The 121,648-nt window shown below is 42.0% G+C and overlaps 5 protein-coding genes and 12 non-coding genes across 32 annotated transcripts in view; 9 read left to right on the top strand and 8 right to left on the bottom strand.

Moving 5' to 3' along the window:
* Window positions 1-3,269: 3,269 nt before the first annotated feature.
* Window positions 3,270-28,497, bottom strand: depdc5 (DEP domain containing 5, GATOR1 subcomplex subunit). 11 transcript variants are annotated; one of them, XM_044024710.1, is made up of 43 exons: window positions 28,240-28,497; window positions 27,403-27,470; window positions 27,226-27,313; window positions 27,090-27,136; window positions 26,887-26,972; window positions 26,718-26,801; window positions 26,588-26,637; window positions 26,291-26,360; window positions 25,941-26,019; window positions 25,775-25,836; window positions 25,624-25,693; window positions 25,476-25,548; window positions 25,297-25,400; window positions 25,141-25,215; window positions 23,507-23,641; window positions 23,358-23,419; window positions 22,256-22,329; window positions 22,108-22,177; window positions 21,988-22,024; window positions 21,785-21,905; window positions 21,484-21,707; window positions 20,433-20,633; window positions 20,206-20,341; window positions 20,018-20,109; window positions 19,891-19,950; window positions 18,721-18,904; window positions 17,572-17,732; window positions 17,351-17,471; window positions 16,788-16,955; window positions 16,476-16,698; window positions 16,031-16,167; window positions 15,818-15,941; window positions 15,470-15,532; window positions 14,003-14,115; window positions 13,156-13,233; window positions 12,637-12,769; window positions 11,721-11,820; window positions 11,401-11,640; window positions 8,718-8,887; window positions 7,975-8,146; window positions 7,795-7,855; window positions 4,112-4,194; window positions 3,270-4,027 (listed from the first exon to the last, which is right to left on the bottom strand). In XM_044024710.1, the coding sequence occupies exons 2-43, from the start codon at window positions 27,458-27,460 to the stop codon at window positions 3,732-3,734; spliced, it is 4,785 nt and encodes a 1,594-aa protein (XP_043880645.1). In that variant the 5' UTR covers window positions 27,461-27,470; window positions 28,240-28,497; the 3' UTR covers window positions 3,270-3,731. The 11 variants fall into 11 exon arrangements, 10 of the variants coding, with proteins under 10 accessions (XP_043880645.1, XP_043880668.1, XP_043880661.1 ...); XM_044024733.1 differs by having other exon boundaries at window positions 11,461-11,640; XM_044024726.1 differs by having other exon boundaries at window positions 18,721-18,877.
* Window positions 28,498-29,160: 663 nt separating this feature from the next.
* rab36 (RAB36, member RAS oncogene family) lies at window positions 29,161-37,228 on the bottom strand. The gene is made up of 11 exons (XM_044032047.1): window positions 37,136-37,228; window positions 33,637-33,720; window positions 33,118-33,209; window positions 32,598-32,672; window positions 32,056-32,157; window positions 31,258-31,322; window positions 31,116-31,167; window positions 30,949-31,030; window positions 30,782-30,872; window positions 30,590-30,703; window positions 29,161-30,505 (listed from the first exon to the last, which is right to left on the bottom strand). Exons 2-11 carry the CDS (start codon window positions 33,700-33,702, stop codon window positions 30,447-30,449), a joined length of 798 nt encoding a protein of 265 aa, XP_043887982.1. The 5' UTR covers window positions 33,703-33,720; window positions 37,136-37,228; the 3' UTR covers window positions 29,161-30,446.
* A 4,357-nt stretch (window positions 37,229-41,585) lies between these two features.
* trnag-ucc lies at window positions 41,586-41,657 on the top strand. Its single transcript has one exon. It is a non-coding gene; the product is annotated as a tRNA-Gly (tRNA).
* Window positions 41,658-42,983: 1,326 nt separating this feature from the next.
* trnak-cuu lies at window positions 42,984-43,056 on the bottom strand. Its single transcript has one exon. It is a non-coding gene; the product is annotated as a tRNA-Lys (tRNA).
* Window positions 43,057-43,438: 382 nt separating this feature from the next.
* Window positions 43,439-43,512, top strand: trnan-guu. The gene has a single exon. It is a non-coding gene; the product is annotated as a tRNA-Asn (tRNA).
* A 4,543-nt stretch (window positions 43,513-48,055) lies between these two features.
* Window positions 48,056-48,126, top strand: trnag-gcc. Its single transcript has one exon. It is a non-coding gene; the product is annotated as a tRNA-Gly (tRNA).
* An 8,091-nt stretch (window positions 48,127-56,217) lies between these two features.
* trnag-gcc lies at window positions 56,218-56,288 on the top strand. Its single transcript has one exon. It is a non-coding gene; the product is annotated as a tRNA-Gly (tRNA).
* Window positions 56,289-60,340: 4,052 nt separating this feature from the next.
* Window positions 60,341-60,414, top strand: trnan-guu. Its single transcript has one exon. It is a non-coding gene; the product is annotated as a tRNA-Asn (tRNA).
* A 3,424-nt stretch (window positions 60,415-63,838) lies between these two features.
* On the top strand, window positions 63,839-63,910 carry trnad-guc. Its single transcript has one exon. It is a non-coding gene; the product is annotated as a tRNA-Asp (tRNA).
* A 403-nt stretch (window positions 63,911-64,313) lies between these two features.
* Window positions 64,314-64,385, top strand: trnad-guc. The gene has a single exon. It is a non-coding gene; the product is annotated as a tRNA-Asp (tRNA).
* Window positions 64,386-67,247: 2,862 nt separating this feature from the next.
* trnas-gcu lies at window positions 67,248-67,329 on the top strand. Its single transcript has one exon. It is a non-coding gene; the product is annotated as a tRNA-Ser (tRNA).
* Window positions 67,330-70,229: 2,900 nt separating this feature from the next.
* Window positions 70,230-70,318, bottom strand: trnay-gua. Its single transcript is given in 2 exon segments — window positions 70,230-70,265; window positions 70,282-70,318. It is a non-coding gene; the product is annotated as a tRNA-Tyr (tRNA).
* A 706-nt stretch (window positions 70,319-71,024) lies between these two features.
* Window positions 71,025-71,114, bottom strand: trnay-gua. The gene is given in 2 exon segments: window positions 71,025-71,060; window positions 71,078-71,114. It is a non-coding gene; the product is annotated as a tRNA-Tyr (tRNA).
* A 1,602-nt stretch (window positions 71,115-72,716) lies between these two features.
* On the bottom strand, window positions 72,717-93,185 carry LOC122773339 (choline transporter-like protein 5-A). 3 transcript variants are annotated; one of them, XM_044031953.1, is made up of 22 exons: window positions 93,017-93,185; window positions 91,073-91,121; window positions 90,676-90,749; window positions 87,012-87,096; window positions 86,593-86,677; window positions 85,797-85,925; window positions 84,615-84,675; window positions 81,701-81,824; window positions 78,847-78,930; window positions 78,511-78,623; window positions 78,190-78,321; window positions 77,998-78,097; window positions 77,792-77,884; window positions 77,243-77,330; window positions 76,785-77,053; window positions 76,615-76,709; window positions 76,372-76,475; window positions 76,227-76,300; window positions 75,811-75,881; window positions 75,611-75,699; window positions 75,189-75,273; window positions 72,717-74,846 (listed from the first exon to the last, which is right to left on the bottom strand). In XM_044031953.1, exons 1-22 carry the CDS (start codon window positions 93,096-93,098, stop codon window positions 74,749-74,751), a joined length of 2,184 nt encoding a protein of 727 aa, XP_043887888.1. In that variant the 5' UTR covers window positions 93,099-93,185; the 3' UTR covers window positions 72,717-74,748. The 3 variants fall into 3 exon arrangements, with proteins under 3 accessions (XP_043887888.1, XP_043887897.1, XP_043887906.1); XM_044031962.1 differs by having other exon boundaries at window positions 72,717-74,720; XM_044031971.1 differs by lacking the exons at window positions 91,073-91,121; window positions 93,017-93,185 and adding an exon at window positions 91,001-91,066.
* trnad-guc lies at window positions 73,986-74,057 on the top strand. The gene has a single exon. It is a non-coding gene; the product is annotated as a tRNA-Asp (tRNA).
* Window positions 93,186-94,798: 1,613 nt separating the features above from the next.
* LOC122770626 (epidermal retinol dehydrogenase 2-like) lies at window positions 94,799-112,948 on the bottom strand. 4 transcript variants are annotated; one of them, XM_044027606.1, is made up of 7 exons: window positions 112,922-112,948; window positions 110,745-111,072; window positions 108,842-108,973; window positions 108,481-108,580; window positions 105,806-105,950; window positions 101,513-101,638; window positions 94,799-96,959 (listed from the first exon to the last, which is right to left on the bottom strand). In XM_044027606.1, the coding sequence occupies exons 2-7, from the start codon at window positions 111,063-111,065 to the stop codon at window positions 96,863-96,865; spliced, it is 921 nt and encodes a 306-aa protein (XP_043883541.1). In that variant the 5' UTR covers window positions 111,066-111,072; window positions 112,922-112,948; the 3' UTR covers window positions 94,799-96,862. The 4 variants fall into 4 exon arrangements, with proteins under 4 accessions (XP_043883541.1, XP_043883534.1, XP_043883525.1 ...); XM_044027599.1 differs by lacking the exon at window positions 112,922-112,948 and adding an exon at window positions 112,827-112,907; XM_044027590.1 differs by lacking the exon at window positions 112,922-112,948 and adding an exon at window positions 112,823-112,906.
* A 4,132-nt stretch (window positions 112,949-117,080) lies between these two features.
* Window positions 117,081-121,648, bottom strand: part of LOC122770652 (low choriolytic enzyme-like) — a 6,300-nt gene continuing 1,732 nt past the window's right edge. Inside the window, exons 4-10 of the mRNA XM_044027626.1 lie at window positions 120,862-121,014; window positions 119,896-120,016; window positions 119,572-119,750; window positions 119,039-119,120; window positions 118,701-118,825; window positions 118,379-118,436; window positions 117,081-117,303 (exon numbers count right to left, since the gene is read on the bottom strand). Of these exons, the coding sequence (XP_043883561.1) occupies window positions 118,387-118,436; window positions 118,701-118,825; window positions 119,039-119,120; window positions 119,572-119,750; window positions 119,896-120,016; window positions 120,862-121,014 (710 nt within the window). The 3' untranslated portion in view covers window positions 117,081-117,303; window positions 118,379-118,386. The remainder of the gene's footprint in view (window positions 117,304-118,378; window positions 118,437-118,700; window positions 118,826-119,038; window positions 119,121-119,571; window positions 119,751-119,895; window positions 120,017-120,861; window positions 121,015-121,648) is intronic.

The raw sequence follows: 121,648 nt of genomic DNA, 5'->3' as shown, positions 1-121,648 counted from the left end.
TTTACGTGGAACAGACACACAGTCAGTACTGACTGCACAGATTAAATGCTCACTTGATTAAATCTAAACTAGTGAATATGTATTTTAAGGATGTGTTCATGGATTTCTTGCAATTTGTTTGCAAGAAATCCATGTGTGATATGAATTTGGGATATGTGATATGTAAACCACTCACTATCAGCACCAAAGTCCAGAGGGAAAATCAGTCATTTTAAATGACAGCACACAGGGGTTTTGAGGCAACAGTAGACAAGCGGCTCCTGGGTCCCTGTGAGCGAAAATCACAGATTTTCTGACTAGGGAGCAAGAGCGGTTTACAAATGATAGGTCCGCAGTCTAAAAAAAGGGGCTGTCCAATGGTGAGATAAAGCAGCAATCAAATCCTTAAAATACTTTATTAGGTGACCCTTCAGCAACTAAAACATTTTTCTTGTTGCCCTGCTGGTAGTCATGTTGTCATTGAGAGCGAGTCAACTTGCGAGTCTGGCTGGTTTTCAGTGTCAGGGGTACAAACCGCACAGTCAGCGCAGACTGTGTGCATGTACGACACTTCATAAAACCTCAACTATCCCTTTAACACTGCAGGTCTGTTCACATTTTAATGTTACTTCAGTTACTCCATTTGTGGTCTCTGTATCATCAACACATTAACACCATAATTGTAGCAATACGGTCTTCACATTGTCACACCACCATATCCTCCATATCACTTCAGTCATACACATAACACTGTCAATTTTTTAGCCATAGACATGTTGCTACTGAGGGGCGGGAATCACAAGTTACCTCACAATATGATACGCAAAACATGGTGCACAACACCAATAATATCACGATACAGCAATTCTGTGATAATCAATATATCGCAAGACAATCATAACAATACATCACAATATTCGTCTCACTGAAGAAAACAAAACGTTATTGTGTATTCAACATGGTGTATCAATTATCGCATTGCAGACGGAAAGCTCATCAAATATCGACTGGTATTACTAACAATGGCAAGCCAGAGATATGTTTGTGTCCACAAAACTTGCAGGATTTAATGTGACTTCAGAATATAAACATACATAGAGGCAGACTGCAGGCACCGTCAGTTAATAGCTGTTGTCTGTGCGATGATTTGTGCTAGTATATGCAATGGATGAATGAATGCAAAGATGATCACTGTCCTTGGTTATTGTGGTGTCCTGCTCACGCCCCCAAATCACTATTCAGTCATAATCATGTTTAATAAAAATGTTTTTACCCCTCACACTACAGTATAATTTGGCCTAAAATGGGAAGGCACCCACGATTGTCAGGACCAGGTAGGGACAGAAATCTGGCAAATTATCCTCTAGTGTGGAGGACGGGCTTTAAGTATATAGATTTTAATATAGTCATCTCTCAGACCATGTTATTAAGTGTATAACTGGCACTTTACAGCCCAACTGACTACTCGCGAATGCCTGAAGTACTGGTGGCACATTAGGGAACTAAATCCTCCACAGTCAATAAGCCACTTTGTTCATAACAAGACCTTTTCGTGAGGCAGAGCAAAGTTTCTGAAACACAGCACAAGCTAACGGTGTCCACACGGCCTTGTCTCACCACCCACACTCAAAATTATCCAACTGCCTGTATCTCACTTTCTCGGTTCAGATATCTGAGGTTAATGGACGCATAAGGACCACCTAACCAGACTGTGAAAACCGCAGCTTTGTGCACAAGCTGTCACCAGTTCACACGGTGGTCGCGAAAGCTTCATGAAGTGATGAGCTGAACGGCTACACGGAAGCTAACCGTGAGCTAACTCTACAACTACTGTAGCACATTTCACAGTCAGGCAGAGGCGATTATTCAATCGGATTACTTACACGCCTGTAAACGTGGGTGGCGTTTGCTGCTACTTTGTTGCTGTTTTTTTAAAGAAAAAATCTTACATAATACAGTCCTACTTAGGAACGTCAAACTATCAATCAGGCTAACGCAGGAAGTTGGGCTTAGGCCACAGTAGTTTGAGCGTGTTTGGCCCCAATTAAAACATTATCTTAATTGAAACTATTTGAACCAGGTGGAGACACCGTAGCAACAAGTGACGCAAAATAATGCGTCAAAAGTAGTTAAAAATGTTGACAGGACAACTTAAAACAAGGTCGTTAGCGTGCAATGAAAAAAACGACTAGCGGTAATTAGCCTACATGGTCGCAGCTAGACGCAGGCTGGTAGGCGCTAGCGTTAGCCTAACTTAGCAAATGCTGGCTAACGCTGAATTTATGCCCCCACACACACAACAGTCATTCATAAACATAGCCGTTTATTATAACTAACAGACGCAAAACACAACTCCCCCCAATTGAGATTTCATACCTCAACAGACTCCACTCCGATCGCTATTCTATGTTTGAGAGAGAAAGAGTTCGCGTTTTTCTTTTCGTGTCGTTTTCCTGCTCATCTCTTCTTCTGTGGATGTTTGGCTAACCAGCTGAGAAGCCTCGCTATTGACGGCAACTCAGTCGGCGTAGACGGGTCGAGGGCAAAGCACTGCGAACTGAGGATCGTGGGCGTAAAGTGGCTTCGAGAATAGCAACGGGAACGCTTAGTGCACGTGAGAATGAGCACGCACACGGCTGACAAGGGGAAATAAATTGTTTTTAATTTCACGCGATACCTTAACTCAGAGGTCACAAACTTGTGGCGCGCGGCCCACAAATGGCCCCCCACTCGTTAATATACGGACCCTCAAGTGGCTATTTTGAAAAATATAATACATACGTGTATCACAATTTTAAATGTAGTACATTTCACATAGAATTATATACAATGAGCTTGTTCGGTGTTTTACTTACATTCTCGTCTATATATTATTTAGTTAATAACTGTAACAGGAACTGTTTTGAATGAAAAAATACATGTTTGACGTACAATATATCACCTTTAATGTAAATTATGTGTAAATGTTTTGTTTTTTATGTAAAGCATGTGGAGCTTTTTTTTTTTTTTTCATTTGCTGTGTGTCATTGTTTCTCTATGTTGACTGCATGTATGTGACTAAAGCAGGGTTTCCCAAAGACTGGGTCAGGACCCACAGATGGGAGATTTTTTTTGGGGTCCCAAATGTATATGTTTATGTTTCTTTAAAACACATGTAAATTATTTATTTTACTAATTCATTATGACGTGTGTTACAGACAAACTACATTATGCTCTTGTCACGTAAACACACTGATTGCATCCGTGTGGCTGAAGCAAAAATAGTGCTATAGAAAAGGTTAAAGGAGAGTAAAAGCCAAGTATAAAGTTTTATGTACAGTTTTTTTAATTATTATTGTAAACTTTACTCTTTTTAAATAACATTTCCATCAGCTCAGTGCGGCAAATTCTTCCTGATCGCTGTAACAAGTCATTTTAATGCTGTGTTCACACCGGACGCAACGCAAATTTGTCATGTCTGACGCTCGAGTTGAAATGTTTCCATGGCCAGTCAGTGCTGAGATTCTCCGAATGACGTCACATACTTGCCAGTGGGCCAGACTGGAAATGTGTGCAGAGAAGAAACCGGGGTCCCGTGCACAACACCACACAGCACCGCGAAACCACATAAAAAGAAATGCCCGTTAATTTTGTTTAAAATACGGGCAACTTGCAACGACACGACAAACCGCGTTCAGTGTTATGCGAATACAGCATATAAAGAAGTTTGTTAACACTGTTAGAGAGTTTGTCGTAGTATCCCGTGGCTGCCGTCAGGGGGCGCTGGTCATCTTCTCCTGGCAGCTGTCCCACAAGCTCAGCAGCCTGTTGTCTTTGTTGGAGCAGAAGTCGGTGAAGTCTCGGAGCAGACGGTCGGCCAGCCTCTCGTCACCCAGCACGCCCGTCCTCCACGCTTTGGTGAGCATGGTGTTGTACGCCCAGTAGTAGCCGATGCGCTCCTCGCTGCCGAATGGCCCGTGGCTGTTGGAGGTGGTGGAGTTCCGGCGCCGGCGCTGCTGCCCGCTCGAGTACTTCCTCCTGGAGTATGGCAGCTGCAGGAACACGGTGCCTGACAGAGAAACAACGCACTGTGTGTGAGTGTGTGAGTGAAGCCTTAGAGTGTGTTTTCATGTTGTAGTTTGATGTAACAAACCTGTGACGTGGATGTACTGAGGCTTGTTCTCAGAGGGGAAGTTGAAAGCTGAGGCCGAAAACTTGTCATGCACGAAGCCAAATCTGAAAGAAACAACATTTTTTATAATTAACTGAGAGTTTTCAAACACAAACACATTTAGATTAGATTATTTATAGTCATTGTACACAAATACAAGTAAGTACTAAAATGTAATAAAATAAGAATAAAAAATATAAACTAGTACCGCTTGTAGGACTCTGTCCTTTCATAGTTCTGTTTATGTTAAAGCTTTCCATTTTTTTTTTAATATACCAATCTTTTTATTAGTTTTTTCTTCTCCAGACAAAACAAGGTAATATACACAAGGCAGTATTAACATGACATATGCACGGTAAACTGGAGCTTATCAAGAAAGAAAGGAAAAGAAAACCCCAACAATAACCCCCATACCCTCCCAATGCCCACCCTCCAACTTCCTGACAAGGTTATGGTGAAGTTACCACTGAATGGTGGTTAGTGCAGGTACAACATGACATACACATACATGGGAGATCTCACTCTATTGTTCAACTCCGCATCGTCGGGGGTGATGGTAAGCTTGTCGCTAATCAGGGCTAACAGAGGGTCCCAGGTCCTCCGAAAGGATGTCACAGATCCCATTTGTGAGGATCTCAACTTCTCTAGCTGTAGACAGCGTTAAACTTCCTGTAACCATCTATTATGAGTTGGGGGGGAAGCCAGAGCGGTGGAGGCAATGACACGCTTTGCAGTACCAGACAAGTTTTCAGTTGGTGGTAGACCAAGGGCAGTGAGGGGGTTCATGTCAAATCATGTCAAGGGTATGTTCAAGAGTCTTAAATATAGCTGACCAGAAGTTAAACAGTCTTGAACACAACCAGAGCATGTATGAATGGTCAGCTGGAGACTGTTTGCAATGGTTACAAGCATCGCTGTGATCAGAATATATTCTAGCCAATTTAGCATTGGTATAGTGGGCTCTATGGAGCACTTTACATTGTAAAAAGCCATGTCTGGCACATACAGTATGGATGAGGAGTGGATGAGTTTTAAAACGCTTCTCCACTGGTCATCATCTATGCCCACCCCTAATTCTTGCTCCCACAGACCCTTAGGTGATGCTGTGGGGACCGGACACAAGAGGCCGATTCTGTTATAGATGGTGGAAATCAGTCCTTTCTGATCAGCATCAAGGAAGAGAAATTGGTCAATTTCCGCTTCAGGAGGGTGATTCGGAAAGTGTGGAAACTGCTTTTGGATGAAGTGTCTTACTTGGAGTAACCTAAAAAAGTGGCTATTGGGCAAATTGTACTTAGCTGACAAGCTCTCTTACAAGTCGTTAAGTGTTTTGAGGCCTTTGTTCGACCATGTATGGGGCAGCATACATAAATTTAATCTAGGATATAAAATTAGGATCAAAGCCAAATTTCTCTATGGCAAAAAAACAAATAGCCCCACTCCACCCTATCGAAGGCTTTTTCTGCGTCGAGTGCCACTACAATTTCTGGAGTGTCTGACGCATGTGTAAAGATGATGTTAAACAGCCCTCTGGTGTTAAAAAATGGATGTCTCCCTGACATAAATCCTGTCTGGCCAAATGAAATTATGGATGACATCACCTTCTGGAGGTGGAGGGAAAGAATCTTCGTCAGAATCTTATAATCAACATTCAAAAGTGAGACTGGTCTGTAGCTGCCAGAAAAAGTGGGATCTCTGTCCTCCTTTAGAAGTAGTGAAATTGATGCCTCTGACAGAGTTACTGGCAGTCGGCCTTCCTTAAAGGGGACATATTATGCAAAATCAACTTTTTTTTAACATTTTAATATGGACTCTGGAGGCCCTACCAGTCGCCAAAGTGTAAAAAACGAAGACTCAGTCATGTTTTTGTGGTCCCCCTTAGTGTAAGTATAGGAGATAAAACACGCAATGCAGCATGCGCATTTCACCGCAAATGTTACCACCCCACCAGGAAGTTTACTTCGAGAGCTCCACCTTAGCTCCACCTTGTCCCTATAAAATGCCAGAGTGCAGGCGAGGGAGGAAGAGCAGTATTATGTCAACGCGGAGGGACAAGTGTGCTGTTTGTGGCTGCACAGTGGAGCACAGTGTTTTACACAAACTTCCAGCTTCAGAGGATTTGTGTGTCCAGTGGATACATTTTATATATGGAGCTAGTGTGCTGGATAAAGTCAGCAAACATGTGTTTGTGTGTTCGCACCACTTCGCATCAGACTGCGGTCAGCGGTCGCCGTATTTAGTCAGCGACCGTATTTCTCCGGCATACAAACACACACATTTTTAAGAAAAGGTCAAATAGAGCTCATAACTGACCATTCTGACACATCCTGTTGCAGTCTACATACTACAACTTCTTTCGTAGCTTCCTCTTGTTCAGTGTCGGACTCTGGTTCCAACATATATGATTGAACCGCAATGTTTCCTCCACCAGCCATGTTCCTCCCACAGTTCACGTTCAACTGTTGTCATGGTAGCGTGAGCGTGCCGGTGTCGACACACCCCCTAGAAGAAGTGGGTGTGTGTTTGCCTGTGTCTCATTTGCATGTAAAGGGACCAGGCACAAAAGCGAGTGTTCTGAAAAGTGCTGTTTTGGTAGGGTTATTGAACTGCTATGGTGCTTCATCCTTATGGTATTTTGACCAAAGCATGTCACAGACATGTTCATTAGGACATCAGGGAACTAGTTTAACTTGGAGAAATAGGGTATAATATGTCCCCTTTAAAGGAATAAAGCTTTACATTTTAACGTCAAATTTGTCGGAGCGTTGAGGCCACGCCTTTTGATGTAGAGAAAATCCTTTGATAATTTTTAATCATTAACCTGTCTAGAACACGTGGATCGAGTTTGGCACGGCTAGCTCAAACGTGCTAGGAGTTGTTTTTTCAGATGCATAGACTAGCCATTTTTGTTTTTCCAAAATGGCCGCCCTCTGGGTGGGCGGAGCTAATGGAAGCATATTAGACATTTGTTTGGAATCATGAGAGAAAATGTACCAAGTTTGGGTTAAAATCCGAACAACTATGTGCGACGATAGAAAAAATCTATAAAACCACTTTATCCACTTTGACCACTTTATCTCAAAAATTCCCCAAAAATTTCTCGAGAAAATTAGGAGTAATCTCGACAGCCTCACCAAATTTCGCACATTTGTGCTCAGGCCCTAATAATAAACAGGGTATTTACATGAGGACAATACAACAAACGTGGCATATACATGAGGAAAAAGCAGCAGAATCTCATCTTCAGTGGGAACCAAAGCAGCTAAACGTGGCTGTTAATTGTGTTGCTGTATAACACAAACAATTTTGTAAGAAATATTCTTCTCCCATAACGAAGAAAAAAACAACAGGCCACAACATGACTCAGCTAAAATTCTGTTGCTGACTTTTATTTACATTTATTGCAGCCTGTGCATAGTGAAGCATGCGATATATAGGATTTCTGGGTTATATATTGGATTTTACAATTTTTATCCAATCCAATGATTTTGATATTGGGCCAAAACTGAGTATTGCATTGGCTCATCCCCAGTTGTTGCTTCATAAGTTAAAAGGTCTAAAGTTACTGAATTAAATGTATCGGACTGATATCTGATACTGAAACAGGTCTGGGTTCAGATAAGATACCACCTTGGTCTAGGGCTACAGACAATAAAGTTCCTGACCTGTAGAGTATGGCCTCCTGAAAGAGCTGCATCCTGTCCCAGTACGTCTCCGGTTCAAAACCTGTGTGACGCGTGAAAGCACACACACACACGCGCACACACACACACAGACACGTTAAATGAACTGCACACATCGCACGCGTGACATGAGCAGAGTCTTCAGTCCGGAGGTCGGTTCACCTTCAAACAGGTTGTCGCAGCCGTTCTTCAGCAGACACTGGACGTTCAGGGGGATGAAGAGATGAGCTCTCAGTGGGTCGCCGTACAGGTACGATGTCAGCGCGAACGGAACCTCCAGCACCGGCACCAACAGGAAGCCGCACGACGCTGCCTTCCTGTGCCAACCTTGAACCTGACGCACAACACAGCTCAGTGAACACCAGCAGTTTATCTGACAAATCTTTCCACGCTCAAACAAGCTACATAACAAGGTCAGATACTGTATGCCGATATATCGGTATGTATCGATTTTTCCCTGTGCCAAACTGCAGAGGTAACTAAATATCTTTAATTATTATAACCTTTATTTAAACTCCTTAAGCTCCTTAAATATATTGAGGAGCAACCTCATTTACAATACAGCTGAGACAAAATACAAAAGTAAAATGACAAAAATAATGAAAACAGAGAGGTCTAGCTAAAAACAGGAGCAGTTGAAAGTAAAATAAGATGCAATTATGGATTTAAATTGTCCTAATGATAAGTTTCAGATGGTTTTGCAGAGTGTTCCAGGTTGCAGGTGCACAGTAAAAAAACAGTGTGAGCCAGTTCTTTGAACGTGTATGATGTTTGAATTATTAGCTTTGTAAAACTCTAGTGGCTGTATGGTGCGTGTAAAGGGAAAGGGAAGATCTCATCATGAGGTGAACAGGTGAACACTGTGACATTTTTCTTCAGAAAAAGTTGCGAGTGAACAGCGTTACCATCTCAAACAGCACCGCCGCCGTCACAGCCATCCAGTGCAGCTTGATCTCAAAGGCAGAGTTCAGGGAGAAGTTTCCGTGGTAATAACAGCTGCACCACTCCGTGCGGTCACTGCGGTTGTTGACGTCCACATCCAGAGTGACTGTCTTCTGCTCCGGGACTGTAGCAGCTGCATGAGGGACGGAGGGAGACAACAGAGGAACACCAAAGGACACACAAAGGAAGCAAGAGAAGGAGACATGGATGGTGTGAAGAGCAGAGGTGGAAGAGACTCACTGTCAACACTGAGGTGGAATTATTAAAGAAAAAATGTTCAAAACCTTTTGATGTTTAGGGACCACACACACGAGAACGTGCTCGGGAGAATCCGCTGAAATTTCTCATTATTGTTTGGTTCCAGAGCGGTGAAATCTCAAAACTAATACGTTACTTTTGGAGGGGTAAAGGATGACTCTCTTTATTTTATACTCTCTTTATTCTCTTTAAAGAATCCCATTTCTCTCTTGCATTTGCCGTCACCATCGTCTTCTTGTGTTTGGAGATTGTTTGGTCTGTTCGCTTTATTTTAAATTGAATTTTCTTTTCTTAGAAAGAACGCCCTGGCTTGAGTAAAGGTTGTTTTTTTTTTGCTGGTGTATTTCTGTAACAGCTACAGTTACAGAGCAGCATTTAAAGTAATTTTTGGCGGAGGGGGTTCTGAGTGGAAACAATTTCTTGAAACAATGCTGTGTTTGTGAAACAATTTTTAAAAACAACAAAGAACAGGTAAAGTTTTGTTTCTGTGTGGAAAAGGCCTTAGTCAGACAGGACCTGCCACAGTACTGACAAAGGAACGAAAGGTTAATAATAGGTCAATTACAACATAATTTATGGGAATTCTATTCTCTTTCTCTTCTATAATAAGCCACTATTTTATTTTCTAACATAAATAATGTGTGAAGAGGAGAAACTCTTCACGTGCACGTCAATACCAGTCTGAATGAGGTCAAGACATAATAACAATAATAATAATAATGATGACTAGATAATGAGCTGTAAAAAGATGAATCAACTCAGTGTTACTGAGGAAACCACAGTATCTCCAGTGTCAGGTAGAGAAGAATGAAAGCGGAACAAATGTGCAGCGTTGTTAGAGAAGCTGATGCTGCTGCTGCTGCTGCTGCGACCAGTGAAGCTTGTTGAATGTTGAAGCAGTCATACGAGGAGCGAAGCAGAGACACAGTTCACAGCCCTGTGACACAGTGCTCTGTGTTGAAAGAGTTTGCAGGTGAGGACACGGCACGCCATCACTGCACGACCACAGCCACTAACACCACAGCATAAACACCAGCCACTGCTGCTGGATCTGATCCACAGTCGTTCCCTGTTTTTCACCGGAAGTCGGAATTTAGGCATGATGTCAGCCCTGTGGTGACCGTGTTTCAGGTGTAATATGTGTACGAGTGATAGTGTATGAATGAAAGTGAAACAAATAAAGTGCAAGTGCAATTAATAGTATAAACAGCAGTGTTTTTTTACTATTTATAGGTTTAAGAGGTTGCTTTGACTTTCCAAGTAGGAAATCCAACCTGAGGGGGCACTACAGTTGGGAATTCCCACCTAGGACCTCAGAAATTCCGACTTCCGACTACAACTGGAACGGACCGTAATCACACTGCATGCACTTGATTGGTCGGTGGGCGTGTAGAAATTTGATGACATCACAGCTACGTCTACAGACACTCTCTGCATACTCTACACAGGTCATGTGCCATCACGACCAGCTGAGCATCTACAGCAGATCTACAATCCAGTGCCATCACAGCTGAGTCCAGTATCAACGATAGCTATGACGCGTTACATGGCGATGGCGATGATCTAAGATGACGTCGTTGGAGAGTGTTTGGCACATTGTTTTGAATTTGTTGTGAAACTGTAACCACTTTATTTCTTACTCACTGAACTGCATTCAGCTTTCATGGCCCCTTAATGGATTTGGTCAGTGTTGTAAAGACAAAGAGGGCAAAGCATCTCATGTCTAAAGAACATCAACTAACGATAATTGTCTCGATTAACCGAGTACTCGCCTGGTCTGTAAAATGTCAGAAATGTTGAAGAATGTTAATGGGTTTACGGAACCTTGTTTTGTCCACAAACTGAAATTATATATAGTTGTTATAACTAGTTATAAATAGTTGAATAGTTCCCATAATCACTGTAGCCCTAGCTGATTGTGCTCTGGCTCCGTCTTTCTCGAAGAAAAACAACCTTTTACTCACTCATTAAAATATGTTTTGTTGAAGCCATTTCATCTCATTCAGACTAACAACCACTGTTGCAGTTCAGGACCTAAAATGGACATGACTCTCAGCACTGCAGTAATTATTCTACTCCTGAAAACATCCAGGCAGTTTTCTGGGACAAACTGAAAACAAGGTGCCTGAGGTAAATGGAGATGAAGCCTGAGAGTTCACCGGATGTGATGGTGGATGTTGGCTGCCATTTTGTGCCCAGCAGTGGAACGACCAAATACAATTTCTGCGTGTATTCATGGACAGCCAAGATCCTGAAAGCAAATGCTCTGTGCGACACATGTGGAGTAAATACTGGACCCAGACTGTGATGAGGACCGGTGTGTGATCTGCATCAGACTGGACTGGAGTGGTGTGGGGGGCTGAGGTGGGAGGATTGGGCTGGGTGTACCTAGCAGTGCGGCGGCCTGGCTGCGTCCTCCAAAGCTGCGGCTGAAGGAACTGTGCCTACTTGCGTAGGAGGCGGGCCGGCTGGGCAGCCGCGGCAGGAGGAAGGCCGGGAGGTCGCAGGGCTGCGGCTCCTCCGACACAAAAGCCACTTCGAACCACTTCCGCTGGAAAAGTGCAAAGTCCTCCAGCGCTGCGGGGGACCAACTTCCTGGTGCTGTGGAGGGGAGCTGAGACGTCGGACCTGCAGAGGACACAATACACAAGCTACCACTTTGCACATGTGTAAGATAAGAACCACTGTGTATTTTTTAACCAATTCACCATCTTTTTCTCCTCCTATGCTGTAGAAGTAGAAACCGTAGACAAACGTGCGCATTGCGTCTCCAGAGGCGTGTGACACCAAACCTTCATCCAGCAATTTCTGCACAAAGGAAACACAGAAAACAAGATTTGTTCTTAAGCCTATAAACATTCTTTATGTGAAGATGCAGAATCTGTATGGGGGCAGGAGTTTGGTGCTGCAAGTCTCCTGGTGTGTGTGTACAACCATATGCAGAGAGATGTTAACCCTTTACGAGACGTTTTTCCTTGAAGGGAAATACCATGAATGGTTCCTGGTCATATACAGTACGTATAAGAATATAAAAGAAAAACACAAATAAAGTGAACGTTATTTTAGAACCTTCTAGAACAGTGTTTTCCAATCCTGGTCCTCGGGGACCGCTGTCCTGCATGTTTTACTTGTTTTCCTGCTCTAACTCACCAGACTGATTTCACTAACTTATTTCGTTTTTGAGATATTACTGTCGATGCAGAAGAAGACCGAGACGTAGGACCATACTTTTCATACTTCTGGAAGTGCACAAATTTTGAGCTTCGCAGGCCTCCAATGATTGGTCAAATTTCATGGTAATGTAGTTTTGGTCTCCAGAAGTTACTAAATATGGTTCTTTGCCTGGTAAAGGGTTAATAGAGATTAGCCAAAAAACGTGTAAATTGTGGTAAAATAAATCCACTTGTAGATGTTGTCTCTTCATTTCTGTGTCTCTTGTTGGACTGAAAATGTCTTGGAGACTTGGAGTCTCAGGCGTCTGCTCTTTACAAAGGAAACGCCAAAAGATTGACCTTTACCCGCACAGGATAAAATAGCACACAACCATGAACCATGGTGAAAACAACGCTGTCAAACCCAAAGCCAGGCATTTACTACTTCTTTGCTCTCACAGACAGCTCCTACCTGCATAACATCCACAGCCATCCCCTGTGTAGCCACACCCTCCATATTGTTGACCAGCCAATGAACGGCCTCAGCACTGATGAAGCAGTTGAGCGGCAGACCTTTCTGCTCTGGGAGCAGCTGTACACCTGTCCTGTAATGCCCGAGAGCAAAGACACATTAAAAACCACCTGCACATGTCCAGTTTGAACGATTTCACAATGACCCGTCATTTGTTCGAGTAGATTCAAACACCCACTGCCTTCTCTGCTCCCCTAATACACCACAAACATTACAGTTTCCCCCCGGTTTTGGAGTGTGAGATATAGCAGAAAAGGTAAGTCCAGATCTGGCCAAGACCAAGGGGTTGTGAGAAGTTCCTGCAAAGAGAAGCAGCCCCAGCACTGAGCTTTGTGGCATCCCAGTGGAGTAAGTAAAGAATATGGATTTGAGTCCTGTGACACACTGGATAGCAGATAGTATTACACAGCTGCCTGTTAATGTAAAGACACAAAAATACACGCAAGAGATAAATCTCACGTGGGATGTTTGATGGCTTCCAGGATCTCCATGGGTGTTGAGGAGGACAGAGAGAGGGTTCCTGCTGCAGACTGGCCACTGTGAAGAAGAAGAAGCTGATAATTATGAATCTATTAAGAAACAATCAGCTATTGATGTACATTTGATGATGTATAATATATATAAACACATATATACATATATACACACACATATATATATATATATATATACACATATATACATACATGGCCTATGTATTTAGAGGCGAAGACAATGCTTTAATAAAGATGTTTTCCTTTCCTTTCCTATTTATAACCTCTTTTCATTTGGCTCCTACACTTTGGGACGTTTTCTAAAAATGCAATAAAAACTCAAATGTGTTAGTTGTGTTATTTCACTTGACATTTTCATCTTTGGCACTTAGATTCTGACCTGAGCTTTTCCCAAAAAAAAGCTTGTCCCACCACGGAGCAAGTTTTGAGCGAGTTTTTGGAACAGACATGAATGAACTGAAGACATGTACAGCCTCCACTTTACATATTGCAATTACAGTGACACAAATGTTGCTTGACAGTTTCTGGGCTCGATGTTCAAACATTCACAGGCAGTTTCTGCACAGATTCTCCTAATTATTATGTACTGTAGATTGTCAAATACCTAAATTCTTTGACAATCATTTCACAAAGTTTGGCACAAAGTGGTGAAGACTAAACCTTTGGTGAATGGTCCTGGGGCTTTAGAGGTTAGTAGAGGTTAGAGAAAATATTCATAAAATATTAAAATATGTCATATTCATATCCTAATTAAACTTTATCTTTACCTTCTAAAGTCAGTTTTGTATGCTAGTTTTTCAGTGAACGCTTACCTGGCATCTGTGCCGCTGCTGGCTGGAGTCTCTCCTGTAGGCTGCGCTGCTGCTCCACCTGTTGCTGCAGGCTGGACTCCCTTATCTGCAGCCTCGCTGGCTTCAGCAGGCAACTGCACAAACAGTATGTTTAAGTACTTAACTAAAGGTAAAAATGTAAATAAAAGTCAGCAAAATTTTATCTGAGTCATGTTTGGGCTGTTTAGTACAACAATATTTGATAAACAGTTGGAGAACTATGTCTTAGAAATGACTCAGCATAAATGTGTTAACAGCTTCACACGTTCATAAATGCTATAAAATGACAACACATGTCCACAGTCCACTGAATCTTCTTGTCCGGATCCGTGTCTTACACCTCTCACACACGTCAGACAAGTGACTGAAAACAGTCGTAAAAATATTCAAATTAAACTTTACTTTCTAAAGTCAGTGTAGGTTTACAGGATCTTTCCTTTGTTCTGTGACTGTGATGCCACCAGAGGTGAAGTGAGAAAATCACAAAAAAACACACAGTCATGACATCATGCATGCAAACATGATGAGTGAGCCTTTAAAAGTGACTCATCTAATCTAAGGGACAACTACTAAGAGTCTACTTGTGCATGTTAGTAACACCAGGATCACACTTCATGCGTGAGGATTTATCACTCGCCACAGGCGCACAAACAAGATTTTTCACTAGATGTTAAATGTGAGACTTTTTAAAAGCCTTTGTCATAAGGCCATTTTAGTCTATAAGGATTGAAACATCTGGATAAGACTAAATTGCTAATTAGCTAAATTGGACAGTCAAAAATGACCGTAAGTGTGAATGTCAGAGTGAATGGTAGTCTGTGTCTATGTGTGTCCCTGTGATGGACTGGCCAACTGTCCAGGGTGTGACCCTGCCTATCGTCCTATGTCAGCTGAGATTGGCACAGCTCCCCCCGCGACCCACCGGTGGGTGATAAAGCAGTAGATAATGGATGGGTGGTCATGTCGCCAAAAAAAGGTGATGTCTACAAAAGAGAAAACGAGTAAGAAGTTAAGAAGTGCAGGCCAGAGAAAAAGGGGAAGGCAAAAAATGTGCCTGTGTGCTTTAGGTATGGCCCTAAAGCACAGGGTTAGGGTTAGGGTTAGGTATGGCCCTAAAGCACACATTCCATCACCGACACAGACTATGTTGGAATAAAGGTGACAGTTATTGGATCTTTAAGAAATGAAAAATGACCAAATATCGATAAAACTATGGAGTTTCACACACTTGACACATGTGATTCTGGTGTTACAGCGACAGTGTTAGAGTCTACCTGCAGACACTACAGGACGAGCACGACAGAATCAGAGGGAGCACTTGCATGCTCATACTCTCATGCAGAGTTGAGTCAGAGGAGCTACAGCACAAGATGACACACACACACACACACACACACACACACACACATGCACCAAGCTTCAGCAATGCCCAGCAACCTCTGAACTGACCTGAGAGTGATAGATGTAGGTGGAGCGTGGACTACGTATAAAATCCAAAATAAAGGCAGTGTCCTGTCAGTATACACAAAGAACATACCCCAGGATCAAACACCCGAAGCCCAGGAACAGAGCAGAGGCATGAGGAACAGCGCAGATGATAGAGGAAGGGGAAAATAAAAAAAACAGTAAAAGCGTCACAGTGAAGAACCGGCAAACAAAAATCACTTAATCAAAGAAGCTGCTGCTGCTGCTGCTGCTGGATTCAGTAAACTCAAGATGTGCCTGCTAAAGCTGAATGAAAATGAACTGAAGAAGAAGAACCTCATTGCGATCCACACGTATTGAGGTGACGCTCACCTTTCGGGGACTGTCAATATTTGTTGGAGCTGTGGCAACAGTAGCAGGGTCACTGACGGCTGCTGAGGTCCTCATCTGCTGTTGCTGCTGCTGCTGTTGCTGTTGCTGGTGCTCCTCCAGTGTCCTGAGAGGAAGCAGAAAGAAACACAGTGAAGACTGAGGTTCAGGGCTCTGCTGCTAACAGGTTTTTCCTGTAGTCTCTGAGAAGCTCACTTCTGATTCTGCTCCATCTCCAGCAGAGCCGACAGAGCCGACGTGCCCTTCTTGCCTTGTGGCGGAGGTACAGGCTCAGAGAGATACGAAGGGAGAGGATTTGTTACCTGCAGTCCTTTCATTGGCGTGCCCTTTGGCTGAGGGAAAGTATGGAGAAGACATGTGTCAGATGGACTTTACTTGGATCTCTGAAAGTCTGGAGGTTCTCACAGAATAACAAGTAATAAAACACTAAAGTCTGAGTAAGGAGATGAAAATATCTCCTCAGACTTCGTCAACACACAGAAAAGTGTTGACATGGTGTGTTAGTAACCACCATGTCAAATCTGAATGAGTAAAGAACTTGAAAAATTTTGTTTCAAATCATGTAAAATTCAGCAACAATCTCCAAACGTCTCTGTTTGTATAGAACCGTAACGTCAACACTGATGTGAGGTGAGCTCACTCTGATGATCCTGTCGGAGCGATGGCGTCGCCGGATGCGGTTGAGACCTTCCAGAAAGCGGACGAAACCATCCAGTAGCACCCACTCACCGCTGCCGCCCACACCGGCACCTGCTCCCTCTCCGTAAACGTCCCAGTGACCCTCGCCGTCCGCCACACGCCGAGCTCCTCCGGCTGGCAGCAGCAGGAAACGAGTCCTCCAGAACTTGAGAGAGTCAATCAAACTGTGGGGAACAAATCAAGGCAATCAAGGCAAGTCACAATTATATGTCCTTTAAAGCACCATCAAGCACCACCAGCACCATTCCTTTACCTGAAGTCCTCAGAGCCAGCAGAGCAGATGTACTGGTCCAGGTAGTTCCACTTGTATTCCTCAAGTCTCTCGTGGCCAAACTCCACCCAGCAGGAAACAAACTGAGCATCACAGTGTGGAGGACACAGGCTGTAGCTGTACTGGATCTGAGCTGACTCATAAGGGTACCTGAAACACACCCCCCCACACACACACACACTCTATAAATATAGACTGAATGTAAAAATGGTCCAGAAAGTGAAGCACGTGGAATCAAGAGCTGGTCGAGAGGGTCAATTCCAAATATGGTTACATCTGGTGTCCAAACTCTTGCCAAAACACTAAATTGGAGGCTTCAAAACAGCAGCTCACAAACCAATGGGTGACATCACAGTGCGTTGATGCTCATCTATATTATACTACGTAAGAAACTGCCTCCAGACACCAACCTTTAAACCTTATTATTTGCTTTGTATGAGAATGATTCATTGTTGTTCATTTCTTTACAGAGTTGTGACAATGAAACGAAGGTGAGCAGAAAGTGAATTAAGATGACACTGTTAATAAGACTCGGGTGTACTCACTTTGGCAGATAGCGAGTCACAGTGATTATTTTGTCTTTGAGACAGACTTTATGGAAGGTGCGACCCATACTGAGCCAGTAGACTGTCTCCTCCTCTTCTGCCCGGCGTAGAGCGACCAGACCTGAAAACACACCAGCAGATGAATCGGTGAACCTGTACACATGAGTGATTTCAGTAAATATGCAACACGGTATGTAGAGAGACACTGTCGTTTGACTTACCTCTGGAGTAAAGAGGGCTGCTGCCAAGGGGCGTGGATACGGCAGGCTTTGGTTTCCTGTTACTGGGCTGGACAATAATCTGGTAACCCTGCATCAACCTCTGACAGATAAACTCCTCAAACACCTGAGAAGCACTCATCACTGGGCCTTCATCCTCTCGCCTGATGGAGATACACAAAATATGAAAATAATATATATATATATATATATATATATATATATATATATATATATATATATATATATATATATATATATATATATATATACATATACATATATATATACATATATATATATATATATATATATATATATATACACATATATATATATATATATACACATATATATATAATAATATATAATGTGTTAAAGTGATACACACAGGACTTAAGGCATAAGTGCTTTTTTAGCGCAACATTTTTTTATTGCGAGATTAACGTTCTTTTTGGCCTAGCAAACTTTGTAGTTTTTTTTCACATGCTGTTGCAACAACTAGTAACGTTAGAAAAACTACAACACCACACCGGATCTAGCTAGAGCGGAAACACAACAACAGGCACACTGCACACACTCGTTTGGGCTTGCGAGCCGGTCAAAGAGTAGTAGGCTAACATTATGTTTTGAGTGGATGGTGAGCACTGTGTGCTTCAGCGTCTCCAAGCGGGCTCTCCGTATCCAGTGGAGCCTGGATCATTTCTCGACGCACTCCCCACATCCAAGTAATGATGTATGCAGTGTTACCAACCAAGCTGGCAGACCACCAAACCGAAGTAAGGAGACCTCCGAAGACCGCTGGCTCCTTTAGCTCGGATTAGCTCATTGCGGCAACAACACATAGCACTGCAGGTTCATACACAGTCTCTTTTTTTATTGTGCGGCTCTCACAATAAGAGGAATAACTAAAAATATGCAGGGTGACATATTGTCTCAATAAAAAATCATTTGCACAAAGCAAGCCGATCCACTTTTCTATGATGATAAGAGCATTAAAATGAGAAAAAATACTGGGACAAAAAGAAATCAACAGACATTTAGAATAGATAAAAATGTGCAATTAATTGCGAGTTAACTATGACATTAATGCGATTAAATATTTGAATCGTTTGACGGCACTATTAAAAATATAGATTTTTAAAGGTCTACCTCTCCAGGTCACTGTGTGGCAGCAGGTCATAGCAGCCCTCAGTGTAGTCGTTCTGCAGCGCCTGCCGGTCAGGGAAGTAGTCAGTGGTGAGGGGCAGACAGGCCGGCGTGGTCAGAGACTTCCAGTCCACCCCAACCGTGCAGCAGAAGCTGGGCACTGTCGGGGGTGCAGACAGCAGCAGGGCTTCAGGAGCACCCACACCACACACACACAAACAAATCCCCACAGCAAAGACAAGTGCATGTACCAAGTGTGGAGTGGTACATGAGTGTGGGGGGCAGGGAAGCACAGTGGAGGGGGTAAAAGAAAGGAAAAGAGTAGAGTAGAGAGAGGATGGAAGGGAGGGAAGATGCAAACATGACAAAAAAAAGAAAGTAGAAGAGAGAGGGGGGAAAAAAACACAAGTGTTATTGTACTGGCCTCATCTTCCCCTGCTGGTGATTCCTGGGGAGGGGGGCGGGGGGGCTGTGGTTGTGCAGCGGTGATCAAACATGCAGATTGTGGCTCTGTGACAGTCAAGTCTGTGATCAGCATCACGGAAAAGCAAGTGGGAAGTGTTTCCTGAGCTCGACGACAGTGAGTGTGACTGAGATAATTCCATACATGCAAACACATTCACATGGTGAACAAAAAAAAAAAAAACCCAACTCAACATGCTGTGCAGAAGAAGAGAAGGCACATGTTTACAGGCAAATCAAGAGAGTGATATGTACTGCACACGCTGCCATGCAGGAGGAGACACACGTACCAGAAACAAGGTCAAAGTGGTCGTTAAATTATTACATAAAATGAATTAGGTGGATCTAAAAAGCCTGGTAAATATCTCATAATCTGAATAATTAAGTTACAGATCGACAGGAGGAGGCCCAGAGAAAGAAAGAGAGAGAAAAGATACAAGGACACAGAGGGAGAGGAAGAGGAGGTTGACTCCAGACCACATGATCTGTAAGAGTCTTTTATACCTGCCACCCTGAGAGACAGACATCTGCTGGAGTAACCTGCCTGCTGAAGCTGAATAAGCCCTCACAGGTGAGATTAAAGACACACCTCTAAAGGCTTATTATTAGTATTATTATTATTTACATCATGCATTAAGTGACGAAGGAAATCAGCCTAATCCTGATGTATGACACTGTCTGTGACTAATTGAATGGGCAAGGTGGACTCACTTGGATCTGATCCGATGAGGGAAACGTCTTCAAATGAGGAGCCATGGTTGGTCAGGGTTCCTGTGTACCAGACCAAAATTAAACAAAGAGCGGAAATCAAATAAAAGTGCTATTGTGTGTGTATCACCACTGTTGATGCTCCCTGGGCTTCCGGTGAACTCGTCCACTGCTCCGCCGATGTAAAGGCTGCTCTCTCCAGCTTGTCGAGAATTTGTTCGCCTTCAATAAAGACACGTGTGATAATAAGTATTCACATTACACTCAGTGTTTCAAGAATTAAGAGTATTTACGAGGGATGTGTTTGCTGCGCGGGACCTTCCAGTGGCCTCCTGATAAGCCAGCTCCAGTAGCTCAGCAGAGGTGTGGGCAGAGTCTCTCTGCTGGTTGCCCTGCAGCTCCGCCATGTTCTGTCTGGTCTGGTGATGGATCTGGATCGCCTCTCCAGACGGACCTGAAGATCAGCAGTGGAGCTTCAAAGAGTCAGTCACCTTTGAGCTACAGTATTGTACTGTTAGTAAACACAATGTATGTGTTCGTCTCACCAACAGGGAAGGTGTGCATCCAGCGCCGGCGGTTGGAGGTGAGCTTCATCGGCATCCTAGACGGAGTAAAAGGGTTTATCAGAGCCCTCTGCGGAGTGTAACCTCCGGGCCGGACGTGCAGCGTAGACTCGGCACTTCCCACGGTGAACCTGCCAGGGGCGCTGGAGTCACGCTGAGAGTCCATCATCTTCTCCAACAACTCTGAGACGACACAGCGTGAACTCAGTCTCAGCTACAGCAAATCAAATCAATCCATCACTCACAAACTAACCATGGCAGCCCGTGGCCAAGTGGAAAGGGAACTTGGCTTGTAGCCGGAGGGTCACCGGTAGGGCTGGGGTACCTCTGAGCAAGGTACCCAACCCCCATTGCTGCCCGGGCACTACCCAGAATAAGAGCCCACTGCTCCTAATTATAGGATGGGTCAAATGCAGAGAAATAATTTCCCTAAGGGGATTAATAAAGTTTAAAAAAAAAAAAATGAAACAACGCTGCTGCTGTGTGTCTATCACTTCATTTTGAGATTTCTCTTTGACAGAAAATGTCACGTGATTTAACAGCGAGAGAGAGAATTTGCACAGCTGCTTAAATCGTTTTTCATGTATTCAAATTTAGCCCAAGACACTAAAATGACTATAGTCGACACAGGTTTATGCAACAGCGCTGCCCACGTTACGTCTGAAAAATAGGCAACGAACATCTGTCTGAGATCACATGTGCAGTGTGAACACTCATGTAAAAAAAACGCAGCTGCAATGTGTACCAAGTGTTCTCTCTTCCAGGGTTAAGAATAGAAAACACACAAAAAAAGGGGAACGGAGAAAATGTGATCTCATCAGCCTCAGCCAAAATACACAGCGGGCGAGAGCAAGGGTTTATTTTTAGCCTTTTTATAATCCTGTCGTCAACCCTTTTACACAAAATAAAACTTTTACTTTGTAGTCCTTGTTTCTGAAGATAAACAGTTGCGCGATGGACATTTTAAGGGTCCATCTAGGTCGTTTTTATTTGAAAACTCTTTTTCACATATGGGTGTAGACCGAGTGCTCACCTCTGGTGCTGGTGTATCCCAGAGAACTGCTGACTTCATAATGAGGGGGAGCCATGCGAGGTATGAGCAGCATGTTGGACACAGGCCCCAGACTATCATCCGAGGCCAGGCTGCGCTGCTCTTCAGGACCACCAGAGAACACGGGAGGCGACGCTCCGATGCCTGCGCCGACTTCCACCGATCCCCAGCTCTTCCTTCCATTTATCTCTTTGTCCCGAACCATTCTGAAAGACACACAGTCAGTGACGCTCGACAGAGAATGAAGCTCCACAAACACACGGACAACTCTCTCCATCTGTACCTGAAGTTGGTGGTCCTCTGAATTCGTGAAGGACCAGGAAGTCTGAACACCTGAGCGTCATAGGCGTCGTAGTCCACCTGTATGGGCAAGCTGTTGTCAGAGTCCTTTGGAGCGCAGAGAGCTGAAAGAGGAAAAATGAAGACATGAATTAATGTGTCAAGACATTAAAAAAAAAAAAAAGACGTCAGAGAGACACAACTCACTGTGGTCTCTGCTGTTCTTGAATTTTTCTGCATGAATCTAGAAGTGATTCAAATTTAAATTAGATTATTAAAACAAACAAGAAAATCATTTTTTTGAAGTGCTGTAAAATGTGAATGTACCTTATGGCCAGCCAGTTTGATTCTGGGAGTGAAGGAGCTACAAGAGTTGAGACTTTTGGAAGTGTAGAAGCTGTGAGCATTGAAGAGAAATGTCAATAAATACCTTCATATACAGTTTGCAGTGGAGTGTGTCTGTGTGTTGTCTTGCCTGTGGTTGATCCAGTGAGGCAGATTATAGTCATCTCCCACACGAGAGTCTCCAGATATTGATCTGTTGTGCAGCTACGGAGAAAAAGACAAACAGAATTACTAACAAAACTAAATGTGATCGCAATAGGCTTCTGATATTAAAGCCCACATAGACCGGAAGCTCCAATTAACGCTGAATGCTTGTATCGCACATATGTTAGTTATGGAGGTCTACTTACATATATTAACTTGTTTTCATGGTTAAAAACCTCCTAATCGCTGCAAACGAGCCGATCAAAATATCTCCTCACTGATGCTCTCGTCAGCCGCGCTGTTTCAGACCAAAATCACACCCCCAGACAGTGGACTGCGTTGTGATTGGCCAGCCAACGAGAGCTTTCCCACTGTCCTGTGATTGGCCAGGTACCTGGAAGTGACGTTATTGGCAGGCCAGCTCAGATACACAGCTCCCCCTCTGGCACGGTGGATGCTCTGCATCTCAGCAGCTACAACAAGAGTAGTTCTTCTTCTTCTGCGGTTGAATGTACGCAACCAGATGTGCCCAGACTAGTGCCCACAGCAGGAGGCGCTACGGTGGTGAGGTTTTCTGATGACAACATCAACATACAGAAGTGCCGATCCGCTTTGCAGAGCCCAGGAAAACAATAAAACCCTATTTTCGCAGCAGTGGCTGAACTGTTTTGAAACACACAAACGCAGCGTTAATTGGAGCTTCCTATGTCGCCTTTAAAAATCCTGAAAACATGATGTTAATCTCCAACAATTAACATCACAACCCCTTCTGCCATATCTCATTCCAATGACTGTCAGACAGAGTCTGTTTCCTGGTTGTAGAGGAAGTACTCAACAATTCCGTGAACAAATCTTTTTAATCAACTGATTCTAATGATTCAGTTACAACGAAAACGACGGCTTTATAAGTCACACTTTTGTGTGTGTGTGTTACGTATAAAGCAACGACACAGCAGTTTCATGCAGCTGTGCTATGATGACTCCACCCACATTAAGAAGTTAATGGAAAACGAACCAAAACCCTGTAGAGTCGTGCCGTGCCAGTACTGAATAGTGGAAAAGTGCCATGAGTCTACACAAACGTTTACCTTGAACAGTGGTACTGCATGCAATGGCTGCTCCCCCATACACACCAAGTCTACTCCAATACCTGAGGAGGGAAAAGTACAAGTCACCGACATAGCTCATATTGAAACGCTCGTCCTTTAACACGGTGTGTTTGCATGGTCACACTCACCGTTGTCAATCATTCGCTGTTTGGTGAGGATCATCAGCAGGCGGTCCACTTCAAACACTCCCACCCCAGGCGTGATAACAACTGACATCTGTCCGGTGCGGTCAAAGTTTCGGTTGATGTAGTGCTTGTCAAATACTGTGGGAGACAGTATTGTTTTTTTTTTGTTTGGTTATCAGGTAAGATATTAAAGGAGAGGTCCACAATCTCTCATATCTGTCTAAAAGTGATTGTGGGATGAGAAAAAAACACATACTCTTCACAGGAAGAGAACACACAAACTCTACAACAAAAGGAACCTAACAATTGGTAACTAGCGTTTGTCACGTAAGGCTTGGACCGTACTTTCTGCCTCTGTGTGTCTGCAGAGGTCAGCTAGAGTCTCTACAAAGGTCATGCATGGAGACGAACACCGTTACATTTTGACACTTCACGTCAATCAAATTGGTGATGCAATTTTGTCTGGTTAATAGAGACAAAGAAGACGATGGTAACCACGGACGGTTGCTACCCACACAACTCTGCTCAGACAATATGAGGCAAACAAGTGGGGGTAAAACGCTAGACTGACACGGACCCTCATTTTTGGCATGAATGAGATGGAGGCCATGCAAAAATGTCTCCACAGACATGGAACCCTGGCCTAACTTAAAAAACCTGATAACAGTGGTTTAGAGCAGTGTTTACTGAATTTTCTACATGAGCACCCACCTTTTTTAAAGATGGCAGAACTATCACAACCTAAATCACAATATAACGCAAATGTATTGATTTAGAGCCATTTTTATAACACAAAATATCTTTCTGAATCAGTAAACCAATAACTTCCAAGACTAAAACTTCATTTTATATAGAACTAAACTGCTGGGGGATTTTCCTGTGGTACACGCACATTCACTCTCACACAGGATTTGATTATGACTTTTTATATGTCATTAACCTTGTCTCTTTCTCGCCCTAGTTTGTGTCTTTCCTTCCTTCCCTCTCTCTCTCTCTGTATTCTCATCATGCAGGTTGCAGGATCAAGATCCAGTTTCCGAGGCTACGCTCATCGTCACCATTATTATTATTTTGTAATTAAAAAGTCGATATCAGTAACTGTATAAACTTGTAACCTGATACAGTTGTTGTGTATCTGCTGCTGGTCTCCCTCTCTCTCTTCTGTCTCTCCCTCATCTCCCTCTTGTCCTTTCTCTCCCCCCATTTTCTGTCCCCCACCTCTCCACTGTCCCCCATTTTTCCTTTCACCCCAACCAGTCGAGGCAGATGACTGCACATCTCTGAGCCTGGTTCTGTCAGAGATTTCTTCCTGTTAAGAGGGAGTTTTTTCTCTCCACTGATGCCTAGTGCTTGCTCATTGTGTGAACTGTTGGGGTTCTCTGCTCTCTTTGATGTTGTCTATGTACAGTGCCTTGAGATAATGTATGTTATGATTTGGCGCTATACAAATAAAATTGAATTGAATTGAATTTTATGTATGTATGTTATTTATTACACATGGGGTTAGGGTTAGGGGTTAGGGTTACACATAAATCTTAACTAAAGGTTGGGAGAATAATGCTTATTAGTTTGGGGGCTTGTTTTTGGGAATCACTGGTTTATAAACCAGTCCTTTAGGATTCGGGTCGGATACGTACCGTTAAATGAAAGGTTAATGGCCTCCAGGTAGTTTCCTTGAGCAGCAGTTGAGTTATAACCCACAGGAAAACCATCTGACATGAGAAAAAAAACTCAGTATTTGAGCTGCAAAAAAAGACGTCTGATCCAAACAATGGACTTGACTCGCTCTCTACCTGCTTCTTTCAGTCGCACCAGGACAGGATACTGGATAAAAAGCTTCTTGATGGTGACAAGCAAAGACGTCCACTCATCTCGTCTCTCATTCTGAGCCACAACCCTGAACAGAAAACACGTTTTCTGCCTGTACTTCTGTTGAGCTCTAAGAAAAAAGAAACCATGTCAGAAAACCCACCTGTAGAAGTCTTCATAAAAACGCCCCTCGTGATCCTGCCTGATGGAGCTTCGTAGAACCTCAGGAAATTCATCTGTGGAAAACGGAAACTTACCTGAGTTTAACCTTGTTGCTGACACAGATGTAAGCATATAGACAGAAGACTCACCAATATTTTTAGCATTGTAGAACGTCCGTGAGAAGAGGACAACTGTCACCTCGTGGCTGCAGTTCTTCTCCTGTAGGAACATTAAACAATACTTTTGTTATCAACGCTAAATCATGAGGTCTATAAAAAGACAAAAAAAACCCTCACAAACCTTCCACTTAGCAAAGAGGTCAGAGAGGAACCCGTTTACCGCCTTCTCAAAGTAGAGATCACCTGAGACAGACACGTTTCAAGCAGAGCCGCAGGTCAACTACAGCAGAACCTTTATCTCAATCGTCAGAATTTCACCTGCTCACAGGAGTCGAGGAACAACTTACCATAGATGTCAAAGTCCCACATCTCACAGCTCATCTGGATGAAGATGTAGACCATTGCAGACGTGGATCTGAACACCACCTGTGTCATGGATCAGGGAGGGAGGGAGGGAGGGGAGGGAGGTAGGAGGTATGAGGTATGTAGGTACGTACATAAGTAGGTAGGTAAGTAAGTAGTAAGTAAGTAGGTTGCAGTAGGTATGCACATAGGTAGGTAGGTAGATAGATAGGAGGTAACCGGTAGGAAGGTAGAAGGTAGGTAAGTAAGTAAAAAAAAAATGAAATGAAATGAAAAATTAAACAATATAATAAGTCTCATCTGCTTCCAAACCATATCTTCATTCAAGACTCACTCTGGTGTCTTCACTGATGTAACCACAAGTCACTTTCTCTCCCTTCACCCAAAGTTCACTGGCCTGGGCTCTGGAGAAGTAAAAGTGTTGTTAGTTTCCCCCGTGTCTGACTGTCAATCATTTATTACCACTTTATCCTTCACATGACAGTCACAGAGGGCTGGAGCTAATATATAATAAATATAAGACCAGGTACATGCAGGAAAAGATACAGACACAAACAATTACTCACTCTCACAATTTAGAGTTTCCAATCGACCTAATTTTACAAAAAGGAATGAAGAGAATGTTCAGTACCTGATTCCTGCAAACTCCACTTTCTGTGTCACATACGCACACGTGGTAACCTGGAACACAGATGTCACACAGTTACAATCCTCCATGTGTCTTTGTGACACAGTCATACATGAACCTTGACACAACCTACCAGACTCTTCTTCAGCCTCCACATGTCTCCCCTGCCAATATACTGGTCTTTAAAGGTCAGCTCCACCAGGTCCAGTGTGACATCCTGCGCGGACACGACTGTGTGTTTAGTTGCTGTACAGGCGGTGACGAGAACTGCGCAGGTACAGTGGTATGACAGTGAAACGTACCTTTGGGTCCACAATGTTAATAATGACATCCTGATATGCACGAAGCTTGAAGGCCTGCGCTACAGTCTGGTCCACACTGATCGTCTCTGAATGGAAACACAATGTCCAATCTTTCACAAGGTATTTTTGACTATTTGACAAACTACAGCCTCGAAAGAGACCATCGTAATGAATGTACACAACCCAGACTTTTGGGGTTTTACCTTTCTGTAGATCCTCTTTCAGGCTCTTCACTTGCAGCAGGAGAGGACTGGGAATACCAAAGCAGACAATCACACATTATTGTCTCAGCACTGACTGAAACCCACCTGTTACAGTGTATACATGCGCAATGCTCACCTGTATTCATCTGTGGGGTGTGCTATCTCAATGATGTCCCGCAAACTGACTTGAGGGAAAACTTTTGGGTTCACCACTAGCTCGTCATCTGCTCAAAGGGAAAGAAGTTCTCAATTAAAATCTTTTGAAAAGAGAAAAATGTATGATAATTTCTTAAAATAACAAATTCTCACTGACCACTTCCACCAAAGCCCTTCTTGTGGAGAACAAGCTTGTACGATTTGTTGGTCTTCATGATGAAGCTCCTGAGAGACAAAGTCGGGTCTTTAATACACGCTGTGTACATATTTAGAAAGCTACATCGCAATGAATGCTTTATTTAATAGGGACAGCACATGCTTATGGACATCAGTAGTAAATACAAGTTGTAAAGAAAAATACATGAGGGATTATAGCAAGAATAGTAAGAAAAAGAAACAGTAAAAGTACACAAAATACTGTCTTTTTTTTAAAACATGAAACATATTCCACATTTTGTAAAATTTGTTTTCAAAAACGTAAATTTGTCACAAACTTTGTAAAAGTGTTTCACATTTTTAATAACGGTTTGCACTTCCAGGCTACCGTAATTCATTGACACTCTTGCAAACTTTTTTTGTGTGATTTTTCTACATTTTCTGACATTCTATGGACCAAACAAAAATTCAATAGTGAAAATAATCGTTAATTGCAGCTCTAAATTTAACAATTCACAGCAACTGCCTTACTGTGGGAGCTTATAGCATTATTTAATCTCATCTCATCCCTGTACAAGGCCCAACTTATTAACATTTGTCTAAATGTAATGTTATGTCGTTGTGTTAAGGTTTTTTTTTTTAAGTAGAAACAAGACTACTTTAACAATGTCAAGCTCCTGCTTTCTCAGGATGTGTCACCTCGTCTACTTGCTTTGTTAACATGTGTGCTGTACTGCATTAGTACAGGAAATGTTACAGATATAATCAAGTGAGCTTGTTTGTGAACAAGTGAACGGGTAAAACATGGACAGAGAGAGAAACAGAGACGAGTGAGTACCTGAGCAGCCTCTGCTCCACAACAACCCTATCTCCACCAGGGTGTTGACATTAGCGAGACTAACGTGTGTCAAACATGACAAAAGCTCTCCGCAAGTTCACTAACTTCACTACCACGAGCGACAACTAACCACACCACTTCATGCTCGTTTAAAAAAATGACACCTACGTAGTTGTACTCCGATTTTTTTAGCGTGGAAATATGAGGGCAGCTAGCGCGCTAACGCTAGCTCACACTGGACTGGGGCTACTTCCTCCAGCGCAGACGACGAAACGTGAGACGTGATTGGTTCGGGTCCGCTCTACGTGTCTATGGAGAAGCAAGAGGGCTCACTCCGCTCATTTTCCCACCAGCGATCCTAAAACTGAAGGATTAATTTAGAGCAGGGCAGTGGCGATGTTCCAAAAAATAAAAATAAATGCTACCATAGCGAAAATCGATAGCGGAATAGTTGAATATCACCTTAACAATATTTTTCAGGGCTGAAATATTTAATTGGTTAATCAGTTTGAGTGTTTCTAAGAAACTGAAAACAAGTTTTCTGATTTTTTTTTTTTTAGCTCACGGATATTTCTGGTTTCTTTGACCAAATAAAGAAATCATTAAAACTGGATCATTTTTGACAAAACGAGACATTTGAGGACATCGAAACACTGATCAACATTTTCTGACCTTTTATGGACTAAAGGATTACTCGATTAATTATGAAAATAATCGTTAGTTAACCTGCAGCCCTAATATTTGTGCAATATTTCACAGAATTTCACAATAACAGTAACAAGAAACAATGTATAGTTCACAATTAAAAAAAATGTATCCATTGATATTAATGGTGGGGTGTGTGAAACAAACTGAAGGGCAGTAAAACATTTGAAGATGTTGTCATTTAGAAATTTTAGAAAGAAAAATAAATGGCCAACATTTTCCATTTTGCAGAGAGACACTTTATTGTTTGACTTTCTGAAAACATTAGTGCACTAACAGACTTCTTCACACATGTGATCATAGAATTTAGGGGTTTTCACAAACTGCCTACATCAAATTTATACTACTTTATATTTAACTCATGTCCGCACCATGTCGTACATATGCATATCCATACATAATAATCTCAAATATTATCCAAATAAAACAGTTCTGTCAGCTGAAAAAAAACTACTTCATTAAATAACAAAATACTGTTGTCTTCAATGCACAGCTGCTTTCAACAGATCGCCTGTTGTCCTGTTTTCTCTATTTAAAGATTTTACATGTTAATGTTAGAATGATAGTTAGTAGCAGGCTTGCTTACACTTTTATGACGGTTTAAATATGAAAAGTGGAACAAATATTTGGTTCAGCTGCTGCGTACGTGACTGCAGCCACTGAACTTGGTGGATCATGGAGAAGTCAATATTCCACTACAATACTGTATCAAACAAACAAACACTATTACAGCAGTGAAGAAAAATTGTGCAATTGGGACATTGTTGGTAAAATGTGTTATTTTTGTACCATGAGCTAAAATTAAACTTTTTGACCAAATATCAGTAATTACATTAGATTAATTTTTCACAATGTCTGGCCAGCGACTTCCAAAAACATCAGCATACATGCCTGCTTAGTTTAAAGGGGATATATGCAAAATATGTATATTAAGTGGTTGAGCCAACAGTGGATATACGGTACATTCTATTAGAGAAAGGTTAAGGTCGGGGCCATGAAAGGAACTTTGGTTAGGGTTAAGATAAATATCCAGGGCTTAGTGGATATCCACATTCTGACTTTTATTTTATTAATATCATTAATATTTCTGAGACAAGCGACAATGACGGACGATAAAAACATTACATTTGTTGATTCCAACCTCCTGACCCCCCATCACCAGAACCAAGCACCAAACCTTGGGGGACCGAGCTATGACCTGTGTTGGGTGGGTGGCAGTGGGTGGAGCAACAGACCAAAATGGCCCACAAAATGAAAATAAAATTGTGAACAAACTGACTACATCTTTATCAGTGAAGCCAGTATTTCAATAAACATGTTTCCTTAATCTCTAATGACATATCATGGTAATTTTTCGACATAATACAATACATTTCTGACATATAGCCCCTTCATATAAGAAACACAATGTATCCGAAGGCACGTTACTGAGGACTTAAATGTTGTGCAGCTGGAACTCGGAACAGTTTCTGTTCTGGAACACTTCTCAGTTCCTCTGTTCATCAGCAGCAGCTTTTCTTCTCTTGGGATGTGGCCTCATCCAACCTGGCAAGATCTGACTCTGTCACAACCAAACAATTTTTCTATTGGTACAATACTCATATTATTACATCACATCATCTCTACTGGCTGAGTCATCACTTACTGATAGCATCTCCTCTTCCGATGCTAGCAGGGATCGCGTTCTCCATGTCCTTCAGAATGCACTTCTCGAAAGCCAAAGCTGCCACTCTGAAGAAAAACCCCTGCACATTCTCCCCTGCAAATAAGACAATTTTTACAATGGCTTTACAATTTTTCTTTATGTACCATGAAGGAACAATTGACAAGTGAGAACCTGTTTTAGCTGACACCGCCCAAAACTCTGCGTGTAGTTCTGTCGCCAACCGAATGGCATCCTTTTCTGTCCGCTGCCTTTCCTCTGAGGGCTTAAAGAACAAGACCATTGGGTATTAGAGGAAAAACAAGCGATTTCAATTAAAAAATAAGCTGTAATATACTCACCAGCAGGTCACTCTTATTACCGACCAAGAAGATGAAGCATGAGTCTGGCTCGTTTTCTCTCAAGGCCTCCTCTAACCACTTGCTGAGAAAACAAATCAGACCTAGTAATCTAAAATCACTGGATAAATAATCACTATTTCTTTTTTTCCTGTTGGAATCACACCTACCACGTACTATCCAGAGACTTGATGTCTGCCATGTCAAAGACCGTGATAATGACTGAAAAGGATGATCAATAAGGTTCAGAGTCACCCATTCATTTTGAGCTGAAATGCAAAAATACTAACATCACACATGTAACGTTCTTACCCTGAGCACCTCTGTAGTACGCAGACGCAATACACTTGAACTTTTCCTGCCCCGCAGTATCCCATCTAAAAGTCAAAAAGCAAAGACAGGGATGTGAACAAGCTAAACGCAAGCTACATGCTCCACACACAGGATTACTCATGGTACTTTATATTTACAGTCGGAACTCGGAAAAAAATAATTTCGTCATCGTCATCGTTGATGAAAACAACACTGCTTCCCTTGGGGTACCAGAGTAAAATGGTACGGTATGGTCTAGCTCCACCCACGACAGTCAGCTGGTTGGGCGAACGACACTCTTTTGCAATCGGAGTAAATATCCTATGGAAGTCGAGGCAAACGGCCGCAGTCTAGTCGGATGTTGTTGTTTGTTGTCGGGCTAAATGGTCGTCGGGCGCAGCCCACACCCTACCTACCAAGTGAAGGTACTGTTCTTAGTTGAAATCCAAGCCTGACCAGGAGCCAGGACTTTACAATTCCAAACTATACTGTACTGTACTGTACTGTACTGTACCAAACCATACCATGATGGAAACAGCATTATTGTGTTTCCATATAGTCCTTTTTTGCCTCATTTGTTTCGCAGTAAATCAGTTGTACACAAAGTGCTATTTAACTTTCATCTGTGGCCACACTGCTACGCTGCTTGTATGTTATCGACTGGTATCGCTAACAATGGCTAGCCATTGTGTCCATCTTTTTTTCTGACTTATCTCTGGAACACAGTGGACTCAGGCCTGACATTGCTCCCAGCTCCAACTTCCACGCTCCAAATTAACGCATGCATTTACTACTCACATCTGCAGGGAGAAAGGCACTCCGGATATTTCAAACCTCTCAATCTCAAAGTCCACTCCTATGGTGGCTTTGTAGTCTCTTTCAAATACGTCTTTACAAAACCTGAAAATAGCAAAAACAAGTAACTTATTCCATTTGTTGTATATGCAATATTATACATTATCATTTTATGATTCCTTATGCCTCAGGATGGTAGACTGTGGTAGTTTAATCTTGCCAAATGATTAACTTCTGGTCTTCTGCAGTGGTATTTCCAACAGTCTTTATCTACCATAATATAAATTTGGATTGTAAGTGAGTGTAATTTTTAAATGAGTCAACGATCTGTCATCCCTTTTCTGTATTACTGTTTTATTTTTAAAAAATTTAAGTTGGAAAAGACTGTAAATACCTGTTTTTTCTGATTTATTTTATTATAATAACAATAATGATAATAATAATAATAGTTGTGTAATTCACTTTTCCAAAGTCTGCTGCTGGGTTATTATGACTTTAGTTACACAGGTAATGTGTTATTTGGTTAAAAAATACTGATTTAGTACCTGTTGATGATGCAGGTCTTTCCCACACTGAGGTCTCCAACAAGCACCACCTTTGACATTTTCTGCCGGTCCCACCTGTAAGAAGCCAACAGTATTTGTTTTTTTGAGTGTCAAACTCAATGACACAGGAGTATGAAATTAAAAACTGTGTCCAAGTTGAGGGCCAGACAAATCATATCATAAAATTCAGAACAAAACAAGATGGTATATTAAAGCAAAGTAAGAAATCAGAGATCAAATTTCAGTGAACGCAATCGGTAACTTGTTAAGTGTGTCAATAGAGGAACAGGAGAGACACAACTTATTATCCATTCCCTCAAGTTTGACACATGTGGTGGTCAAAATTCCTCAGCTTCAATCTGATCACATACCCTGGTATATACAGTAGAACAGTATTTTTGATTTTCCTCAAAGTACCACCAGAGGAAGCTCGCGTAGCACTGGTGGTCACGTACTGGAGTTTGAGAACCATGGGGTCTAAAGGATCTAAAGATTCAGTCACAGCACCCGAGAGACTCACGGTAGATGTCTGGTCGCTCTGTCTTTACATGCTGCTTTAGTCTGAGCGTCCCAGTCTGTCTTCAGCTGCAAAGAAGCCTCAGGAGTGTAGGACTGAGAAAATATAAATGATAAAGTATCTCATTAACATGTTTTAAAAAACAGACACTCTGAATTCAATGTAGGTTTGTACCCCACTTATCGCCCTTGGCACAACGCAACCCTCATATGGAGGATATAGAGGTGGAAGATGGGACAGATGGTTAAAATTACAGAGAAGTTTCTCAGGCCTTCCCTTATTTGGAAAGAGGAAGGTGGATAGAGGCTTTGACTGTGAACACAGTAATGACCCAGAATGCTGTGATCTGATTTAACAATCTGGGAAAATTACTGTTGTGTAGGTAGAAGTCACATTTTTCCAATACATTTAACCACCTCCAGACTGGAGCTCTCTAGTACGAGTAGCACTAGTCTGACGACAGTGATGTCACAGTGAGAGACGGCTGTTTTTTCTGGCATCAAACTGGAGTACAGATGATACCTTAGGGAAGTCCCCAATGGCCCTATCTCTGCTGATGGGCGGCGGGAACAGCATGGTCCCATTCATGTTATCCTGCACGACAACCTGAGGGGAAACGTGTGACAACAGTTAGCTACAGCACTGACTGTGTGCATGTCCTCTGTGTGCATGTCAACTGTGGTGTAAATACTGTGGTGTAAAAAGGCCAAGCAAAGTCAGCGAGTCAGCAGATTTATTCCCAATAAGGTAATTTGCCCTCTCATCATCCTCCTCACATCTTCCTCACATATACTTCACACACTGACAGAGCCGACCCAAGGCGTAACTGAACTACACTATACAGCACGACTTGGCTCGGCCTGGCTCTACTCTCTCGATGTGGTATCGCTTTCCATTACAATAGTACCTCCTCAATACCTCAGCAAAATGTTTAATGACATTATGAAATAGATTACACATAGGTCCCTGGTGGTCTAGTGGTTAGGATTCGGGGCTCTAACTGCCACAGCCCGGGTTTGAGTCCCAGTCAGGGAACTTAACTTTAACTCAATCACCCACTGCTCCGTGTGTTCACTACTACTGGTGTATAATAGGGACAAGTTAAATGCAAAGATCAAATTCACTTTCACTTTTTCCACGATACAGTTGCAGCATGACATGACGGAAGTGGAAAACGGTGCCATACCCAAGCAGTCAAGCTTGGGTATGGCACCGTTTTCCACTACTATAGTACCCCCTCAATACCTCAGCAAAATGTTTACTAACATTACAGTTAGTCCCTGATAGTCTAGTGGTTAGGATTTGGCACTCGTACTGCGGCAACCCGGGGTTCGATTCCTGGTCAGGGAACTTAACTTTATCCCATTGCTCCATAGGCGCAGATAAGATAAAAGCCAGCATACCGGAAGCATGTATTCAAAATAAAACCGAACATACCGGAAGCACGTATTTTTCGTTCCCCATGAGAAGTGTGGAGACGACGAGGTGAGTAAAAGTCAAGTGACAACAACTTTGCGTCATACGAAGAAACAGACACAGTCTTTATTCACTAGAACATTATGTTGCACACTATATATTGCCCTGTAAAGTTATATTAATTTGAAAGAATTGGGTTTTGGACTTTTGGGTAGTTTTTAGCGTTGTTATTGTATCGATAGTGCTCACTTAAATGGGCCATTTTCCTACTCAAAGACCAAGAAAACTGAGTTATATCATATCATTTTTATATAATTTTGTTTTACTTATTACGACATTATTTGTCTCTCACAGATGCATATTTCAATCTTAAGTACCGGAACTACGCCCAAAGTTGAACGCTGCACGTCATGCTCCAAGCAATTTCACTGCCCCCTGTCCTCTAAGTGGCCACTTAGAGGCACATACGAAAGGTGGCATTTTATTTAAAGGTAAGCATAATGTATTTGTCTGTGTGTTTGTACTCATAAGTATGAGCCAATGGTGAAGAACACCTCACCTCACAGTTTTAGACAGTCATTTTCAAAAATGAAAAGTTTAGAATCAGATTCTCTGCTCTGCAAGTCAAAATTTATGTGAGTTATATGAGCCAAAACAAAAAAATAAAAAATAAAATAAAAAGACATTTGAAAGTTTGTTTTGTCTCTACTGTTTTCTCTTGTAACAGAGGTTGTTGGTTATCTGGGTCATGTAACTAGGTATTCAGTTCACTTTGAATACACAAAGCTAAGTAAGTTAATTTAAAATCATCAACCCTCACACCCTCCATTGGCAAATCCATGTGGTCGGACAGCACAAGGTAAGAACATAGCACAAACAATATTAAGCAATTATTAAATGAATTATGAGGTGTTACAATTGCAAACACAATATGCCTATATAACAAAATGTAAATCAATATGTAAATGTGTCCAACAGTGCAGGGGGCTACATTTTCAATGATAAATAATGGTATAGAAGCAAAGAACAGTCAGCAATAGGTTGGAGTGTAGATGCATTATGCCATCACACATTAAGGTGTATTTACAGAGACTTATTATTTCAAAATGAATTTGTAGTACACACTAAACTAACAGATGTCCTTTTTACGAATTAAATTAAAATACTGGAGTAAAATAATGCATGTTTTGAGTAGGCTAATGATGTTTTAAGGGGATCATAACAATAGCTGCACATCTAGTTTGCACTGATTATCTGTAGAATAACCCTAGAAGTGGTCATAACGTTTTGTATTTTATTTTTTTTTATAAAATATTTTGTTTGTTTTTATCTTTATTATTTTCCACCTTATCCAGTTGAACTGGAAAGATATACAGTTTTTTAAATCTCTTTAATTAAACACGTGGATACACATAAACATATTTACATTGTATACATAAAATAAAGACCCAAGAAATAAACAACGAAAAATATGTGCTTCCAGTATGCTCGCTTTTATTTTGAAAGGCCTCGAATCAACTTCCGGTCCCGACAGTGCTGGAGACCTCACAGTGCAGGTCTGCAACAAAGGGTCTTGACAATGCAGGTCTGCAGCCAGACCCCTCTACTTGTGCGCAACTTGTGTGTTCACTACTAGTTTGTAGAAGGGATGGTTTAAATATAGAGGTCAAATTCCCTATCACAAATGGCTCTTTTCCACGACACAGTTTCAGCACCACTTGGCTCGGCATGGCATGATTTGGGTATGGTGTTGATGTCCATTACTATAGTGCCTCCTCAGTACTTCAGCAAAAACTTTTGTGTGCTGTTGTGCTGGAACTGTGTAGTGGAAAAGTGCAATAAAGGGCATAAATCTAGATACACATACATTTGGTTTAATTTAATTATTTATTTTAGTGTGCATCTGTTGTTTAAACTTGAATTAAACGTGTTTAAGTGTTCAAGTTCAGTATCACCACACTTCATGCTTCACTTTGAAGACTATAACTAATGCAATTTTTATCGTATTTTATTTGTATCAATAATAGTCAAGGACAGGCTTCTCCAACGTGGTGGGAGGGGCCCCCAGATTAAATTCTACTTAGGGTCCCATAAAGGCTTGGGCTGGCCTTGGGTTAATAAAAGTGCTATATTACCTAATATCACTGTCATTATTACAGTAATATACAACTAGCAGTAGCACATTCAAGCTCTCTCAGCTGCAGCATAATGAAGTTATCATATTAAAGGGCTACATTTTCGTCAGTCAACCTTCAAAATAAAAGACAACTAAAGGCGAATCATATCTCTGAAGCTATATAATCACATTTTAATCACGTTATTAATTTCGCTTATTGTTATTTATTATATTTGTTCATTCCTGTGCACAGAAACCTGCATAAACTCACATTTTAAGCGAGATGAATCAGGCAAAGATTTTACTGTGAAAAACCCGAACGGAAGTCCTACCACGCGTTTGTTTACTGTCACACTGGAACGCCGCAGATAGCACAAGCACAGAAACAGCGACTCTAATAAAAATGGTCAGAGGTGCGGACTCTTTCCTCTGCAGAATGTTCTGTGTGCGTCATGTTGTGTGTGTCACGTGACTGACCCTCGTACTCACCGCAGGTGAAAACGCTTCCGCTCCTCTGGCTGCGTCTCTCCGACTCTTTGGCGCTTTGGCTGAGTCTCGCGAAGCCCGAACGTTGTCTGACGAGCGGCCCGTATCCATGACAACCGTCCCTGCAGCGCCCATGTCACGTGACAATTTGAAGTCCCACTGCACAGGGTCACACAGTCGACATTTAGTGGAGAAAATAACACAGTGTTTTGTCTTTTATTTGTATTTCTATCACTTATTATTCCCTGATTTACTTATGTGCTCTTTTACTTCTTCAGTGAATTTCAAATATAAATATATACATACATATGTATAAATAAGATAAGATAGTCCTTTATTTGTCCCGCAGTGGGGAAATTTACATTGTTACAGCAGCAAGACAGTAAAGATAAAGATAATAAATAATAAACATGCATTACCAAAAAGAAAATTACAATATAAAAAGATATTAATAAATAGAAAATAAGTGTATTGCACAAATGCAAACATGTAGCAAGATATATATGTATATATATAAATATATATGCAAACATGTAGCAAGATATATGTATATGTAAATATATATATAAATGCAAACATGTAGCAAGATATATATGTATATATAAATATATACATATATATGCAAACATGTAGCAAGATATATATGTATATCTTGCTACATACTTATACTTATTTTCTATTAATATCTTTTTATATTGAAATGTTCCTTTTGGTAATGCATGTTTATTATTTATTATCTTTATCTTTACTGTCTTGCTGCTGTAACAATGTAAATTTCCCCACTGCGGGACAAATAAAGGACTATCTTATCTTATCTTAACATTTTTAATTGTTAATAATAACACAAAGTGCTTTCACAGAGCAGATTAACTAAGCAAGCCAAGCAAGACACAAACAAAAAAATAACAATATAATTGGTGATAAAAAATTGAATTATTTAAAATTAAATTGTTATTAGTTTAATCTTATAACTATGATATAAAACATTGAAGAGGAGGAACGTCTTTGGGATTGGGGGACCTTTTGAATTGTTATTATTTCTCATTATTAGATATTTTAAGTAAGTTCAATTCAACATTTTCTTTCACATTTTAACTCAAACATAATCAGTTAATTACTACTCACGTCCTACCCTGAACCTAAGGTGTTCTTTTTAATGTTCCCAGGATTAGACCAACGCTTTTTGTTTGTATGCTAGACAAAAGCTGGACTAGGCCATTGTTACACTCCATGTATTTTCCCTGCACTTGTGAATTTAACGTGTATTCCTTTTATCCTCTGACGTCCTTTTATCTTTTAACCCTTTCTGCTGAGTGTACCACTTTTGAATAGTATCCCGTAATATAAATGCCAACGATGGGAAGCGACACATATCTATTCAAATATAATGCCATATGATGAGACTTAGCAACACACGCGGTACCTGAATGCACCTCTGGAGGAAGGAGAGGTGTTAAGTGGAGGTGGTCAGGGAGGACGTGTGGTGATTAAGACGAGGATGAACCGCGTTCAAAGTGGCTCGTCTAAAGCGAACAGTGAACAACAGTGAAGAAGAAACGTCGGTGAAGAAGTAACGTTTCTGCGTCTTCGTTGATTTCATGGACAAAGTTGAAGTTTGAGGAAAATCGCTCCTTTGGTTCTGTTGCCGTTGCGACGCCATAGCAGCTAACAGTGCTAGCTCTGCTCAACGGTCAGGATTGTGGCCACGCACAGTTAACAAGTTTAAGGGTGAGTTTTTCGAAATATGGCTAATGTGTAACGCACATTTGTTTGTTAGAGTATTGAAATTGGCGGTTTTGGCAAAATAGTTTTTAAATTTTATTTTACCTTATTTTCTGGTCTGTGCTGAAGCTAATCAAACATTACGTCATCAACCAATTTGAACGATTTTAACGATACCCTTTTTATGACATGTTTCATTTGTTGTGCGCCACATTTGGCGAAATTTTGTTGATAATATTGGGTAGCTTGGAAAACTGACAGTTTCCTAATATCTGTAGTTTGTATGGTTCTTGTGTAAAGAGTTCTAATTTACGTAAAACTGCGCTGTCTGTTGCTTCTGCGACATGTCAAAATGCCTGCCGCTCACAGGGGCCTATTACATACAAGGTCAATGAGAAGGAGATGCTTCACTTATGCGTGCGGGGGAGGCTGTGCGATATGAGTGGACTCGGTTTTGCGTTAAACGAATTAATTCACAGCTAAGTCGAGGGTGTAGCGTTTCTGTTCCGTTAGACCTCACGGACATTGTGAGGTTTGAGGAAAGTGCGTAGCGGTGTAGCTGGTTCTGCTAAAGGTGCTAACTCCGCTGCGACAGGAGTGTTGCCACAGTGTACGGTAAGTTGCTCTAGGAACATTACAGTAACAGAGTATGAGTTAGATGTAATAAAATGAAGACAATTTTACTTTTACTATTTTATCTGGTCTGTGTACAAGAAAACAAATATGACGTAATAAAAAAAATCCAAAAGCCTTCCAGCAATAAAATTAAATATAACGTATGTGGCACCAGATAGCAATAATGTTGGACCTGAAAAAGTAGTTGTTTTTTTTCAAATATTTTCAATTTTTAGGTTAGGTTTACTTAACCTTAATCTAACCTTTAGATAAAATCATTAGTAGACAATACTCTTTCACCCTTCCATCTACCAAAAACACTAAACAATTTATTTATTTTAATCTACATGTTGGGCACAACTGTAATTAAGACACCACAAAGTTTTAACACATATATGATTTCAACCATGAGTCTGAATGCTATAGGATGTATGGATTAATCTTGTTTTAAAGGTTTTGCACCAAGTCATACATACTGTGTGTCTCTGTCCTGTAGAGCACAGATGAAGCCCAGGCCCTGACTGGTGAGTAATCCCATTGTGGTCAGTTTTTCTCTCTGTATTTGAAACGTCTTCAGCAGTCTGTTGTAGGATGAAATTAAATTAATATATCATATGTTAATCACAACATTCAAATACACTTCGATGAGTATTTCTCTTGGTCAAAAGTTGTACAACACTTGCAGAACAGTAAACAAAAAAACAAAACAAATCTACAGAATATAAATTACAGAGTTAAAAAAATATGAAGAATACCATAATAGTCACTTTATTAGGAACACAACACTGATTCTGATATCATTAGGACAAGCACAGCAATGTTATCCATCACTTCATTAGGAACACCACACTGATACCACCTGGAAGAACACAACAATATGACCCACTGTATTAGGAACAGAGTAAAAAAGATGAATATTGCACATCCCCTTATAACACATGCTTAAAGTAAATGATACAAGAAAATGTTGACAGAAGCAGAACACTTGATTGTCCCTGTTGATTAGTAGTGGTGTGGTGTGGGACTAGTTGTCCTGTAAAGCACTATGAATTGCCTTGTGTAAGAATGGTGCTATACAAATAAAACTTGCCTTGCCTTGGGATTTATGGGCAGCAGCCCCCTGCCTAATCATCCAGTCATAGGTGTAGGAGGGTTCTGCCTGTGCGATTTGGGTGGGAGTGGAGTGAGTATATAAGACTTGCGTCCCTCCTGCCCACTCAGGTGGTCCATGGAGGAACAGACAAGCTGCTGTGGGCTAGCATTCTCCCCAGGGTCTGGGTGCAGCCCATGGTGTCGTCCTCTCTAAACTTTTAAAACTCTGAAATGAAAGAGGTATGGAGGGTGTTGGTAACTGAGGATGATCTCTCTCTGTGACCAGCATTTTCCCTATCCTGTGACTTAGGCCTGTGGTGTCTGGTGGGGGGCTCCATCGTCCTGAACCCTGTGGTATAGCTTTTGGTCTTGCACTTCACTGTTGCTAATCCAACATTATTTATTAAGAGTCTATCATTATATATTATACTATCCATCCGTATTCTGTACCAATCTCATTTGACATGGGGTGAAAGTTGGGGTATTAATCACAGTATTAACACCACACTGATACTGATACCACCTGGAAGAGCACAACATTAGAGGTGACTTTTATTAGGAACACCACACTAATACTGATACCAACAGGAAAAGCACAGCAATATGGATCACTTTATTAGGAACACCTCATTGACATTGAAATATGGGTAGTTTTATGAAGAATACCATATTAATCACTTTATTAGAAACACCATACTGATACCACTAGGAAGAACACAACAATATGGACCACTTTATTAGGAAAACCAGGGTCCAATTTTATATTATGTTATATTTCATCACTCTTACTGCTGCAATATTTTTAGTATTTCACATGACTTGTATAATTATTTCTACCTTTGCCTCACTCAAGGAGCCATGTTAGCCCCTCCCACCCATTCAACTGAATATGCACACACCCTCAAATAATCACAATTTCCACTCCTGGATTTGTGCCCTTCAAAATGGATACACTGCAACTGATCAGTTAGCCCCCTTTGGTGGCCTCCTTATAAACAGACATGCAAATGTAGGTAGCTGTCTGGCGTTGGTGGTATAGTGGTTAGCATAGCTGCCTTCCAAGCAGTTGACCCGGGTTCGATTCCCGGCCAACGCACTGTTTTATTTTTTTAAGTTTTGTCTTGAGAAACCCTACTCATACAAATACCACTTAATCAGAGTCAATTCCTTTTCTTGTACAGGCACAGCACTTATTGTTTTTGGGTGTTAAGCAGTAAACAGTTGTCAGGGCCGCACCATTCTGGCCCAAAAAAAACTTTATCACAATTATCTAATTCAATATTGAGTTGAAGTTGTTTTTATCATTTATGTTCATTGATTTTAGTGACAACAATATTTTTATTGCATTGTTATGACAACAACATGTTGCTTTCACATCTATCTTGTGTTACATGCATGTCATGCCATATCTGCATTTACATGCAGTTTTTATGTTCAACCACTGGGTGGAGCAGTAGCCCAGGAAATACATAGCTCCATAAGCACCTGGCTTTGTGAAAGGTTTGCCTGACATTTTCTTTTGGCATAAAAGCAGCTAATGGTTACAATTGTTGTTTATGAATGTGGGTATGAAGACTATAATTGTATTGATCACTTTATTAGGAACACCACATTGATCGCCTCATCTGAAAAAACACATCGATCACCTGATTGGAAAAACCATGTTGATCACATTATTAGGTACACCACAATGTCACTAGGAAGAGCACAACAATATGGACCACTTTATTAGGAACAGAGTAAAAAAATTAATATTGCACATCCCCTTAAAACACATGCTTAAAGTAAATGATACATAAAAGTGGGAGGGAGTGGAGTGAGTATAAAAGACTTGCGTCCCTCCTGCTCGCTCAGGTGGTCCATGGAGGAACAGACAAGCTGCTGTGTGCTAGCATTCTACCCAGGGTCTGGGGGTCCCTGTGGTACAGCTTTTTGGCTTGCACTTCACTGTTGCTAATCCTATATTATTTATTAAGAATCCAACATTATACATTATATTATCCTTTCACCCATCTTCTGTGCCAATCTCAGTTGACATGGGGCGAAAGTATGTAAGTAAGTAGTAAGTTGGGTATTGATCACTTTACTAGGAATACCAAACTGATACTGATACCACCTGGAAGAGCACAACAGTATGGCCCACAACTGAGGACGGTCTCTCTCTGTGACCTGCCTTTTCCCTATCCTGTGACTTAGGCCTGTGGTTTCTGGTGGGGGGCACCATTGTCCTGATCCCTGTGGTCCATGCTTTCAATATGTACCACTTTATTAGGAACACAACACTGTTACTGGCACATTACACAAAGTAAAGTAGGAATAACACATTCACGTTCACATTTTTATGACGTCCACACTGATTGCCCTGTTAGGGACACAGCATTAATTGTTATAAAAGAACACGGACACTGTAAAAAAAGCTATGCGCCCAACGTGGGGCTCGAACCCACGACCCTGAGATTAAGAGTCTCATGCTCTACCGACTGAGCTAGCCGGGCTGCGTTTGTGGTGATAAATATATTTCATTTTCAATGTTATTCAGGTCTGTCCAAATTGTAAATATTTTCACTCGATGGCCATTTTCAGTGTGTTATAATTTTCAGAAATGTTACATTGATTTTTTTTTTACTAGGACCACGACATTGATCTTAATATGAGTACACTCCTACACTGATACTGATAACTGTTTACATTATGAGGTACACTTTTTAGCTGCCAATCCCATTATTAGGAAAACTACATACTGAAATTGGAACCCAACCCTTGCTAGCATGTTCATTCGGGTAATACTTTTTAACTAGTGTTAAAATCAATAAACAATACAGATTACTTGGTACTAGCTGATGAACAAAAACCTAGGCCAGTGGCGGGCGTGCAGCTGTCTCTGTGGCGCAATCGGTTAGCGCGTTCGGCTGTTAACCGAAAGGTTGGTGGTTCGAGCCCACCCAGGGACGGGGTATTTTTTTTTTTTCATTTTGGTTTTGTGGAAGGCTAGACAATTAGTATGGAAGATCAGAATCAGAATCAGAAGAGCTTTATTGCCAAGTACGATTTGCACATACAAGGAATTTGTTCTGGTGTCATTGGCGCATAACAAGCATACAAAATTTTCTAAAGTGAACAGTAAACGTATATATACACAGTATATAAATGTTTTTAAAGATGAAAAAGAGCACTACAGAAAGAGCAGTAAAGAGCAGTATGACTGGGCAGAAGTGAGTTACAGTGCAAAGTTCACAGTAATGAACACAGTAATGACGTTAATATAACGCATAAAAGGATGTAATGATAATGTGACATGTAGAGGCAGAGGAGGAGTGTGAGGAGTCAGAGTGTCAGGGGGGGTCTCCGGGCCTTGTTGATAAGGCTAGTAGCAGACGGGAAAAAACTGTTCTTGTGGCGTGAGGTTCTGGTCCTGATGGACCGCAGCCTCCTGCCAGAGGGGAGTGACTCAAAGAGTTTCTGTCCGGGGTGGGAGGGATCAGCCATAATCTTTCCTGCACGCCTCAGAGTTCTGGAGGCGAACAGGTCCTGGAGAGATGGAAGATTGCAGCCGATCACCTTCTCTGCAGACCGAATGACACGCTGCAGTCTGCCCTTGTCCTTGGCCGTGGCAGCAGCGTACCAAATGGTGATGGAGGAGGTGAGGATGGACTCAATGATGGAGGAGTAGAAGTGCACCATCATTGTCTTTGGCAGGTTGAATTTCTTCAGCTGCCGCAGGAAGTACATCCTCTGCTGGGCTTTTTTGATGAGAGAGCTGATGTTCAGCTCCCACTTGAGGTCCTGGGTGATGATAGTTCCCAGGAAGCGAAAGGAATCCACAGTGTCAACTGTGGAGTCACAGAGGTTGATGGGTGCAGGTGAGGCTGAGTTCTTCCTGAAGTCCACGACCATCTCCACTGTCTTTAGAGCGTTGAGCTCTAGGTTGTTTCGGTTGCACCAAGTGACCAGCTGGTCAACCTCCCACCTGTAGGCGGACTCGTCACCATCAGAGATGAGTCCGATGAGGGTGGTGTCGTCCGCGAACTTCAGGAGCTTGACGGACTGGTGACTGGAGGTGCAACTGTTTGTGTACAGGGAGAAGAGCAGAGGAGAAAGAACGCAGCCCTGGGGGGATCCGGTGCTGATGACCTGTGAGTCGGAGACATGTTTTCCCAGCTTCACATGCTGCTTCCTGTCAGACAGGAAGTCAGTGATCCACCTGCAGATGGAGTCAGGCACGCTCAGCTGGGAGAGCTTCTCCTGGAGCAGAGCCGGGATGATGGTGTTGAAGGCAGAGCTGAAATCCACAAACAGGATCCTGGCGTAGGTTCCTGCAGAGTCCAGGTGCTGGAGGATGTGGTGGAGGGCCAGATTAATTGCATCGTCTACAGACCTGTTGGCTCTGTAGGCAAACTGCAGTGGGTCCAGGAGGGGGTTGGTGATGGCTTTCAGGTGTGAAAGCACAAGACGCTCAAAGGACTTCATAACCACAGAGGTCAGGGCGACGGGTCTGTAGTCATTGAGTCCTGTGGTCCTTGGCTTTTTGGGAACAGGGATTATTGTCGAGGTCTTGAAGCAGGCTGGCACGTGACATGTCTCCAATGAAGTGTTGAAAATGTCTGTGAACACTGGAGACAGCTGATCAGCGCAGTGCTTCAAGCTGGATGGGGAGACAGAATCCGGACCAGCTGCTTTCCTGGGATTCTGTTTCCTGAAGAGTTTGTTGACGTCCCTCTCGTGGATGGAAAGAGTCAACACTGAGGTGGGTGGGGAGGTGGAGGGGGGGACCTTTAAGGTGGGCATTGGTGGAGATGCCCAGGCCCCTGCTGAGGTGGGGGAGGTGTAGGTGAAACACTGGAGCTGGGGGAGTTGGGAGGTGTTGTGGGGGATGGTTTCAGGACTGTCCCTCTGTCTTTCAAAGCGGCAGTAGAACTCGTTCAGGTCGTTGGCTAGGCGTTGGTCGTTAAAGGAGTGGGGGGCTTTAGGCTTGTAGTTGGTGATCTGCCTAAGCCCTTTCCAGACAGACGCAGAGTCGTTGGCTGAGAATTGGTGTTGGAGCTTCTCAGAGTACAGTCGTTTAGCCTCTTTCACCGCCTTGCTAAACTTGTACTTTGCCTCTTTAAATCTGTCTTTGTCTCCACTCCTGAAGGCCTCTTCCTTATCCAACCTTAACCTTCTGAGCTTGGCTGAGAACCAGGGTTTGTCATTGTTGTAACTCACCCTGGTGCATGATGGAACACAGCAGTCCTCACAGAAGCTGATGTATGACGTCACAGCCTCTGTGTACTCATCCAGACTGTTGGTAGCAGTCCTGAATACATCCCAGTCAGTAGAGTCCAAACACGCCTGTAGATCCTCCACAGCCTCACTGGTCCAGCAGGTTTGCAGAGCTTTAGTTTCTGCCTGTAAGCAGGAATGGTGGACCATGACGTGGTCAGAGTGTCCCAGTGCAGCACGGGGGACGGCGTGATAAGCATCCCTGACTGTGGTGTAACAGTGATCCAGAATGTTCTCCTCTCTGGTCGGGCATTTAATAAACTGTCTGTACTTGGGGAGTTCGCGAGTGAGGTTTCCTTTGTTAAAGTCGCCTAGGACAATAACTAAAGAGTCCGGGTTGATCCGCTCCACACACAGTATCTGATCGGCGAGCATGCGCTGTGCGTCCTGCACGCTGGCGTGCGGTGGGATGTAAACACCGACCAGAATGAATGAAGCAAACTCACGGGGTGAATAAAAAGGCTTGCAGTTTATGATGAAAGATTCCAGGTCAGGAGAACAGTGCTGCTGGATCACTGTCACGTCGTTGCACCAGCCACTGTTGATGTAAAAACAGATTCCTCCACCTTTGGTTTTGCCGGAAAGTTCCGTGTCTCTGTCCGCTCTGTAGAGTTGGAAGCCTGCCAGCTGCAGCGCAGAGTCCGGTATTAATCCACACAGCCACGTCTCCGTGAAGCACAAAACAGCCGATGAATAGAAGTCCCTGTTTTTTCCCAACAGCAGTTGTAATTCATCCAGTTTATTTGCCAGTGAACGCACATTAGAGAGAAATATTCCCGGTAGCGATGTGCGTAATCCGCGCTGGCGAAGACGCACGAGCGCACCGGCCCGTTTCCCTCTCCTCCGGCGTTTCACTGCGTGGACAAAGGTGAGCACACCTTTGACCATAATGTCCAAAATTTCCAGTGTGGGGAGAAGAAAAGTAGGAAACAAGTCCGCTGGTGTTGTTACCCTGATGTTCATGAGCTCTTCTCTGGTGAAAGAGCTCCGGGTATAATCGCAAAAAACACAGTTAAAACACAAAACAAGACAAAACAAGATGAAACCTGACTTACGTATAAATAAATATAGAAATAAATAAATGCATAAATAAAAGATTAAATTAATGTTTTATATTTATTTCTACATTTCTGTTCACCTATATTTATTTATTTATTTCTGTGTCCATATGTTTATGAGATAGGAGGTCCTAACCTCATGTTACCAGCATGATTGGTCAAATCGGAGACCCAGACAAATGCAAAACGATTCAATGCAGTCACAACAGACCCTCACCACTCCGCGTTCAGGCTGCCGTTCCACTCTGACTTACAGAGCAGGGTGTAAATGTAAATGTTTCTTAACTCTCTCACATATATTAAGTACTTTTACTCTGTACTTTTTGAGTAATCCTCTCAAACCAATCATGCTGTTGACTGAGGTTAGGACCTCCTACCTCATTAACATGGACACAGAAATAAATAAATAAATGTAAAACATTTTGTTAACCTTTCCTGCTTTTTGTCTCCTGACCGTGGTCGGGGAACGCAGGGGAGATCTATATTCTCCAGGGCCCGAGTTAGCGTTCCTTTCCGGGGTTAACTCCCGAGACTTTTACTCCGCAGTTGTTATGTGGTGGCACACAAATGACAGGCCGTTTGTTTGCTGAAGAGTATCCAGTTTATTGGCTGATTGCACGTTAACATTAACATCCAACTCTCTCCCTTTCTGCTCCGGTCGCCGTCTCTACCATTCATTCACCCGCACACACGTAAAAATGTAAACAATAACAACACCCGTCTTCCGCTTTGCGGGCTCGCTCATGCGCCGCGCCTCGGCTGCGTGCACGCACTCACATTCACACACTGAGCTGCCTGGGCCACACACCAGTGTTAGACACATCCCAATACAATTTATTTATTTATTTATTTATTTGTTTGTTCATTCATTCATTTATGTATTGATGTATTTATTAATTTCTATATTTATCTATGCATTTATTCATTTAATTCTGTATTTATTTATGTATTTATTTATGCATTTATTAAATGTAAAAGGTTGCTGCCCTATTTTCCAAGACTCCTCTGACCTGGTGTAGTTATCTGTAGTTTACTGTAGTACCCGACCCAGTGCAGGACTCTGCTGTGAAGTTGGTGGCATGCAGTGGTATATTTCCGACAATTGAAAAGGTAGGCAAAAGGGATATTTCAGTTAGGAGGAACAAGGTGGTTTTACAGATGAATAGTTGTATAGCAAGCATTGGTGGTTCAGTGGTAGAATTCTCGCCTGCCACGCGGGAGGCCCGGGTTCGATTCCCGGCCAATGCAGTTCACATTTTCCATTTTTTTGTTGGTTGTAGGATGCACTGGCAAGGATGAAATCATTATATTCTACATTCTATTCTATGAAAGATTAGAATGTGGAATTTCACTTGGTTTTCGGACATTCTTGGGAGGTGGCATGACTCAGAAATGTCACTACTTCACTCGCAATCAGCCTCTTAATTCCAGGGGGAAGTCTGCACCGAACCCTCAGGTAAAGCTACAGCCTAACACCGGTTACATCGAAGAGTCCTCATACAGAGTACGTGGCGGTTGAATTGACCAACATCTGAGCTATCCTCGAGATCCTGGCTAAAGACATGAAAGAGGTGAAAAACGGTGTTGAGTCTTTGAACGAAACTGTGAACAGCCTCGGTAGTAGGATCACAGAAGCTGAAGAGAGAATCTCCTGGTTAGAGGATGAAGAAGCTACGGCTAGCCCAATCATGAAAAACTTGGTGAAACAGAACCAAAAGCTGTGGGAGAAAGTGACGGTGCTCGAGGGATTTTCCAGACGTGAGAATATCAGAATCTCTAGTATTAGAGAAGGAACAGAGGGCCGGGATTTGGAAGGATGTTTTAAAACTCTGTTGAGTGACGCGCTAGACATTGAAGCGGGTGCATGGTATGAGATCAACAGAATCCACCGTGTTGGCCCTGCACCTGCTTACAACTTAAGACCGAGGCACATCTGTGCCTCTTCTAACCCAGAAGGCGGCACAGGTTCTGGTCCAGGCTCTTGTCATCTCACTCTTGGACTACTGCAACTCCCTCCTGGCTGGTCTTCCTGCATGCGCCATATGACCTCTGCAACTCATCCAGAACGCGGCAGCTCGACTGGTCTTCAACTTACCAAAATTCTCCCACACTACACCACTCCTCCGCTCCCTTCACTGGCTTCCTGTAGCTGCTCGCATCCGCTTCAAGACTCTAGTGCTTGCGTTCCATGCTACAAATGGATCCGGTCCAGCCTACATCCAGGACATGATCAAAACCTACACCCCAGCCCGCCCACTCCGCTCTGCATCGACAAACCGGCTCGCTGCCCCCTCACTGAGAGGATCACAGAGGCACTCGCAGAACTCGAGACTGTTCACTGTCCTCGCTCCCAAATGGTGGAACGATCTCCCCATCGACATCCGGACAGCTGAAAGCCTCCACATCTTCCGCCGCCGACTAAAAACACATCTCTTCCGACTCTACCTCGACTAAGACGACAAAAAAACAAAAAAAAATAACTTGTACATCACACTTATGACTAGCACTTCATAGTTTGATCTACTTGAAGCTCTTACTTACTTCTAGCTCTTATTTGTACCCAAATGTTTAAATGCACTTTTGTAAGTCGCTTTGGATAAAAGCGTCTGCTAAATGACATGTAATGTAATGTAACATCATCGTCCGCTTTGTACGAGATACAGCCAAGGCTGCGGTTCTCACAGCTGCAAGGAAAAAGAAACTGATCACCTGGAGGGACATGAGGGTCCGCTTTTTCCAAGATTACGCCCAAGAAATACAGGAAAAACGCAAGAAATATGATGAGGTACGGTGTATACTCCAACAACGCAAAATCGAATACTCATTACGTTACCCTGTGGTCATGACTTTCATGTTGGATAACTGCCGACACTGTTTCTCGAGCCTCGTGGAGAAACAGTGGCCTTGAAGTGACGGATTTTCCGGCGGAGGACAGCGGGGGACAGGTGCCACTTAACATGGGCGAAACAGGATGATTATGTCTGGCATTGATTAATCTAAATGTATGGACTGATATCGAAATTTGATCACAGTTTACTCAGATGGGGGTCTGATTTTGGATGAGTGCCTTTTTTCTTTTATCTCTCTCGCTGTCGGGTTACACTCATTGCCTGCTGAGCTAGTATTGAACATTTAAGTCTGAAGCTAATTGTGGACAATGTGCTTGTTTTTGTTTTAAGGATTTCCCCCCCTTCTCTTAGTTTTTTGTTTGTTTTTCACTGAACGGGTAAGATGATTTAATTTACTTCCTACGCGCACATAACTCCATCATTAGTATATTGTATGTGTGAAGGTGTTGATATGTGTTATGGGGTGGTTTGATTTCGGACATAGACATATAGTTTCCCCGCAGTTTGAGGGTGATCTACGTAAATGCAACGACTTGAATAACATGTGCGTGTGAGTAGAGAATGGAAGTGGGCGAGTTAGGAGGGGTGCCATATATGGGATCCTTGAGTACTGCTGACCTGCAGAAATCTTGTTTATTGGGTTTTAGTTTAGCCCACTGGTTCCAGCTGTTCATGCTGTTCTTTTTTTCTGTTCGTTTTGTTGTGCCTACAATGTTTTGCAATTGTGCGTATTTTGACCAATGATTCTTACCAGGGAATTAGTTGTAACTATACTAGATTGGACAGACAGCGCTCTGTGGGTGTTGCGACCTGTTTTGGCAAATATAATAAAACTCTGCCGAATGACTATGTTTAAAAAAGTGTCATGGAATATAGCAGGTTGCCATAATGTTGTGAAAAGGAAAAAGATCCTCACCTATTTGAAACAGAAGAAAACAAACTTCGCTTTTATTCAGGAGACCCATTTAAATGATGATGAATCTTTAAAATTAAAAAGGGATTGGGGTGGGTCAAATTTACTTTAGCACTTATTCCAATAGGATAATAGGGGTGATCATACTGGTTAGGAGGAACATAGATACTCGAGTACTGAAATGTTACTCTCATCAGAAAGGTAGATGGGTAATTTTGGATGCTGTGTTGGAGGGTCAGCTTCCTGGCAGCCTGAAGGATGTGGCTGGGGCATGGAAGGGGAGGGAATTTAACTTCCTGACAGCTTGGTGGATGAAGGTTTTTGTGAGTCTGGTGGAGCGGGCACAGAGGCTCCTGTACCTTCTTCCTGACGGCAGGAGGGTGAACAGACTGAGCAGGGTGACTGGCGTCGCTCACAATCGCGGTGGCTTTACGGGTGACTTGTAGGGAGGGGAGTGGGGCACCAATGATTTGTACTCAGTACCCCTGTACTCACTACAGCTCCCACCCCACACAGCGATTCAGCTGGACAGGATGCTTTCGATGGTGCCCCGGTAGAATGAGCACATGATGGTGCTCCTAATTCTAGGATGGGTCAAAATGCAGAGGAATACTTTCCCTAAGGGGATTAATAAAAAACTAACTCTAAACTAACTCTAACTTTCGCTCGTTTGAGTTTATGGAGGAAGTAGAGGCACTGCTGGGCTTTCTTCGCCAGTAATGCAGTGTTGGTGGTCCAGGAGAGGTCCTTGCTGATGTACACCCCCAGGAATTTGGTGCTGCTCACTCTCTCCACAGCACCATCGATGGTCAGTGGTTGGTGAAAAAACTGTACACTCATATTGGTGATTCACTGAACATCATATGTTGGGTGCACATTTAAACACAGGATCCAGGCAGCTTTCCAAGTTCCAATATTTTATTTCCAAGTGAACGGTAGTTGGTGATGAGGGGTAATGGTGGATGATTATGTCTATACAAAAATGATAAAGAAAATATTACAATCTAGAAAGTATCAAATATACAATAAGAAATTAGGTTGTCTTAGACTTACATCAATAATGCATAGTTTTCTGTGGGCTTGTATTGTTTGTAGTTTCGAACCGTGTGAAGAAGCTTATTGCGCGTGTCTCTGCTGTCTGTGAAGTGGCAGGTTATCTTTTTTTGTATAGTCCTGTGTTGATTTCCTGTTCGGGAGGTATACGAGCTAAGCTAAAGCTAACACCACACCGGCTTGCATTACTCAAAGAAAGAGACTTATGGACAGTAATGTCACAATTTTCACTGAAACATGGCTAAACAATGGAGTAACGGACAATGCTATCATGTTAGCTAGCCAACACACACACCGAGCAGACAGGACTGCAGCTGACTCTGGTAACACCAGAGGAGGAGGACTGTGCATTTATATTAACAATGCTTGGTGTACAGACTCTATCTCTGTCCAGAAACACTGCTCACCAAACCTTGAGTTTATAATGGTTAAGTGTAGGCCATTCTATCAGCCCAGAGAGTTCAGCTCCACTATTGTAACTGCAGCCTACATCCCCACAGATGCTGATGCCAAAGCTGCAATGAGCGAACTTTACACTGCCATAAGTAAACAACAGACTACATTTATAGTTGCTGGTGATTTTAACCACTCCAACTTAAAGACAGTGCTCCCTAAATTTCACCAGCATGTTTCCTGCCATACAAGAGGAAACAAAACCTTGGATCATGTTTACTCAAACATCGCAGGAGCCTACACCACAACTCCCCTCCCCACATAGGTCAGTCAGACCACCTCTCATTGTTTCTCATCCCCAAGTACTCCCCACTCATCCAACGTGTGAAGCCATCCAAGTGTGGCCAGTGGGGACAGACACTGTACTTCAGGACAAGTTCCATCACACAGACTGGAGTATGTTTGCTTCTCAGGCTACCTGTGGTTCTCACACAGATATCAACATCTACACTTCCTCTGTGTATATCAACACCACCATCGACAGTGTTACAACATGGAAACAGATCATCACGTACCCAAACCAGAAGCCATGGATGACAAAGGAGGTGTAGCTCCTGCTGAAAGCATGCAACATCGCCTTCAGATCAGGTGACGCACAGGCCTACAGCACATCCAGGGCAAACCTGAGGAGGGGCATCATCAAGGCCAAGCAGTGCTACAAGCAGAAGGTCGAGGAACACTTCTCCAACTCTGACCCCAGACGCATGTGGCAGGGCATCCAGGCCATCAGTGACTAAAAACCCAGCTACTCCACCCCAATAACAACAGACGTCTCCTTCCTGAACGAGCTAAATCACTTTTATGCCCGTTTCAATAGAGCCAACAGGGAGACCACGACCGGACCCCCTGCAGATGACCAGCCCCTCTCACACACCCCCACAGTCATCGATGCTGCACTGAGCTGCATCAACACCCGAAAGGCTGCTGGTCCAGATGGCACTCACGGGCATGTGCAGAGCAGCTTACAGGGGTTTTTACGGACATATTTAACCCTGTCCCTTGCCCAAGCAGCTGTGCCAGCATGCCTCAAAGCTACCTCCATCGTCCCAGTGCCGAAACACTCCAGCCCGACGTGAATGAATGACTATCGCCCTGTAGCACTCACACTAATTATTATGAAGTGCTTTGAGTGACTGGTCCTGGCACACATGATGAACTGCCTCCCACCCACACTGGACCCTTACCAGTTTGCCTACCGCAGCAATAGGAGCACAGAAGATGCATTCTCAACCGTGCTGCACTCTGTGCTCACACATCTAGACAACAGTAACACCTACGCAAAAATGCTGTTTGTTGATTTAAGCTCAGTTTTCAATACTGTCATCCCCTCCAAGTTAAACACCAAACTTGGAGACCTGGGCTTCAACACTTCACTTCGCCACTGGATTACGGCTTTCTGACCAACAGACTTCAATTTGTTACGTCAGGACACTCCTGCTCCAGCACCATCACACTCAACACAGGCGTACCACAGGGCTGTGTGCTGAGCCCATTCCTCTACTCCCTCTTCACCCACGACTGCAGGCCTGTACATGGATCCAACAACATCGTCAAGTTTGCGGATGATACAGCGGTGATTGGCCTCATCAGTAACAACGATGAGACAGCCTACAGGGAGGAAGTGAAACATCTGGCCGCTTGGTGCGCTGACAACAACCTGCTCCTTAACACCAGCAAAACAAAGGAGCTCATCATGGACTTCAGGAGAGAAAGAGGAAACACGAACAACCCCATTCACATCAACGGGATGGCTGTTGAACGTGTTTCCAGCTTTAAGTTCCTGGGGACCCACATCACAAAGGACCTCTCCTGGTCCACTGTGTGATCGAAAGCATCCTGACGAACTGTGTTACAGTCTGGTACAGAAACTGCTCCGTCATACACCGTAAGGCACTACAGAGGGTGGTCAAAACCGCACAGCGCATCACAAGGACTCCACTTCCTGCCATTGAGGACGTTCAGAGGAAACGCTGTCTGTGTCGCGCTCACAGAATCCTCAAAGACTGAACCAGAAGACTGAAAAACAGCTTTTTCCCCAGAGCTGTCTGCCTTCTCAACTCTGCCCCCGATCTCTGTACTCTGCCTCCCTTCCGATCTCTGCCCCCCACTGACCCCCCTGCACAGCACCTTACACCAGTTACCCCCTTTAATCCTGCCCACCGAAGAATGTCTTCTCTTGTTTGTTTATTATGTAGAATGTTCATACCACCTCAACAAGCTAGTAACCTGTAATATTTGTCCATAATCTGTAAAATATTCTGTAAATGAGCATTTATCCATATGTCTGTTAATATAGCGTATTCACTGCACCTTATCTGTATATAATAATCTACACAATATAATTGTATTTATAGCGCTCATTTATATTCATATTTGCTCTTTTTATATTTATACTTATCCTTAGAACAATCTACTTCTGTACATATATATTCATATTCTTGCACTTTCTGCTTGTTGCACTTCTGGTGAGATGCAAACCTCATTTCATTACCCAAAACTTGTATTTGAGTAATGACAATAAAGTTGAATCTCATCATCTCATCTCTGTAGTTCTATGTGGCTGCTTGCTAGTCCTGAAGAGCAGACATGCCGTCCTCTGGCCACACTCGTACCTCCTTGCAAACCGGTTTTGCAACCTTCAATCTGGGCCTGTATGCTGGCATTAGCATAACAGTGATGTGATCAGAGAGTCTGATGTGGGGGTGGGGGAAGGCCATTGTCGGGAGAGCGAGGGGCCGCTGTGTCCACACACGCCGCTGTCTTAAACGAGGTCCCCTGACCTGAAGGCCCGCTTTTCCTCATTGAGTAGAGCCTTCAGGTCGCTGGTAACCCAGGGTTTGTTGTTTGGGTAACAGTGGACCTCTTTAGTGGGGATTATGTTGTTTATGCTATGTACTCAAAGACGCAACCTCCTTGCTGTGTGATTTGTAGAGTGTGTCCCAGTCAGTGGCTCCTAAGGCACCCTGCAGTGATTCCATGGCCTCGGGAGACCATTTCCTCAGTCCTCACAGTCACTGGTAGCTGCTGGACCACAGGCTTGCATAATGGGGAGAGCAGGACTAGGTTGTGGTCTGACCTGCCCAGGGGAGGGAGGGCAGTGGAGCTGTATGCATCTTTAACATTTGCAACCAGCAGATCTATGGTTTTATTGTCCCTAGTGCATTTTACAAACTGGTGAAATGTTGGAAGTGAATGAGAGAGAGACGTGGTTGAAGTCACCTGTGATGATGACGAAGGCTCCGGGGTGTTTCGTCTGTAGTGCCGCGGTTGCAGCGTGGATGACATCACACATGGCTTTGGCGTTCCCGGATGGTGGAATGTAAACATTAATGGCAATAACACTTGTAAACTCCCGTGGCAGATAATATGGACGCAGTCCGATGGCGACGAGCTCGATGTCCGGGCTAGAGAAATGCTAGAGAACCGGTCTTTCATGGCGATGTGCCCAGAGTGACACCACCTGTTGTTGACGAGCACGTCTCTATCGGCTCGGACCGTGTGGAAGCTGGGGATGGTGGTGTTGGAGTCTGGTATCTGCTCGTATAGCCATGTTTCCGTGAAACACATGATATTGGACTCCCTGTATTCCCTCTGCATCCCGACGAGCACTTCCAGTTAGTCCATCTTATTTGCCAGGGACCTTACGTTTCCAGTGATGACTGCTGAGATGCAGGGTTTAAACTTCCTACTCTTCCTTCTCCGTTGAATCCCCACTCTGCAGCTTCGCTGTCCCCTTCTTAGCTCCTCCGGTACTGTCAGTCTCTCCCCGGCTAAGAGGGTTTGGGGCCTCAGGGCGATCAGCTGTGCGCTGCTGTAAACAATGCCAGCTACGCAGCAGGCACGGCTTCCAGTCACCAGGAGAGACCAAAGTTCAAAAAATGTAACCATGAGGTACCCAAACGGATGGAGAAGCTTGTGGTGTGGATAGTGTTTATCCACAGCACTGGGTATAAAAAATAAATAAAAAACACATGCAGTGGTGGTATATTTCAGACAAAATGAAAGTAGTTAAAGGGATATTTCTGTTAGGATGAACATACTGGTTTCAAAGAAGAAATGTTGATGTAGCAAGCATTGGTGGTTCAGTGGTAGAATTCTCGCCTGCCACGCGGGAGGCCCGGGTTCGATTCCCGGCCAATGCAGCTAGCTTTTTCCAGCAGTGATGGGCTGTTTAATTATTTTTGTTTGATGCGCTGGAGACACTGCAAGGATGCTAAACAATGACAGAATTGCTGCAATGTAAGAACATTGATGCATTCACTGTTCCACTGAGTGTGTAACAAATTGCATTAACCTCTGTGTGGGCTGCATTATCTCAGAAAAACACACAATTTCACGGATGACCAAAGTCATTTAAACTATCCTGAGCTCACAGAAGAGGGCTTTTAAATATGATACAATGGTGGCAATTGATTAGGTTCCAAGTGAGCCGAGCGCACTGTTCAAGATGGGGCAAAAGGGACTGCTAGACGGACCAAGGAAAAAAAAAAAAAAAGGTGGAAAAGGGAAAATCTTACACCATCAGATGTTCACAAAAATAACGAGTTTTTTCTAAAATTCTGCTTGAATTCTTATAGCATCAAATGTTCTGTCACAAAATAAATATTTCTCTATTATTGCTATTTTAAGTATTTCTTGTTCTATTGTTCCATTATTGTTGGTACTATGTTATATTTTTTAATGAAATTACAAGTTGCACACTCTTGCCAGGATTTGCACCTGGAATCTTCCACCCAAAGGATGGCTGTGTTGCTATTACACCACAAGAGTTGTTTTTTTTTTTTTGTCTTTTTCTTAGTTGAAAATCAACTCTATTTTTGACATGTTGCAAACTTGCAACTACTTGAACTTTTTTTTTTCTTTTTAAAGCTTCCAAATGCAACTATATTTTTCATGCATGAACTGTATGAACTTACAACTGTTGGAACGTTTTTACAATGAACACTTAAAATAAATGATTTAACTCTTAAATAAAACAAACAATATCTTAACAAATATTTACAAGGTGCTTTTCCACTCTTCAATGGTCTGTCCAGATGCTGGACAGTACCATTGTGTGGCCAGTAATTTTTGATTTTGCCTTACCACACATTTTACACTGGTAGTGGTAGTTTTCCTTTCTTTGTCACTTCTTTTGGGGCTCACCTCTCATCTCTCGCTCCTTCAAGAGCTGCCTTTTGCAATCTCCATTCCCGGTATCGATAGTGACAAGCTAGATCTGACTGGTAACGCAGCCAGTCCTGAGGTTGAGGTGTTGGACCTGATGGTGGTTGGTCTGGAAAGTCCCCCCGAGAGTAATAGCTGGAGGTGGTGGTGGCAGGTTTGAGGACCAGCCCTGAGAGTGAGTGGCTGGAGGTGGTGGTGGCGGTGGTTGGTATGGGGACCAGCCCTGAAAGTGAGACGCTGGAGTTGACGGTGGTTGGTATGGGGACCAGCCCTGTGACTGAGATGCTGAGTTAATGGTGGTTGGTATGAGTACAACCTCAGTATTTCTGCTATTTCTGTCTTAGAAAGAGCCAACCCTCCCAAGCCATCAACTGCCTCCCATCTGTAAATGCCTCTGGGGTCACACCGACGATCCTGTCAAATTAAATGAAAACAAAAACAATTCATATATCCAATTTAAGAGAAACAATGAAGGAACATTCAGACATTAGCCACTTTACCGGCGTCAAAGTGATAGGCTCACTGTCCTCAAATGAGGAGCTGACAGATGCACCTTCACTTTCAACTCTAGGTTCCTAAAGGAATTATTTGCGTCTGTTCTTTTGTTGCCATGAGAATCTTACCAGTAGGTTTTCCCGGAGGCATAAACTCTGGCAGAAGTGCACTTCCCAGGACTCTGTTGCTGAGGATGTTCACACTGGACATCAGGCGGACATCATATATCCTCGAGTGTGACGTAACGGTCATATTCAGAGCCTGCTGAGCCTGACTAGTGTTCCATCTGGACACCCCCTCAAGCATATACATTTGTGTATGCAGCGCATTACATCTCCACCCTAGGAAAACAAAAGTATTGGTGACAACAACAAAAAAAGAATGTTAAGTCAATTAGCAGACGTTTTTATCCAAAGCAACTTACAAGGAAGATATAACATTCAAAATAAATTGCAACATGGATCTTAGTGTAATAATAAATACAGATTTTTATACTTAATACACAGCTTAATCACAGCTTAATACACAGTGTTCATTAACAAAATATTCAAAATGTTTAGGGTTTCAACTTGCCTGGGATGAAACCACATTGGTGCTTATGAAAGGATCCTGTGTTTGTGTACAACTGTACACCAGGTGGATCCTGGATGCAGGGCAAGTGATGCTGTTGCATCTCCCACACATGAGACATGCTATCATGATTGATGAGAGGCAACCCTGTGGTGTCTGTGAGGTCCCACATGGAGTCCAGGAGTTGTTGGATGAGGGTGCGAGTCTCCTCAACCCATCGGGTTCTCCTGCGGCACTGCTTGGCCAGTTCACTAGAGGTGATGCTTGCTAACACCTGGCTGTGAGTAGTGTGACCCTGGTGTTTCTTCATCAGCTGCTGAAACTGTTTATCAAACATAGCAAATTCACATCACAGCACAAATTGAAGGCAACACACCTGACTCACTGCAGCAGTCCCTGTCCACATATATCTGGCTCTGGCTCACTATCATCCATGTACGCCTTGGCACAGGTCATCAAGGCCAGCCCCCTCACCAGTGGTCAGCACTGAATTCACTGCTGACCAATTCAGTGCTGACCACCATTCAGGGCCAAGTTCATTCCCAATATTGGTCATCCACGTGGCCGTGTTCAATACCACCTGCAAGCTTTTTAGTGATCTACAAAAATAATTAGCAAATACTTCTCAAAAATCATTGGAAATACTAAACACGGATGAAATCAAGTTTACATGAATTTACTTTTACCTTCTTGGTGGAGTCAAGGGGGGTGGCTGTTGGTATACAGGTTCGGACTAGGTGAGGACATAGGACTTTTTATGGACCTCGCAATCAGTGAGGTAGTCGATAGTCGGACTTGCCCACTCCTTGCTGTGTACCTCCTGCAAGGCTTGTTGCAGATAGCTGGAGCTGATCCTGTGCGTGGACGCAACATTGTGACACACTTCCTGTCCAGTGCCAGCTTTGTTGTTAGGACAGCTGGAAACTTGTTACGATAGGAGGGATCCAGCTGCTGCAAGATCTCATTACTCCAAGGGCAGACAGGGATCATGCAGGTACTGCACCTTGGGTAGTCTCCACCAACCAGATAATATCTGGAGTCCACATCTACCACCTCTCTCACTTTTGTGTAAATGGCGCATCTTCTTTTTGCACTGTGTGCATTTAAGAGGAATGCCCCACATCCTCATTGGAGCCCACAGGAACACTGCCTAAAATAGTGAAGTGGATCTGGAGCTGAGGTGGATCTAGGGGGGCTTGGAGGATGGTATCAGTTTTGTGTGAGGTTTTGCCTAAGCTGTCCTGTTCTTTCATAAAGAATTTGTGCGATCCACCCTGGTCAGCCTGATTAATTACCTTTGAGAACTGCTTTGGCAGAAAACTCACCCAGTTCACTCCTGTGGAAGGAGCAGGAGCCAATGATGTCTCCTGGGCTATGGGAAGAGCAGGAGCAGGGACGGTAACGACTGGTGGGTTGCTGTGTTGCTGTAGCGCCTGTGTTGTGTCTTTTCTGTTGGAGTCGGGACATCTGTGGGTTTTGTTGGACAGCTCAAAAGGTGAGTATTCTCCATCCTCCATGCCCAGGAGAGCCAATTCTCCAAGGGACAGATTCAGGAAGTCATTCCTGCCATCAGCCATCATGACTTACAATAACTCTCTGTAAAGAACGGACTGCTCATTTGCACAACTGCTCATTGTCTCTTCATGAGATTCATTATGCCATGCACTCCTTTATGCCATTCTTTAATTATTGCACAATTTTTTGCCTGATACTGTATAACCGTGCACTGTGATATGGCACAGATATCAATACTGACACATATCAGACATAACATATGTACATATGCTCAGTGTGTGAACTATACCACGGCTTTCACGTATGGGGGTGAGGTTTTCCCTCTGGACACAGTCTTCTGAATTGACTGCAGATTTGGTTGGAGGTGTTGAAAGCACTTGTCAGTTGGTATACTTTTCAAAAGCTATTGCTCCTCCTTGAGGCTCTCAGCACGATTAGTTGCGCAGCTGTCTCTGTGGCGCAATCGGTTAGCGCGTTCGGCTGTTAACCGAAAGGTTGGTGGTTCAAGCCCACCCAGGGACGTTAGCTATTGTTTTTGGGAAATAGATAGGGGAAATCTTTGACTTCTGCCTCAAGAGGTTCAAAACCTCTTAGGTTTCTGGGTTTTTGATCAACCTCATCTGAGGTTTTGTCTCAGATTTGATCAGCATAAACTGCTGCTGTATGTGATTGTATCAGACTGAGTCTGTGCTCCGGTCATGGAGGACGTACTGAACAAATATTTTTAATTAGGGCGTGTCAGAATGGTCAGTTATGAGCTCTATGTGACCTTTTCTTAAAAATGTGTGTGTTTGTAGGTCTGTGAAATACGGTCGCTGACCGCTGGCCGCAGTCTGACGTGAACACACGTTTGCTGACTTTATCCGGTACATCAGCTTCATATATAAAATCCTCTGAGGCTGGAAGTTTGTGTAAAACACTGTGCTCCACTGTGCAGCCACCAACAGCACACTTGTCCCTCCGCATAATACCGCTCTTCCTCCCTCACCTGCACTCTCGTAGGGGCAAGGTGGAGCTAAGGTGGAGCTCTCCAAGTAAACTTACTGGTGGGGCGGTAACATTCGCGGTGAATGCGCATGCTGCCGTCATAAGCGCAGGGAATTCAACATCGAGTGTTTTATCGCCTATATTTACACTAAGGGGGACCACGAAAACATGACTGAGTATTCTTTTTCCACACTTTGGCGACTGGTAGGGCCTCCAGAGTCCAAAATATAAGTATTAAAATGGTCAAAAAGTTGATTTTGCATAATATGTCCCCTTTAAATAAGACACAACAAAAGACTTAACACTTAATAAGACACAACGAAATGTAAACCCAGTACCCAAAACTACAGTGTGTGCAAAGTAAAATATATAAAACTACAAAGTGTGTGTGTGGCTGCATGTGTGAGGGTTTGTTGGGGGGGGTCAGCAGGGGTGTGTGTGGGAGGGTGGGTGTGTGTGTGGCTGCTTATATGTGTGTTGTGGGGGGTGTAGAGTAGGGGGGCGATTGCTTTCACAGCTCTGGGGAAGAAGCTGTCCCTAGTGTATTGTTCTTTGCTTTGATGTTCCTGTACCGCTTTCCTGATGGAAGCGGTACAAACAGTGCATAGCCTGGGTGTGTGGGCTCTGTTCCCATGCGTCTGGCCCTTCTCCGGACTTGGGCAGTGTAAACTGAGTCCATATCAGGTAGACGGCATCCCACCATCCCCTGTGCCGTCCTCACCACCCGGGCTAAGTTCTTCCTGTCCTGTGCTGTGCAGTTGCCATACCACACTGTCACGCTGAGACACAGGATGCTCTCGACAGTGGCTCTATAGAAGTTTATGAGCAGTTGGGAAGAGAGCCCACACCTCTTCAACTTCCTGAGAAAGAAGAGCCGTTGTTGGGTCTTCTTCACCAGATGTGAAGTGTTCACAGACCAGGAGAGGTCGGAGGAAATGTGGATGCCCAGGAACTTTATGCTCTCTACACGCTCCACCTCCTCTCCATTTATGCCGAGCAGAGCGTGTACAGTCTTCTTGGACCTCCTGTAGTCCACTATGACCTCCTTGGTCTTGTCGGTGTTTAGAACAAGGCTGTTCCCGGAGCACTACTGGGTCAGGTTCTGGACCTCTCCTCTGTAGTAGGTCTCGTCGATGGAGATGAGACCCACTATAGAGGTGTCATCTGCAAACTTCACAACCATGTTTGTCAAGTGGATGGCAGAGCAGTCGTTTGTGAAGAGGGTGAAGAGGACAGGGCTGAGTACACAGCCTTGTGGTGTGCCAGTGTTGAGGGTTAGTGAAGCAGACGTGGACTCCCCTATCCTCACCACCTGTGGCCTGTTGGTGAGGAAGTCGCTGATCCAGGAGCAGAGCGATATTGACACACCCAGGTTGTGGAGTTTCAGGGCCAGCATGTCCGGGAGAACGGTGTTGAAGGCTGAGCTGAAGTCCACAAATAGCATTCTAATATAGGTGTCAGGATGCTGCAGGTGTGTCTGGGCTGTATGAAGTGCTAACGAGACAGCATCCTCCATAGAACGGTTCTCCCTGTAGGCGAACTGCTGGCCGTCTAGCCCAGCAGGGATGGTGTCCTTGATGTAGTTCAGGAGGATCCTCTTGAAGCACTTCATGATGACTGGGGTCAGAGTGACAGAGCGGTAATCATTGAGGCAGGTGATGGTTGTTTTCTTCGGCACAGGCATAATGATGGAGGACTTCAGGCACACAGGGACCGTGGAAAGCTGCATAGACAGGTTAAATATGTCCAGAAAAACTCCTGCTAGTTGGTCAGCACATAATTTCAGTGTCCGACCTGACACCTTATCTGGACCTGCAGCCTTTCTAATGTTGATCTTCCTCAAGATGAATATCACCTGGTGCAGCCGCAGGACTAGAGGCTGATGCTGTATCTGCTGCTTGGAGAATCGAAGCGTGCGAAGAAGCTGTTTAAAGTGTCAGGCAGAGTGGGGTCCCGGCTGACCTCCTGGTCGCTTTTCTTGTGGCCCGTGATGGTCCTGATGCCTTTCCACATAGTACGTGGGTTGTTGTCATTGAAGTGCTCCTCAATGCGCTGCTTGCACCGGTGTTTTGCCAGCTGGATGCCCTTTTTCTGTTCTTTCCGGGCCCTGCTATACGCCAGCCTGTCCCCCGACCTATACGCTGCATTCCGGGCTTTTAGCAGGTTCCTCACTGTACTGTCTATCCAAGGTTTCTGGTTAGGAAAAACCGTGATTGTCTTTGGGGGTAGGACAGCACAGATGACGTGTATTCCTCCAGATCGGCGCTTTCCTTGAACACTATGTTATAGTCTCTGGTCGGAAAGTTTTGAATTTGTAGATCTTGGGGAGAACAGCGGATCAGAAAGTTCAATTATGCTTGTGGCTGTACACCACGAGTTGCCTTTGGTCTTGCCTGAAGCTGCAGTCCTGTCGGCTCAGAACAGAGAGCGCCCCGCCAGCTCCACCGCTGCATCTGGGATGCAGCCAGGTCTCGGAGAAAATCGCCACACAGCTGTTTGTCTTCCGTGAGACGATCCTCAGTCGAATCTCATCCAGTTTGTTGATGAGTGACCTGACGTTCGTGAGGAGGAGACTGGGCAGTGCCAATCTGTGTGGTTTAGCAAGTAGCCTAGCACACACTCCGCTCCGCTTACCCCGCTTTTTTTTACTTTGTCTCCTCTGTCTCCTGGGCCATAGAGGGGGGGGGTGATGAGAGCCTCTGTGGTCAGCTGTAGTTTGGGTGGGATAAAATCCGGCTTTGAAGGTGGGTAAAGTCCAGAGTTTTTCCCCAAATCCCACAGTTCAGCCCTACTGTGCTGGGTTAAGGCTTCAAGTCTCCGGGTTAAAAGTGTAAACATGAACAAAAACACGAAAACAAATCTAAAAAGCCAAGAGCCTCGTGCCGCTGCGTGCACCCGCGCCGCCTTCTTGCTCATCACTCATTTCATAATGGCTGCTGAAAGCAATTTTTTCAGCTTCTCCTCGTTAGTATAGTGGTGAGTATCCCCGCCTGTCACGCGGGAGACCGGGGTTCAATTCCCCGACGGGGAGGTGGAAATATTTTTGGCCTATTCAAAAGGAGACATTTTACCCTATTCCCCAAGTTAAAATAGTTCTCTGTTTTCTCTTCTAATAGCTTTAGGCATGCCTTCATCAATATGTGAAGTGCTTTTTAGCCTGATAAATTGTTACATATTCCTAAGATTTTAGAATAACGCAGCCTCCTCTCTTTGATGCAGCAATCTCCAACTTCCACACGTACATGCAACCAGCTTGATTGTGCCAGTGGCAGAAATGTCTCAACTTCAAGCTTGTGAGCTGGGTAGTTTCCTTGCCTCTGAGTGATAGAAGCTTGTAAAGACAATTGGTCTTGCACTCACGTGGGAAAAGGGAAATTATGTTAAATCGCTCATTCATGTTTGTATAGGCTGTTGGAAGGAAGTGGGATATCTTCTCCTCGTTAGTATAGTGGTGAGTATCCCCGCCTGTCACGCGGGAGACCGGGGTTCAATTCCCCGACGGGGAGGCAGAAGCTTTTGGCCTTCAAAATAATATCTGGCATGCTGTATACTGATAAATCTAAATCTTATACTTTATTAATCTCCTTGGGGAAATTATTTCTCTGCATTTGACCCATCCTAGAACTAGATGCAGTGGGCTGCCACACTGAGTAGCGCCCGTGGAGCAATTGGGTACCTTGCTCAGGGGTACCCCAGCCCTTTTGACCTGGTGGGGACTTAAACCAGCGACCCTCCAGTTATAAGCCAAGTTCCCTTTACACTTTTCCACAGGCTGCCCCGTGTAGGTGTAAGTTTATGGAGGTTCGTCATTATACATGACTTATGTATAAATAAATGTGTAAATAAATACAGAAATAAATGTTTAAATGTGTAAATAAATGCAGGAATAAATAAATAATATTTAATTCTGTGTCCATATGTTAATGAGGTAGGAGGTCCTAACCTCATAATACCATCATGATTGGTCAAATCGGAGACCCAGACAAACGCAAATAATTCCCAATCCCAAGCCTTCCTCCCTGCAATGTAACATTGCAAACCAGCGTAATGTCCTCGACTGGGAGGTCACTGGCAGACCTGCTCAGTGTTGCGAACTTTTTTGTCAGAAGGACTAGTGACAAATCTAGCGAGTTTTTCTGGTGTTATTGGAGACTTGTGGGTTTTGGAGACTCTCACGTGAAAGCATGTATCACTTTGCAGTTATTGGAAGCAGCGGGTGCTCCCCTCCCCCTCCCAAAGCGCTCACAGGCAGTCACAGTCTTAAAGGGGACATATTATGCAAAATCAACTTTTTAACCATTTTAATACTTATATTTGGGACTCTGGAGGCCCTACCAGTCGCCAAAGTGTGGAAAAAGAATACTCAGTCCTTTTTTGGTGGTCCCCCTTAGTGTAATTATAGGCGATAAAACACTCGATGTTGAATTCCCTGCGCTTATGACGGCAGCATGCGCATTTCACCGCAAATGTTACCGCCCCACCAGTAAGTTTACTTGGAGAGCTCCACCTTAGCTCCACCTTGCCCCTGCGAAAGTGCAGGCGAGGGAGGAAGAGCGGTATTATGCGGAGGGACAAGTGTGCTGTTGGTGGCTGCACAGTGGAGCACAGTGTTTTACACAAACTTCCAGCCTCAGAGGATTTTATATATGAAGCTAATGTGCCGGATAAAGTCAGCAAACGTGTGTTCGTGTGTTCGCACCACTTCGCATCAGACTGCGGCCAGCGGTCGCTGTATTTAGTCTGCGAACGTATTTCACCGACGTACAAACACACACATTGTTAAGAAAAGGTCACATAGAGCTCATAACTGACCATTCTGACACGTCCTAATTAAACATATTTGTTCAGTACGTCCTCCATGACCGGAGCACAGACTCAGTCTGATACAATCACATAAAGCAGCTGTTTATGCAGCTTGCTGCTGACGATCAGCGGTGCTGCACTCTCTGTGCAGCGGTGCTACACTCTCTGTGTCACCGATAGCCTAAACAGCCTAAACCGCTGAATAAACTGTATTCTGACACGTCCTAATTAAAAATATTTGTTCAGTACGTTCTCCATGACCGGAGCACAGACTCAGTCTGATACACTCACGTATACAGCAGTTTATGCAGCTCGCCACTGGCGATCAGCGGCGCTGCACTCTCTGTGAAAATCAGTTAAAAAGACAAAGGGACAGCACCGCTGATCGCCTGATCGTGAGTGGCGAGCTGCCTAAACTGCAGCTGTATGTAGTTTATGCAGCTTGCCGCGTGCTGCTGGCGATCAGTGGTGGCGATCAGCAGTGCTGTCCCTAAGCTGATATTGTCAGAGAACTAGTGGAGGGAGGGGGAGATGAATAGAGCTGTAAAGTGCTGTAAAGAGGACAAATCAGAAACCCCCTGGAAGAAGTGGGTGTGTGTTTGCCTGTGTCTCATTGCATATAAAGGGACCATGCACGAAAACCGAGCGTTCTGAAAGGGGTGGGTTTAGCAGGATTATTGAACTGCTATGGTGCTTCATCCTTATGGTATTTTGACCAAGGCATGTCACTGACATGTTCATTAGGACACCAGGGAACTATTTTAATGGGGGAAATAGGGTATAATATGTCCACTTTAAAGTAGCCTCTGCAGCAGTCACAGCCTGCACAGGTCACAACAGACCCTCACCACTCTGCCGTTCCCACCCTGGCTTACAGAGCGGGGTTTAAATGTAAATGTTTCTTAACTCAGTCTCTCACAATATCACAAAAATATCACTGCATTTGATACATATCAGGCAAATTGTCAGTTATGCAGATTAGGCAGTGACGTCATTTAGCGAGATAGGACAGTCAATAGCGACTTTCCTTACTGAAGAATTGGCAACAGTGCTGAGCGGGCGGGCTGGTAGCCAACAACGTTCCTGTACACGACTCAGCGCCGCTAGTTAAGCAGTAGTCTGAAGTAGACTGAATCAAGCACACTCCAGTAGCCAATCATGCTGGTATCATGAGGTTAGGACCTCCTACCTCATATGGACACAGAAATAAATAAATAAATGTAGGTGAACAGAAATATAGAAATAAACGTAAAGCATTTATTTATTATTTTATTAATTAATTTATTTATTTATGAATTTGTTTATACATGAGTCAGGTTTTCTCATCCATATAAGTTTGCCCTCAGTTTCAAAGTCTTATGTACTTGGAAACCCTTAGTCTAAAGTGATGCAGCCAGTTTTCTCTAAATTAATATTTAATAATGGCTGATGTACTTGGCACATGCTAATTTTGCAGTTCTAGCACTTTTTTGTCTCCTTCAATAGTAGGATGTCTGTGATTTGGTCTAATTGGAGAATTCTTGTGACAAGCTCCGACAGTGGTTGCAAATTCACTCAGTCATGTAGACGAGGTGGCCGAGTGGTTAAGGCGATGGACTGCTAATCCATTGTGCTCTGCACGCGTGGGTTCGAATCCCATCCTCGTCGCAGAATTATTTCTTGTATCTGTTTTTATATCCAGTACTGTTCCTCTGACTTACCTGCTTACTGACTAGGTAGTAAAAATGATGGAGGATAAAACGGACTTATGTTTAAATAAATAAATAAATAAATGCATAAATAAATGTATAATCAAATACAAGAATAAAGAAATAAATGTATTTCTACATTTATGTTCACCTATATTTATTTATTTCTGTGTCCATATGTTAATGAGGTAGGAGGTCCTAACCTCATGATACCAGCATGATTGGTCAAAAGACTACTTGAACCATCTCATGGAGCTTCTAAGTGAGGCTTCACCACCGGCACCTCAGCAAAACTCCGTAGAAGCGGACTGGTCCATGCTCCATGGCACCATCACTAAGGCCGCAGAGGAAATAGTCAGCTACTCCAGTCGTTCCCATCAAGACTGGTTCAACCAAAAAATGATCGACCAGGCACTGAAGTGCATGAAGGCATGGAAGACCCCAAGATCAGACAACATCCCCTTAAAGGAGACATATTATACCTTATTTCCCCAATTTGAAATAGATCCCTGGTGTCCTAATGAACATGTCAGTGACATGCTTTGGTCAAAATACCATAAGGATGAAGCACCATAGCAGTTCAATAACCCTGCCAAAACCGCCCCTTTCAGGACGCTCGGTTTTGTGCATGGTCCCTTTATATGCAAATGAGACACAGGCAAACACAGGTGTTTGGAATTTGGAATTTAGTAGTCTGATGGCCAGCGGAAAGTAACCATTTTTGAGTCTGTTTGTTCTGCAGCGGATGCTGCGGAACCTCCTGCTAGACGTCAGCAGGGAGAACAGTCCATGGTGGGGGTGGGTGTGATCAGTGAGGATCTGGTGAGCCTTTGTTAGGCAGCGCTTGTGTGCAATGTCCTGGATGGGTGGGAGTGGAGTCTCAATGATCTTCTCCGCTGATCTCACCACCCTCTGCAGAGACTTCCAGTCGGAGGCCTTGCGGCTCCCAGACCAGACGGAGATGCCACCGGTCAGCAGGCTCCCGATGGTTCCTCTGTAGAAGGTGGAAAAGGGTTGGGAGAGGGGAGAGACAACCTTCTCATCCGTCGCAGGAAGTGTAGGCGCTGCTGGGCTTTCTTCACAAGGGAGGTGGTGTGAAGTGTCCAGCTGAGGTTGTCTGTGATGTGAACTCCCAGGAACTTGGTACTGCTGACGACCTCCACCGCTGTGCCATTGACGAGAAGTGGTGTATGGCTGGGACGGGATCTTCTGAAGTCGACGTTGATCTCTTTTGTCTTGTGAACATTCAGGAGCAGGTTGTTCACCCTGCACCAGTCCACCAGATGTCACACTTCCTCTCTGTAGGCCAGTTCGTTGTTGTCCTGAATGAGGCCCACAACTGTTGTGTCGTCCGCATATTTTAGGATGGCACTGTAGAGGGTACTTAGCACTTGCTTGGTGTTAGCGCTGGGTGGGATATACACAGCAACAATGGTGACGGTGGTGAATTCCCTGGGCAGGTAGAAGGGTCTGCATCTCACAGTCACAAACTCAATGTCCACAGAGCAATGACTGGAGACCAGGGTAGCGTTGGTACACCAGCTGTTATTAGTGTAGATGCAAATTCCACCCCCTCTGGTTTTACCTGTGAGAATGTGACTCCTGTCGGCTCTAAATGTTGTTAGCCCGTCCAGGCTAATGGCTGCTTCAGGGACAGATGAGTTTAGCCACGTCTCAGTTTGTTTCCCTTCTGGTGGTTAAGTCCAGCTTCAGATAGTCCAGTTGGCTTTCCAGGGAGCGTAAGTTGGCGAGCAGGATGTAGGGAAGTGGCGATCGGAACAGGTTATCTTTTAGCTTAGGTGTAAGTCCGCCGCGACAACCACGTTTCTGTTTCCTCCCGCACTGCCTCCGTGGGCGGACTGCGCTGGTGGGAGACTCCGCTGCTTTGTAGGCCGCTGGGTCCGACTGGTGTAGCTGACCAAGGCTTTCTAATGTGGTCCGCGTCTCTAAGTGTACGTAGTCAGAAAGACTGAATTTGTGTAATCTAAGCATGACCGTCAGCTGAGCAGACAGTAGTGGAGATGGCGAATCAAGCGATGTATTGGCTATATTACTGGGAGCCGAAGCAGCCGCTGCCATACAGGGCGCCGGCATCTTGCCATCTTCGATAGTGTCCCAAGATCAGCGATGTTGGCAACCTTGAGACGTTTCGGAAGAACACCATCTCTGACTCCTTTCCCATCACCACTGGGGCTCCAAGATGAGACTGCAAGGGAGACTGTCCCAGAGGGCATGTTTGCTAGTAGGCCACCTGGAGTTTGGTGATACCATTCTCAGGAGGGGGGAGCAGCACTGAATCAATCAGGCATGCTATGTGTGGGCGGTTCAATGAACTGACTGCTGATAGCTGCCACTTTGTCATTAAGTGCTGCAAAGGCATCTGCTGTTTGGTTGGTTGTGGGTAGTGTAGGCCGAGGGTGTCACTTTTGCCATTGTGATGAAGAATGATGACAAATTCTTATTTATTCCCTTTTCTTAATTGGATGTCATCTTTAAATCGTAACTTGAATTACATCACCTGCTAAGTGCTTGAGAAGATGAGACTGGTAGGGAGATTGTCAATAGAGTCCCAGAGGGCATGTTTGCTATTAGGCCACCTGGAGCAGCTGCAAACAGGCCAAGCAACAAACCCTCCTGGTTGTCACAAAGACAAAAACATGGCTGTGGCAGGAGTTTGGTGAGACCATGAAGTGGTCTCAGGAGGGGGGAGCAGCACTGAATCAACACGTGTTGTTGATAGGGTGACTTAACTTCAATTGACAAAACAACAACAGAACGCATTTAAGGAAACATTTGCATAATTAAGGAAGTCTCAACCATAATTAAGGAAGTCTTTGAGATTTATTTCAAAAAGATTCCTCCTTCGAGCCGGATTCGAACCAGCGACCTAAGGATTTCCATTTGATTGAATCTACAGTCCTCCGCTCTACCAACTGAGCTATCGAAGGGGATGAATAGTTATGGAGTTGTCCTCTGTTTTGCCTCTGTTTTGACACACCGCTCCGCAGGCTGATGTTGTAGTGATGACCACTCACACCCATGACCCAGTTTCGATCTAGAGTGACACTTCCGGGTTAACCAGACAGTTCATCGGTGGCTCTTGAGCCGGTGGTAAGCGTGCGTAGTTGACTTGTCTGAGAATAAGAGATAAGCCTGACAACGGGGAGGTGGAAGCTTTTTGGCATTTTAATTATCGTGAGTATCATGAGGTTAGGACATCCTCCCTCATTAACATATGGACACAGAATTAAATAAATAAATGTAGGAGAGCAGAAATGTCGAAATAAATTTAAAGCATTTATTTATTCTTTCATTTATTTATTGTTCATTTATTCATGCATTTATATTTCTGGATTTATTTATTCATATACACATAAGTCATGTTTCATCCTCCATACATATGTACTGTAAATGGACACAGCCACTCTTCCTGTTTTTGGAAGTAGGACTTCTGCATGCTGAGTATGTAGTAGGATATGTTGGAGGATTGGTGAGATCCTTTACTGGATGAGGCATGCTATGTGGAGGCGGTTCAATGAACTGACTGCTGATAGCAAAATGCATCTGAGGAAATGCTGGATTAATTATAAACCTGAATTCTTGACATGAAATGAACTAAATATAGTGGAATATGTTAGATTTTAAAAGCTGTCTTCCTTCGAGCCGGATTCGAACCAGCGACCTAAGGATTTCCATTTATATGAATTCTACAGTCCTCCGCTCTACCAACTGAGCTATCGAAGGGAATGTATGGGGAAGTGGTATAGGTGGTGATTCATTTGTTCGGGGCTTATTTTTTGTTGGGATTTGGCCTACTTGTGCACCCTTTAGCTGAACCCAAGAAGGCTGAAGAGTACTTCTTCTTGTGTTGAAGAAGTACTCTGTTAGACCTCCGGACAGTTTATAACACATTGATGGAAATCACAAACTGATAAGGTATCGATAAAACATCAACCATCTTAAGCATCCACTTCATTGTAGATTTCACTCCTGTAATATACTTAATACCCAGTTTAGTGTATATCCAGAGCAGTTACAAAAGCCCATCTACAATAACCTACCAGTGTCACTGCAAGTCAGACTGGGATTTATCAGTGGTGGATGGATCAAATTATTTAATCCATTAACGTTCTTGTGCATGCAAATCAGTTTTACTCACTTCTACCAGCATCAATATGAAGTGTTAAACCTTCTGTTTTTGGCACAGTAGTCTATTGTAGACTGTAAAATGTAGAAATTGTAATCTGTGTATATACAGTCTGACACTAGAGCAATGTGATCTGTTAAAGCTAATGCACAGCGCAACTGAATAAATCACTCACTGGCGATAGTAGTTTTGTCCACAGATGGGATTTAGAATCAAAAACTGTTCTCTGTAGAAACCTACCACCCACTGGGTGTCATGCTATTTTACAGCAGAGGTGGTGAACTTTGCACGTTAACAGTCCTTGGTGCTGCACAGAAAATATTAAAGCAGTGAAAATCATATGGTACTAAGTTCAATTATTATTATTTAGCTCAACAACCGCTGCTTCTAGCTATACTTGTTACAGGCCTAAATAGAAGAAACTCCATTAAGCTAATTTGAGCTGGTTTGCAACGTTACGTTACAGAGATGAAGGCTTGGGATCGGGAATCGTTTGTGTGGCTTTCTGATTTGACCAATCATGCTGTTGACTGAGGTTAGGACCTCCTACCTCATTAACATATGGACACATAAATAAATAAATAAATGTGTGAACAGAAATGTAGAAATAAATGTAAAGCATTTATTTATTATTTTATTTATGCATTTATTTATTTATTTCTGTATTTATTTATACATAAGTCAGGTTTCGTTCCATATTGGATTCTGCGCTGTTCCATCTCTGGCTCAAACCTGTAACTTTTGAGTCATCACAAATAGAGAGACACTGGTAAAGATGTTTTGGAATAACATTATTCCTGTCATAAATTCAATGTTATGTCCTTTAACGAGTCATTACAACCAACATACTGTATATACAACTTCAAATGACTATCATTGTTATCTTTACTTGTTAAATGATCACATACTCACAGTTAATGAGCGGAAGACCAAATCATTTTGATTTGTTTTATGAAAATCATTTTAAAAAACATTCAAACAATCACATAATACAAATACAAAAAGGTACACATATCTGAAGATTAATATTGAACTTGCTTTACAATGATAATACAAAAAAAATTCAGACATTGGGAGAAAGTAGATTGTCATATTGGTATTTGAGGTATTGATATATTTTAATATACTCAGTTGTAAGAATTAATAAGTTTTGACAAAATTGTATTTTGTCAAAAATAAAGCAAAACATGAAGACGTTAAACATTTTTCACACACATTTATATTCAAACTCTTGTTAGCGAAAGCCAGTTGGCACTGATTCTTACAACATCCTCAAGTTAGATCAGAGAAAGGGTGCACATGTACCGTATTTTCCGCACTATAAGGCGCACCTAAAAACCTCAAATGTTCTCAAAAGCCGACAGTGCGCCGTATAATCTGGACGAGACGGAGCCGGGCATGTTGGATCCCGTATTCGCCCAACTGTTTAATTCGGACACTGAAGAAGAAGAATTCGAGGGATTCGCGGATGAGGAATAACTTGATAAAGTGAGCTTTACATGTTTATTTTGTGTGTTGTGTTGTGTGACATTAACGTTTGAGCAACGTTGAGTTATTTATATATTGTTATTGCTTTGCACTATTTCGAGTGTTACTATATTGTGATAGCACTAACGTTTGATTTACCGTAACAGTATCAGACTGTTTTTTACGTGTTTATTGAATCCAGGAAAAGTTCCCCTCCACTATGTGATATAAATGTTGCGCTACATGTTATACCCTGCTGTTGTTAAAAGATAAACGAAATACCACATCACATAAAACAGCTGTTTATTCATGTTGGGAGTAAACGGAGTTGTCAGAACGCTGGTTTGTAATCTATAAATAAAGTTTGACTGACCTATCTGACTGTTTTGTTGACATTCCCTTTAGCGCAGCTCCATCTAATGAATGCATAACGTAACCCCAGCCTCTACTGTAGCGTCTATTCTATGCGCCTTATAATCCGGTGCGCCTTATAATCCGGTGCGCTTTATAATCCGGTGCGCCTTATAGTGCGGAAAATACGGTACCATTCAAAGTTGCTCTGCATTACATCTGCCATTGTCCTATTAAGTCTGACAATGCATCTTTTGCTATTGTGTCACATGCTAATTTTGCGTTTCTCATGTCAACTGATGTTTTCAAATCATGCTCAACACAGAGACAAACCTTACACTTTAGAGACCAAACCTCCTCTTTCGTCTCTAAATGTTAAACTAGGAGTCATATGGACCGTGTTATAGGGGGCATTTCCTACTGAGTACGGTATGGTTTGGAATGGTAAAGTCCTGGGAGGGATTGAACAAGTACAGCAGCCCCTTGCCCTTGTTGTAGTGGAGACCAATCACAGTCTGACTGTAGCATCCCCCAGTTTAGGATCATCCAGTTCTCATTCAGTTATTTTGGTACAATTCTGAATGGCAATGTGCAGTAAGGCCCCAAACCGTAGGATTCTCTTATTTGTGGTAAGGCAAGTAGATCACAACTCCTCGTTAGTATAGTGGTGAGTATCCCCGCCTGTCACGCGGGAGACCGGGGTTCAATTCCCCGACGGGGAGGATGAGTCTTTTGGCCTTTTAATAATCTGGCAGGCTGCGCACTTAGTTGTTAGGTGTAAATCCGCTCGCCACAGTTTGAAGGTCATATGCGCAGTAAATGGAATCAGCTCACCCATAGTGACACAGCAACTCTTCTTCCTTAACCAGACAGTAAATATGTGGCTCTTGAGCCAGTTGCAGAAGGCTGTGAACGTTGTTGATAAGGTGTCTGAGAGTAAGAGATAAGAAATAAGCCTGCAAAAGTGATTATACTTCTTATTGTCTGGAATGGAATCCAAATGGTGCTTGTTTTGTGTGGCATTGCTGAGGTGGCTGCCTGGAGCTGTGGTTGCATAAAAACCTGTGTATGTTGTTGCTCCAGGATGTTGGTAAAATGTTTGTTAAGTCTTACTTTTTATCATAAATTGGTCCTTGAATGAGTTGTTGTCTCATTTAGACACAAATACACAATGTATCAAATATAGTAGTAGTATTATTACTTTTAATTCTAATAGTATGCTATCTGGGTATGTTTTAAGTTTTCATAATATCATGACATGGGGCCTTTAGTATCTCCAGAGGTGTCCAGTGTTATATTCATCAGTGTGGGGACCTGGTTGGCTGCTCATGGCTTTTCAGTAGTTTTCAGCAGTCAAACAAATTCTGATCCGGCTGCTGCTGGAGCTATGTGGAGAACATAGAGTACAGAATGTCACCGCTGCTGGTGGGGTTTTTCCAGGATTCTGTGCAGCTCTGGAGACATATGGAAAGGTTTTTCTAAACTGCCATCATTTCTTTCTAAGTCATCACCTGGTTGGTTTGATGAATGGATAGATGGATTGAAAGCAGGGGAGAATGGGCAGTAGTGAATGTGTGGCAGAAATGAATGTAAAATTATGACAGGTGGATAGAAGTAGATGAGCAGGTAAACAGGGTGAAAGAGTGAAGAGGAGACAAGAAGAGAAATGTATTCGGTTAAATCAGTGCAGGAGTCTAGGATTTTTTGACATGGTGAAATAGAGCCTGGACTCAGTTAACACATAAAACCACAGCATAAAATGAAAACATAAATAATTTTTCAAAGGCTAAATTGGGATAACCACTTCAAGGCTGTACTAAAACCAACTTAAATAATGATAGTATTGTACTCACAGAAGCACAGGAAGAGTGTGTCAACACACATGGCATAGACAGTGAAGAAACCATGAGCTATCAGGTAAGCACCTATCACCACAGTCTGATGAGACAAACATGACACAGTTAAGAAAAAAAAACGCAGCGCACTGAACACACTGGAACAAAGACATTTAGTTGTAGCATTTTCATAAAGGTGTCCTAACTTCATTTGCTTTATTTGCCCTCTTGTATTTCCATGTGTAGTTCATTGTATGTCAGTATGTAGATGTGTGACAGAGAATGTTGCAGGTGACATGAAACAAAAAAACTGCTATATTGAGTGAGATAGTTGCACAGAGAGTGTTGTGCGGAGTTGAGCAGCATCATTAATGTTAGGGAATGAGTTATGTCATCAATATGGGTGTGTATGAGTGAGAGAGAGAGAGAGAGAGACCAACCAGCAGGGGCACCCAGTAATAGTTGAGATTGGGTACTTCTTCTTGGGCAAAAGGGATCTTCCGAGTGAAGAAAAAGAAGGCACATACACCTGAAATGTGGGCACACACACATGCAAATATTAGTGGTGTTAGGCTGTATAAATATATAACTGTATGTAACTGTGAGTACTGTATGATTTGAAACTTGTGTTGTTACTCACCAACTCCTCCTGCTATCACCACTTTGCCCAGAAACAACAGAAGGTCTGTCACTCGGTCCAGAACTGCAACCCTATTTGGACAGAGATACAGTTTTCAACTCATGTTCAACACACAGAGACAAGAACCTTTGCTCTGGTCTCACACACAGTAAAGGGTAGCCTGCCTTCCTTAAATGTTAAACTGTAAAATATACAAGTCATATATATGGACCCTGTTAGAGGGCATCTCACACAAAGGTATTGTTTATTAACAAATATATGCTGTGTGTCCTCATCATGGTACAAGTTCAGTTTGGTACAGTATGGTATGGTATGGTTTGGAATGGTAACGTCCCAGGTCAGGCTTGCATTTCAACTGACAGCAGTACCTTTACATGGTAGGCAGGGTGAACACAGAAAGAATAGAGAGACCTTACCTAACCACATTTCTCATTAGCAGGAAGAATGCTTCTCTGGCTGAGGTGCAGAAGTTTCTACCATAGATCGCCACCTGGTTGTCAGAAGATTGATTCAGTGGCTGAGTGGCTAATTACTCATCTAGCACTGCATTATCCAGCTCACCATGATATAAGCATTATGGTTCAGGTAACGTATGAATTTCTCCAGACACCAGAAGCAGCATTTCAGACAGCACATCATGAACCTGGATAGGCTGTTGTTAGCACCTACACAGATAAACACAACAACAGTGTAGTGATGGTGGTTAATGGGGTGGGATGAGGAGGAAACAATGACCCCATGGGCTTGCTGTTAAAAAGAGGCAGTGTGTTTGGTGTTCGTGTGTGTGTGTGTGTGAATTTATACCTTTTAGTTTTTGCTCCAGATATTCCAGTATGATCCGCAGCAGTTGTACTATTGAAAGAATTAAAGCTCCAAATGCTAAAGAGCCTGTGTGATACCTGACAAAGACAGAAACAGGAAGTTTCTATACACTGACAAATGAGGACTCTTTGGATCTCAGAGATTGTTCTGACCTGATAGTCCTGCTGAATGATGAGAAGAGTGGACATGGTGGGATATCCTGAGGCTTCCTCTGGGCCCAGTAGTAGCTGGCAAATGCCCCAGCCAGCGAACATTGCCCTAGGGCCAGGCTGAAGTTGAGCAGCCAGAGGAAGACCAGCAGGTTGAAGAGCTGCAGCAGGAAGAGGTGGTGGTGATAGGACGTCTCCCCACCGTAGAAGGCAAACAGACACTGAGAGCCGATACACAAGGCTGATGTGGAGATGTTGGTTCTGTTAAAGGTCTGACATAAACATGACACAGAACAGTCAGATTTATATAGTAAGAAGGCTTATATACAGTATATAGTGAATGTTATATAAAACACTTTCTACATGCCTTTTCTACAGGTTGTACTCGTTTAATACACAACTATAAATGATATATGACTTAAGAGTGGAGAATGACAGACATAGAAGATGTTTAACTTCACCTCAGGCCTGCATGTATTGTTGGCATAGGGACAGGTTACATCAGGAGACATCACTTTGTAGATGGCTTCACCTGAAGAGGCCAGGTGACTGGTTTTACAATGCGGGATAAAGAATAATAATAAAGACAATAAAGAATAATAATAAAGACAATAATAATGATAATACATCCACAATAACCTTGTTTGTACTGTTTGTGACTGGTTCTCTTTTTAGGAGATTCTGTAGTTGGCCAAAACGTTGTCTTTGCCAGACGTTTCTGCACAGTGAAATCAAAGCACTGGTGGACTCAGCTGTATTCACCCAGTTTAGATGGCATGTATATTCAGAGCAGAGGTTATGTGTTTTAAACAGAATAGTGTGGCTGTAGCACAACTTGGGTAATTTGTTGCACAAGTGAGTGCATTTGTCTATGCTTATTTAGTGGAAGGAGCTTAGGACAATGAGTCTCCCCCTTGGAACCTTTTAGATGAATCCCTAAATTACTCTGATCTACAAAAACATTAAATATTGAACATGCCATTGTTGCTTGTTGTCACTGTAAAGGATACATGGCAGTAACTGCCCAGTATGAGATGCAGACTGTCAGCAATAGAAAGATAAGGACTGGAAAGAACAGTGTGGACATGATGTGACCAATGGCTCTGCAATATCAGAGAAATCACGACAAGGAAAACAATTATTACTTTAGTAAACATAAAAAATAAAAATGTTTGGTAGAATAACAAATGTCACTATGAGATTTTGAATGTCCTACTTGCTAGCCTCTCTGAGCAGAGCGATGGCCACTCGGACTCTTCTCCTCAGAAAGATAAACATAACCAAGATGATCGTTTCTGTCACTCCCAGAGATGCCACTGACAAACACAATCATAGGTTACATATTTGAAGTTTAGAAGTTAGAATCAGATAGTTTTTTTTACTAATGACAGATTGGACACAGACTTACTTAATATGACCCATGTCTGTCTTAGATGTAGATAGACATGCAAGTCAGTCTGCAGGCCGACATCTGTGAGGGCCACATCAGAACCTGGTCTGTCTTTGAGCTGGGAATATTCCGTGTAACAGTACCACATACCTAGAAACACACACACATGTTCACTGGGGAAGAGTTTGAAGAATATCACAGACAGTTTCATAAACATTGTCATTCCTTCTTTCGTTATTTCTCTGGGTCACCTGCAGTGTGAGGCAGATTAATAAATATTCTCACTGAACGATAGATAGAAACGGTAAAATTCATGAAGAAATCTCTCAGAGTACGCACCGTATGCCAGAAGCAGTATTACAGTGATGATGATGGACCACAACAGCAGACCTGCTGTGAACCTCAGCAGCAGAATGAAAACCAGATTAACAGCCAGGGAAAGAAGCAGACCTCTGTACAGGGGAAGATCGGAAGTGTATGAGTATTATCCCTTTAACATAAAGGAGTGTGTCTAGTATATCAAAAATAAACATATTTTTAAATAGATAAATATTTATAATGAAAAAATATGACATGATGAATGTACAATGTTGACAAAATGATCCATGTGAATCAGTGAAGAAGGTGTAGACATTGGGGTTTAACCCAGAGGTTGTGTGTTATGTGTGTAGTTACATGAGTATCCAGACCCATGACTTGGCATAATCTTCCATAACCTTCATGCTCATTTCCTTTGTGTCCACCAATCCTGTTATTCCCCTGCACAGAGAAATTAAATCATAAGAAGACACTGAGATTACACTAGGGTGGTTCACACCCAATATTGTTCTACATTGTTCCACACCTGAATTTGGTACATTGGTAAATGTTTCAGCTGATTTGGTTTACATCCACAAAGGTAATTCTCAAACACACTACAAATTGTAAACAAAATTCATGTGCACTGAAATATTGTTCAGTTAATGGTACACATGAAGGCTGGAAAAATAACACAAATCCCTCCCAACTACTTAACAATCTTAAAAATGTGGGTTCATCTACAACAACTACCAGGAAATCTCTATATTTAACAGAGGAGTCTGTTCAAGTGGAGTGGTGTATTTAGGGTGTATTTAGGGACACCGGCCGTGGGTGGCGGTGCCCCCACCACTGGTCGCGGTGAGCTCCGGCACCCTGGCCGTGGGGAGCACCTCTAAAGTCAGATTTTTCTTTTTATTATTGTTATTATTATTGTAGTAGCTAGTATCAATTAAAGATAAAATTCATATTGGTATTGGTATTATTCATATTGAGAAATGGTTGATAAACACTGAGACAATGAGAGCTACATTGTTTACTGATGACAACTGCATCATTTTAATTGTGTAAATCTAACTTGTGTAGTATAGCAAGTAATATAACAACAAAATCAGTAACTATTCAGCCTCCTTCCACGAGTCTTTACTGTTGAACTGTGGTGTACACATGAATGCAGGGTAATAAAACAAAATATAGCTTTATTATTCACAAAGGAAAATGTTTTAATATAAAACAAACAAGAAGACAAATCTAAAAGAATGTCTAACACAATAAGCAAACAAAAACTAAATTATGAAACATGTACAGTGGCGACAGAATCTGATGTGGCACAGCTGGAGGAGTCTGGAAGAGGAGCAGACACTGGATGGTGTGTGGTGTGAAGATTTTCTCAAAGACTTGATTGAAAGACATGCTCCTAAAGGACAAAGAATACAATTACACAAAATATATACGAAGAGTTGGCTTTTTTTTTCAGGAAACCTAAACCTTTCACCAAAATATGCCAACTGAGTTAGCTGTGAACATTCTAATTTTGTCTATATAGGCTATGAATAACATTAGATGTTAGTACACACTGAACATGACCGTGGTGTGAAAACATTGTTACTTCTTGAACAAATATGAATAACATTAAAACATTTATTTACATTATTCTCAAGCAAAAGCAAGTTGGCTTTACTTTGCTATCAGTTTACTTAGATATTTCGTATGTATAATTGACGTTACTGCCGACAACTATATGACATCGTAAACAATGTGAGTAGAAATAGAGTGGAGTATTAGCGTCAGTCTTACCTCTCAGTGACGTCTTTGTGTGGAGACCGTGAACTCTGAGTTTCCAGCTTTTCCATGTCTTCAGTGTCTTCTCCAAAACTCAAAACAAGCTTAGCCTTCAGGCATCAGGCTTGCACCGCTCTGAAACTCTGACCGGCAAATGATGGCAACTTACTGCTTGTCCTTTCCTTGTTTATACTGCACATCCTGGTACAATGTAGCACCATAGAAAAACAACCTGAGTCATTTACAAGTCTGTAATTCGCCACTCACGGTGGTTTGTGTGTTTACACCATCCATGTGTGTTTACACCATCCATGGTTTACACAACTCACGCTATCTGCTTCGAAGCTTGAGACACACACATTTCTATTACATAGATGGTCTAGTTTTAATAGACATTCATCTTCCCCTGGGTGAACTATCCCTTTAACAATCCTAAAAACGTGGGTTAATCTCCAACAACTACAGGAGTCTGGTGTAAAGTCACTAGTCAGTCGTGTGTGTGTGTGTGTGTGTGTGGTTTATAAAACAAAGTCACCGCAGTTTCATTCAGCCGTGCAGTGATGACTCCCCGTTAAGTAGGTACTTTTTTGAAGTGGAGATGCATCCTAATCGTGCCGTGTCGTGCTGTGCCGAGGCGATTAGAGCCGGTGGAAATACGCCATTGGTGTTCTCATCCACATACCCCTCTGATAAGTTGAGAGAACTGGGAGGAGAACCACTGACAGTAGGAGCAAAGTCAGAGGTTGTTAATGCTGTGAAATGGCTTCCATCCTCTGGGTCTGAAAAACCTCAGGGAAAGGTAAGGTAGCACATTTAGCCCAACTAGTGCAATTTCCTCGGTGTGCTGCAAAATCTGTCAACGCTTCGCTGTTTCTTGGCGGTGGGTAGGAGAGTCCTGAGCTGCAGATTTTGCTCTCACTCTCCTGTGTTGAGTTGGCAGCTTCAGGACGCTTATGAGTGACAATGCTTGACTAAATGTGTTAGTTAACCTGCAGAGGAGGAAGACTTGGGGCCTTAGATCTGTCTATCAGCGGTTCTCCTCCTGGTTCTCCCTTATGCTCAATGGGGTATGAGGAACCTTGAGCCTATTGTCCTAAATACTAGCCTTCCAGAGTTCAACTTGCAAGTGGTCCAAGGCCACCTCTTTCAAGTGCACCAGAGTCGGGTTCCTTGATTAACATCAGAGAGTCTCAGACTGTGTTACTGTACATTAATGCTTCAAGTTTGGTTCAACCATTTCAACTGTAAGAAACACCACCAACTGATTCCCATTCTGCCTTTGGACAAACCATGAAATTAGTTACATGAGGAGTTCAGACCAGAGAGTCACAATTGTTAAAGGTTATTATACAGCATTTAAATAAACCAGTGACATAAAGTAAGTCTTATGGGTTTTTTATGTATGTATGCAGCAGAAATAATATACATCAGGATAAGTACAGTTCAGCACCTGGCAGCTTGTTGGAGTTCAGTGACACTGTGGGGAATTTCCAGAGCATCGAGAAACCTGGTTTTGTTTGCTACAGTCACTGTTCCATTCAGAGTGCTGAAGTCTGGAAGACACCTCTGCAGAACTGAGACACAGACACACACACACAGACACAGAAATAATCAGTGGTGGGCTATCAGGGCCAGCAGGGCCTTTTCTGTTAGCCCTGACAATATCAAAAAAGTATTTTGTGTTATTATTATTATTATTATAATTATTATTAATTTTTTAATAATCAAATTAATGTGTGTCGGAACGTGTCTGAATTCAATTACTTTTTCAGTATGTTATGATTATATTTCCAGAAAGAATATGGTTATTTTTTGTGAAGCTGAGCTGGATTTTCCATATGTCATTAAATGCAGCATAGCTCCGGGGACCTGCTCTAGTAGTATTGCTGGCCTTTCGTTGAAGCTGCCATTTCCTATTTGGTTATAACTTTGACTGACGTGTGTCGTCAGCCAATCAAAATTTGATGCATAGTGACAGAACACCCCAGGCCCAGCGATGTGTCTGGCGCTTGCCCCCGCTGTTGTCATCAACGACGTTTGAACCTTTGGCCGGTTTTGAAGTAAGCTATGATCACTGCATTAACACCACCGATCGATCATGTTTCTGATCTCCTTCGTGTGCACTTTTCATGGCCATCGTTTGGAGAAAAAAAGGAAATTATTTTAAGAGGAAGACCAACACCGAAGAGGTACATCATTTACGTTAGTCTGAGTGTTAAAGGGGACATATTATACCCTATTTCCCCCATTAAAATAGTTTCCTGGTGTCCTAATGAACATGTCAGTGACATGCTTTGGTCAAAATACCATAAGGATGAAGCATCATAGCAATTCAATAACCCTGCTAAGTCCGCCCCTTTCAGAATGCTCGGTTTTCGTGCATGGTCCCTTTACATGCAAATGAGACACAGGCAAACACACACCCACTTCTTCCAGGGGGTTTCTGATTTGTCCTCTTTACAGCACTCACTCAATCAGCTCCATTTGTCTCCCTCTCCCTCCACTAGTTCTCTGACAATATCAACATGGCAGCGTGTGCAGAAAACAGCGAGAGTGCCGTCACAGGAAGAGACGTCCTACATAAGGATCGAGCCAAACAGTGCCCAACTGTAAATCAGTTAAAAACACTTCGGGACAGCACCGCTGATTGCCAGCTGAACAAACTGCCGCTGTATGTGGCTGTATCAGACCAGTGACTGTGCTCCGGAGACCTCTCCACCGCTGATCGCCAGCGGCGCGCGGCGAGCTGAATAAACTGCCGCTGTATGTGACTGTATCAGACCAGTGACTGTGCTCCGGAGACCTCGCCACCGCTGATCACCAGCAGTGTGCGGCGAGCTGCATAAACTGCCGCTGTATGTGACTGTATCAGACCGGTGACTGTATGCTCCAGAGCTGGCAATCAGTCAGCGCCAGTTTAGGCAGCTCGCCTCTGACGATCAGCGGTGCTGTCCCTACATCTTTTTAACTGATTTTCACAGAGAGAGTGCAGCACCGCTGATCATCACCGCTGATCGCCAGCGGCGAGCTGCATAAACTGCTGCTCTATGTGACTGTATCAGACTGAGTCTGTGCTCCGGTCATGGAGGACGTACTGAACAAATATTTTTAATTAGGACGTGTCAGAATGGTCAGTTATGAGCTCTATGTGACCTTTTCTTAAAAATGTGTGTGTTTGTAGGTCTGTGAAATACGGTCGCTGACTAAATACGGCGACCGCTGGCCGCAGTCTGACGTGAACACACATTTGCTGACTTTATCCGGTACATTAGCTTCATATATAAAATCCTCTGAGGCTGGAAGTTTGTGTAAAACACTGTGCTCCACTGTGCAGCCACCAACAGCACACTTGTCCCTCCGTGTTGACATAATACCTCTCTTCTTCCCTCACCTGCACTCTCACAGAGACAAGGTGGAGCTAAGGTGGAGCTCTCGAAGTAAACTGACTGGTGGGGCGGTAACATTCGTGGTGAAATGTGCATGCTGGCCTCATAAGCGCAGGGAATTCAACATCGAGTTTTTTATCGCCTATATTTACACAAAGGGGGACCACGAAAACATGACTGAGTATTCTTTTTCCACACTTTGGCGACTGGTAGGGCCTCCAGAGTCCCAAATATAAGTATTGAAATGGTTAAAAAGTTGTTTTTGCATAATATGTCCCCTTTAATGATAAATTTATAACATTCTTTAGAAGTGGTGAGGACAAAACTGTTGATCATAAATAGTGCCGGGGACGTGTTCCCCGCGTAGCTGACGCCTATGCTTATGTGGAAGCTTGTTTTTGTGTCATATAGTGGCTTGTGAAATTGCAGTCGCTGAGTGACATAAGATGTGGTGGTAATGATGCAGTAGCCTATAGATGCGCAGTGGTGTGCGTGTGCGCTATGGTTGTTGCAGATCAACTGTCTCGTGAATATTGTGCATAATAGTGTTTTTTGTATGTGGTTGTGTTTGTGCGTGTTTTTTATTTTTTTTTTTTTACTGAAGGCCCTGACTGAAACCCCACGGTACGCTACTGGAAATAATAGAAGTTTATCTACAGCTCCACTAATAATGTACAAATTGTGTTCAAATTTATATGAGGGACAGATAAATATCTTAGGTTATTTTAATGATTGTGGTCACATTTTGTTTACACATGTATACATATAAACTCTGACAGACACCAAGAGTGGAAATGTTGCATTAGCTGTGGAAAAAGGTGCTTAATACATAAACTATGTAGAAATGGACCAAGTCTTATGGTTGAAAAAAAATTACCATTTGAAGCCTTAAGATTTAAATGGCACCATGTCAGTTTACAGGGCCAAGTTGCCTGTAATCAGCCTCCTATTACATATTATCTATGGTTCAATGCTTACATGGTTTACTGGGTATGATCATAGAGGGACAGTCCTCATCCCTTAGAACCTCAGACATTGGCTGGAAAACACAGGAGAAACAGGAGGGTTAAGTGTATGGAACGTTTTTGTAATATTACGTTGAGTTTGTTAAGTTTAGTCACTCATGTCTTGGGATTGTCTGCCTCGCCCCTGATTGCTTTCACCTGGGACACTTACTTTCTGTATAAATAGTCCTGGCCTTCCCCTGTCATGTCGCCAGTTTGTATTGTTTGGTTCATGAGTTACGTCGTCAAGTCTTTCACAGCAAGTTATTCATGTTTCCCTGGTTTAGTTTACTCGTGTTGAGATTTGTTTGATCCTCCTGATGAGTGCTTTTTGTTTATGTTTTTGATCCTCCTTGTGAGCGTTTTTTGTTTATATTCTTTTTAAGTAAAGATTTTGTTAAACTTTACATTGACTTTGAGTCGTGCATTTGAGTCCTCCAGTCTTGTGTCTAAAACCATAACAGTTTTCTGTTGTCACAAAAGCTGGCCATGATCCTTATTTTTTTGTAAAATATGTTTTATGACTGTTCTAAATAATAACAACAATAATAATAACAACAATAATAATAATTCTGTATTCATTTATTATTTATTAATATTCTACATTGATCAAATGTCTGCGGATTATGTATGTATATGTAAGAGAGCTCGCCTCACTGACCAGTTATCCGACTCTGCACCTGGAGCTGAAAAATACATATTTACAGTACTTTGCAAAAGTCTTGGTAAATGAGTTAATAGTTTCTCAACTGCTTTATTAGAATATCATCAGGAACTACATGAAATAAGTAAGTATGCAGCAGTGGTATAAAGTATTTATTTTGACCTCCACTTAAACCTGAACAATAGCAGGGGACTAGCTATTTTAAACCTAAATGGAATAGAACCATAATTAATGCCATTGGTAAAACCTGGGTTTGTCCTACTATCACATATCAGAAAAGGTCTATTACACTAGGATTATTCCAGACATGTTTGAGCATTACATGCCTGTAGTACCAGTTTATCTTGCTGGAAGTTTGCTAATATATAACTTCCAATTTATGACTTCCAATCAAATCATTCCATGCAAAATGCCAAATGTCACACATTTTTACACACATAAAAATATAATTTCTCATCAGCAAGGCATATATGCATGTGTCTGTGTGAGTACCTTGTCAGGATTATTGAATCCAGTCTTACAGAACTGTTTATAATATTCCCAGTGACTCTTGTTGATGCTGTGTTGCAGCTGCATGTCAGTGTAGGTGGCAAACTTGTCTGGACACTGTGACACACACATCTGTAAGAAAATAGATACACAGCACATTTCTGATGTATTAGTAAAGATACTGTAGAACTACAGTACAACAAAAGAAACGTGTGATGATTTTTTTTTATTCTTTAGAACAGATTCATTTGTAATATTAATGTGCTGGTGATAACTCATATGGTTTGTGACGTGTGTGTATCTGTATCTTGCTTCCTCCTGGATATAACTAATTTTTTTTATTTTGCCATAAATGAAGCTAACAAACACCTGCGTGACAGTCAGAGTACGCTTCTCTAACAGCTTAGGTCAGGTATTTGTTGGGCTAAGACCAAACATACTGGGTGCAAGTTGTGTTCAGTCAATATTCTCTCATGCTCGTTTGGTTTGGACATGTGTGCCGCTCACTGATATTTTTTGATCTGTGTGTGTTGCTGTAGGAGATACTGCAGTGTGGTGACTAAAAGTTGGAATTTCCAAGTTCCTAGTTGGAAGTTTCAATTGGAACAATTTGCAAGTTGGATTTCAAAATAGGAAGTTGTAGCAACCTCACAAACCCAGACATAGGACTCCAAAATAATGTGTAGGGTGTTGTTATCAACTGACATTCCTAACAGTGGCTAACAGAGACTAGCCAGAGATACATTTGCCACAACTTCCAGTTCCAGCCTCTTGTGTAAGTGGAATACACCATAGGTACCTGAGTCGTGGAGCACTGCAGGTTGATGAGAACAGCCGGGCTGGCACATTTAAGGATGTTGAAGTAGAACAGAATGGGTTTCTCCCTGCAAAATAAGGTATGTACATCCAGTTATTTTTTGTCATTCCACTTTTGTTCGGTGATCGCTTCCATGATTAGCTTTTGAGGGAGCTCAAGAGCAGAGAGGAAACAGTTTCTTCTTGGGGTGTTGAATATTAAGTTGGTACCAACTGGACTTGGAGCTCTCAGCTATAGCCTAGTTCCACTGAGTGGAACAGTTTGGTTTGGTACAGTAAGGTACGTATTTGTTTGAGTTTCCATTAGTAATAGTACTAAATTACCTGGCCCCAAACTTTCCATACTTTGATACCATTCCCCTTTGTGTTAAAATAAATTTTATTTATATAAGAGTAACTTACGCGTTGGACGTTTCCTTCTGTCCACAGAAGTGACCGTAACTGTCTGTTGGATGGAGAATCTTCCGGTGGTCTCCATGTAACCAGGCTGCACAGAAGAACCCAGGAAGAACCCACGCATGATTATTATCTGACTGACTTTGTTTCATAAAGTCAAACAAAATAACTTTGTTTGATTTGAAATATGTGTCCATTGAATTTCTTAATTTCTATGACATCAGCACAAAACTAGTTCAGAAAACTCTACTCTGTTACATTTGTACACAAGAGAGGAACTAAGACATTCAGTTGGTATGTCTAGGACAGGGGTAGGGAACCTATGGCTCGCGAGCCAGGTGTGGCTCTTTTGATGATTGCATCTGGCTTGCAGATTTCGGCTTTTCAGATAAAACATAAAATATTATCACTTGTTTTAATCCATCCATCGATTTTGGAAGTGGAGGAAACGCAAGTGAATGACATAAATGCAGCACCGTTCTATTCCCTGGCTTTGGATGAGTCAACAGACGTAAGTCATTTGTCGCAGTTCAGTGTGATTGCAAGATATGCTGCTGGTGACACACTGCGCGAAGAAAGTCTTGCTGTTCTGCCAATAAAAGGGTCCACAAGAACCAGAAGTCGCATTAATGGTGAGTATTATAACAACATTATTTAAAAAATTATACTCACATTTAGTTAAATTCAGTCTTAAAATATATTATATGGCTCTCACTGAAATAAATTTGCAAATATTTTGCTTTCATGGCTCTCTGAGTCAAAAAGGTTCCCGACCCCTGGTCTAGGACTTTTTCTGGCAAAAAAACCCACTGATCAGTAGTATTCATGGAGACCAAAACTGGTCTTAATGAGACAGAACCTCATTTCTGTGTATCCAGTTTAGGGATGTCCTAATACAACTTTTTCACTTCCGATACGACACCGATATTGCAGCCTTGAGTATTGGCCGATACCGATCCGATATCAGCACAAATCATACATACTTTAATTACTTAATTTGTAGTGTGGAATGTTAGAATAGGCTTGATCAAGTGATATTACTTAAACAGAGAACAATAGTCAGCAACAGTAGGTATGAGAAAAACTGACCCATTTATTATTAACCAATGGATTACATAAATTTTAACCTTCAACATAAGAATATTCAATTTTTTGCTGTGTTAATTTCATAGTCTATGGTTAATTTCATCATGAGGAAAGTACCAAGTGCTAATGGGGGTGTTTTCAGAGCACCTGTGTTTCACAGGTAACAGCGTGTCTTCAGTTTTCACTATTTCGGATTAGCCCAACCCACACAAGGTGAGTGACTCGTCCCGCAGGTAAACCTGGAGCCCGGCCACACAGACGTACTTAGCTCCGAGTGTGGAGCTTCAGGACACATTTAAAACACATAAAGCTCTTGGCATGGCTGGTTTTTGGGGTATAATTAACAAACGGAGGCTGTTGAAAGTCGGCAGGTAGCTCTGGTATATGAAATAATGTTGTTTTAGCAGCTCGCCCCTGGATGAGCTAGCGTGGTGCTAGCCATGCTCGCTGTGCAGCTTCGTAGCCTTTGATTTCAGAGGTTAAGAAAAATATTTAACATCTGAAATAGCAGCAGCACACACATGCTATTGTTGCATGCACATGCTATCCAGCAGCACAACGGGTGCTGCTGGATAGGAGTGCTACAGTGGAATGGACTGCTTGTATCAGAGTGCTTATATCAGAGATTTTAGAGGCAGTCTGATACAGGGGTGGACTGGCCATCGGGAGTACTGGGGGTTTTCCTGGTGGGCCGATCGATTTTGGGCCTGCCGAGGGACGGACGTTTTTGTTATTATTATTTCACTGTGCCTTATCTTGAAAACTACGGTAACTCTCCCAGGGGGGCGGCCCACAGTCCTGAGCCCACAGAGTTACCGTAGTTACCGAGACAAGGCGCAGACACTGCACCGCTCTGCAAAACAAAGATAAACAGCGGCCGTCTAACACCGTGCTCAGCTGCAGACACAACGCAGATGACGTGACGATCAATTGGCCCAGTGGCCTGTCTGTCAAGAATACCTGGCTCAATGGCCCTATGAGAGGCTACAAAGGCCCAGGAGTATTGAACATTTAAGCCCTGTTTTATACTTTCATCTCATACTTTCACACTAAATTGCAGATCTCCATGCTTATAACTCACATGTTGCAATGTGATGTGTTTTGAGTATGTAGATCTGCTATGTTCACAGTTTTTGATCATTTCAACCTATAATTGAAATCTCCCAAATCAGGTCACAATAGTTAAAGTGTTTAAAGTGTCAACATGCATCTTTTGTAGTGCCAAGGAAGGATTTATTCAAGGCTCCAGAATATAAAGGAATATTGCCCAGTATAGTGGTGTTATTATGGTGTACATTATTTGTATGTACATGAGTGTCCTCACTTGAAATGATGTGTGTGTGAGTGAGAGAGTGAGCATGAATAAATGACTTTAATTTCAAATCCATTGCCAGTTGATGTCAGTTACTTCGCTCTGTGTTTTTGTTATCTATACAAATATGAATGTTACTGTTACCTTTTAATATATACCCAACAAAATACATGATTAACTCATCTTGTTTCTTCATATTCCCATAAGAAAAAGCCGGTTATGTGGTTTCTCTCTGCTAATGCTAAAGAGCCAGCATTTTACATAAATGTATGGAGCTGGTGTGATATGAACAAAGTACAGACTGTGTGTGTGTGTGAGAAAGAGAAGAGAAGAGAAAGAGAGTGAGGGTGATGTCATCACAAATGATGTCACTCATGTCTGGTAGTAGCACTGCTGGAGTGAGCCTTTGTTACAGTGTGTGAGTAGGACTACAGTATGTATGTTTGCAGTAAGAGCGCACACAGTGTGTGTGTGTGCGTAGAAATGGAGATTAATGAGGTCAGTGTGCCTGTGTGTGTGTACTAAGTGGGTTTAGTAGATTCACATCCTCTTTGGGCAAAAATATCACACAGTAATCATTTTTAAATAATCTCAATTCCTGTCGAAATAATCACATTTAGATAAATTAGATATTTATTTAAAATCGTTCAGCCCTACTTGCCTTCCATTCATTCTTAAACTTAATCCCAATTCAAATCTTTGCCTTAAACATAACCAGTTCCTCAGAAAGGAGGTTCTGCCTCATTAGGACCAAGTTTTAGGACTACTGGTCTTGACAAGGTCAGTGTTTATGACAGAAAAGGTCCTAAAGAGGTAACAGATACTAGCACACATTAGATTTTCAGATCTCTAGTAACGACATCAACAAATGAACAAGTTTATACTGAGGCACACACACGGAAAGAGAGACAAGACAAAGACAGACGCCACATGGGAACATAGACACAAGGAAAAACTGATTTTACATCCGCGTGACGCACATTTCATCATTCACCCTTTCATGCGTTGGTCTGCACAGACCCATAACCAGGGGACCCAAACATTTGTCCTTCTGGGGCCACAATTTTGGGGTAACAAATACCAGTGTATATTGCTTTTCAGCCAAAACATGTTTTTCGTGTGTGTAAAACATTAGAAGATCGAAAGGAAACAACAAAGACAAAACGTGTGTTTTCACGAGAGAATACGCTGCAAGACAAGTCTGATCAAAGAGGCTTAATCCCGCTCTTGAGAGCACTGTGTGTGTGTGTGTGTGTGTGTGTACACACTCACCCACTATTCCCAAAGCCACATATGAGAGGATGACAATGATAAAGATCACACAGCACAAGACGTCAGTGCAGCTTCTACAGAGACAGAGAAGAGTAAAGTTGTAGAAAGTCGTGACTGTGTCGGGGAAATTGTACCTGAAAATGTGTTATTTACACCCGAAAAGTGTACAGGTGTAAATAATTAAATGAATAATGTCTGAGCCCCAATTAGTGTCCTTAGTGCTTCACTGTCCTGACTGACATGAGCTGAACAGGGTCTGATTTAAGATTATGGATTAAATCTTAGAATGTGAGGGTTGTGTGTAAATTGTGAAAATAGTGTTTACATCCTGTCCTGGTCGGTATGGGCCACCATAGTTTCCTGACACACTTGCTTTAGGAGAGAATGACGGTGTTACCTTCTGGGGACCGGACCTCTAAATGACGGATCAAACTTGTGTGGTTCTCCTGGAAAAAACAAACAAATATTAATCGAGTGTCTTGAGATAAATAGCTGCACAAATGTTGAATGTGCTCATCCTTTCTCTTGCTGGGTTTAATGTATTTTGTTCACTGTCTCTCATGTAGTGAACTGATGCTTAAGAAAATCCTGCCTGCTGTTTTGAGGTGAGATTGAAGGTAGGCAGGGAGGTTATTATTCAGTTGTGAACAGTTCACTCCTAAGGAAATACTGACAAAATAGAAAGCGCTGCAGTGATTTTAAAACACTCTGAACTATAACAGCACGGACACACACAGGTTTGCACAGCTATTCTTGTACACTGCACTGCATTGACTTCCATTCATTTGGACCGGGAAACAAGGCATTATCCTTAACCTAAACCATAACCTGTTAATGCCCAACCCTAACCATAACCTTAACCTAACCACAGTTCAAATATTAGTCCTAAACTTAGCCAGTTCCTCAGAAGTGAGAGTCTGCCTCATTAGGACCAGGTTTTGGTCTCCATGACGACTACTGGTCCCGACATGGTCAGTGTTTACGCCAGAAAAGGTCATCAGAAAGATTACAAAAACAAGAACACGCACACACCCAGAGAGGCAATCAAGGAACTAGAGTAGAATAAGAGCATCTGGGAAGAGTGAGAAGAACCAGAGCTGAGGTCAGCTGACAGCATTAGTGGACAATAATACTCAGCTAATCTTAATCCTGCTTCTGACCAGGATAACCGCAGTGTGATCAAGACAAAAAACCCTACACCTTTACTGCGACATGTCTCGTGCATGTAGCACCTAAAAATGGTCCACCTAAAAATGTAGGTCTTTGTTCGCTTCAAGTGAACCAAATGCAGGAAGTGGACTACAATGCAGGGCTTTGTGGGTAAACCCTACCAAAACATACGCTAGTGTAGACCGATAGCCCTGAGAAATGAAAAACCCAAAATAAAAAACCCAAGACCATTAAAATTTGATGCAGCTCCATGTTTTGCTCTTATGTGGCGGAAACAGAACCAATAGATGAGCAAGTTTTCTTGTTGATTGTTTGTCTCGTCTTCTCCTTCAGTAATCCTTGATGCAGCGCTGCTGCAGACGAGGTGGGGAATACGTTATTCAAAAGGTGTGTTTCGTGTCACTAAAGTGCAGTGTGAAAGCAAACTCGGATCGTACCGAGCCTAGCGGACAATGAGGTGTGAAAAACCACCTGACATCTCCTACGACGTGCTTCTGCACGATGACCAACAGAGGGCTCTGATGCTGCAAAGAGGAAGTTAGAAGGAATAGTGACCCCGAAGAACGTTACGTTGAGCTTTGGCAACAGCACCTCTGCCTCTTTGACGTCTCCTCAAAACTGACAACTCCTTGCCCCGCCTCCCCGATGACCTATGAACTTGTGCAGTGTCGTGAACGATGAACACCTGTAGTGTTGCTGGTCCCCGAATAAGACATGGCAATAATCCATGCCACTGGGTTTGATAATGTGACACAGTGACCATCATGAAAGAATATCGTGTAGGCTGACCCCGACGTAACCGTCCGACATCCTGTTTTGTTGCCGCACTCCCAGTATTTGTTTGCTTGTGTAGTTGTGTATAATTATCTCCGTTAATGTTTCATTTAATGTTTTTATTTCTTCTATCAAAACTGTAAATGATGTTTACTTTTATGGTACAACAACTCTCCTCCACTAACACACCTACTCCTTCTCTCCAGCCACTTCACTGTTCGCTGTTAAACCTCCAGGAATCTTAATTTCCCTGAGTTTAAATGATGTGCAATACAATAAAGAAAAATCTGCAGGTTCTCATTTTAATGACTTTTTTGTCTGTGTTATTCTTGATCAGTTAAACGTGAGTCATGCTGGTTATGATTCTGCATAATAGAGTATGTAAGGCTGCACTCACCGTAGTATCGAGCCGCTGCTGCAGCAGGAGACTCACTTTGAACTGTGGCGGAGCTGCTGGCGGTGTAGCGGTGAGGCGGCATGGCGCGCAGTGAAGTGCAGTGTGCTGTTGCCACTGGACAAAGGACTGAGCTCCTCCTCTCCTCCCCTCCTGCTCCCTCACTCCTTGCCTCCTCTCTTCTCTCTGTGTGTATTGTATGGATTAGACGTGAGTGCAGACAGCACGTGACGGTGTTGTGGGTGAGACGCCACCTGCTGCCTCAGACAGTTGAACCCTCAACCCTAAATTGAAGCTGCAAAAGCTCTGGGACAGTGTGGACATATTGGATTTGCATTGTCATTAATTAGTATTTGAAAATGTGATGATAAATCATTAGTCCATTATAACTACATGGACAGATCTACTCATGAATGAATGAATGTGTGTTAAGTGTCTCTGCCTGGTGAGCCGTGCACCACTGACCTCTGCTGGCAAAACATGGGAAATACACAATCTTTTATTTGAAGCATGTTTTAAGCAGTCTTGTATGAAGTACCATAAACGGACAGTTAAAGTAAAAGTACAAGTATCTTACCAGAAAATTACTTTGGTAGAAGTTGAAGTCACTTTTCATAATATTAGGATTGAGCAATAGTAGCTCAGTGGTAGGGCAAATTGTCTTTCAACTGGAAGGTTGTGGATTCAATTCCTATGATGCTCACAGTCAAACATGGCCTGTTTTGTGAATGTAGTAATCACTAATAAGAAACACTTACAGGAGGATGTAGGACGTCATTGAGAACTACATCAGGTGGATTTTTGTAAAGTTTTAGTCAAATTATTACCAACAATGGAGGTTGAGTGTGTTTCCTTTAATATCCACTGGGTGGCAGTAGCAGTCTAGCTAAGAGACAGTCTATCTGCATTGAGAACCTGTTTTTTGTCTCCAGTTTGCAGAGCTGCACATAATAATGAAGAACACAGTTATTTAAGGTGCCTTTAAGGTGTTTGGTCCTCCTGTTGCTCAACAAAAGACAAGACATAACAGGATCAATGAATGCAGTCAGAGTGGAATGAAGGAGAGTGTGTACAAGTAAGAGAGGAATATGGGAGGATTAAACATAATAAAAATGAGGATAATAACCTCCATCATAAACAATAACTATGATAGTCAAGCAATGCTCTCCACTGCCTGTGCTGTGATCTCTCAGTGTGCAAAATTCTGTAAAATTTTCAAAAGTGGAAACTTAGATTATTCTCTTAAATTATTCTCTGCATTTTGACCCATCCTAGAATTTGGAGCAGTGGGCTGCCACACTGAGTAGCGCCCGGGGAGCAATGGGGGTTGGGTACCTTGCTCAGGGGTACCCCAGCCCTTTCAACCTAGTGGGGACTTAAACCGGCAACCTTCCGGTTACAAGCCAAGTTCCCTTTCCACTTGGCCACAGGCTGCCCAAATTATGCAAGATAATATCGACAACCCCCCTGTTGTTGTTGTTTTTTACCACTTTACTGGTCCCTCCTTATCAGACTTGAAGCTCAGAGTCAGGTCATTTGAGTTTGAGAGTCCTGATATATGGTGTTAAAAGTTCAACTAGCAACCATTGCATCGAAAAGTATTATATATAGGTAGTCAGTGATATCTATCCATACATACAAATGCATCTGTCATGTTATTTATTAAGTCATTTGTACCATTTTGCATGCATGTCTTTTTATGAAAAAATAAACATGTTTATGTTTGTAAATTTAACAGTTCCAATACATCCAAAAATTCTCATTAACTACACAGAGAACAAACACTGGAGGGAGTACAATTTATTGACGGCTTTTCTAAATGAGAGTTCTTTAGTTAGTTACAGGTAGTTCACATGCACAGATGGACAGAAGAGAATATACATTTGCATCACATGCATACTTCAGGAAGGTAACTTCTTAAAGTTGGCGTACAGTCACCAGGGGATCAGGTCGTAGATGTAATTTCTCAACTCAATTAATGCAATTTCCCGAATTACTGTGTCTCAGTTATTACTCGTGGCAATAATCAGTCTTGTCAGCATTGTCAATCTTGTCCAGTCTTGGACAAGGACAGAGGTATTTGGCCACACCTGTTAATTACTGAAATGGTTATTTAGGCTTTAGGCTCCTCATCTCTAGTGAAGGACAATGCTCTGTGGCAACAGTTTGAGGAGAACAGTTTGTCCTTTTCTATTCCAACATGACTGTGAACCCGTGGTCAACGAAGGACTAATATGACATGGTTTGACTTTGAGTTTGGTGTGGAAGAACTTGAATGCTCTACTGAATGAATGGACACAAATTTCACCATAGAAACACTTCAATAACTTGAGGAAAGGCTTCCCAAAATGTGTGGAAGCTGTTATAGCTGTGAAAATATATTATATATATATATATATAAGTATCATATTGTTCATGACAATCCCTGTTGGCATAATGGTCAGGTGTCCCAATACTTTTGTCCATATAGTGTGTGTGAAGTGTTAATAAAGGACCATGAATATGTGTGTGGAAATGAATGCAAAACATATGGTTATTACTTCAACAACAAAAATATGAGGTCAGGAAACTTCTGAATTTTGAAATGTAGTAAACATTAATGAAAATAAACACAGTGATATTGAAACTTCATGTGACGGAAAAATAAAGAAAGAAAACAGACAACTAGCAGCCATTCGGTCAGGTTGGTCCCTTGTGATGGTGCGGTGAGTTGCAGTAGCTCTGATCAACCCTCCATTCTCCTACAATTTCAGTTGTACAATGACAATAAAGATGCTTTCCTTCCATTATTGTGGGCTAACATTAAAACACAGCTGTGCGACGTGCTGCTCGTGGAACCATTAAGTTGTGAAGCTTTTCAAATTAGCATTAGCTTGATGACCCAAATACACGAGCATCGCTGCAGGAAATAAAAGAGGTAATAAACGTAGTTCAAGTCTGATTTGTGCTCACCAGGAAACCTAAGGAGGCATACTGCTTCTAATTAGCTATGCTAATTTACTGCTAATTTAACTGACATTTTTATCGGGGCTCAGTTTGAGAGGGGGAGGGGGAGGGCGACGACGACAACAACATGTTTAGTTTGTTTCTGTTTGCCAGTTGGGGCGGCGTGCTACTTGTTTCAACAGTCTTGTTTTGAGTTTGTAAATGAAGTTCTGACACATCGCGGTCAGTCTGAGGTCACTTCATGAGCTTTGATTGGTCCAAACCACAGATGTGAGAAACTCACCGTACCTGAGTATTAGTACTTGGCTAAGGCAAATGGTTTTTACTGCGACATAACGTTGTTGATATAATGTTAAAATGATTTATCTCTTGAATCTTTTACATTTTTTCAACAGAACAAATGTAAGTATACACTCTTTAACATTTTAAGGCTTAATCTACTTAATCCACCGAGTGTAGCCTGTCCATCCAAGACCGGTCGTACCCCACAATATCCCTCAGCAAATTCTCGCATTGATTGGATAGCAGATTAAAATGTTTTAACGTTAATAGCTATTAATAAAAGGTGAACAAATCACATGGGGGAGGGGGGTGCTGAGTGTGCCAAGGCCTGTAGTCTTCAATGGGTGATGACACGAACATTGAAAATATAAAATTCCCACTAAGAATAGTCCTGATAAGGTCACTTTTTAATTGTACTTAGGGGAATGTAATTTAAAAGTGTGCACATTAAGAATATGTAAGTTTAAAATATGGATTATATAGTGTAAGATAGAGAGATAATAATTGTATTCAATGTGTAGCCAGTACAAGCCTTGGTTCTTCTCTTCTGTCCTGCACTTCAGGTTTTTTTTCTTAAAAAAAGATTGAAAGAGGTTGTTCATGATGTGGATGACTCGGCCCTCACTCCTGTTTCCTGTTGCGTCCCGTGAATCTGTCCATGACGTTGAAGGCTCCCAGGTACTGTCCCAGCAGGATGCCCTGCTTCATTGGGAGGATGCTGTGGAGAGAAACGTAAAGAAAATAAAAATAAAATCAGAAACACATCTGTTAAAGTTTCGCTGTTCTTAATTGGACGTGTGTTTACACCAATTCCAATGTCAGTGTTTTGTCCGTTACTATTTTTAGAGCTTAAAAATGGCTCCTTCATGTTTGTCAGAGAAGGTCCTAAAAAGTTGACAAATGCACACACTCATTCACGTAATGTATGGACTGAAAATTTGGACACTACCTAACCCTTTTCCAGAGGTCAGTGCCTTCATCAGCAGCAACAATATAAATGAATAATTCCAACTGCAGCTATTGGGAAACAATTATGAGTGCAAATGAAAAAAGTGAAATAGTTCGTTTTAGTTTGTTGGAGGCAGAGCGACGCTGTCGTGTGCATCTTTTCCTCTACGAGCCTTTGTCTGACTAACAATTGCCATCGTTTTCAAAGGGAGCGAGAGAGCGCCGAGACGAAGCGTGATCATAAAACAACACGTTGTTAAAAAAGACCCAATAACAATGGCTTTTATGTAGAATGAACAGAGGTGACAGGCGCATTCCACAGGCAAGAAGCTTTCTAAGAGAGAATAATGACTCTGTCCTCAGACAAATGGACCAGAGAAAACATCTCAATCTCTCATCAAACTAATGAAAGGGCGGCTGCAGAAGAAGTGAGCTGAAGCACTGAGGGTTTCTGAGGCACACTTGTCACAAACACTTTGACTTCCATCACTACAAAGATCTCACACATTTTATGGGCTTTGGGTCAAGGGATTGAAAAAACATGCAACACATTTGAACTTTGAACAAGGCCTCTCCATATCTAAGGCACAATACAAAGCAGCTTTATTAATTACCTGTAGAACCTTCTAGCAGGCAAAGCTATTTATCTTTCATTCTGTTTATTGTTGTAATTGGTATCAAAGCACCGTTGCCTTTAAAGTGCCTTCAAGGTGCATTGTCAAAGCCCTTTTTTGTTAATATTACCTTCGTGCGTGCCTTTGTATCTATCTATCATCAGAACCTGTACGACTTGTCGCATTTACAACCTATCTAGCTCTAGTTAGTAGCTAACTACTAACTGTCTAACTACTAACTGACTGCTGTCTCACTGCTGTTTAACTGTGAATGTGGAATAAACCTTCAGAAAGACAGTAGAGTTGTACCCGCCGTACTTGTTCTGGTTACCCTTTCCAGAAGGGAGTATTGAGCTAAAAGGATCAGCCAGGAAAAATCTGGACATTACCCATTACCCACTATCCACGTACATGAAAAGCAACTTTTAAAACAAATCATTCATCTAGTAATGATAACAATAATAATAATAATAATAATAATAATAATAATTATTATTATTATTATTAATTACATTTATATCGGAAATCTGAAAATCCTCTGAGGTTCACAGACAAACCTTAAATCACTACTTTGATCAACACAATAGACTAGGATCAATAATTCCCAAGAAGAGGTGGAGTGAAGAAGCACTTGTTCACTGTGGTGTATCGGTCTTAAATGATTTGTCTGATTAGTTTTTAATTTCTGTACTGTGTGTATCTTACTACACACTTCATATATTTGTATCTCTTTACTGTAAATCACTTTGATACAAAGCACTAAACAAATACATTTATTATTATTCTTATTACTATAATAAGAATAATAATACAACACATATATTACCTGCTATACCAGGTCAGATAAAAGAAACATAAGTATTTCTTAAAATCTATCGTACATATTTTACAGCAATTTAAAAGTTAATACTCCTTTGTGCACTCGGACCCTAAATACAAAATTGAAAATGAACAACACATTTTGTTTATTTGCATTTAATGACCTTTCACGGCCCTCCTGCAGTATCGCCACGGTCCATGGGGGGGGCTGCAGCCCACACTTTAGATATCGCTGCACTGGCAACTTAACATCTGGCTTTTTGTCTCCAGAGTGATACAGAGTGAACAGATACATTCAACATTCACTCCTGGGCCAAATGAAGCTCCAGTAAACACGGGGTTTTCCATTAGCTTGGGCTCATATCCACACTAATGTGAAAACACTAATTTCTTCTACTTTATTAAGGCAGTTTAGCTGCACTGATGTTTACCCTGATTCCAGTATGAAGAGAATCGTGACCCAGGCTCTAGTTTGAACTATCTCGCTTTCTTAAATTTTCTCCACCATAAAGGAAGTTTTTTTTAAATTTCATGAATAATTAAATTAAATTAAATTAAATAAGTCTATTTTTTCCTGTAGTCATACAAGTCATCTGATCTTGGTAGGTTGTGTTTAATTCCCTGTTGTTTCCCTCTTTAAAAGGAAGGGAAAAAAAAGGAAGGTTGTATAAATAAATGAACTTGGACCTGAACTCGATTACAACAGTAGCGAGTAAGCAGACACTTCACGAAATGTGTACACAGGATGATAACGAGCCAAACAAATGGAGAGCAATTTAGAGTGGGGAAAAATTGACAGAGAGAGTGCTTTTAGAAGTGAGGTGCAAATTGAAAAAGGTCCCAGCTGCTCTGACACCGCTCAGTGAGTCACTGCACACCGATCACGGAGCAGAGACGGCTCAGTTCGGATGGGGTCACGTTTTCCTCATTATCAGAACTGCCCACGCGCGGTTGTGTCATCGCTCTGTGCCCGTGAGCCTTTCACAGCAGAACGTGGGATTTACGTTTGCAAAGCAACAACGCCGTTTATTCACTGGACTGAGGGAAGAGGTAAAAGGAGCAAAGACACAATGGAAGTGGAGAGAGATGTTTATGTCCGAGAACAAAGAGTAAGAAACTGCAGAGGGCGGCTTGTTTTTTCCCCCTCAAAACTTTTATTATAGATTCCAATATAAAAAGTTTGCTACCTGGTAGAGCAGCAAATCACAGGCTTTAGCCTCCTGTGTGTGTGTGTCTAATCCAGAGATAATTTGGTTGTGGAAATTACTCAAGTACAGTAAATTTCAAGACTTTTCAGTAATATTATAAAAAGAGACTTCAACTTCTAAAGTCATTCTCTGGTAAGACACTTATACTTTCAGCTTACAGCTATACTTTCATTATGAAAACATACATTATTCCAGTATGTGGCAAAATAGACAATCTTTATTTAACACTTTGCAAGGTCAGACAGCAGAAAGCAGCATAAAAAGAGCATCCGTTCATTCAAATGACTCTTTACATTAAATCGGCCTGTGACACACTGACCTGTCTGAGCCAGTACAAGACAATAAAACGATCCTCCTGCCGCTTGTGGTCACAAATACACTGGAGTCGGTTTGTTTCTCAGTGACACAACAAACAGGTTTAGTGACAGTGAAACGGTGAGGGTTGTTTATGTGTCAAACACAGGATGTGAAACTAAACCTGCTGTCAATCTACTCTACAGAACAATGGAGCTGGTGAGGAGATGCCTCCTGAAACGCAGGCTAAAACCACGAGCACCATAGTGACGACATGGTGGGTGCTCTTAGATATAAAGTGCGTAGATAATGTGAAGAAAGCATATTATTAAAAGACCAGATACAGAGGCTCACTGCCAGTGAGGACACAAAGAAATACTGAGTTTAGCCACCAACAAAAGACAGAACTAATAAAAACCTATGCCTGCTAAAGTGGGCAATGTATAAAAAAATGTTTATTCTCTGTGTCTGAGAAAATCACAGTTGTTGGCCGACAGCTGTCCATGTCAGTAAGTTCAAATGTTTGAAATACTTTTACTAGATTCACCCATGTGACACAAACTTAACCCTAATAAACAACTTTGGTGTGGTAGAGTGAACAGTATACAAACATTACTATCCTGAGGCTGACTAATGGAAATATGAAGCAGTAAACACCTTGAGATATATTCTCATTTGTCCCCCATTGCAACCACGTTTTCAATGAGACAGTTTCTATATTTATGATACGGTCAAGCACACTTCAGAAAGCCTCTTCAAATAAACATTGTGTTCCTCAGATCAAAGTAACTTCATCATGGACAGGAGTACAGGTAGTACAACATCTCAACAGTCCGTCAGATGTGTTAGCGCTGCAGACTGCGGTTAGTGCAGCAGTCTGCTTCCGTTGCGTGTCCCAGGTAATAGCCGAGGAGGACGATGACCTTCCACTGTAGGACACTGAGGAGGATGATGAGGGACAGACACATTCAAATCTAACCTGTAGGAAATCTTTTTCAAAGGTGACAGTGTTTGTCACCTGTGGGAAAACTGGGTAGCTTACAGAAGCTCGTAATTCTCAAAGTTAAATTAGGATTCAATCACCCAACGTGACAAGAAGAAGATGATAAATTAACACTAATTAAACTCACATTCACACCATGAAACCAGCATCTTTGAGTGGCCCTGAATACTGATGAGCTACAGCAAGGAGTTTGTGTGTGTGTGTGTGTCTGTGAACCCCAGAGAGTCAGATGCTAAATATCCAATTTCTGGATTTAGGAACTGGTTTGGTTTGGGTATGGAAGTCAATGCAATGCAGAGTCTTGAGAAGAACAGCTGTGGAAACCTGTCTGTGTGGAGAGATAGGGATGTGTGCACTTCAGTGGAAGAGAAAAAAGGACACTTACTTTTTGAGGGAAGCGATGAGGTAAATGCTCTTGGGCATCATAAGATACACCTGGTCTGTGAGCACAGCATGGATGATCTTCTTGGCTACATAGTCTGGCTTCAGGATTGGCAGCAAAGATGGCCACCTGGTAAGGACAAGAGAAATCCTTCATTCATCGTCTACCACTTTATTCTCCACATGAGGGTTGCAGGGGGCACTGGTTAGGTTGCCAGTCCATCACAGGGCCAACCAACAACCATTCACTCTCACATTCACACCTACAGGGGCGTTCATGCTCCTCTGTTCCTCCGCTCGCCATGACCAAGCTGTGTGTGCGCACAACTTTTTTTTTCATAAATCAATCTGCGGATCACGTGTGTGCCGAACCGAAGATATTGATCCGAACGGATCACAGATCAATGATGATCCGTTGCACCACTAATCTTCTACCACTTTATCCTCCACATGAGGGTCGCGGGGGCACTGTGCCAATCTCAGCTGACACAGGGCAAAACACGGGGTCACACCCTGGACAGATCATCAGTCCTTATATTTATAATTTCTACATATCTCAAATGGTCTAGGAGTTAGGTTAATGAGAAATGTCCATGATAATCTGGGGAAATTCACTCAGTATTTCTGGCACTAAACAGCAGCAAAAAACAAGAATTTACCAAAAACATTGGGGTTGAATACGTAATTGTCATTTTTCTGGCTTATATACTTGTTTCTAACACTTGTGTATTATCGTTTTTGGATTGGCATAGAAAACAGAACAATTTAAAAAAAGAAAAAAAAAAGACGATTAAAACGCAGCGTTTGCTATTCATCGTTTCAAACTGCAATTTCAATTTGAGAACAAATAATTGTTCGGCCCTAGGTTCTACTAATAAATTAAAATCTAAATAGTGACTTGGCTCATTTTATTCCAACACTGCTGATCCATTTCATGCCAAATCCTGTCGACGATGACAGGACGGTAACAGAAGGGTTACTCATGGGTTTAAATGGGTTTTTGACCAGGGGGGAATACATGTTGATGCATAATTGGACAGCTAAGGTGGACTGCCAGTGCTGCTCCACCACTGCAGGCTAAATGCTTCACAGAAACTTACTGACAAAACTCAAATTGTGTCAACATGACCTGAAATAAAGCCTTCAGCAAGTCATCCACTGCAGGACAACTCAAAGGTTGCAATCAGGTTACAGCAGAGTTTTTTTTTTCTGTCATGATGTTTTGTGGTTATTTTTAAAAGGCAGCGCTGTCTGTGTCCCCCCACATGTGAAAAGTAGAAAGTGACAGGTCAGGTGTGTGTCACTGACATCAACCATGTGTCCTGGTAGCCTCAAGGCACTGACACATGGATGAAGGCAGGAAGACGGAAATTAAAATGGACACAAGTCTTCCAGATGATGAATGGAAAGACCCCGTCAGTCCATCCCCACAAATACCTCTGGCATTATTCCGTTTTTTGTTCAAATGTTGGTGGCTTAATCCCCTCGTCAGTGTCCGTCCATCAGCGGTGACGTTAACCATGTTTTCTCTGAAATATTGGAACACTCATTGCTTCCTGTAGAATAAAATCTTTACAATCCCCTCAACACTGTAGGTCTGCCATCTCACAATAATATAGCTGAAAAAGTGCTCTTCTATACTGATAATGTTCAACTATTGATCATCAATTATCTTTACAAAAGGTATCCCATTTAAAGAGACCGATGATGTCTAAACTTTAATTAAAGGCCACATAGACGGGAAGCTCCAATTAACGCTGCGTTTGTTTGTGTATCTGCGTCATTACCTCGTTTATGAAACCCTAAAGTTTCAGAACAAACAGTTCAGCCACTGCTGAGAAAATAGTGTTGTATTGTTTTCCTGGGCTCTGCGAAGCCGATCGGCACTTCCTTAATTTGATGTCGTCATCAAAAATCCTCACCACTCCTCTCACCACCGTAGCGCCTCCTGGTGCGGGCACTAGTCCGGGCACATCCGGTTGCGTACATTCAACCGCAGAAGAAGAAGAACTACTCTCGTTGTAGCTGCTGAGATGCAGAGCATCCACCGTGCCAGAGGGGGAGCTGTGTATCTGAGAGCTGGCCTATCTATTACGTCACATCCAGGTACCTGGCCAATCACAGGACAGTGGGAAAGCTCTCGTTGGCTGGCCAATCACAACACAGTCCACATTCTGGGGGTGTGGTTTTGGTCTGAAACAGTACGGCTGACGAGAGCGTCAGTGAGGAGATATTTTGATCGTCTCGTTTGCAGCGATTAGGAGGTTTTTAACCATGAAAACAAGTTAATATATGTAAGTAGACCTCCATAACTAACATATATGTGTGATACAAGCATTCGATGTCACCTTTAAGTTAAAGTATACTACTCCAGAGCTGATCGTCAAGCTGATCGTTTTCCAATATCTCAGTTTTAGGGGCATGAAACCACAAAGGTAACATGGATGGCAGTTGTATTCATATAAGAGAGAAGGATTATCTTCTCTCTTATATGAATACAAAAAAAATTAACTCAGTATTTCTGGCACTAAACAGCAGCAAAAAACACGAATGTTAACAAGAATTAGGGTTGAATATCTAATTGTCATTTTTCTGGCTTATATACTTGTTTCTAACACTTGTGTATTATCGTTTTTGGATTGGCATAGAAAACAGAACAATTTAAAAAAAAGAAAGAAAAAAGACGATTAAAATGCAGCGTTTGCTATTCATCGTTTCAAACTGCAATTTCAATTTGAGAACAAATAATTGTTCGGCCCTAGGTTCTACTAATATATTAAAAACTAAATAGTGACTTGGCTCATTTTATTCCAACACTGCTGATCCATTTCATGCTCCATGAAAATATCACGCTCAGTTGGGTTCAATGTTTAATTTCTTCCCCCCCAGAGGTTCCTGCCTCTCAGGGCCGTCTTTACAAATAAGACTTTATTCTAAATAGACTTGCCCAGCTATGTCAACTACCATCCTCAGCCCTCATCTTTACTCCTCTCCCCTCAATCACCTCGTCATCTGTCGCATCAGTCTATCTCACAGTCTGGTGCACACTCACTCAGAGCTAGGACTGCTTAATTAATGTCTTTTTGTGTGGACAGGAACACGCGTGCACGCACACACACACACACACACATGATAATGACAATCTCTACAACATTTATACAAACATCTGAATGGAGAACATTAAAAGAAGAGATGAAGATAATTTTTTTGGAAATGGTTCATTTAAAGTCAAGCCAATATTAGCCTTAGGTTACAGTATCCAGTAATTTGAAACCACTACTGTGGCCCACGGGGGTGAATTATTGACTTGGTGATGACAGAAGCATCAACATTATAGTTTATGGCGTCATCTGGAATGAAATCAGTGCTGCTGAAACAACACCTGACCTCTTGGCGACAGCTCTCTTTGGAAACGAGGTTAGGGATGTCACTTTCGATGGTGCCAACACATTAACCTGGCATTTTGAGAGTGCCAGTCCACCTCAAATCTACTGTCAGCACCAAATGTTTGGAAAGGCAACATTTATTGGTGAAGCTTCAACAGCTGGACATCCCTCACCTTACCCTTCCCTTCAAATGTGCTGGAGAAACTACGTAGCCTTCAGTTTGCATCAAAACTCAAAAAAGGAGTTTAGTTTGTTCACCGTGGGCTGTTTGGCGCTTTTCCTTTATACAGCTACAGCACGACTCGTCTGTACTTGGTTTGGTATCGTTTTAGACGTCATAGAACGGCTGCATGAAACTGACGTGACGTCGTTCTAGACACAAACACACAAACTAATGACTTGTAAAGCAGTCGTTTTCGGTGTCACTGAATCATTATGATCAGTTGATTAAAAAGATTTGTTCACAGAATCGTTCAGTACTTCCTGCATGAACGGAGCAGACTCCGCCTCACACAGTCACTGAACTGAAATAAATGTTAAATATTGACATTTTAACAAAATGTTGGTGATTAACGCAAGTATAAGATTTTTAAGTCTTTTTTAACTGATCTACAGTTTGCGTTGTTTGCTTTGATTCTTGCGTCAGATGTCGCGTTCCTGACGCTCGATGTCATATTTAGTATCTGGTCCAAATTAAAATATTTTCACTTAATTTAAACTTTACCCCAAACAGTAGAGGGTTTTTACTCTGAAACAAGAAGAGGACGAGGGGTTTCTGTGACAGTTCTATTGTGGGTGCTAATGTGAGGGAATGAGTAACTTATTTTTAGGGGGTCGCAGACATTTTATTGCCGTTGCTCAATGGTAATGGGCCAGTTAAGAAAACAGTTAAAAAGGCAAAAGTGACTCACTTAGTTTGACATCCATCAAACATCCCAGTGTTGATGAAATACGGACACACGATGGTGGTTTTGATGCCGTCTTTCCCATTTGCCAGCAGCTCCAGAGCAATTGATTCTGCAAAGCCTACTGCTGCAAACTTACTGGCACAGTAGTCTGCAGGGAGAAAGAGAAAATCCATCATTATTATTATTATTATTATTATTATTATAAGATTTATTTTTCTTATGGGAAAATCAAAAAATGCTAAGGTCCTATCCACATATCCACGTAAACAACCTCTATCTTTGTCGCTTGTTTTCCGATAACACGCAACACACAAACGCAAGAATAGGAAGACAACTTAGATAAGCAACAGTGAATGCAAGAGAGAGGTGGGATTATGATCATCACAGGGATTCAGTGTATCGGCCTCTGACTGATTAGTTGCTTGGTCCATGAAATGTCAGAAAATTTCCCAAAACAAAAATGATTTGGTTCTTTAATGTCGTCTTTTGTTCAAACTAACAAAAGACGACAAACTAATTTTTTTTAAATTTTCTTTGTCACATGGAGAAGCCATAAAATATGAAAACAAAGGAAAATGAAAACAAAACTCAAATAAAACGATTAATTCAGTAACTGATTAGAAGTTGTCACTTAAATATTATCTCAAAACTTATGATTTACACACTGAGCCACACCCTATTCAAGACAGCGTCTCATTTTCAAAAATTGTTTGCCTGAAGAAACGTCGCAGCAATAAAAGTTAAAAGTTCGTACAGTATGTGAACGTCTCTTTGCGCCATAATGAAAGTAAAGTTAAAACTATTTAATTGAATTGCAAACAAATATGTAAGATCGCAGGAGATTCCCGCCCTAGTTTTCACCCGTCATACAAGAAGAGAAAAAAAATTTAAAAGGCTTCTGACTCAACTTTTACTTGTTTTTAGGGCTGAACAATTTTGTCTAAATTCTACTGAAATCGCGACACGGCCTACCGCAATTTTCAAATAGCAGGAGGTGCATTTGAAAATTGCACCTCGCAGTTTTCAAATGATCAGACAGTATTTATTAAAATTTGTCAAAATATGCACATCCTGTTCTACAGATCTTTGTTACTGCACAGATGTCACACAGTAATCATTTAAAACATGTTTTTCGAATAAAAATGAGAATAATCCCTCCGCAAATTATAGCACAACCTCAATTCCTGTCAAAATGATCGCCATTGGACATTTAATCCAAATCGTTCAGCCCTACGTGTTATTCATTATTATTTTTGAAGGGTGAGGAAACCTTTTATCTTAAGTCCAGGTTCACAGACAGCTGGAACAAATCCAGGTCAAAGAGCACTCGTACACTCTGACTTATCGGGTCTGCTTATTCGAATACAGCGGTTATATAATGTCCCATAGACGCCTACAGCCGATAAAGCTCCATAATGTTTGCGACAAATGTAGGTGAGAGGGTAACAATCTCCTACGTGGCCGTGTTCTCTCGGTCACCTCAAACCAAACAACTGCAGGGCGTTCTCAACACAAAGTTGAAACTGATAGAGTCAAAGACACAAAGTCAAAGACACAAGGTGACACTGATGTGCGACAAGAAAATGTAATGATGTGAGGTCTGTAATAAAGAAGGAAACGGTTTCAAGTAAACAATCAGTCTGACAAGTTTCCAATGTTCTTTTTGGCTGTACTATAATTGCACTATCATTAAAAAAAAAAGCTCTTTGTCGATGTTGTGTCAATTTACTTTGACGCCAACTTTGATCCAGCATTTTTATCAGAACCTGAGACGTTTTCTGAGAAACTCTCCATTTTACACTAAAACTGCATGAACAATGTTCCGGGATCTGTTAATGTCGCAATATTCTCAAAAATGAACAAACCTGTACCTGTGAGCAGATTCAGTGATGAATGGACGAATGAATGAATGAATGAATGTAGGCTTTATTTCAAACGTATGAAAATACAATATTAAAAACCCCAAAGGCGTCCGAAAATTAGTAAGAAGACGCATAAATGTATTTAATTTGGCTCATACTACATACATTTACCTCCACAGCTTCTCTTCTTCTGCAAAAATCTGTAGATATCTATGTTTTATTTCTGTAAACTGCCAGGGAATAGGTTGTTTATTGCTTCATAGATTATTTGTGCCAATTGAAAATGAGTTTTTTTGACTTTGTGTGATTTCTTCAAGTGTAATTCTGAATTCTCCTCATGCCCCAAACAAAACAGATAATAATTACAAAGCTCAAAGCTCTGAACACCACCCTCAGATTAGAACAGCAGGTGCAGATTATGTGTACTGTTGGCTGGTTTGTGTGTGAAATGTCAACACTGTAATAAAGATAAGTGGATGACAAATAAGAGGAAACTCCTTCCAATGTCTCAGAGATTAACAGCTACAGAGGATCAGTCCGTGTTTTCGGTGAACGCCTGAATCATAAAGTGTTTCAAAATACAAATCTGCAAGCTACAGTTATTTTGTTTGTAGTTTACGCTCAAATAAATGTGGGATTAAAACAAAAAAGGTCTAGTGACTAAACTGTATTTATCAAGTTTGCTTGAGCAAAGGTGTGTAAACCTGATGAACAAAGTAATAATCTGCAAATGAATTACATAACAACCAGCCAGTTGTTCAGTAGAACTGGCGTTTAGAGAAGGTGAACATTGTAATCCAAAGTGAAACCACAGACCTGCCAATCCATTGACTCCTATAAGTCCAGCAGAGCTGGCAATGCTGACCAGATGTCCATGATTGTTGGCAATCATAGCAGGAAGGAAGGCCTTGTACGTCTGAGCAGAGAGACGGAAAACACATGAGCGTGAACACATGAACGACACTTCAAAGTTTTTATTTTATTTAAAAACACTGATTTGTCCATTGATGATTATTATTATTATTATCTTGATTATTGTGGCCAAAAGAGTAAAATCAGAGGCTACTCCAAGGTTATCCTAAATTGATATTTTCAAAATATAAGACAATATTAAGACCTACATTTCAGTTGAGGGCAAATTTAAACATAAACTGTGAGCAGAAAAGTTCAGACTGACCCAGAAGTGAGCCATGGAGTTGACCTCCACCGTCTTCTCGATCAGAGAGTCGGGAGCATCCATGAACTTCTTTCCCGTCACAATCCCGGCATTGTTCACCAATATGCTGACGTCACCCACCTCTCGTTTCACCTGCAAGGAGAAAAAGAAAATGACTTGTTTATTTACAGGAGCTGATAATAGTCTGAACTAGAGGTCGACCGACCTTGGTTTCTTTCTTTGATCCATGCTGATTTTTAGAAACGATGGAAGCCGACTGGAACGACGACAAAAACAACAATGTAGACGACGTAGATCCGGAGAGGCGGCGGTTAATTGGAGGCGCATTCAACAATCGTCACAATGGAAGACGATAGTTTAACGGATTAAAAGCATGGAAGCTGACAACAGACTGTGCTCCACTGCCATTCCAGCGGAGATGGCAGCATGAAAAACTCAATAGTCTCCTCCGTTTCTGTTGCTTCCTTGCAATCAGAAGAAAGTTTGCGGGCTCCACAGAACCAGACACTGATTTCTGTCGCCTATTTTGTTTAGAAATCCACATGCAAGAATAGATTAGACCAGGGGTGTCAAACATACGGCCCGGGGGCCAGAACCGGCCCGCCAGAGGGTCCAATTGGCCCACAGGATGAATTTGTTAAAATTTCACACTAATCAATGTCAATGTCAAATGCTCCAGATACCCGTGACTAAATGTTTGTGCCTTTATAGATCCAGTGTGTTGTGTAAATAGTAAATTTAGGCACGATATTGTTGAAATTGCAGTTATAGTTCTCAAGAAATTTCATGTTTTGTAAAATTATCCTTCAGTGAATGTAAAACAAAGGAGAAAAAACAAAGGGGTTCTTGTTGTTCATAGGTTATTATGCTATTATTTTACTATTTTTACTGGTCCGGCCCACTTGAGATCAAATTGTGCTGTATGTGGCCCCTGAACAAAAATGAGTTTGACACCCCTGGACTAGACAATGTCAACATGGACACGTGCAGATCGGACGTGATCACTTACAAAATGTAATGTGAACAGTTCTGATCAAATATACAAACAGATCTGATTTGGGCTGCAGTCTAAACGAGGTCCAACAGACTCTCCAAGTAAAATCTATGCCAGCTTCACTCTGTGATATCATGAAAACGTCAGTCACTTTATCGTCTCGTTACTTCTGGACTGGATTAAGTCCTCACACCAAAGCCACAAGAGGGAACGTCTGATTTTACACTTGTGCATTTGCAAGTAACTACACATTCAGAGTTGAGTGACAAGAGGTTAACACTAAATTAACCACCAAATATTTTGACAATCAATCACTTGGTTCAAGTGGGATTTTTATTATCCGACATCACAGGGACCAGAGAACTCATTGTGAGAAAATAATCAACAAATGAATCGATTATGTAAACAGTGGTTTGACGCAGCCCCAGACCAGATCCTGCTTTCTTTACTCACCCTGAGTTTACAACAACTACAACAAAAGTGTGTTTGCACACACACACACACACACACACACACAACAGTCACCGCTGCCCTGCCTCCAAAACATGCGCACACACATTTAACAGCTGTTTTCTCGACACCTCCCCCATTCCCTCACAACAAGTTTCAGTGTGTAAATGTTGGCGATGCTGCAGATTTGCTGAACTTTTAAAAACAAATGTCAATCTCAGTTTAAATTTAAATTTTCACACCATAGTGAGTTTTCTTGTGCTGGCAATTTGGTCACATCACTGCTTATTCCTTCAATTTTATTTTGATATCGGTCTATTTTCTCAGTTTTTATTTCATCGTATTTCTCTGATTGTAGATTGGTGCGTTGTGTATTTAATTCAATTTCCTGCATGAACAGTGATTGGTACTGTAGTTCTGTCGGAGCTTCCAAGTTAAAAGTGTTGCAGAGAGTCTCACCTGGTCGGCCACTCTGTAAACCTCGTTCCTGTCGCTGCAGTCACACAGATAGTAGTGGACTTTGGTGGCTCCGCTCTGTTTGGCCAGTTTCGCCGTTTCCTTCATTCCCTCCTGGTTGATGTCCCACAGCACCACCACGGTGCCGTGAGACGCAAACTCCTGAGCCATGAGGCGACCGATTCCGCTGCCTGCCCCCGTGATCAGCACCACCTCGCCGGCTATGTTCTTCCTCTTCCTGGGCACGAAGAGGTGGATGAAGGACTCCACATTGTACCAGATGGAGAGCAGGAGCACTTGGATTGTTTCCAGGAAGAAATTCATAATTGATCTGTGAAGAAAAGAAGAGAAAACTGTGAGCCTTTGTTTTCATACAGAGAGAGTGGTTCGATAGTTTCAGTTGTTGAGCTTAATTAAGACAAATCCATCACATTGTTGGTGCAATTAAGTTTGAAATGTGGAGTCTAAATACGGTTTAAGGTAAGGATGTTGTGGGAAATAACTGGTTTTCTTCTTGTTTCCTATAATGTTGTCAAGCTGTGAATGAAAGCTGGGGTGATTATATGATAGGGAAAGGTCAACGTTAGGGTTGCACATAATGGCATCTGTTAGGGTAAACATTAGATAACATCTACTAGGGTCATAAACATTAAGTTTGGTGTCTGTTCTTGTTTTACTTTGATGTTTGTGTATAAGTGGTGAAGCTTTTTGGAGGAAGGGGAGAGACCATTTTAAACCGTCCTTGGTGACAGTGTCTCTCCTCCATGCAAAAATCCATGCATGCAGTAAAGACATGATTTACTCAACACTGATGACTCAAGAATTTCTTTCACAATGTCCCGATACCACTTTTTTTGTGTCTGATACCGATTCTGATAGCAAAAACTTGAGTATCTACCAATACCAATATTGGTCCGATACAGTCATTTTAGACCCTTTATGAATGTATGAAGCCGCTAACAACACATTTGTGCCGAGTCATTTCAAAGACAAATGGAACAAATATTGCTCTCCTAAAAATAAGAAATAAACAGCATCAAACATGACTCAATGCTTTTGCAAATTTTAATTTACACTTTTACAGTCTGTACATAGTGAAGCACGCGACACATAGGATTTTTGTATCGGATTTTACATTTCTACCTGTTACGATAACCAATCCAGTGATTTTGACCAGTATTGGACCAATACCGATGCTGACCGACACCGATTCCCATCCCTAGTTTAAGGTTTCCTCCTAAACACAGCATCATTTCAAGAAATGTCTTCATACACACAAAATCATCAAATCTAGGGCTGCAACTAACTTCATCTGTCCATTTACACACTGGACCTTTGATACTCTTGTTTTAAACTGTTTAAAATGTTTCCACAACACAACTCAAAGTAAGGGAACGGGATTCCACTGTGTTTCAGTGTCACTGTAAGAATTTAAAGCATATTTTTATAATTATCACAATGATATCTTGAATTGCGATTATTTGGGTCTGGACAACAATAAATCGGATTCTTCAAACTTTCACTGAAGAACAAATACAAACAGGAATTCATCGCAAAAATGGTCACTATCGACCGATTTAAACATTTTAATCATGAGGAGTGGTGTGAAAATTTAAATTAACTGGTTTTGACGTCTTGTTTCAATGTTTCCACGATGCAAAAAAAGTGTCTCAACTTAAAATGTTTTTATTGTGTTTTTTTTTGGTTGTTGTTTTATGACAGTTATCCCAATAATATCATGAATCGCGATTATTTCGGTTGGGATAACAATGAACTGATGTTGTAACTTCCACATATGGGCAAATACAAACCGATATTTATCGCAACAAATAGTCAATATCGACTTCGTGTCGCCCAGCACAGTGTGACGTGAAGTTTAAAAACAGTCTCATTCCAGAGTGTGTGTGTGTGTGTGTGTGTGTTTTGCCGCGTTTGTTTGCATGAATTATCCAGATCACTGACTCAATTTGACTAGTTTGACAAGACATGTGACACCGAGCGACTACAAACAAACAGAGCGAGAGCTTTTTTCCATCAAAGACCGGACTGAGACTGAAGAAGATCGCAGTTTAAAAACTTACCGACCCGGTCTACGTGTACTCTGCTCACGGTCACACTCCCTCCGTGTGTGTGTGTGTATGTCGGGCTGAGCTTAGTGTGAGCTGCTAACGGACACTCACCTATTTGTGTCGCCTGCGGAGCAATAAAACACCGGATGTGCGCAGTCGAGAGGGAGGCGCGCGTCACGTGACACGCCGTCAGCCATTCCCGACCTACCAGCGCGTCCGCTACCGCGCAAGGCATTATGGGACATGTAGTGCACTATGATATCACTTTAAAATGTCGTTATTAATCTTAAATTCAATGGTTCTCAAACTGTGGTGGTACTTCGTGTTTTTATTACACTTAATATATAAATAATTTTTTACTTATTCGTCTAAATTTACTTTTTTTTATTTACTGATTTTGAGGAGTGTGTAGAAAATTAAACATATTACATAACATAAAATGTTAAAATAAAACTAGGAGCAATTTGATCTAAGATACCACATGTGCAAAATTGCCAAAAAGTGGCTGTTTAATCCAAAATGGATTGTCCTGACATGATTTAATGTGTGTACCAATTTATGTGCATGTATGTGAAACACGTCAAAATGTCACTTTTTGCCCCTCCCACTTCCAATTCATCACGCCCATTCACCAAGCGTGCTATGTAAATAAATCATTATTGATTTACAAATTAATAAATACAATTAATTAGTTATTTTTATTAACATTATGGCACAACATTGGCACAGTGCATGAGCATAAAAAGCATTCTGATAAGATAAAAACATTGCTGAATGAGTTTCTGGCTTGTGTCTGGCATTTTGCATTTAAACTGTAAGATAATCAGAACAGAAGGTAAAATAAAAACATAAATAGTATAGGATAAATTGAAATAGATCAATATATAAGTCAATTAGTACATAAAAGTAAGTCAATAAATTATAGACATACTATCGGCAATGAAGGATGAGATAAACTAGAATGTGACAAAAAAAATATGCAGGTGCAGAGAAATAGAATAAAAACATGGTTAAAGGAGACTAAAGGGTCAGGTAACTCTTAAATATGTCGATTCTGAGAAACATCCACTTTTATTTTGATAGTCCCTGCTGTCATTCCTCATTTCCTGTCAAGTTCCCACCTGTGTGATTACCCTGTTCTAATTATGTCCACCTGTGTCTCATTTTTATTTCACCTCAGTGGTTTTTCTGTCCATTACATTACATTACATTACATGTCATTTAGCAGACGCTTTTATCCAAAGCGACTTACAATGGATTTGAGTACAATCAGCCAGGGGTGGAGTCGAACTTGCGACCATTGCGACCATGATGTCTTTCTTTGTCCCTTTGTGACACCCCTGAGCTTAATGACGTCATCTGCTGTTTCTTCAAGTTTATATTAAGAGGTATAGAACAACGCTCGCTTAGTTTGGCAAGTTTAGGACATATTTTGTTATGCTGTTCAGTTTCTTGTGACTTAAATCTACAGTGCGGAATGTCTGTCGCCCCCCTGTGGAGTTATTACCAAAACATTGACACTTTTCTACACCTACGACATACTTTACTCTCTCCCTACATATGGCATACAAGACATTACATTTTTGTTTCTATAGTACGTTAGTAAGATATGTGTTGTATATCTGTCTTTTAACGTAGCGTTACTTCCAGTATTCCAGGAAACTTGTGTCACTGTCTTGCCTGCTCAGGAATGTTGCCTTGAGGCATGAAAACATAACAAAACAAACATGTTTCACTGAGAAACACAGATTGAGTCCAGTAGAGCTGATAATCAGGATTGTGGGAGGTAATCTGACAACAGTTTGAATGTAGTGAACATTTGTTTAAATTTACACTACAGCTTTAGAGAAAGGATAAGAGATTATAGTTATTCTTTCACACAAAATGACACCATTATGTAATTATTATTGCTTTATTAAAATAAAAAAATTATACCAAGTGGTTTGTTACCCACACACTATGAGCTGTGGGTGATTCTCTCAGGCAAAGTCTGCAAAGAAGCAGCCATAGTGCCCAAAATGGCCGCTAGAGGGCGATCACATGTGTGATGATCTCGCCCAAACCCAAGAAGATTTTGATGTCTTGCTAATAATCTGATAATAAAAAAAATTGTTTGTGTTGTGCTGCAGGAACATGTGATGAAGGACTGGTCAATTTTTGTTGAGTATTGTTTCAGTGTTTGTTCTGCGCTCTATTTTTAAATTTGTTATTGGTTCTGTGTGGACCCCAGGAAAAATTGCAACTTCCACTTTTGTGGAAGCTAACTAGCTAAGGAGCTGAATAAAGATTAAAGTGCAAAATGCCCACCCAACATTAGAGGATCATTGGCCTGTTTTCGGTCCCAATCTGGTCCTTCCGGACTTCTGATCTTTAGGCTGAGTGAGTTTACCGGGGGAAAAAAGATATTGCGTACTTTTATTTAGAACTGTAACTTGTACAAGTCAAGTTGACTCCGTCCTCTCAGCCATGACTTTATTCACAGTTCTCAACACAAAACACACAACAGCTATGAACTGACAACGCCAACAGTCCGCCTCCATGTCTATTTACATTTTGATGTTGAGGCTATTATTTCTCACCTCCCTTTTGTCCTTTTGCTTCCCTTCTTCTCCTCTCCTCTCCTCTCCTGTCTCCCATTTTTCATTTCATTTGAGTCTGGTTCTGTCAGAGATTTCTTCTGTTAAGAGGGAGCTTTTTCTCTACACTGATGCCTAGTGTTTGCTCATTGTGTGAACTGTCAGGTTTCTCTTCTCTCTATAATAAAAGGTTTCTGCCTTACTATGTATTGATTGTTTATTTGTGTTTTTGTTCTGACTTGTACAGCAATGTTGGGTTTTGCACTTAAAGAATCAAAGTTATTATTATAATTATTACTATGTACAGTGCTGTGAGATAAGTGTGTTGTTATTTGGCGCTATACAAATACATTTCATTGAAATAGTTTGATTAAACGTCAAGTGTGTGGTCCCGGTCTGGTCTGGTCTGTGCTTTCTCATTGACGATCGATTACAGAATTTGTCGTGTCTGTGGTCTCCCACGTTTTTCAAAAATCAAGTCAGATATATTCTATATTCTGAAGAAGACTCTATATTCTGAAGAGAAGGTGGGTGTGGTTGGCAGTCTGCTGCAGGAGGATGAGGAGGAGTGGTGATGTTTAGTGACGGCAGTTGCAGGTGAGTTGATTGTCACAGCTGCTTCTGCTTTCTAATCACGCACGCTCTCTTTTTATGCAGTAGCAGGATGGACATTGAGAGCACTTTAGAAACATAGGAGCCAGGAAGTGCAGGGGGGATATGTGAGAGCAACAAAGCAGTGCACTATTAGAGGTGGTTGTTTGTTGTGCAGTGGTTTATAACAGGGGATGGCACAATGTCACTGTTTCTTGTCTGATACTAACATCACATAGTTGAGCATGGAAACTGTGAAAAATGCAGAAAAGCAAGGGAAAAGAGCGTGCAGAGATGTTCTCTGCAGCGGAGCAAACCCTCCTCATGGGGGTATATGAGGATTACAGCCACATAATCCGAGGTTTTTACCAGTAACCAGAAAGTACCAGATAGTATTTCTTTCTTATATATCTTGTATGTGTGTATCCAGGAGCAAGCTGAACTCATGAGTTAAAACAGACGATTGACTCCATTAGTTACTTATCATTAAATCCCTGAAGTTTCACCATCACTGTGTTTTGATTGAACAGTTCATATATAAAGCTCTCACGGTGGCAGCGGCTGATATCATCTGTCCAAATCCAGACTCGATGGCAAGATCAAAAATTGAGATTAATTTTTAATGACGACTATTAATCTCCAGCTCAACCACCAGATGTCGTGAAGACAGAGTTTGCCGAGTCATTTATAGAATGCGCTCGGATTCACAGAAGACACTGTGTGTGTGTGTGTCGTTTTACCCATTTTGTTTATACCCTTGTAAAAATTATTAATTGTTGTTTAATTGGACCTTTTCTCAGTCACACCATATTTAGTTCATACTCAGTTACAGATAGTACACGTATCAGGAGCATGGATGTTGTCAGAGTTAAAGATGACATGGGCCTTTGTGTGTGTGGACATATAGTCGTGGACATGCTGAATCAGCACAAGGCCATGCAGAAAATGACTGGTCTATCAAAGATCATCTGTGTTTGTTTACTCAGCAGCAGCAGCTTCACTAGAACCAGTTTCAGGTTCAACAAACAAATTGGACTTTGTTTAATCAAATGCAGGTTCAGTTTGTGATGTGACAACATTCAAGTAGTAGCACACAAACTGGCTGAGGGTGCGAATATGCCTTATTTATTCAGTTTCAGCATTCAGGCTTGTTAGCAGTTAATAATCTGGCAAGAATACATTCATGATATTGTTGCATGGTGATTACATTCATTTTTAATTCATTTCAAAAGCACAATTTCACATTCTGACTTAAAGCAGGTTAAAGCGCAGATTTAATTCATGATCATAAAGCTGCATTTGTCCTCTTCCTTTCTTCTCCATTCTCTGTTGGAGGAAAAAAGAGATGAGTTTTGAAAAAAGTGTGCACTTTATGTCATTCATGCTGTGTATTTATGCAGGAAAAAGTGTAGCTGTGGTCTAATGGTCAGTGAACACACCCACACAGGTTCACACTGCTGTCCTGTTAAAAATCCCTTCCTTATTGACTTCCATTTATTGGTCAGTCCAAACAAAGGCTAACCTTAACTTAACAATCAGAAATCTTAGCCTGAAACTTGACCAGTTCCTCAGAAAATGAGGTTCTGCCTCATCAGAACCAGGTTTTGGTCTCTGTGAGGACTACTGGTCCTGATAAGGTCAGTGTTTGTTCAAGTCAAGACAACTTTTAAAAACAACCAGGGTTGACCAAAGTGCTTTACAGAGTTAAAGGCACTACAACATAAAAGGTATAAAACTTCAAATCAATAAAAACATAAAAGAAGAAAAAAATAGTAACATAATACAAGAATAAAATGTTACAAATCTAGGTAGAAGTTTCTGTAATCTAGGTAGAAGTTTTCTTATTTCTTTCAAGTGTTTAAAATGTTCAGTGGACGCCAAGGCTTTTAACAGAAGAGTGGATTCTTGGGGCCAGAGGACCCACATCCATTCCATCAGGGTGACCAAACTCTACAAAGACTTCTGTTTTGTTGTCCTTATCTTAAGTACACGCTCACACACACAATATCACAACACAACATGAATGAAAATGAATGAATGAAACACAAAAGAAGACATAAATATAAGAACAAACACTGCTGTAAAAACAATGGGAATGGAATATTAGAGTAAAATACAAGGACATAACACCACCGCTCTAAAGATAATAGGAAATAAAGTATTGCAATGCAATACAGCGCTTGAATCAATTTAATATTCTTTTAGTTCTTTTTAATGTGACATACTGCTCTAAAATCTCTTACTACTTACAGAGAGCAGTTTTTAATGCTTTAATTCACACAGAGCTTATGTCGCACATGGACACATCCTGTGTGTCCTGTGTGTGGCGAGAAACATTCTGAAGAGAGAATGAATCACTGAGGATGATGATGGTGTGTATGAAGGATGTCAGGAGACTTACCTTGGTTACTATTGCTCTTTCTGCACAGGCTTCCTGTCACGTTTGGAGGCATTTGAATCTGCAGTAAAATAAACAAACAACAAATGTGTAAAAGCTGCTTGATATCACTAGATTCGATCAGTGGTTCTCAAAATTGTTATCCCAAGTACCACCTGAGAAAATATTATGTACATTTTTAATTATGTAAGTAAACAAAAAATTAAAAGAATTCAGGGCGGGTATGGTCAGTATTGTCTCGGACTCTCTGAGAGTTAAGAGTATGAGTTGTTCAGTTGTAGCAATGAGGTGAAAGGTCAGGTGTGTGTGTGAAACAGGTACATACTGCACTGGTAAAGGCGGTTCACACGGAGGATGTCGGTAGGGCTCATCTCATTGGCTCTGCCAATGACAGCGTTGGGGTCGGGGATGGGAACAATGGTCGGCTGCCTGTTCCTTGAGAAAGCAAACCTGTGGAGCAAAGCCACGGTCAATCATGATCAGACCTCGAATCTCAACCAACTTGTAAGAAACAAATCTGGCGATGTACACACCAGTACACAAGAGTTCTGCACTGTGACTTGGCAGGTTGATTGTTTGGAAACTGAGAGGTATTTCGGGAATATTTGACCACTGCAATGATGTATTATGTTATTTTTATTAGTTATTAGAGTGGGATGCTACCTTCCGTAGTGCATGACAGAGTTGTAGTCATAGGGTGTGCCCAGGTTTCTTGTGTCGAGCTTCCTGAAGTTAAACTCCATTCCTGCGGGGGAACAAACAAGCCGAGCACATTAATGTCTGTAGTTGTCATTGCCAGTTTCTAAATGACACTGGAGTTACAGTATGTAGGCACTTAATGCTGTAATTACACATACAAAGTCTTTACATACACAAGGTCAATGCACAGGCCAGAAAAAACACACTGCACCATTGACCAACAAAATCAGGTCTAAAGTCAATGCTGCAGTATTTTCAGGCCTATGACAGAGGAGATCAGTAGAGAGCAAAGACCACATACCCATCAGCGCAGCAACATTTTTCACCTGAATTCCTAAAAGACACAGATGGGCAGCCCATAGCCAAGCAGAAAGAGAGCTTGACTTGTGTCCCTGCCAGGTCAAGGACTGGGCTACCTCTGAGCAAGGTACCCAATTGCATTGCTCAAAGCATTCTACAAGCTATAGTTAAAGAGGATTATCTGTAACAGGACTCACCAGAAATGATATTCTGCACCATGATGCGAACATGCTCATCCCTGTCAGAACGTGTCTGCTCGTGGTTGAAGCCCAGGGCGTGAAGGAGCTCGTGTTGGATGACCGATTGGAAAACACAACCCTGGCGCGCCAGAGAGACTACCTGACCATTTCCCCGACGCCCAACAAATGAGTAACACCTGAAGGAGAGCAGTCATTTTTCTCTTTTAGGAATACCACACATTCAGTCTCTTTATTTAAGGTAGCGTAAAGATTAAATAGGCTGTATGTGCACTCTGTTATGTACATGCACAGTATGTGGTGCATGTGTACTATGGTTCTTACCCCGACCGAGACTGGATGTCTACAAAGTCCCTCATTCCGCTCTGTAAGGGTGTGAATCGGATGCAGGTGGACCGGGCAAACGAGCGTAGACCCCGGACGATTGTGTTTCGCTCTCCTTGGGCTGAGAAGTAAAGAAGAAAAGAGAGGAATAATGTCACTTTACAACATCTAATAATGTCTGTGACTGCTGCTATGTCTGATTATTTTTCTATTTCTTCTGCTACTATTACTGCTATCTTACTTATGACTAGCACTTTATAGTTTAGCGTACGTGGAGCACTTACTTACTTCTAGCTCTTGTTTGTACCCAAATGTTGAAATGCACTTATTTTAAGTCGCTTTGGATAAAAGCGTCTGCTGAATGACATTACAAGTAATGTAATGTAGTGTAATGTAATAATGTAATGCTATCACTTCTACTACTAATATTACTTCAATTAATACTACTACTACTGGTAATATTACATCAACGTCAAATACTACAAGTGCAATTACTTCCATTTCATCAAGAGTCATTGAATCTGTAGCAGCTGTACTCCACTTTCAACTCTGTATTACTTCTTCTACTAAACTAATTTTACTGCAATGCACTTTTTCTTCAGTGTTGTAATTAACATGAAGTGTTTTGAAGCACATTGTGGTTTTCCAGAGGCTTCGCTCATGTTCAGACAGACAAGATTTCACTAGAAATGACCTGAGCTTCTGAGCTTTTCTAGAGGAATGTCAGACTGGCTGCACCCACACCCAAAACATCCTGGACAACTTCTTGTCTGGAATCTGCCAACGGGCTTATAGCTGTAATTCTGCATTGTGTTCAGTGTTCATAAAGCTACAAAACACAGTGTTTGTCTCAGAATACTGGCCGTGCAGAACCCTAACCCTTAGGCTCAGTTAATAGGTACTTGTTGTGTTTAGTCATGATTGGTCACCACTGTTCTAACCCAAACCCGGCCTGCTGTTACGTACAGTAGGCATTGGAGATACGGTATGGCACGTATACGTTTCCGTCGGAGGCTTTTGGCCACAGGCAGCCGCGTGCTGTGCATTGATCAGCGTTCTCAAAACCTGTGGGAACCGCTATGTCTCCAAACAGCACCAGAGGCTCATTCAGGTTCTTTCCTGCAAAAAACAACAAACAACAAACAAACATGAGACTGGGTGTTTTAATCTGCTGTGAATGAAGTGTGGTTGTATGAGGTTTTCACGTAAAATCAATCTATGGACTCTGGTGCAGGAGAGCGAGGTCACAGATTTGCAATTTCAGCTGGAAAAGTAGATTTTACTAGGTGATCCTTTTATGAAATGACTAAAATATTTTTTGACTATATGACAAAAGCATTTGGTCACACCTGTTATTTATTGAATTGGGGCTGTGAACTGGAACAGCAATTGCAAGACAGGTCTTCTCGTCTGACCTCATCAATGCTCTACAGAATGAATGGGCACAAATTCACCATAGAAACACCTCAAGATCTTGAGGAAAGTCGTCCAAGAAGTGTGGAAGCTGTTATAGCTGCAAAAGAAGGACTGACTCCATATTAAAGTCCCATATAAGTATTTTTAGTAAGTCATTACAGTCCCTGTTGGTGCAATGGTCAGCACCTTTTATTTAGAAATTGTGTAAAATATCTGTTATGTCATGTGAAGTTTGTTTTTTTAGTCACCCATGTCTAGTCTCATTGTGCACTTCCTGTTTTATTTTGTATTCAACTTTCCCTCTCATTTCAGACCCTGACTTCCTCCCTTTGTGTGA

The sequence above is a fragment of the Solea senegalensis genome, linkage group LG1, assembly GCF_019176455.1.
Source record: "Solea senegalensis isolate Sse05_10M linkage group LG1, IFAPA_SoseM_1, whole genome shotgun sequence".
NCBI classification, from domain to species: Eukaryota; Metazoa; Chordata; class Actinopteri; order Pleuronectiformes; family Soleidae; genus Solea; species Solea senegalensis.
This window is presented reverse-complemented; position numbering and strand designations above follow the sequence as displayed.

Coding starts and splice junctions, on each gene's coding strand:
- depdc5 (XM_044024710.1), bottom strand. CDS start 27,460: ATGAAGACCAACAAATCGTACAAGCTTGTTCTCCACAAGAAGGGCTTT. Junction 26,802..26,886: donor TTAACATTGTGGACCCAAAG/GTACGTTTCACT, acceptor GTGTCCGCGCAG/GATGTCACACTGGACCTGGT. Junction 16,168..16,475: donor GCTCCGACAGGATCATCAGA/GTGAGCTCACCT, acceptor ACTTTCCCTCAG/CCAAAGGGCACGCCAATGAA.
- rab36 (XM_044032047.1), bottom strand. CDS start 33,702: ATGAATGGGACCATGCTGTTCCCGCCGCCCATCAGCAGAGATAGGGCC. Junction 31,168..31,257: donor GTACTACAGAGGTGCTCAGG/GTAAGAACGTTA, acceptor CATCCTTTTCAG/TCATTATCACGGTCTTTGAC. Junction 31,031..31,115: donor AAGTCTCTGGATAGTACGTG/GTAGGTGTGATT, acceptor TTGTTTTCTCAG/CAAGTGGTTAGAGGAGGCCT.
- LOC122773339 (XM_044031953.1), bottom strand. CDS start 93,098: ATGCCGCCTCACCGCTACACCGCCAGCAGCTCCGCCACAGTTCAAAGT. Junction 90,750..91,072: donor AGAGGTCCGGTCCCCAGAAG/GTAACACCGTCA, acceptor CTGTCTCTGTAG/AAGCTGCACTGACGTCTTGT. Junction 78,322..78,510: donor AATACTGCTTCTGGCATACG/GTGCGTACTCTG, acceptor GTGTGTTTCTAG/GTATGTGGTACTGTTACACG.
- LOC122770626 (XM_044027606.1), bottom strand. CDS start 111,065: ATGAATTTCTTCCTGGAAACAATCCAAGTGCTCCTGCTCTCCATCTGG. Junction 108,974..110,744: donor TTTACAGAGTGGCCGACCAG/GTGAGACTCTCT, acceptor TTCTCCTTGCAG/GTGAAACGAGAGGTGGGTGA. Junction 96,960..101,512: donor CTCATCGCTTCCCTCAAAAA/GTAAGTGTCCTT, acceptor TTCTCTCCACAG/CATCCTCCCAATGAAGCAGG.